We start from the raw sequence: 124,051 nt of genomic DNA on the forward strand, positions 1-124,051 counted from the left end.
CTGAAGACAAACCAGACAGTACTTGGTATTATCTTTAGACTGGACGACCAAGTTCACACAATAAGCAGGATAAACCACCTAAATGAAAAATCACCAGTGTAAAACCCATTTCCAGTTCTACCACAATACAAAATGCCCTCCCACATTCTGTGTCCTCACTGAAAAGTGTCCCATCTGCTAATCAGCACAAGAGACACTCTGTGTCTGAATTTTTCTTTCAGAAGGGAATATTATACAGAAGGGCCTGTCTCTGGCCCTTTCAGCAGTTCCAAAGAGCAAAGGGGCAGGTGTTACCCCCAGTCCTCAAACTTCAGGCCACTGGTGATGAGGGACCTCAACAAACCAGTCCCAGTGAGGCACCAAACTGCCTCGGGAGACAGAAATGTGGGCATTGTGGTTATTTTCATTCTGATTAAAGGCATATACACACAGTGGTTGCTCTGTCTCTGAAGAAAATCTCTCCATAAATACAAATTTTAGCTTTATTTTACATAGGATGGAAGGATTGTAACATAACAACCTGGGCATCGAATTCTTGCAGTGACACTGAATGCCAACATCTGGACTCATAACAAAGGGAGAGCTGCACGTCTTGTCTTTCATTACTATGTATAAATATTATAAGGAAGCCCTTATTAGCAGCAAGTGAATAATTTTCATTTTTTTGCCTAGAAAAGGCCATGGGTTTTAGGGCAGAGGATGCACCTTGTCCTGCACCGACCGAGCCCTGCAACAGGTCAATCCCAGTGTGGATGTGTCCAGTCCTGTCCCAGCGATGGCACCCAGGCCACGGCCACCACCGCTGCGGCATTTTTCTGTCAAGCACCGCAAATACCACAACGATAGAACAGCTCTGGGTATTTTTCTGTCAAGCACCGCAAATACCACAACGATAGAACAGCTCTGCTCCAGCCGCCCGGGCTGGGCGCCCCTCAGGGAGCCCCCCAAGGCGAGGGCCCGAGCCTCCCCTGGGGCCGGCGGGGGTGCGGCGACCCCTCACCTGCACCGTTTCGTGCCGCTGTGGGGTCGGGCGGTGTGGTCTGGCTGCTTCCCGACCGGATCCGGGCTCTGTCCCGGCTGGATTCGGACTGAGGGGGCGGGGCCGCTCCCGCCCCTCACGGCCCGCCGCCCGCCAGGGGTGCGCGCGCGCGCCTCAGCCCCGCCGTTGACTGGCGGGCGGGCTGCTCCGCCGCGGTGCATTGCCGGGGCGGCGCCCTGGGAAACATGCGAGCGACTTCTTACTGCCGGTACTACGTGGGGCACAAGGAGTTTCGGGCAACGATTCCTCGAGTTGTTCGAGTTCCGCCCGACGGTGAGAGCGGCGGGGGGCCGGGTGGCACCGGAAGGGGCGGCCTTGCGCTCCCCGAGGGCTCGGGGCCGGGCCGCCCCGGCGGGGTTTAACGCGCGGCCTCTCCCCGCAGGGAAGCTGCGCTACGCCAACAACAGCAACTACAAGAACGATGTGATGATCCGCAAGGAGGTAAGTGAGGGGGGCGGCGGCGCGGGGCTCGGTTTCCGTGCTGGAATGGTGTGTGCAGGGGTTGTAGTTCCATGTTGGGATGTTGTGTCCAGGCTTACGTGCACAAGAGCGTGATGGAGGAGCTGAAGAGAATCATCGACGACAGTGAAATCACGAAGGAAGATGATGCTCTGTGGCCGCCTCCGGACAGGGTGGGCCGGCAGGTGGGTGCATCTAATCGATGCTTTAATTTCCGTGGGTAGCTCCTTGGAAGCTTAACAGAACTTTTCCCTCAAGGCTGTGTTGATTCCAGCCAAAAGGGAAACAATACTAACTTAAAATCTGAGTAGTGACTCAATGGCAGTTTAGCTGGGGGAGTTAATATGATTCACAGACCTGCTGCACTCAATGTCTCTGTAATAGAAATTTGTAAAAAAAAATAAGTTATCGCAGTACTTAAGTATTTCGGTAACTTGTACCACAAAGCAGTAGAGTTCCCATAACCTTTTATTTTCCAGGAGCTTGAGATCGTAATCGGTGACGAGCACATCTCCTTTACCACGTCAAAAATCGGTTCACTCATTGATGTAAATCAGTCCAAGTACGTACCCTGCTTTTTTAAGTTGCTGTTGTTTTTATTTAACAGTCTATATTAAACTTGCTGATCACTGGGTACCTGTATTTTACATTGTTTCAAGGTACAGATCAGTTCCTGGGGACGCTGCTCTGTTTTGCAGTGTAATGTACCAGCTGCCTTTAGACCGTGGTATTACGCGTATTTTCAAATACCTTGCTGTAGGAACCCTGTCAGATGTGTTCATAGGCCAAACTGACCTGCCATTCACCTGTCTGCATCAATGTCTTTGGGAGAACTGAGATTTCTGTATTTCACCAAAGCTGAAAAGATTGGCTGTCATAGTTGATTGGTTTTTTTTTTTAATCCTAAGTGCTGTTGCTACTTGGCTTTCATGAAAAAAATGCACATTTTGTCAAGACTTAAAATATGCAAACCTGGAATGCAAAATGTTTTATCCATCAATGTAGAATGAAAAAAAATCTGTTCATGTCTAAAGTGACCTCCAAAAAGTCTCCTTACAGGCTTTGGGGTTTTTTTAATAAGTTAGTTCTATAAACTCTTCTAAAAGACCATCAGTCTTAAACTTCTGTTTTCTTTCCTTCTGTTGTGCACTGCAGAGATCCAGAAGGTTTGAGAGTATTCTACTACCTGGTCCAGGACCTTAAGTGTCTCGTCTTCAGTCTCATTGGACTGCACTTCAAGATTAAGCCAATTTAAATCAGACAAATTGAAGTTTGTATTACATTCTGTATGGGGGAATGGGTGTGGGGGGGAGGATGCTGTTCCAGCTTGTCAGGGTTTCTGGCCTGGAGCTTTTATGTATTTCAGATTTTTTTGTTGTTGTTGTTAAAAACTGTCAGTGAGTGTCCTTATTAAAAGGATGAGATTTCTTTATAATTTTTGAGTTGTGAGAGACTGACTTCCTAACACTTCTTTTAGCATGATACACTCGCTTGTATCACACACATCCTATATTTCTCTGTCTACACAGCAGTAGAAAATGGAATTAAGCCTGGCTCTGTGAAACGAAACTTCAGCCAGCTGTCAGGATAAACCTTTGTTACTGTCCTGAGCTGGCTATTCTGTTGGCCAGCCCAAAAGTGCCAACCAGCTGACTCTGCACGTGGTACCTGGTGGTACCAGACACGCATCACCTTCCTCATGTCCTGTGCTCACCTGTTTGCCCCCAGAGCACAGGTGGAGAACAGGCCCCCAGGAGCCACCCAGGATCTTCACTGACGCTCCCCTCCAGCTTTGGAAAAGCTTGAAAAGCAACGTAGAATGTATTTAGTTAAGTTCTAGTCTAGCAGATCTGTTGTGCAGCATTAATTAAAAGATTTTGAGGGGTCTGAGACTCCCTGTGGGGTCTGAGGTTGTTCCCCACAGCAGCGCTGCCAAACTGGCACATCTATATTTCCTAAGTCAGTAGCCACTGCGATTAAAAATACAATTGTGGTTAAATGGCTTTTTAAAGGTGAAAATCCCCATTGCCGGTACCCGCCCCTCCCGCTTTCCCGCCCCTCGCCACAGGCACCGCCCGCCGTTCCCGCCCGGCCGGGGCGGTGACGGCGCCATCTTGGCTGAGGGCAAGCGCGGCTTCGCGTCGGCTTCAGCCCGGCAGGGAGCGCCGGGCGCGGCCGCCATCTTGGCTGAGGGCACGGCCTCGGCGGGGCAGAGGGAGAAGAGAATTCCACAAAAATTCCACGGAGGAGCGGCCGGAGACCCGCGCGGCCATGGGGGTAGGTGGGACCGGGCCGGGCCGGGCCGGGCCGATGCGATCCGGGCTGACGCCGCTCCCGCCGCCCCTTGCCTTGCAGAAGATCGGGCTGCAGCTCCGCGCCACGCTGGAGAACATCACCCGGCTGCGGGCCGAGGGCGAGGACTTCCGATGGTACCTCAAGGTGCGGCGGGGCCGGGGGTGTCACACATCCCGCGTTAGTGACAGCTCTCAGCTCTCTGACTTCTGTTTTCCAGCTGAAATGTGCGAACTGCGGCGAAGTCTCTGAGAAGTGGCAGTACCTGCGGCTGATGGTACGTGTCCCTGTAACCTGCCTCAGAACAAAAATGGGAACACGAACCTGCCTCTTACACACGTATTAGCATCAGGAATGGGACCACTTGCACTTTAGACGAGTTTTTCAATTTCTAGATGCGTTTCATAGCTTTTCAGTAGCTATATGCAATTAGAAAACGCTGTCATATTCCATACTAAAAAAAAATTTGGATACTGTTAATTAAAATATGCCATTGGAATGGTGACTGTTAGTGAGCAAGTATTTACATCTGCTCTAAAAAAAAACCTTTCTGTAAAAATAAAATTTGAAAACAAATTTTGAAGTGGTATCAGAATAAGGTTGTGCCTGTAAATATTTCTCTGATGCTGATGGAATATTTCTGGAGAAATTTAGGTAATTCAAGGTGAGTTAAGCATGCACTTGGAAACTGAAAAAGCAGGATAAAAGATAAGGGATAAGAGAAGGTTCCATTCTTCAGAAGGATGATCCTTTTTGATTGCTTAATACTGTGTGGCAGGAATGTATTTTGAGGAATTAATAGAACATGCCTATGTGGACCAAGACATAACTATCCACTATTCCCTGTTTTAAGTCTAGAACAGAATTATTCTTTGATAATCACAGCTTCTTGAATTACTAACCTCTTGTTTAAAGAAAAGCCTTCTTGTGGCAGTATTTTTAAGAAGTGAAAGACTGTTGTAAAAACTGCTTTACCTTTGCAGAGGTTTCCAGTGGCTCAGCTGAAGTGCAGTCACAAATGTCTCTGCTGTGTGGTTTTTAGGACAGTGCTCCCCTGAAGGGCGGCCGAGGCAGCGCCACGATGGTGCAGAAGTGCAAGCTGTGCTCCAGGGAGAACTCCATCGGTACGTGCTTACATGTTTAACAGGCACCATCCACTTGTCACTTTTTCTCCCAAGTTTATTTTTTAGTCCCCATTTTTGCTTGTAAAGAGCATTCACCGGGGATTTGTTCCCTTGCACACCAGTGCTCGAGTTCACAACAGGTACACACTCGACATCACGCTCATGAAGGAGACAGCAAGGCCTGGTGAGTCCAGGTTTCTGCATGAACAAAACTCATCTGCAATGTCATTTTACAAAGCATGCAAATTTTTTTTGCATTGGTAAGGTAACAAAATGGTGCAGTGTAAACTTCTCAGGAGAAGGGAGAAAAAGTGAAGGCCTTCTACCTTCTGAAGGCCAGCTGCAGGAAATACTTGGTGACTTTGTTTCTTTTACTTTTATAAGGAAATTTCTTTGAAAGGAGAACCTGGTGCTTGGTTTGTGCTGAATAAAACTGAAGACATAATGCAACTCACTTTTACACTTTTTTTTTGTTTTAGATATTTTAAGTCAGACAATCAAGCCTTACAATGTAAGTTTGCTTCCTCTTCTATATAACAAGTGAGAGATAAATTAGCATTAATACTATTTTGAGTTTTTGCTTTATCATCCTCTTTCAAGAACACAAAAGAAGCTGGTATTGTTCCCTGACAGAAATTGTCTCTTGTAGACTCCTGCACAGAGTCTCAAGTGTAGAATAATCTGATACATTTCATAAGCCAACACAGAACTGTATCACTCAAATTAGAGGTGGTTAGGCCTGTATTAGCAGACTACGAAATTCTAGTTAATGACCACCTATTAAATGAGCCCTAGGATTTTGCTGTCACTTGGGGCATCAGAGATGACAGTACTGCCTTTAAAGCAGTCCATTCCTAAACTAATGCTTGTCACTGTCTCTGTTAGATGGAAACTAATGGAATTCTGGCTCAATTACAGGCTGAAGACAGTGAGAAATTCAAGACAATAGTGGAGTTTGAATGCCGAGGTCTGGAACCGGTTGACTTTCAACCACAGGTGAGATCTTACTTGTGATTTGTTTCTCAGTTTTTAAAAACACTTCTTGTAGACTCCAGAGCGATAACATACACATTGTTTGAAATGGTTCTGGAACATCCTAGACCTTCCCAAATTCCCATTCTCCCCATGGGATTCCCATCCACTTTTTTTCTATTTCATTTGACTCCAAACAAACCCAAAAACTAACAGATAACACTAACAACTCCGATATTCTTTGTGCCAGGAAAATCTAACACTAGGCACACCTTGGAGTCCTACTCCACCTGCCTTACAGGTGACTCAGCACTGCTCACCTGGACTCACCTGAGAGGTCTTCATTGCTCAGGTTATGGCAGAAGAGTCTTTCCCAAGGGGAATTGTGAGAGTGCAGCGTTGGACAGAGCACCACTGTGCTTGCTATGTTACAGAGAGCACATGCAGTTCAGGTTATGAACACGATTCAATGTATGTCCTCTAAAAAACAAATTTCCTTTGGGATTTGACATCACCAAAGCCACAGGGAGTGATTATTGGCAGTTTTCCACGTGAAACTTGAGCAAAGGCTGAAGATCACCAGCACATAAAGGCTGTTGCAAAGCACACCTCAAGGTTCAGAGTTAAAGGATTTCTCCATGGCCATACCAGTCTGCAGTGACTCATCTGCCTGTGCACGGTCATGCCTGTTAACTCCCTGCTATATTTAACCTATTATTCCAGGCGGATTAGGTGGAAATAGACTGACAGATATAAACCTGTCTTATCCTTCCCTCAGACTGTGATGCTGGGCTAAGAAACAGCCCAAAGAAGCCAATCCTACAACGAATTTGATATAAATAGAATCCCCACTGCAGAGTGCTGCAGGAGGTCTTTATCTGTTTATTTAAGTGAAGCCCATCTTTCTGAGGAACAGAGTGGTTATTAGTTTATCCCTGTTTGAAAGCTATGCAGCCAGACCTAGGAACTTACACCTCAAGAAAAATCTATGGGAAGACTACAAAATATAGGAGATGTTTAGAGCTCTGCATCCTAACTGTCAATTTTATTTTTATCTGGAGAAAAAAGCTTCATTAAAGCTTTTAATTTATTCTAAATTTGGTCTCTGCACTTGACTGAAGAGATATTTGAGTGAATTTTCTGGAGCCTAAATCAGTAAATGAGGATTTTCTGATGCCTGTATGACTTCTGCAGTTCCAAACCATTCTGTAAGCTGCTTTATATTTGACATGACCCAAGCCAGACTGGCTTCTCCACAGCCTTACATCTGGCTTTTGATTAGCACCATGGCCATAGTATAACAGTATTTTCTCCCTATTCTTGGTAGACATAATACAAACACACCTGAAGTCAATTTAAAGTGGCTTAACGCTTGCATGTCTTATTTAAATTGTAGTTATCTAAAAAAAGAAAGCAGAGAAAGTATCCTTTGATTCTCCGGATATACACCCTCCTTTTAGACCTAGTACAGAAGCATGTAATTCCAGTCACGTGGCTCCTTGTTCTCTGGAGGGCTGGGGAGTGGCCTCAGGTGGCAAAAGCAGGGCTTCTTCTATTTTTCTAGTGTTTGTTCTGTACTGCAGCTCTGCAGTTTTGCCCCATGATGCTGATCTTCCTCTCCACCCCAGCAGTTCCCTTGAGATGGGCTTCCAACAGTTCTAGAAGGGCCACTGTGCCCTGCAGATCACTCTCCTTGTGTTAGATCTCACCCACTCTGTGGTTTATTTAACTCCCAAGTGCTTAACCTTCCTTCAGATCCTGAAATATTTTAAAATCATGTGGCTTACTTTGCACATTCTTACACAGCTAAATGTCTGACTGGCATTAGTGGGATTTCTCTATCAAAAATGCAAGTGTAGATCCCTTGCAGAAAACCAGGAAGAAACATGGATTTTTAGCCAATTGTTAATAAAATTCTGTAGTTAGAAATGGCAGTGTAAGAAACCTTCCTGTATGCTACAGAAGTGGCTGGGATTTTTAAATATACAATGAAATTTTGTGCTGAGTTACTTTCTTTAAATATGTTTCAATGATCATATTTATTATTTTCTTGGTACAACTTACTTTTAAAAACTTTCTGCAAATGTGTTTGCAGGCAGGGTTTGCTGCTGAAGGTGCAGAATCTGGCACACCTTTCAATGACATAAACCTGTTGGAAAAGGTATGTTGTCTTAGTTTCATTAGTAAATCTAATTGTTTAGCTTGCTTTCCCCAAGTCACTAGTGCAAAATACACACCCTGCTCTTTCCTGGAGCCACAGGAAGGTCATAGCTGGAGAGAGGAACTGCATCAACTATGAACAACCAGCATTACTAAGTGTCACTTTAGAAGTAGGTATTTGATAACTTAGCAGCTGGCAAAGGTAGAAATGCTACTTTTATTTAAGTCACTCAAGAATTCCAAAGGGCAGGAACCTGGAATATTAAATGGCTGGGGTCACGAGAGCGGTGAATTGATTTTTCTGGGAAGATCCCTGCACATTTTCCTGTGCACAGAGGTATTAAAAAGTAATACAGACACTGTCCTTCAAAGCTCAGGATAATGACACTGGCATTGCAAATCTTCCTTGGCTGTGAGCAGGAATCTCAAGGTCAAATCTGTTCCCTGGTATCCTACTTGGCAGGGATCTGCATATCTGCTTACCCACCTGACTAAGGTATTGTAAATGATAGATAATCCTTTCACCTGCCATGGCTGCTGTCTTGTCCACTACAGGCTGTGGACTCCATATGAAAAAACCTACAACATTATATAAATAAAAACACTGAGACTGAAGGTCATTTAATTTCAGGTCGGTGCTTTTGCTTCTCTCACCTGTCAGAACTTAACTTGGTGACTGCACAGTGCTTTCCACAGAAGTCTAAGACCCAAATTTTGAGTAACATTTGGTTTCAGTTTGAATTCCAGTCTGTGTGCATTCTGTCCTCTGTGACTAACTCTGTGAAATCTTATTTCCTGCAGGATTGGAATGACTATGATGAAAAAACAAAGGAATCTGTTGGGATCTATGAAGTTACCCACAAATTTGTAAAATGCTGAAGTTCACAGCCCTAATAAATCTTGACATGCTTATTGATGGAGGAGCTGTATCCATCAGATACAAAGTTTCCTTGGAGTTCCTTTTTTTATCTGGCTGCACTTCAGAAATGGAAACCTAAGTTCATAGAATCATTAAGGTTGGAAAAGACATCCAAGATCACCGAGTCTGACCTTTGGCCAACATCACTAAATTGTACTCACTGTCCCCAGCATTCTCTAATAAAATATTTTCCACAGAGCACTTGGAGATGGCCTCAGTACAAACTGAAAATAGTACATACACCTGACTGAACTGTGCCATTTTCTGAACACTTTTTTGAAATATATACGGTTGTGGTGGACTGTAGCTTAACTACTGCACACAGTGACTGCTCAGACAACTTACAGCCCTAAAGGTTATCATGAAGAAATGGCTATGAGGATTAGTAAGGTTTGTGTTAACTGTTCCAGGGAACAGCTACACCTTTAGTAGCTTTCTGCCACTTCAAGTAAAGACACTGAGCTGAGTGTACTGAGAACACTTACCAAGCTTGACTGCTGTTGACATTTACACAGTTACAATCTTCTGAAAATCAAGTTATCTTTCCAAGTGTGTCATTAAATAAACATCACTTTTAGCTGAAGACAGACATTGTGCTCCTTGGTGGATGCACTCACAATCTTGCCAGCTGTTCTCATGTTTAAAAACAAACAAAAAAACCAACCCACCAAAAAAACCCACAAAGGGAAAAAAAACCAAACCCCACTTTTTAAGTGAACTTTATTCAGACTTTTGGTCTGATTATTGTTTCCTGATACATTATTTCCTTCATCTTCCCAAATGATCACCTTTCCTTTCTTTGTTTAAATGAGCAAGAACAATCATGCTAAGCTTTAAAAGGAGTTCTAAAATAAGGCTTTTCAGGTGAAAACTAGAACAGCGAATTACAAGGTGCAAACAGCCCAGACTAGGAAAAGTTCATAAGCCTTCAGGCTTACCCATTAAAAGCATGCCTCTCCCCTTCCAGCACTTGCAGTTCATACTTCCAAGATATGGTATCGCTTACATTCACTGTGATAAAGAAAAAAGACACTGGGAGAGCCTGGAAGCTGAGAAATCCAAAGGAAGAGAAAAGGCAAGGAGGTTTCTGAGCCTCTGAACCTGATCTGTCACATCAGATGTGCTCAGACTGCTCTGTTCTGCTAATAGATTTGGTTGTCCAGGACAGGGGGCTGTGCTGAAAGACAGGAGCTGCATTAGCTTTACACAGATCACAAAAGCAACTTCTACTCAGCTCTAGAGAAAGACTCATCCTTCCAGAAGAAAAAGAGTGGAAGTCAGGAGGGTTTAAAAGGCGGGAGTTCAAGTTACACATACCATGTAAGTGCAGGATGCTTTCAGCAGTATTCTTTCCAACTTTTATAAGAATCATGAGCTATGGATAAAGGGACTACCCATACTGTATGAATTAGATCTGGCAATAAAAGAACTTTGTGGTTAATAGTAGACAGCTTTATTAAAATACAGTCTTTTCCAATCAGTTTAACAATCCATTTGATAATTGCATATCACTTAAGGCCTCCCACTTTTTGTTTCTCTGGAAGTTAAGAGTGGAAAGCCTTCAAGCAGTTGAGGCACCATCAGTTCTGATAAAAATTCAAGTTTAAAGAGAAAAGTAAGTGTGAGCAGTTAGTAAGAAAGCTTACTGCAAGTGCAAATGGAACTACTCTTTCATGTTTAAAATTATTGCATGTATTTTTTTTTAAATCTTAGCAGTTTAAGAGTAGTATCACAGTATTGATTTGAGTGTCTGAACACTCATGGAACACAGTTCCAAGTTCATAAACTTTTTATTTTAGATGATGTGTTTTAAGAACACATGGATCAGTTGGAACAGATGGATGTGTTACTTAATTTTACATTGTGAGTAATGTAAGTTACTCACAATTAAGTGAGTTACTTAATTTTACATTGTGAGGATGCTTCCTGAAGCATCCACTCAAGGTCTGTAATTGATTTCTTTAAAATAAATACAAATTTCATAGTGAATCTTAACAGTATTCAAGTTCAGTGAAGATACATGAAGCCAATTAAGCTGGGCAGTCTCAGCCATGCTGAACACTGATTAGTATGTCAATTAGACATAGTCTGCATTTTGTACTGCAATTGTAAAGTCTTCTAATGTCTTTATGTCTAAGTACCAATCTTCTTGCCAGTTAAAACATTAAAGATATCTTCTAGTGACTTGTATATACACCGAAGGAATTCTTCACCATTCCTACTTGGGTAAGAGGAAACATTACAACCTATCCAGTCGTCATGTACCTGATATCCTAATCCAAAGCCATCGGACACCACGGGGCCAAACCCTCCCAGCTGCACAGCTGGGCTGACCAAGGTGCTTGTGGAAATGATGTTGTGATTGAGCCGAGCATAGGCCTGGTCTTGATAGAAATCAGGCAGAGCAAGCCCTTTGGATAAGGCCAAGTAGCGCAGGCCGAAGAGATGGCGGTCAAACCCCTGCCCTGTTCAAATCAAACAACATGTATTAGAGAGGTGGCTCGTTTTTGTGGGAAGTAAACTCATTTATTGTGACATCACATTGTTTTTCAGCCACAAAAGAGGTCTGTAGAAGTGAGGTTCATTTTTGTATTAGCGGGAATTATTTTTCAGAAGCCAGACATTCTGCCCTTCTCATGCACACATCCCAGGGGAAGAGGGGCTGTTTTACTGCAAGAATCAACCAGGATTATGAGAGTACACTAAAGTGCAATGTTAACAGACAATTTTAATAATACATCACATTCTTTGATTAACTATTTATCCGAACATATCCAAGTTGTTTAAAGCAGAAAAAAAGCTTTCCTAAAACTTATTAATCTAAAGAGGAAGAGGATCTTGCATCAACAGAAAGAGGCCAATTTTAGACTCTATGGGGTAATGTTCAACAGTCTATTTTACTGAAATAGTAAACCAAGTTATGCTTCTGGGAAGGACAATTAAAAAAAAAAAAAAAGAACATTTTGAAAAATGCCAGGAGTAGACTAGCCAAAAATATCAGTTTGATTTGGAAGTTGTTACAGCCTTTATCCCCTGCACACATACAGACTTAAAGCCAAAGTTCTTGGTTGCCCTGGGGAGTACAACATGCACTAAGTATTTATCAAATCTTCCAATACCCCAGCTGCCCTGAGGACAAAAAAAAAGTATAAAAAATTCTTAACACATTAACAGTGATGTGGAAATCACAGAGGCATTCCTCTCCATCAAGAAATGAGTGTTACAGAAGGCATTTTAAACTGCAGCCTTTGGCTACTGTTTTTGTCAAGTTTACATTAGCATCAGACCGCCATCAAAATTAAATTATTTGGTCGTAAATTAAATATTTACAGTCCTTTTCATGCAAAAGCAGAAGTGTATGATCTGTTCCTACTCACCCATAGCAGCTTCTCTTGTCAAGCGGCCGTGGTACTTGGAGCACTCCACTATCAACTTCTGCAGCTCTTCTGTGCTGTGTTTGGACAGTTCCTTGACAAAAGCCTCCGAGCATTTCTTGGTGTGGACAGAGGCAGGACGGATGGTTTCTGTACGGCCGTGTTTGAAAGCTGCAGTGCTGCAAGACTCGTACGTAGCGACGGTCTGGTTGTACTGGCGAAGGAAAGCCATCTGGAAGGCCAGCTGAGCCACAGCATCTGGGCTCACCTTCTTCTGCTTTAGAAGCTCCTTGCCCCCTTTTTGGAACTGAATCATGTTAATAGACAGTGATTCTACAGTGGCATCGAATTTCTGTTTGGCTTTGGTAATCCCTGCTTTTAAGGCATCATTCAGCTTAAAGTCAAGTTTTTGCACTGCTTTAGAGGAGTCTACTGAAGCAGGCTGGGACTGGGGGCTGATGGCTGGTGAGTTGGTGCTGTCTTTAAAAACCTCATTCTGGAACCTGAGCACAGCCACACCATCTCCCCAGGAATGTTCAAAATTGATTCCTGCGGTGCCATCCTTGGTTATGATGAGGTTAAAGGATTTGTCATACCAGCGGTTAGCACCATCCCCATGCAACATAGTGTGGGACAAGTGCACAAAGTCTTTAATGGGAAAATCATCTAAACTTAAACAAAACACAGCAGAGTCTACTTTCTGAAGAGCTTCCTCATTGCCATTATCCAGCAGGCTCTTTCTCAGCGATGCCCACGTGTCTCGGTTTTCACTGGAGAGGTAGCCAAGAGGGAAGGCTGGGGCTGGACTGTTGTCACTAAGGATGTATTTCAAGTGTGCTTGTATCTCTGAGGGTTTCAGCATGTTTCCATCTCTATCGATAATGTCAAACACATAAAAATTTCCATTTCTCAGTACTAGTAAATGCTTTGCCTTTTCGTCTGTATAAAGCTCATCTTTCTCGAGCTTAGGCACCCGTGTGGAATTGAAAAGCCTGAAGTACTGAGACATATCCAGAGGGTAAGCATTGACCATGTAGGCACCAAACCAGGACACCGAAGAAGGCACAAATCGGATAATTTTTTTAAAGAGCTCAGTGTCACTTTTTTCTGGATTGAGGTGAAAAACCTCTGGTTCCAGATAACCAGCCCTGAAGGTCTTCATAAAACGTATGGCAGAAACAGTCATGTTCGTAGCTCGGGTGAGCTGATCGTTGTATTCCGGTTTGGGATCGGGATTAAAAGACATAAATGCATTAAAATTCAAAACAACGGGCTCACGTGCTTTTAGGTACATGTCAAACCAGGGACCTGAAAATTGAGAGTTGAGAAATAGGTCAGAACATAAAAACAGCTCACTGAGTCAGACCAGAGGTTTGTGTAGTCCAACAGTGATCATGAATAAACACACACTGAAGTGCCTACAAACACAACAAACATATGCAGTAATTCACCCAACACCTCACATTTGGAGTGGTACATCCCTTTACCTACTCTTAAATTATTAATTTCTGCAACTCTCTGTCACTGAGGTTGAACCTTCTAGCTGGGCTGTAACAAGGGCAACAGGTAGCTCAAGGACCTAAGTTACAATTTTAATTACAGTTTCTCACAGGTGAGTAACTAGAATTCATCTACAGTTTGCAAACCACATCTGTCATCATCACGCAGCCTTTTAACCCTGGACTTGAAAGTCTAAGGTGGAGGCAAATATACATACTTTCAGAAACCAATTTGAAGTAGAACAGGTCTTTTATGAGGCCTAAAGAAGAATAATAACTAAACAAAAAGTAATACAGACACCCCACAGCTCACGGACAAAAAGCACTGATGAACAACACAAAGCCATCAGTTAAACCCTTAGATGCTGTTCAAAGTGAATGGAAAGTTAAATACAACAAACCAAACAGCAGTTTTTGTACAATAATCTAGTGTTCTCCACAGAATTTATTGTAGCTAACACCCTTAGAGGAGGCCTCAACAGAGAGCAAGGACAGAAGTGCATTCACTGGGCAACATGGCAACTTCTACTTCCATAGGTATTTGAATATTTCCACCTCTGCTGTTATCTATCCAATACTTCCATAAGCAGACACTTCTACGTGGAAGTCAGTGGAAACAGTATAATCAAAAATCTATACACATGCTCTCCCTCTCCTAATGTGCTTTTCCTTTATTCTCATTTTCCTCTTTCTGTTGCTTCTTTTGTTTGTGTCTTCAGATGATTATGGTTTTGTAGTTTTAGGGGTTTTTAAGTCCAGAGCACTGACCACTTCTGCCTCCCAAACTTAGTTATACTCTCTGACTCCTTCCCTCCCTTAGAGTTTAGTTTTCTTACTAAATAACATGGAATTATTTGGAAATGATTGTTTTAGTTTCCTTAAGGGAGCTACTAGATAAGCTGCTCTTTAACCTCAACCTAAACAGACAGCCACAGTGTTCACAGCATGTTATTCCAAGTTTATGGATTACTTGAGCTTCGGCCTATTATATTTGTAGCATAATGAGATGTTATCAAGCATGATGACCAACAGACTTCTCCAAAACCCAGCAGGCCAGCGTACCTGTGATGTAACTAGTATGCTTGTTCTGATTGTCTTGAGCAACCAGTTGCTCATGTAGCTCTCTTCCAATTCCCTTTTCAAAGGCATGAGCGAGTTCTTCAGTTTTCCTGCAGCAATCAAGAGAACAGTCAAAATGCTGTCACAGTCCTATTTTTTATCTGTATCACTTGGCTCTGAAGCAGCACATGACAGTGCAATACGTGTTTGTCCATACCTGAATTGGTCATCATTTAAAAGCGGTTTCTGGGCATTCAGGTATCTGACAACTGTATCTTCCAGTTTGGGAACAGGCAGTCTGAAGGAAGTGGAACACAGACACAATGCACTTTGTGAGCGAGGGTACAAATGAGGCTTGAGTTTCTTACAGAGTAGCCTCCCTTCTTCCCTACCCTTCCTAATACTATTATATATACTACACTATATATATATGGATAATATAATACATATTCTCCAAATGCCTCATAAGTTTCTTGTGGAATAAGAGAACTAGGGGAATAGACAGATACGGGTCAGCACAGCCTACGATACTTGGGAAACAAGGCAGAGAAGGAACCTGACCGCCCTGTTACAAAGGTACTGCGGTGATGGGTGTCAACCCCTCACAGAGAACACAGTGACAGGAACCACTGCCAGGAAAAGCAGCTCCGCAGAAGGTTGCCAGCCCTGCTTCAGCCCTTCCCCTCACTGCGGGGTGCTGGACATCTACTGTCTTACAAATTTCTATCTTTGCCAACTTCCTCTCAGAACAAAAAAAAAACATTTTCCTTACTATAAAACAATCCCGATACACTCCCGGGGTTCCTTTGCGACCCAAAGAGATGTTTCAGAAGCAGGCTTACAACCATAGTTACACTTCATTTCTCCGCAGGGAGAGCGGGAAGCGCACAGCTCGGAGCCGAGGGAGGACGTTCCCTCAGCCCCCGCCTCAGCGCGGACACCCCACACGGCCCCCGCCCCGCGCCCTCGGAGCGCAGCCCGGGGCCTAACCCGCGGGTGGTCCCGGGACCCGCCGTACCTGGCAGGCTCCTCTGGTAGTTGCATGCGTGGGCACGATTGCTGCGGTGCAGCGAACTCGGCAGCGCCCGCGCTGCTGTACCGCGCCGGCCCGGCGGCCCGGGGCCGCCCTCAGCAGCTGCCGCGCCGCCATGATAGCAGCGCGTCAGGCGCCGCCCGCCACGCTCGGCACGCCCGCCCCCGCGGCACCGCCGTCACCCTCAGGCCACCGCCGCCATTCTCGGCACCGCCCTCCATTCTCGGCACCGCCCGCCATCCCCGGCACCGCCCGCCATCCGGCACCGCCCGCCATCCCAGGCCCACGCCCGCCATCCTCGCACCGCCCGCCATCCTCGCACCGCCGCCAATCCTCGGCCACCCGAACGCCGCCAATTCCTCGGCACCGCCCGTCCATCCCCGGCTCCGCCCTCCGCTGCCCCCCGGCAAAGAGGGAGGAAAACGAATCCTTTTCCCTGTTATTATTCCATTAAGAAAGTCGATTCGATGCGCGCCGTCAAGGCAGCAAGGTTATCAGGGCATTGGAAAATGTCTGGAGTGGCGCGGTAACGCCATGGCCGTTAATAAAGTTCGCAGTAATAAAATTTGCATTGATCAGAAACACGATATTAAATAATAAAACTATTAATGCATTAATAAAGTTTCCTGCTATCCTCTTGTTTTGACAGCACTCTTGTTCAACATACAGACTCCGCTTATTTTTCCTCTCTCTTTTTTTTTTTTTTTGTGTGTGTGTATCCATATGTCCTACTCTTTATACAGGATTCAGATCCTGCCTCCAAGAGAGCAGTTTAATCCCTCTTGAGCTTTTTTACTCACATGTGAGCGTGTAACAACAATTCTGTATCACAGTATAAAATGTAAAATTGTAAACACACATTGTATTTTTGTTGTACTGTGTCCAATATTTTCCGTAAAAACATTGAATAATATTAGAATATCCCAGAAGTTCCGGAAACGCTCTCGTAAGAAAGCGTGGCACGGCAAATGGTGATGAGGAGTGTATTTTTATCAGATACTCACCAGCATAAAAATCAGCGTTGGGATTGAATGCGGACACAGCAAAGGAAAGGAAAGCAATCCCTGTGGCTTAGTCTCATAATCCTCTGAAAGTAAATTGGCCCTACCCTAATCAACATAGTGGTTGGAAGAAAAGTGAAATCATTTCACTTCCCAGACAATAAATGCCAAATGCCAGAAGATGTCCTTGCATGTTTCAGTCTGTGGCTGTTTCCTGTTCAATGTGTGTCTCTTACGCTGCTCATTCAGCCTTTTTTTGGCCATGATAACGAAAAACCCCAGCCTGCTTTAGTTAATGAAGTCCAGTTTCACCTAGCTTGCCCTGTTGTGATAGTCCTGTTCCAAATGTTACCTGCCCTACCCTTTAGGAGAACGGCAGTAATGTTCCTGTTCCCTGTGTGAGTGCTGACTTGTAGAGTTCCCTTTCCAGGTTTGGGTGTCCAGACTCCAAATTCAGAGACTGAGGAATGCACCATCTTCCTCCCAGGAGTGTCACTTTGTTTTGAACTAGTCTTGTTTTAGAAATACTACTGCATTCTGTTCTAATTTTCCAGAGCCCCCTAATCTTCTTCCAGGCTCTTAATGATGTAGTTGATAATAGGATTGTTGGTATTAATTTGGAACAATAACGCCAGCTGCTTGCTTGGTGGCTATTGGCAGAGGGGTGACCTTGCAGGTCAGCTAAGCAGAACTGGAAGTGCTTTGATCTGATCTATACAGAGCCAGATCTGTCCACCCGAACAAGAGGAGTGAGGGAATTCTCTCCTCATGGGATGCTGATTCTTCCCCGCAGAGCACGGAGCACAGCATGGCGGTGGCTTTGGATGCAATCCTCGCTCGGATCAAGGATGTTTGTAAAAGGAATGGTTTGCTCATCCTCTCCGTGTTGTCCGTCACCATCGGCTGTCTCCTTGGATTCTTCCTGAGGACGAGACGACTCTCCCAGCAGGTAAGAGTGGGCACGGCAGCAACACTGCGGAGAAAATACCACACTTACGTAACAGAAGACATATGGAACTTGTGCAACTTCAGCACGGGCTTTGGAACACAAAAATTGTGTATATATATTTGTTAAATTAGTTTAATTCCATCTGTTTGTTAATCTAAGTTGGTCTTTGGGTCCTTTCACACGTTCTCAAACAATACATCAGCAAAGGGTTCTGGTCTCTAAGACACCTGGTAAGTGTAGCATAAACACACTAGAATGTTGAAAGTATGGATAATAATAGTGGACATTTAAGCTAGAATAGATGTAGCATCTAATATAGACCTGGAAAAACTGGTACTGCAAAATATTGGATTTTACATTATTTTGGAATATGTATGTCTAAAGAAAACACTGGGAATATTTTTCAGCATCAGATGCACAGAGGTGCAGATGTTTATATCACAGCAATGGCGTTCCATGTTAACAAATTTAAGATTTCCCATCATTAGCAGACCGTGTTACTGAAGTCACTTGGGGCTTTTTCCCTCAGCACACTTCAAACAAGCCCTTGGGGGTGCTCATTTCTGCTGCATTAGTCAGACAGACCAGACGACAATATGCATTGCTGAATGTGTTGTTTGAGCACAAAATATAAATCTCGGTTAAAAAATATGGCATTTAGTAAATGCAACCAAACTAAACCCACTCTGTTTTCTGCTATGGCAAACCACTGTCTGAGCATCGTTTGTGTCCAAGCAGTAGCTTCACACATACTTAGGAAAACACACAAAATACAGAATGAAGAGATTGTTCAGAGCAACCTATTAACAACAGTCCTCAAGTGATGACATATTTTATTTCTGTAACCATGTAGAGTGTTTATTGAATAGCAACATATTATGTAATCTAATTAATTTTAAAATGATCTTTTGAAGCCTGCTATCTTTGCCACCTTACATGCCAAAGCTGCAGATTTTACCCGTGTTTATCTGATCCCCAGCTCTGGCAGCACTTGTGAAGGCAGACAGTCTTTAGCTCAAAACAATAAGCATCTCTTCATGTATTTCTAGGAAATTAGTTACTTCCAGTTTCCTGGTGAGTTACTGATGAGGATGCTGAAAATGCTGATTCTCCCACTGGTTGTCTCAAGGTGAGTGAGGACAACAATAGTTCCAATAAGTTTTCACGTTTCCTAAATGAGACTTGTCATCACCACTGTTTTACTTGTGACTGAATTAAGTGACAGTGCCAGAGGCATCACTCACTGCTGTGCATTTGCATTTATAGTGGAGCCATGAACATGTTTTTTAATCAATAGGATCATTTCTGCAATATCTCGTACAGCTATTATTGGCTTTAAAATTAATGTGCGGGGGTTTTTATTGTTTTCTTTTTCCCTTGTACTGGGAGGACTTTTTCTTTCAAGCTAACTAGAAGTTAAATATATGGAATAAATAACCCACCTTATCAAAAAAACCACCTTAAGTCTAAATTATTGAAACAATACACTGTTCAAATAAGATGAAAAAGCACAGTTATTTATCGTGTCCCACAGTATTTTGAGAGATGTGCTGTAATATGATGAATATTGAAAAAACCCTGTGTCTCCAGTGAACTAATAGTATATACCTGGCTTCAGCTGGAAGTGAAAGTGATTTCTCAGTACATTAAAGGCAGAACCTTTAATGGTGCCACTTTATTGGTAGCAGAATTAATGATCTAGATCCTGTTCTGATGGACAGTGCATGAGAGCTGCCTTTGCAGGGGGAGGGCATGACTTAGGAGAGGTTTTTCTCTCCTCTGAGCTTGACTGTCTTCCAACTGACTACAGTCCCAACCACACACCAGTTACAAATGGCTCAACTTGTGTGCCCAGTGCTTAGGGAAGATATAAGAAGAATAACAAAGCTAACTTTACCAGACCTGAGAAAAAATTATTGCAATATTTGGTGCCTTTCCTTGAAGCCTCAGTTTCTGAAACCTAATACATAAACCAAGACCTCATCTTCCACTTTAAGAAAGAATAAGTTTGTAGTCTTCAGATTGAAGAGAGTTGCTGCAAATTAACACAACTGAGCACTAATTTTAGTTTTAAATTATCTGCCTTTAGATCTGCCTTCTCATGGTCTTTCACAGAACGAAGCTGAGTCATGGTGCTCTGTGCATGGAACTGTTCACGTGGCCATAGACTCACTCCGGTTCTGTCCCAGGCAGCAAGACAACATCAAAACAAAACATGTCAAGAGATTTTTTTTTTGAGAGGTAGAAGGAGAGTTTTCCAGTGAAAACAAGAGTCTCACAGGAGGAAGTGATGGAGTAAGGAGGACAGAAAAGGGTTGGAGCAGATTCACATGCCCTTCCCTAAAATGTGTAGTTCTTTAGATCCTCTTGTATTTTTTAGAGATGTCAGGAAGAGCAACAGCACAGCAGGGGAGAGCTGCTCTGACACAGCCTGTGATGGCTCAGGTTACCTACAGATGTGTCAGGAGTGAACCTCTGAGCCTGACAAGAAACTTTGCAGACCCTCAAATGGATTAACTCCCCTTGCACGACAGTATGAGTCCATCTCTGTGTGTAACAAACTATCACTTGCTATTGCAAACTGAAATGTCAGGGGTTTGCAAGTTAAAACTACTCGATACAATTAAATTTTCCACACATCCATTTCATAAAATCAGTAAACCCATGCTCTGTACTTTTACCAATCTGCATGCACATTTAAACTACATTTCTTTGTGGATCTGGAATATTCTCAGCCTGTCCTGCCAGAGCAAAGGCATTTAAATTATCTTTTAAATTACTCTCTATTATTGTTTACAAAAGCCAGAGGTACAGCACCATGAAAAGAGCTCTAAATATTGCTCTCCTAGTTGAAATTAATGCAAGTTTTTCCTTATATACACAAAGAAAAAAATTACTTGTAAAGAAATAGAAATAGCTTTCTAATCTAAGAAAGGAAGATTAAAAGGACTGAGTGCAAAATACTCCATCAAGTCTAGAGTTTATTTTGAAGGGTTGTAGCAGAAGTAAAATATGGTAACTGTGTGAGTCAGAAGACTGACAATAGACTAGAAAATCTTGCACTTACAGGCCACTAGCACAGATCCAGCCTTTTACAGAAATGCCTGAAAATGTGTACTTTCCCTCTTGACCTGATAGTTAGAGAGTAAAACAGGAACTTTGCAGATTGTATCCATTAGGAATGAGGAAATTATGATATAGTCAGGTATCTCTGAATGGTGTTTATTTTAAAAGTTCCCTGGAAGCAGAAGAAATCAGTTGAACAACTTGAGACTGTTTCTTCAATGGACAGTTTCTTGTTTTACCCAACTCTGTCCCAGCACCTGGAAGTGCTCTATCCCACAGCTCCCATACCTGTTCTGATGTCTCCTGTCACCCCTAGTCTTACTTCTTCTTTTCTCACAGACAGAAAAATCTTGGAAAAGCAATCACCACCCACTAGCCTGCCAGTTTGAGCCCTGCATGAGCTTTTGGTTTTGTTATGGCCTGGACCTTCATTAAGGATGGAGGGTGATATTATTTCAGTTACCTGTTTACATAAAAAGCTTCACAGCATCATAGAACAACTATGAAATAACTATATCTTTATTGCACCCCTCCTCTGCCTGAGCTCTAGCCCTGCTCATACCTATTAGTATCCTCTGTGTCTCATGTATAGTTTGTTTTTCTCAGTGATGATGACAAGTACCCACACAACAGAGGATGCCACTTCTGTTAGCAATGGAAATTTAAAAATCAGACAAACAGTCCGACAGATTGTGTCTGCCCTGGGGATACTCAGTAGTGGCTGTTACAAAATTTTAGACCCTGTAGTTACCAGATGTACAGTGCTTACTATATGTATAAACATAGGATACTACTCTTAAACCTGGGAATGGGAATATTAAGAGAGATGAGAGAGAAGAGGAGCCAGATCTGAATTCATAGTTACACACTTAGGCACTGCCTGAGCTCCTACTGCAGTTGGACAGAGAGGTGTCCTCAACAAGCCTGAAATATCAGCTGCAGGGGATCTGAAGTTCCCTGATTCTCTCTGAGACAGTGTCTTCAATCCTCATTTGACAGCTGCAGTGCAAATAAGATATTTTCTTCCTTACATGCAAAAGGTTTCCACACATATCTCAGGTTTTTATCAAGTGTGGCAGAGGTGTCTCCCTGTGCATCCTGCCCCGAGAATTCGGAGATGTCAAAAAAACCGCGGGGCCGAGTCTGCAGACAGTTCCCGCCGCTCAGGTTTGTTAAACCTTTCCCGGCACCTCCTGCACTTCCCGGCGCGGGCAGAGGCCCGGGCTGAGATACCGCCCGCGGCCACCGGGCGGCTCCGCTGGGACACCGAGGGACCGCATCCCGGGGATCGCCGGGACCACTGATGGGATCCTGCATCCCGGGGATCGCCGGGACCACTGATGGGATCCTGCATCCCGGGGATCGCCGGGACCACTGATGGGATCCTGCATCCCGGGGACTGCCGGGACCACTGATGGGATCCTGCATCCCAGGGACTGCCGGGACCACTGATGGGATTCTGCATCCCAGGGATTGCTAGTACCACGGCCTGGGGTCCTGCATCCCAGGGATTGCTGGTACCCTCCACTCTCTTTCACTATGGTTAATTATAAACTTACACAGACACACACGCACATGTGATGCCTTCACCTGCTTCCAGGACAAGTTGATTGCCATGGATACCTATTCATCACTTTACTTTCTCAACTTCTTAAATGCTTGAAGTAATCCAATCTGATCTTCAGGCGTCTGCATGATGCAAAAAACTTGGAGAGGAACAAGCACTCAACTTTGTCACTAATACCTTCTCACTCTTGCTAAAGATGATACAAAGCCTCTGCCCCCCTCCTGTCTGTGCCAACAGTGCCAGGCACAGCCCTGGCTCGGGTACAGGCCAACCATGTACTGTGACACAACTCATGGGCTGTCACCTCCCTTCAGAGCATCTCCATCCTTGTGCCCATTCCCTGCCCCACCGTCCTCATCTCACTTTACCAGCTTTGTATTGAGCAGTGTCCACATGGCCAGAAACTTGATTTTCAGTAAGCTGAAAAACTGCATTGACGTCAGTACTTTGGGGAAGTAGGTATTGAAACCTGGTCTGCTACAACTTCGTATCTTGTTTTGAGTGATGTTTTGAAGAAGTTGCAAACTTTGACTGAAAAATTTAGCATTGCTGAGGCATTTATAATGCTGCTGTTTGGCATGGATTCCTTGTGGCAGGCAGAGAGGCCACACTGTGGCACTTACCCCAAAAAGAAATTCCCCTCTCCCTTTCTGTTCGGAGGTGCCGGTGAGCCCGCAGGGCAGGCCAGGTCTGGCTCCCAGCACTGCAGAGCTCAGGGCAGGCAGAACCACCACAGGCACCAGACTCAAGTGCAAACCGTGTGTGCTGCAGAGCTGGGAAGAAGGTTGGAGGAGAGGCAGGGCTTGCAGCCCCTGGTTCTTTTGCAAGCTAACACCAGAAGCCCACACATGATTTCTCTCCTGCATTCAACATACACTTTCACAGACCTTACAGGAACTTAACTCTCTCTTTTGGAGCCTTCCATCCCCTCTGCGTAATTTCAGAGAAAAATTAATTATAATGTTATTAGTAAGGGCTCTCACAGACACAGTGTTTGACTGAACAAGTCTTGCTTCTCCAGAAAAGCAGGCTGAAGCCAGACTTACACAGGTTTACACTAGCTGAACCTACTGACTTCTCTTTGTCCTGTATGTCTACTTATATATGTAATAGAAAGTTATATCCTTTATATCCTTTTATTTCAGCACCCTCCTTGTTTATATGATTAAGTTTTTATCTGGTAATAGATACAGGGCTGAGTTTTCTATAGCTATGATTAGCAGTAAGCAGTGAGAGTGCTTGTGGGAAAGAATTGTCAGGGCAGACTTGAACTGTTCAGCTGGTTACCCCAGGGAATATTTGCTTGTTTTCCTAAGATTATGATTATTAAATTTTGTATTTATTTACCACCGACCACTTTCTAGATATTTAAGAAGTAATCAGAAGCAAAGACTTGATCCTTTTCCATGTGCAGACCTTGTTAAAGAACTATTCTTCCCTTTAAAGCTAAACAACTGACTTGACCTGTATTTTTTAAATTCTAAAGCTTGTTCCTCTGAGTATGTTGTGCCTGATACAAGCAAGTGTATACTAATAAAATTTTATATTTATTCAAAGGCTCACTTGGGGGGTAGTAATAAATATTGGTTACTATTGTAGTTTTGTTGATGAATTAAATATGATATGCTAAATATAGAACTGTGTTTCTTTAAGGGGATTCCTGTCCATAATGCCATCAGTTCTGGTAATCCTTCGTCCTTCTGCTCAGATTCCCAAGTTGGTGATTCTTATTCATGCTGTTAAAGCCTGGTATTTAATTAGAAACTACTCCGTTATAGTATCTTTTCCCCATATATATTTTTCCACAGCTCTTTGCTTTGGGGAACAAAGTAGCATTTTTACATCCCACTAATGACAAATATTGCTCATTGTGTTCTGATGGAATTCTGCCACTGTTCAGCCTCACTGGGCCATCCCAAACTTTGCCTCTCAGAACTCATCAGTTCATCTGGAGAGTTGATAATTCTGTGAACTGTGCAAGAGGATGTGAGGATGCTGTGGGTGCAGGCTGGGGATGCTGTGGGTGCAGGCTGCAGGTGCTGTGGGTGCAGGCAGTTGTGAACCCCCTCATCCTGGGAGCCAAGCTGGTGATGCTGGTGCTGATCCGTGCCAGAATTGGTGCTGCCACATAAGCAGGGCTTTGTGTCCAGGCTCTCCTGCCAAGGACTAATGTGGCCACACAGCTCCCAGACCTGCCTTGGAGCTCAGAGCAAAAGCACAGTGAGTTCATGCAGCTGTCTGTGCAGACATACCCTAAATAACTTCACAGCAGCTGCATATTCTTTGGGAGTCCAGGGTTGGGTTAAAATAACACTGTGAGATAGACTTGGTTAGATTGTGGTTTGTGTTGTTTTGTTTGTTGTCAGCTGTAGGTGAAACTGGTAATACACCACAGACTGGAGATTGTCTGTTTTACTACTTAAGCTTATTGTTTGTTAGGGATGAAAAGTTTGACCCAAACCCTCAGAGACCAGTACTGAAATTTGCAATCTGAAACTTCTGTCATGATTATAAAACAGCGCCTGGTATGGTCGGTATAATATCCATTCAGAAGGAAAACAGAGATATCCAAAAGGCTACGAAATCTCTCTTTTTTCCTGATTTATCATTACATCTAAATGAAGATGACATCCAAAATTAATTCACTCAATAATACTGGTTTTACGAGAATGACAATATGTGCAGTACTATTTCTTCTTATATGCCCCTGGTACTAAAAGGTACTTTCTGTGTTGTCTTGACAAATTCACATAATTTACCTGGAGGCTGAATGGGAAAGGATAGATGATATAAACTTCTGGTTAGGTTTGGCTTGTTTTTTTCTGCTATGTGTAAGTTAAACTATTCCCTCTGGTCATTATTTCCTAAATACTAGTCACTCTGTTCTTATCCTTGTGCAGCTGCCAAACTGGGGCCTATTTAAAAGACAAGTAGATGTGGCTCTTGGGGACATGGTTTAGTGAGACTTGGCAGTGCTGGCAGAACAGTTGGGCTTGATGATCTTAGAGGTCTTTTTAAATCTAAACACTTCTAAGATTCTATAATCAAGGGCAACCAAATTTATGCACTGTATTATCTAGTGAGGTGTTGAGGAGCAGCTGCAAAATGCTGCCTCTGAGTCTCTGAAGGGCCTGCTCAGAACAATGTTTTATAATGCACTAAAGCAGATGGATTTCTCATAGAATTAAATTGCTTTGGGAACACAGGGCTTTTTTCTTCACATTATTGGAGATAATGTGACCTTTCCCTCTATTTCACCTGTGATAGAAAAATATTGGAAGTTGGAAACAGGTCTTTCTCTCAACAGAGGAAATATGCTGGGTTAGTACAGGAAAATATGGAAAACCTGTGGAATACCTGAGTGATAACATTAAGTGTGTTTAGTATACCATTTCCAAACTACCTGCAATATCTCTCTTTGTAATACAGACAATAATAAAAATACATTTCACCTCAGTAAACACAAGCTGTTAAGCCCTTTTCTAGGATATATAATCTGCAGTCTTTATTGTGGAGAAAGTCATTCTAGAGATGTGAGAGGGGATAAATATATTTACTTTCAGAGTGAAAAGCAAAACTGTACTTGGATGAAACGGGAAGAGAAGGATTACTGAAAGGGAAGAGGAATTGGTCAGAAAGCAATCTCACTTGACACCATTATACTACTTTAAATTCTCCATATTGCTATTGTATTGCAGAACTGATGTCAGATTACCCCAAAAGTCCTCTTTTCAGACTGCTTCAGCTTCTTATTTAAACCTTATTAAGAATCCCTCCTCCATGCCTCAGACATCTTCAGAAGTTTCTCCACATTATCATCTGGAAAATTATCAATGTTCTTAGCTGTGTTAAGGAATATTGAGTCTAATGGTCAGGTCAGACACTGTTTTCTGGTGTTTTCTTTTGCTTGAGCAACCCAGAGGTCCAAACTGCTCCAGTGAAAAATGACATGTTGCAGTTGTGCACGTTGTAATGACAAAACTGGGCCAGCTCAGCACAAATTATTTAGGGAGTGTCAGTAGGGATGTAGTGATGTGCAACAGAAATCTATGGTCACAGAGTGAATGGGTGTGGAAAGCACTGAAGTGATTACTAATGGGTATGAACTGTTTGTGACTTGACAGAATTTTTCTGTAGTCCTCTGAGAGCTCTAAAATACTTAGTGTCTCACAAAGGAATGGGAATGACATGTGGAGCTTGAGGGCCTGGCTGGATTCCCTCTGTTTCCTTAGGAGAAAACCAGTTGTATAACTCTGACATTTGTTTATAATCCAAATTTGTGTTTCAAATCCCTTTACTCCTTTCTTAATCTAGAAACACTTCAAAGAACTGACAAAAGAGAAAATCAAGTATTATTAAGATTCTTGGCTCTTTCCACCATGTGAAGCTGCACATGCATATTTAATAGATAACTTAGTTTTGTTTGCATCCTGACCTTTGAATTTAGGAAATACCTTCTTTTTTTTTTATCAGAACAGCCAAAGTCAACAAGCCAGCCTGGGTTTTGCTCGAACTATACCACAACCTCCTTTATCAGTCAGTGCTCAAAGGTCACTGTTCATCCCTTCCAGCACTCAGAGATATATCACAGCATCCTCACATGCAGGTGACAGAACAGCCAGTGGACATCAGCCCTCACTGTGTGCTGTACAAAGTCCTGCCTTGTTTACAGTAGTCCATAAAAACAGATTTCCTATTGCAGGATTTTTCCTATATATGTCAGTTTGTCATTAATAGTTACAAGTGTTAGATGAGAAGGAAAATATCTCAACGTTTTGGGTGAAAAATAAAACTCCTGTTATTTTATACAGCAATTTAAAAAATAAAATCTCAAAATGTTGCATTTTATGACGTATTAGAAATGTAGTTTGGTTTCTTTCCTTGCATCCAGCTGTAAAACTAAACACAGTCACTGCAAGAAGTGTATTGCAGACAGCGAGATCTTAATATATTTTTGTTGCTTGAAGATCAAGAGCCAGATTTTCCATCACACCTGACACCTTTGAGCTTCCACTGTGCTCAGTAAAATAGCTTTATACTGAGGCCTTAAAAGTTAATTCACATTTCCAGTGCTGTTTATGACTGATGATCTAAGCACACAGAAACAGCTGCAACAGTCCTGTTTGATTTTGTATTTGGGGATTTTTTTGAGCTTAGACACCATTTCATTCATATCAAGATAACTAAACTTTAAAAAAGCTGTTTGCTATTACTTGATTTGCAAAGGAGATGAGCCTTAGTAGCCCCTTGGATCTTCAGGAGGATTCTAGACCTCTCAACTCCTTTGAAAACAATGCTGTAATACTATGAAACTTTTAATAATACATGACATTGGTGATCACTCCACTGACTACAAGGGACCATGACAGTTCCTTGGCTGTGTTCAGATCAGCAGCAGCCTGTTGGTACATCAGGAGTCTGCTAAAGTATTGGAGTCTGAGTAAAATAGAGAGCCCAGGTGTCATTTTATTGCCTGTCTGGACTGCACACAAATATACTTGGGAAGGGGGTTCATCTCTCTAAATGGGATGCCCCATGTGTATCTCACACACCCAATCCAGCTTAGTTCAGGGTGTGAGCATGAAAACCAGAGCTGTAACATATCCCTGTAAGTCAGGGCAGACCATGTCACAGGGTGAAGCAGAGACAGGGATGGGTCTGGTCTTGCCACCACCACCACCATCACTTCTCTACTGCAGCCACGGCAGGGGGTCTTGCTCTGCAGGTGTTTTTCACGTTAGAAGAAAGCAAAAGGATATTGTGGAAAGAAAAAGTCATTCAGATCCCTCTTTCTCACTGATGAAATAATTTTAGTTACACTAGAGACTAAGAGGAAAATCAAGCATGAAGCTACAGAAAGAGCCAGAGAAAGTTTCTTATCTCTCTATTACTGTAGAGAGTGTTATTTTCTCTGTTGCAAACTGTAACTCCATAAATGGTGGCTCCATGGAAGTGAAGCAGCCCATTTTGAAAGCAGATAGCACAGATAAGGAAAAGTGAGATAGTCCACTGCAATACAGAGATCACCTCAGGCATATTTTTCTTCACTGTAAATGGTTTGTCCTTAAAGAAAATGCCTTTATTTCTCTGCTTCCTTATCTGTAAAATGGAGATACTGCTTTCCTGCGTGAGAGGAGGTTGCATTAGTCAAGCATTTTAAGATGATTAAATGGCTTGTGCTGTGGAAATGCACATTATTATCATATTGAGACTTGCAGGCACTGACCTTGACAGAAAGGTGAGCACCAGCCTGCCTGCCTGATCAACAGCATTAGGGAAGCAGCACTTCACTTTCATGATGCTCAACTGTCATATAATCATCTCTAATGTGGCTGTTGGAGGCACTTCCCAGCCTCACTGGGAGAACTTGCTTAGGAAGGTCTTTTCCACGGATGCAATTACAAAATGAGAATGGGAGGGAGGGGACGGGATGAATGAAAACAAACATCATTCTAGGAACAACTGTTGGTGGTTAATACTTGACCATTACTTCTTGACAGGATTAATGTCTTTCTAATCACACTAATCCCTTCTGATAACTTTATCCATAATCCATCTATTTCAAAGCAACATCCAGATGGCTTCTGGTGGAGAGGAAGACAAAATAAACATGCAGAAGGGGGTCTTAACAGCAGTTTCTTGTATTTTCTCTTTTTGGGGATATAGGTTTTGATCTTGAGACAGGCCAAAAAATGTGCTTTTAGCAGAGAGTAAGAGAAAAAGCTAGAGAATTGCAGAGAAGATAGACAGTTCTAATTTTATTTGTAAATAAAATACCTCATTGGTACTCTGATGTTTAACTGTGACAGCCAGAACAAGCCTAGAGGTGCTCAACAGGGTTTAGCTACTTGTTTGCCTGGGACTAATTAGATTTCCAAGATATTGGAAAGAATTCCATTCCTCTCTACATCAAAAATTACCAATGTTTTAAATAATGTAGTAACTAAATTACATTTTTAATTAGTCCTGGAATTGATCAGGTCTTCCCCTTTCCTTTAGACTTGACAGTTTCTTTTCTGTATAACCTAAGAAATGGTCTCTGAACATGAAATTCCAATTTTGGGGACTTTTTTTTTTTGCTAAACTAATTAAATAAGTGAGATATTCTGTAATTATTCAGAAAAGCTGCAGATTGGTTTTTATTGTCCTAATCCTGTTTTGTCCATTTGGCAATCATTAAAACATGTTATGGAAGCTACACATGAATCATATGTGTGGAAGCTACTTAGCTACATAGTAGGTCAAATGACTTTACTCTATGAATCAAATATCTGTCCTGTTATTTCAAGCCTAACCAGATTCTGAGGCTTGACAAGAATTAAAGGTAGGCTGATTTTCATTCCAGTGTGTTTCACGAGAGTCTAGTTGTAGAATCCATAGGAATATCTTTTTTTCTGTCTTAGAAGAAGCTTGGGAAATTTTGGGAAGCTTTTATGTAGCCAAGAGTGTTTGATGAAAATTAGACTTAAAGGGAAAACCTGAGCAGGATACAGTGATCTTGATTTAAACCATCTGGAAGCTTATTCCTCCTGACTTCCCTATTCCCTAGGAAAAAAGCAAAGTCATTTTTCTTGCCATTCTTTGGCTCCATTGTGTGAATGTTAGAGCTCAGGATCAACAGTGGGAAATTCCTGTGATGTAATTGTGTATCACTTGCCTCATACAATAACTGTGATAATCAATATGCTTCCTAATCTTTATGTCTGTTGCCTTGTTCCTTCGAATATCAAACATATGAAGTCAAATGAAGAAGAGTTAATGAGTGATTATTGTCTCATTCTGGTTAAAAGCATTTCTTTCTGAAATGATTCTGAGCAGTCACCTGAAATGACACGACCAGTGTTACTGCCCAGCCTTTGGAGAACTGGTTCCAGTGGTCCCTTCCTAAAACTGAGCATTGCAGGCCATGGAAAACCCAGGCCTTTGTCTGATCCCAGCCCTTTTTTCATGCTTCTGTCACACCAGTTACCCCACTGCACCTCCATAGTTAATTACTTTTGAGGACTTTCTCATCACAGCATGGACTGAGCATGACTTTATCTGGTGACAGGATAATCTCATTACAGATGATGATCTTGTTAATGAATATCCCCAAGACAGAGCAATCTCATTATTAGCTCCCTCAGGATTTGTCACCTAAGAGCCCAGGTGTGATTAAATTTTAGCTGCACAGCATCTTCCCAAATCTTGTGGCTGAGGTAGCAACCCTAAAGGCACATGAACCACTGGGCATATTTAATTAAGATTTTTGTCCCTAAGTACATCTGGAAACACTTCTCAGGTGAGAAGTCAAGACAGGGTTCACTGCTCTGTTGTTCTGCAGAACAAACACAGTGCAGTGGCAACAGGAACAGTGTGGCTTCACCAAACTGGGAGTGGCTTCACCACACTGGGAGTGGCTTCAGGGCAGTACCAAAAAGGGAAGTGAGTTGTCTGTCCCCTCAGCAGTACCCTCTCCAAGGGATCACTCTGCTTGGTGTCCTGTCCACAAGTCACAGATCTGCTGGTCAACACTCAGGCCTTTGTACCACTGGCATCACTGCCCTGAATAATGGATCTATAAAGAACACTGAAAATTATTACCATGAAAAACAGCCAGCTAGTTGAAAATCAACCTGATTTTAATTTTTATTTCTTTTTTTTTTTTTCTCCTGGGAAGGTTAGGGTAGAGGTAGAACAGTGCTAAAATCCAGTACAATATAGGTATCTAGTCTGGGCAGCAACGAATTGGCTCAATGGCCTGTGAAACCTCAGCCTGCAAGAACAGATCAGTCCTAGAAATCTAATAACAACACAGAGGTTTTTTAACAGGGAACTGACACATTATTTTCAGATAAATGTATTTCACTCAACTTTTTTATCAAAAAAAAGTGTTTTAGAATATTTACTCTTCTGTATGGACTGATCAAGGGAAATTCCAAGGAACTAAGTAGCATTCCTACTCCTGTATTTTTAGTACATGGTCCTGTGTTTGTACACAGTGCTTTACAGACACACAGAAATGCACGATTTTTATCAAATACAATGACAAATGAGAGCAAAACAACAGGGTTACAAGAGTGAGAGTTACTGAGATGCTCACTTTCTCAGTGATCCATTTTCTGAATGACCCAAACTACAGTGCAGCCCTGCTCCTACAGCGTTAACAAAACCCATGCTGGATGAGAGATTGGCAGTGCAGAAAAGCAATACATTTTCTTAATTAATCTAGTGGATAGCAGGAACCTGAACACTAAATCCACCCATTTGATTTCATTAAATCTACTATAAAGGTTAAGCTGCACTTTAGCATTGGCTCCAGACAACCTCCCTCAGCAGAGGGAGGTCAAGGAGATCTCATTCAAGGAGGTGCAGCTTAGTAAATGTTTATGAGAAAAGGCCTGATAAATGGGTCTGTTTTGGATGAGAAAACTGGACAGTGGGGCACACCAAATAGTAAATGCAGGATTTTACTTCACCTGCACTTTTCCTGAGATGCATGCTTTGGAGAGTTCACAGAGAATTGTTCCAAGTTAAATCTCAATTCAAAGCCCCCTGGTAAAGCAAAAATAAATTGTGCTTTGAATTGATTTAGAAAGAAAAAAAAAGTATTCTTTTAGGTAAAGAAAGGACTATGTGACAAAACTGCTCCTTGGTGTTTTTAATTTTGAAGTTGTGGTCCTACCTCACTCACACACAAAGGGGTGAGGAGGTTGGTCAGATTTCCCTCAGAGTCCCTTCAAACCTGAATTATTGTATGATTCTATAAAATTATATGTAGAGTTTCATACCTAGGTTTTCCTGACCAACTGTTGCCACTGCTCCTGTGAACTGAGCCATTACATATGTAGCTCATATAAAACTGTCCCTCGAATTTCAGGGAACAACCAACAGGATTTAATCCCCACGTGTGCAGCCTGAGCTTGCAACTTCCTTCAAGTAACCCGGAATTCACATATGGCAACTGGGGAACACTCCTTTAGATGCAGAGGGTAGAGTTTAGTGTTCCTGGCAAGCTTCTAAAAGCACTGATGTGTAGGCAATCCTAAGAGAAGCAGGTAGACTGGAATAATTAGGAAATTAGGCTTTCAGCTGCATTAATGTGATGCACAAGATACAATTTGTGTTGTGTTCCCTTTCCACAGCTTGATGTCTGGGCTGGCAGCCCTGGATGCCAAGACTTCCAGTCGATTAGGGATCATAACCGTCACTTACTACCTGTGGACAACGTTTGTGGCTGTGATTGTGGGAATAATTATGGTGTCCATTATCCATCCTGGTGGAGCAGCACAGAAGGAGAGCACTGAGGAGGGCGGGAAGCCCATCATGAGCTCTGCAGATGCTCTGCTGGACTTAATCCGGTAACGACACTCGTTCTTTCCGCTTTCTGAACAGCACATTTTGTACATAACTGCAGGAGGATGGCCTGAGAATAAGATCTGAATTTAAGGATGAACATTTTGCTTAAATTTAGAAAACAGTAAATTTCAGAAGATGATTTTCAGGTTGTCAGATGTTTATACTGGCTGTTTCTAGTAAAATTTAAATAAATGGCCACCAACTAACAACACTGGAGCAGGTCTTTTATACTCCACAGAATTCCATGTAGCCTGTGGACCTCCACATCAAATCTATTATTAACATCAGAAGAGTGGTCAATTTAAATTAGGCCAGAAGGTTATAATAGACAAAACCTTAAATATAAGGGCTGAAATCCATATTTTTCAGAAAATAATTCTTAAAAGTGCTTTTACAACTGCTCGTAGCAACTCCCAGATAAAGGACATGATTAGAAAGACCCTGCTGTGTATTACTTGTTTTGCTTTGTGGCTTTTTCTTATTTGTTTTACTTTGGCAAAAGGGATGGTGGTTCTTTTAGAGTGGCATGAGGGCACTGCTGGATTTTGGCAGAATATCCCTCTTTGTCCCAACATTCCAGGTGCTAGTGTGATTAATTTCCTGACTGAACACAGTATGTGCCTCAGATTTATTTTGCTCGTGCAGAAAGACCAAGTTTGCCTTTGTTTGGTAGTTCCTCAAGTCAGTGATCTCATACTACAGTGGGCAAGGGCTTCCAGGCCAAGGGTGTGTCTGAACCACAAAGAATTCTCTTTGGAGCTCAACTTACTGAAATTAAAAATATTGCACAGTTTGCCTTTCAAAAGCCCAAATTCCTGACCCTGACGGCATGTCAGCACACAAATACTTTAATTAGATTTACTAGGACCTCAAATTAGAAGGAACTGTGAGAAAATGCTTATAACAATGGGGGTTTTTTTCTCCTCCAAGTTGCATTTAGCCAGGCCACCTGTATTTTATCAATGTCTAACTGTGAATGGGCCAAATGATTTTGACCATGAAGCAGCAGCTGAGAGCACCCTCTTTTGTAGCTTTCCAAAAAAACACCATTTTCATCTGCAATGGGAAGATGCCCCTTCATGGCATGTGTGTCTCCCTAGTGACTTTGCCATGATGGAAATGTGCAGTGGAAGTCACACATGTCTGTCTGTGACATCATGTTAAGTCACATTATTCTGTTTCTGCTCCATACAGGACTGTAATTCCTGCACCAAGAGGAAGGCCCTGAGCAAGTTACTGGAACTTTGAATCCCTTAGTATGACAGAGTAGCATAAGTAAAAGAGAATCTAAGAAAAATGTAACCTTAATGATTGTCTTCATAGTGGCAATGTTTGGAGACCATTTCTGGTGTGCTGAGCTAAGTCCTTGGTCCTGGACAAGTAAAGGCACAGTGGGACATATGTTGCAATGTCACATCCAAACTGACCTTACAGCTCTGTCTGGGAAGGGTCTCCCTCACCACAGGTTCCCATTCCCTTTCTCACACCAGCCCAGTTGCCTTTGGAGAGTCAGAGTAAGCTTGTCATGGAGATGAGTCAGACAGAAAGTAATTTGGGTTTTTAAAATCTAAATTAAATTCTATAGTATTGTATTTGTGTAAAACAACCAAATCTGTGACTGGAACCCAGGATCTGAGTTATAATCTCATCTATCACATCTGTCTGGCTCCTCCCTGTACATCAGGGGTGTGGTGGTGAGATCTGGGAACACTTTATTCCACTGAGCCTCACTGCAGGTAACACACCATGTCCTGATCTAAACATTTCCAATCATCATCTATAATTTCACTTCCTACAACATTTACTCGAGCAAATGATAACAGCTTGCATACACATTTCAGGTATTCAAGTGTCCAACCAGGCATGTGCTTTTTAGCCTGCAAAACCTTAAATTCTTCCCTGCTTTGGGCAGGTGTCAACAGCGACAGGTCAACAAGCCACTGTCATCAGCAAAGGTTTTTAAAAAGGCAGAATAAAGCTCACTCTCCTTTTGCCGTGCTCAGCAGCTGTCACAGCTGCAATCCTTCCACCCCCAGTGCACAAACGGATGGTTTTTATTCCTCCACGACAGAAATAACCACATTTACTAAATAAAAAAATAATAACAACACAAATGTGGGGAATGGGCTTTCAGCCTAGGCAAACACTAGGGGTGAAATTCTGGCTCTGCTGAAGTCAGTTGCAAAACTCCTAAATATCTCTGTGGAAGTCTGGATTAAATGTAGTGATGTATCTGCTGGTTTGAGCTGGAAAAGCTGATCCTTTAGCTCAATGGTAAATCACTTCCATTCACAGCTGGAGACCATCTCATTCGGCCCAGATTGGCTTATCTTCTCAATTCAGTAATTTCCTCTCGATTTATCAATTGCACATGTGCCCAGAAGTTTACACAGGAAACAGCTGCTATTCTGCAAATGAAGAACACTGAGTGTACAAGTGGAGAGATGATATATGTGACAGAATTGTGAGGTTTACTTCAAAAGTAGGAATCTTGGCACAGGGATACATTTATTCATCCTCATTGATTTCAGATTTTAAACCACTTTGAAACGATGAAATACTTTATTATTTCCTGTGATGTTATATATGACATTGTCAGGTCTGGAACTTTTGGCAGGAATGATGTTGCTAGAAATTGAATTGCTTGAATTTTTGAGTGAGGATTTTGCTTTTAGACATGGTTTTAATCAGAAATTAAAGAATCTACTAACTCAGCAATAAATACGACAACAACAACAACAACAACAACAAACTAGGGCAGACCCTCATGGTTATCCTCAGCACCTGCAACACTAATCAAGAACCACATTATTACTATTATGCATTACTTTGCAGATGGTGCTTCCCCTGTATATTTGTCCATTATGTTAAAAAAGCCACAAACCATCAATAAACCCTGTAGTGTATATAACTTGAGGAGGAGATCACAGTGACACTGTGCTGCATAACTCTGAAATGGCTCTAAACCTCACACCAACCAGGAAATACAGAATCTCATCAACATTCTGAATTTCATGCCTCAAAAATTGTATCCACAGGTCAACCATTTTTTTTTCCACTCTGAACAGCAGCACTTGAAAAACTTCCTGTCTAAAGGGAACCCCCGGAGACTGGGGACAAGAGACCTATGGATGTGACCCTGCCCCTACCGATTTCCCTCTTGATTCATCCTGGACACAGAGGCCACTGACTGCAGCACAAGTGTTCTCAACATTCAATTAGTATTGATACCTAAAATCTTTACCACTGCTTTGGCCTTAAATGTCTGAATTCTTGCTCTAATTCAATCCACCTTTAAGCCAAATATAGGTTCTGCTGGCTGTGGAAGATGGTTCACCTTTGTACCTGTGCTCTGAGGATGCTTCTCTTTAGCTGCCACTTTATTCCTACACTGAGCCAGATGTCAAAAACTTCCCTAATTTTATTCAAGGCTCCAGGTGCGAGCACTGCAAGGCCTATGAAAGTGCATTTTCATCCATATTTAAAGCTATAAATCCTCAGGCTAAGGATCATCTTGTTCTCTTTAGGCACCTGGTGCTTTATGAATTTTTATGGATTTATTCTCCTGATGTGCAATACTCCTGTGAGGTAGGCAAGGGCCATTTTCCTTTCCTAGCTAGAGAAAAAAAAAAAACATATGGAAAAGAAATTACCTCACTGAGGATTGTTCAGAGAAATCTGTGGGGCCAGAGGAAATATTCCCAGCTCATTCAGGATCTAGTTAGGGGTCTTGTTCTAGGACTGTGGCTTTTGGGGCACCTCAATAGCAATAGCAATGAATCAACACACATCTTTACCTTCTTTCTCATGGGTGAATTATTGACACTAACGCTGTACTATGTCCCCCAAAATAGAAGAGTGAAATTTTAGTAGCCACTTGTGAGTTAAGAAATTAAGAAAGGCAAGATACCTTTTTTTTTTTAAGTAATTCAAACTTTGAGTGTTTTATTGAATAGGACAAAAAGGGATATACTTACAGGAATAGCATTCAATTTAAAATATAAGGTTTGTCTGGTTCTGTAGCATATATTCACCTGACTAGGAGAATAGAAAATGCCTATCATTTGGGGACAAACATTTGTAAAACTAGATCTATGAGTCAGGGCCACACTGTTTACATTAGCAGTTAATACTTCCATAACATCTGTTACCTTTGATTTAGAAGGGGAAGTCCTGCTGCAGCTGAAATCAGGCCACCTGCATTTGTCACCAAGGGAAGCAAAATTGGGCTTATGAGATAAAACAAGCAAGCAAACACCATAAACACTCACGTGAGGAAAGAGATCCCAGGAAAACTGGGGTTCCCAGCCCTGCTGTTTTATATAGGGCTGACTGCAAATCTGGGCACCGACAGGTGCAAGGTTAACACACATCTTCAGTTTTTCTCCAGTCTAACAGCATGACCTCACAAACTTATTCAGTTCAAAAGCTCCAAATAGAACAATTCAGTGAATTCAGTCAGGATCAAATCCCACCTTAACCCTCGACAAATATATTTGTACATTTCTGAAATTCACTGGAAGGAGAAGTCAGAGCCTTTTATCACTGAATATTCAGGATTGCATCCAATTTAATAGCAGGTACCCAGAAACTCAATCTGGCTTAACCAAGAGAGGTTTTATTTTTATACCATTTAGAGTAAGAATAGGATATAAACACTGTAGAGGATTTATGCTTTCATGGGAATCCTGAGCACTCTTTAAAATCACTTCCTTTCCCATTCTCAAGCTAATGGCTATATTCTATTTTATTGAAATTGTGTTTCTTGAAAATGGGGCAGGAGAAAACCAATATCTGCTGTAGTTTGGAAAAAGTCCAGGCTGTGCAGTACAAGAAATCAGATTTTAAAATGTTTACAACTGAAGACTGCATTGTATGTACACACAATAAGATATTTAAAAGTGCATTAAATGACCCATACTTTTTGAAATAGCTATGCTGTACATCAATGTGTCTTTTGCCAAAAGCCACTGTGTGCTATGACAGAAACATTTATCTGTCCCTTATGGCAAACTACCATTTTTTACTCATTTCAGATTGCCAGTTTTCTCGTGTCTCCCCAAACCAGGCTGGTGCCAGCACTGCTCTGCACTGTGACCAGGTGTTCACTTCTGGTTAATTTTTTAAGAGTTCAATTTGCACAAGAGCCTGAACCTCAAGTATTTACAAAATTACTCTGAAGCCTCTAAATGTGTGGTTCCTATTTGGCACAAAAGAAAACCAACATGGAAAAAAGATCATTCCATGATAAAAACAATACTGGGAGATGGACTACAAAGCAGATTCTGCTCTCTGATCAGGAGGTCTTTGTCCCAGAGGGGATTGCACAGGGCCAGGAGTTAAAACTCCCTTAGGAAAGCTTCAGCCTTGAAGGGGAATAAATCATCCATCCTCCTGACAATTGGTCTGGACATCTTCCAGTGTAAACATACACTTTTTATGAGATAACTTTGCCTTGCTGAAACCACGGTGGAAACGCGTGGGCCTGTCATGTTACCTTTGATGTGACTCAGCCTTTTCAACATTCCTGAAGATGTGAGGTATTTGTGCTTCCCATCCAAAGAATGATTTTCTTAGAAAGCCATAGCCCTGCTGGGGCTGTGTCAGGACCTTTTCTTCCAGAGGAAGCAGGGTAAGGAGGTTCACCCTCTCTTACTGGACTACAATGCCATGCAGCCCTCAGGACAGATAAAAATTTCATGTGGTTGGCAAATTATTCCACAATTTGAGTTCTGCTCTGATCTTCAAAAAACACGAGCAAGACAAAATGGCTTAGACCTGATTAGTGATTTTTTTGCATTCTATTAATACTTTTTATCACCACAATGAGGATTTAAATGCCTCATTGATTCTGCAAAAGCCTTCTTTGGTTCTTTTAGCAGGAGGTAGCGTGATTGATACTGTGAAATGAGATGAGGCACTGGAGGTGACTTCTGATGTGCAAGATGCTTTCTCCCATGGCCCTGTGACAGGTCATTTGTTCAGTCCTGCTGGATTAAATGTTGCCCTCTCTTTCAGGAGTGCAAACCCTGCTATAGCCCCCTGACAGCAGCAGGAAGGTATTTCAGATGTATATCTGTATAACTAAGGATAGAATTTGGGGCTCCTGTGTAACAGTAGTCAGGGTTCTACACAGCTGATCATGAAATCATGTAGAGGACATCAAAAGTAAATGAATTTTTGAGATGAGGATACTGCCACTGAGGAGGACCTCAGCCTATAGTAAATAGGAACCACAGTGCTGTTCATTTGTGGAAAAACCTCAAAACTTTACAGTTGTCATGTCACTCTTCAGACACCATTTTTACTCTCTCTGTACCCTTGCTGTACAGAGTGATGGGGTAAGGTCTCAAAAGCTTAGATATTAGGATACTGTCAAATTCTCAACCGTAAAACAATGTTCCTGCAAGCTCAGCTACGCTCGTTCAAATTTGAGAGCAGTGTCCAAAGCTGCTTTATGCCCAGTGCAAATATAGGCCAATAAATATTATGAGGACACGTATGTAGCAAAGAGCCAGTCTGGTGGCTTTAATTCCACAGCCTGGGAGACTGCAGCCAGACTGTCTGGTGTGCCAGGGATTAGGTGCTGATAACATCAGAGTCTGAGAGCAAAACCAGATTGCTCTGCAGAGCACAGAGTATGCCAGAGGGAAGGGGTGTTCTGAGGCAAGGAAACAACATCTGCCATACCTGGGGCTGCTCTTAGAGCCACTGGCCTAATTTCTCACTGAAAAGATCTGCTAAAGCTGAATGCTCTGAGTTAACAGATGTTGTAGTCAGGACTCAATGAATGTTTCAGATACTCAGTAGTATTACTGCAACCAGAATTCGGTCTGTTATTTCTAACAGAAGTTATCCAGGAGATGTCAAACAGACACCACTGTAGTACCAGCAGCTGCAGGCTAATGTTCTGTGGACAATTCAGCCAACAGTGTCCCAGGAACACAGGTTAACAGTGCTGGTGTTTCTATCTCTACTGTAGTTCTCAGAGCCAGCCACCTTGTGAAGAGAGCAAGAGGGCTCCCACGTCCTGGGGGCAGTGCCAAGGCATAGCCTGAGCTGAGAAGTGACTTCCTAGCACCATTCAGCTTCCTAAAGCAGCTGAAATTTAGAGGAATAAAAATGGTCAATTGTCTTAATTCATAGGTTAGTTGTGGCAGACAATGGGAAAGGAAAGAGGACCTCCTGTTTTTGGCAGTGTGAGGTACTAGGTAGTCCTGTGTCTAATGGGAAGCTGCACCCTCAGACCTGCTGCTCAGACCAGGTGCTGTCTGTACTTGATACAAGTCTTCAGGATTTTCTCAAAATCCATGGCTCCAAATTGCAGAAGGCACATTGCCATAGCAGTTCCATATTCCATACACATACACGTTTCTGACTGGATACATCTCCATCTGAATCCTCTTATCCCATACAGAACTAGGGAAGGCCTCCAAGATTTGCTGGTGGAAGGAGGAGGCTGTGCCCACTGGCAGGCTGTGCTCAAAGACAGTGATTAGTAGGTCACCGAGCGCGTGTGCTGCTGTCACAGCAGATGCAGGGCAGGCACCCACCCTGTGCCAGCTGGGGCTCAGCAGCCCAGGTCTGGAGAAGGTTCACTGACCTGACACTGAAGTTTCATGCACATTCCCCCTTCAGCCTGTGTTGAATGCTTCTGCTCTGTCTGGCAGAGCTCCTGAAGCAGAAGATGCTCTGGGAAATGTTATTCCTCACGGCAGGCACTATTTAGCTGTTAATTTTTTATATAACCAGAAAGCTTATGTCTCAGTTTCTGTTTTACAACCATATCCTTGTCTCAGACCTAAATTTATCTATGTTTTAAATCATCTTCACTCACTGTTATGCACTAGATTTAATTGTGCCACTGAGATTAGAGACAATGTTGCCTGTACTAGAGAAATGAATCCCAGATCACTCTAAGTATCCTGCACTATTATTTTGTGTTCTGTGTAAGCAATCTGAAAGTAATGCTGGAACTTTAGAAGTGTTTTATCTGCTTGGCTTTCCTAATTGAATAAACACAACAGCATTTATAGGTGGTGACAGCAGTGATTAGCTCAGCTTGAATTATGGCTTTATAAGTGCTGGCAATGCCTTTAATTCGGTGCAGGTCAGTGATAAACACAGGGCCTGTTCTGAGTAGAGACACGGTCTCACTTCATGATCCTGGTACCAGATCCATGTGGGTAGATCTTTACCTTATCCAGAGTAGCAGCAAAACTGCCAATCTTGGCCCAAATGGGCCAAATCATCCCCCAGCTCTAGGTGACAGTTTGATACTTTCTTCTCATTATTGTAGTCCATTAAAGTTCTCATCTACCAATTGCTCTCTTAAATGTTTTTAATTAACAAAACTTAATTTTGGCTAATACTAGATTTTCTCAATCCAAGTAAACCAGCTTAAAATAAAAAATAAGCCGAGGCCCTGGCAAAAACATTCAGGTCAGCCTTTCACTGGATAAACTGTGTAATTTTGGTAAGGCTGGAATCAAAGACTGGATCACAGTGCATAATATATTAAAAAATATTGGGAGAATTCCAGTATCTAGTATTAAGTGGGTAGTTGTAATTCCTGCAGGATAAAGAATGATAAAGAAACAAAATGCTTTAATCCTCTACAAATTTGTCTAACATTTAATCTAGCTACTAACCATATGATATTTCCTTTCTCGAGCAGTCTTAATTGTTCTTAATTCTACTAATTAGGACTGTGAGGGAGAAAGTGGAAATCATCAGCAATTAAATTCATGTTTCTGTGTGAAGCCAGGGCTCCTACGTGAGGTGCATGTTCAGAGTTGTGCAGGACTCCTCAGGGTGGATCTGTTCTTTCAGAATATTTCACATTCACAAGCAGCTCAGGGCACAACCACCACACTGTGCACTCCTGTAGCACCTTTCCAGCCATCATCTCAAATCACAAAACAAAGATGATCTAATATTAATGAAGCCTTTAACAGTCTGGAAGCAGAATTCCCTTATGCAGCATACTAAAGCAGTAAGCATCTTTTCTCTCCAGTGCTTCCCCTGCCTACAAACATCCCCTTCATCCTCCCCGGTCCAGCTCCATCCAGCTGTTCCTCACTCAGCCCCCTGTGTCAGCCAAGCCCTCAGGGCTCAGGCAGAAGGTTCTGCCCTGATAGGAAAGTGAAGCACAGCTGATTGTTGTCTGTGTCCTGCTTTGGCTGCAGATTCAACATCTGAACCAGAGAATCACCAGCTTTGTGGAGGGTTTGCAGAGCCAACCTCACGCTTAGTGCTGTTGTTTCCAGGGTGGAAGCTGTGAATATTATCCCCCAGGAATGCCAGCTCTGCCTGCCAGGGGCTGCTAATCTGACCTGCCTCACCTGCCTCAGGTGAGGAAAGGTCAAGACAGTTAAAGAAGATATAGTAAAATGCTGCTCATCAACCTCCTCTCTTGCCTGTCAGTAACTCGTCTGTGTAACACCAGTTCACGCAAAGCACCGGCCTTACCAAAATGACACATGATGCCTTTTTGTGGCTCATCTGCTCTCACACAGCAGGCCAACCTCTTTTCAGTCTTCTGTTTCAATCATTAGACAGTGCTACTACTCTTCAATTAAAATTCTTCTCCCTCTAATTTAACCTAAAAAGGATAATTAATTATCTCTTTGTAGCAACTGCTTTCAGTGCCTGATGCTACTGATGCAGCATCTACCTCATACTTTTAAGTGTGACCATAATGTCATATGATGATCACTTAAAATAGCAAAAAAATTTGTTTTTTCTAAGCCAGGGTTGCACAGCAACTCCATGAACACAAAGTATGTGCTGCTGCTGGAAAGAGGAAAGCAGCTCTGGAAATGTCTCCATCCAGCCTGCATTTAGCTGGATATGTACATAGCAACTCTCTTTGGAATAAGAATAGGCTTTTCACATATATTTAAGTGTTACCCTGTTTTGAGGCTTAAGCAGGACTTTGAATTAAAAGTAATTTTGTTGGAGAATTCAGGAGTTTCTCCTGTCATATATATATGAAAGCAGATAATTAGGTCAGTCCTGAAAATGATCCTATTAAAATCATCACACAAATCTTGATTCCCAAATGCTGTATGGAAATATATGACTTTTTACATTTTTTGCCCAATTATATTTTGATTCCTCTTTGAAGCCTGTAGAGGGTGTGCTCTCCATTCCAAATTAGGATCAAATGTCTTTCTGCAAAGTAGTAATCTGGATCACACTGAAGTTATGAACTAGCTCCAGATATTATTGGGTGAAATGTTACAGACTAAGATACAGTCAGAAAAGGTGACAAAAAGAGTCCCTTTTGGAATTAAAAGTCCATCAGTGTCACTGCAGATCTCACAGCATTTGCTCATTGTCTTCCTCTGTAGCTCAGCAGAAACGAGCTGTTGGCCTCATTCAGGCTCTTGTTCTGAAGCCTCAGAACCATATTAAAGTAAAATGTAGCAGAGACTGTGCAGCTCTAATCTCAACTCTTTCAATAAGGAATGAGATCCTCTTTTTGAAAAGCAAACTGTTCTTGACCAAACCACTGCAAAGTTTACAGCACTTACAATTCCAGTGATGAAAATGTATCAGGGGTACTACAGTTTATGAATTAACTCACAGGAGTGCTCAGAAGTCCTAGATTATAGAACCCAGGGGTCTCAGGAATACATCCCTGAACACTGACTGTGTCTTGAACAGCTCATTATCTAACTAGGGAAGACAAACTATGGAATAAAGAAATATTCCATGCCCCAGTTAGTAGATGGGGGATGGAATGATAGCGATTATGTTGCCCCAGTTACAAAATGGAGATTATGGCAGAGTCAGAAACTGAAGCTGGAGCTCCTGGGTCTCTGTGCAGGTATTCAGAAGCAAGTCCCAAAACTTCAGTTCTGAGGAACTGCCTCTGTTGAGGCACAGCTGGATGGCACCCTGAGGGGAAGAGAGGGGCAGGGCTCTCCACCCTGGCTCTCTGGGAGGGTAAAGAACTGATCTATTGTGGGACACCCAAGACACAGGAAACAGAAGTTGGTTTCAGTTCAATAGAAATTATTCTTCTATTTGTTCATTTTTAGGAACATGTTTCCAGCCAATCTTGTTGAGGCCACATTCAAGCAGGTAAGTAGTTACATTCCTTTTCCTGATGAACGATGAGCCATCATCATATGGAACTTGTATTTTTGTGAACACGATCCAGCTACAGACATGGCACATTGCTTCAGATACTGTCAGCACTTTCAGCAGTTAACGGGTCCCTTTCCATAGCCTCAGCAGCCATGGTGTCCCAAGGCAAAACAAAGAAGCATCAAACTGTCCCTAGTGTGACCAGAGAGGCGACATGCACAGCTGTGTCAGCTCCACCTCTGCCTGAGGAGAGCTGGAGCCTCTTTAAGAGCTCCCAGTAACACCACACAAAGGAAGAACGGGATACCATGTTCAATTAAAGCAACAAAATAATGTGTTTGTGAATAATCTAATTACTCACTGGAATTTGGCCAGAAAACCTCATCTGAAAGTTCTGAGTGAGCAAGAGGCATGGCTGTAGTTATTTCACTGGGGGGAATATTTCATTGGAACCTTACCTCTGGGGAGACAGAGAGGAGGGCACTCTAGGGAGTCATTCCCAATTCTGTCTTATGGGAATGTAGCTCTGTCAGGAGACAATGTGTTTGCTGCACAAGGATCTGATTAGAGGAAACTATGATTTTGTTATGCTTTTCCAAAAAATTCAACTAGTTTTACAGATTTTAGCAGCACAGGGACAGGAGCTGTCATTCTTTTCAAGCTCGTCCCTTCAACATGCAGCCTTATTGAAACAGAGCACTTAGGAGATCTCACTAAACTATTAATTCCTGCTGGGATATTAGAGTAAAAACGCCTTTGCTTTGTTTCAGTATCGCACCAGGAGTATTCCCATCATTAAATCCAACAAAGCCTCATCTGAAAGCACCACTCGTCGCATTATAATATATGGAGTCCAGGATGAGAATGGATCCAACATCCAGAACTTTGCCTTGGACATCACTCCCCCTCCTGAAGTGATTTACAAATCAGAGCCAGGCACGAGTGACGGCATGAATGTGCTGGGGATTGTGATATTCTCTGCCACCATGGGTAGGTTTCAGATACGTTTGGTTTGTAATAATCCAAGTATCCATTTAAGAGAAAAGCATTGGGGTTGGGTTGCTTGGTTTATTGATTCAGCTTTTTAACTGTTTCTAGCTAAACTTTGTGAGGGAAAAGGGCAAGACTGTTACAGAGCTGTTTCCCCAGCCTTTCCAAGATAAATTTTCAAAATCCACGCAGTTCTGTTTTCTGTGCATACACTTGCATTCTTTTTGGTTTATTTTTTTCTCCATTATTTTGAGCTTTTATTTATGAACCATTTTTTGCTGACTGTAAGAAGCACTAATATAGGAGGCAGGACTACACCGGGTCAGAGCCACGGCCCCTTTGCCAGCATTCTGTTCCACTCTCCGGACAGCTGAAAAATCCCAGAGTTTCAAGGAATTCTACAATAAACAAGTCCACAGCAGACTTTCTTTCCAAAGCCTGAGAAGTTCATACACTTCTAATGCCCAGAGTGTTGTTTTACAAGAATAAAGAACTTCCCACACTGCTGTTGGTTAGGGGGGCATCAGGCTGAGACACCCCTGGCTCCCCTCTCCTGGCTGGATATTTTATGAGTTTTAAATCTGTGGATCTTCTTTTTTTTTAATTAAAACTTCATTTTATTTTTGCTCTCCTGCAATGTTGAGGGTTATATACCATCTAGTAGCTTGTCACAGTGGACTGTAAGAGCTTCTGTGTGGCTTATTTATTCAGTTCAACTTTCTGGAGGAACTCATTGGTGCCATATGTGTTATATTATGTTTGTGGATTTGGAAGAAGAAATTTAAACAAACATGTCCTAGTTAATCATAAAGTTCTGATGATTTTTATAAGAAAATGCTGATCAGATTTTCCTTACATAAATTTATTCTTGGAAGTTAATCTGGTCAGCAGAGGTAGTTCCATAAAACCTCTTTGCCTGGATTTATTATATTATGGCTCAGACCAGCACAAGGGGTCAAGATTCAAGCCTCAGATTAGCAGATTTGTCTCTGTTTTTACAGTTTCCCCAGTGGGTGGTATTCCATACACAACCCTGCTGGAAACTGGCTGTCTCCCAGTTTGCAGTATTTTTTAGTGAATTCCCAAAGTGCAATGGCACCACAAACACTATTCCAGTCCGAATGTGTTGGATATGAATGAATTAATTACATGTACTTATTAGGATCAAGGGCAATTTTGTACTTCTGAGCACAGAAGATCATTCATTGTCTTCCCAGAACTGAATGTGTGACTTTTACCATGTCCCCCAGTCTTGCTGGCCTGGGGCACCAGAGATGGAAGCTGAGATCTGGTTTCTTCCTGGCTGATGTTCAAAAACTATAGTACCACTTCTGTCACCTACATCATGGTCCTGCTGGGTCACTTGGGACTGTGACAGCCACCAACAAACCTGAGACACCAAACCCTCAAACCCTGGGACTATTCCAGTCTGTCATCTTGAACAAAGGATGCAGCCAAGCATTTATCACTGTCCTCAGCTTTCTGGACCCCTCCCCAAAATGGAAGCAATAAGACAGAAGACATGTGGCTTCAATCTCTATGAAAGAAGAGCATCCTTCCAAAGCTTTTAGTTATTGCAAAAAAATTATACAGGCCTTGGTGCTTTGCAGCAGTTTTGCCCATTTTGGCTGAGTCTTATTTGCACAAAGGTTTTTTTATACCAGAGAAAAACAGCACTAGGCTGGGTATGAGTTCTTATTACAGCTTCCTTAAGGTCCTTGAACAGCATAAAGAGACAAGAATTTAGACTTGAGCTAACTGTCTTTTCCTGAAGCAGGAGGTGAATTGCTTAGTAATCTCAGTCCAGGAGTAAATCTTGTGTGTGAATGACTGGACTTCTTTGCTGGGCATGCATTTAAATGGGCAATATTTGACAGGCAGAGTGTAAAGCCCTGCTGCTGACTCAGCTGTGATTAGCTACACTACCTCTCCTCACACAGTGTCAGGGATTGCTGTCAGAGATGATGACAGTAGCCAAGCACTGAGACATCTGATCTTTTTTTTCTTGGTGGAGCACATATTATTGATCCATGACAAGGAAAATGTTTGCACTGAAAAGTACCCTGGGACATCAGTGATGCAGACAGGAGGCCTCAGTCCTTCCCACTTCTCTGTCCCCCCATACCCACATGCCTAGGTAGGATAGTGTTTTAAAGAGTAAATCAGTCATTCCTGTAAAATTAAAAAGAAGACATTTCTTTTTTTTTTTTTGGCATTATAGAGATTTAGAAGATAAGACTCTTGTAAAACTGCCACCAACTAGAAGAGCTGAATTATATTTAATGTCCTATTACAATAGGAGTAACATGCTTAATGAAAGAGTGTCGTTTTCTGACCTAAACTTTACAGCTTAGATGAATATTAACAGGCTTACAAACATCTTGAATGCACTGTTATTGTGAAATCCCTGGATAAGCCAGCTGACAGCCTCCCTCCCTGCCCCAGCAGGGAATTGCCCTGGATGTGAGACGTGGCTCCCAAGTGCAGCTGTGGGCTCCACGGGCCAGAGCCCAAGCTCCTGTTCAAAGCAGGGACATGGCACATCCAGAGCAAGTGGCAGCAACACCCCCCTCCCAGCCCCCTGTGTCCCCACACAGCTCCTTCAAAGGCTGCCTCACTGGGTGCAGCTTGGTTTTGAAGTGCTTCCTTGAGCAATTAACTCCATCACTTATAATCCTTTCAGGGAGGGATGGCAGATAATTAACTGTAGGAAAATGTCATCTATTTATATGCATTAATGGAAACTACCCCTGTCTGGAGAATACATGGTTAGATGACACATCCCAGAGCTCTGTTCATTTCCTTTCTGGGCCCTGGGCACACATAAAGGAGTTTTACTCGCTTTCTTCTTTACTGGTTAGTCTTTATAGCAACTTGGCTTTTCTTCCCATAAATTTGCATTTCCTTACCTCCCCTAAATTTGCAAAGCCTGACTGATTATGACGGTTGGTTGTAATTATGTAGACAGACAACTACTAAAAATAAGATGGACACTTCATCATTAACTCCATTACCAGAGCAAACCTCAAAGCCTGGCTTTGCCTCCCAGGTGTCCCATGGGTGCTGTCAGGTTGTACACAGCACACAGGGGTGAGGCAGAGACAGATCCTTCCCTAGAAAATGTTTTTCAGAGGAAAAGCACTGGGGCTTTGTGTGAAGGCACCTGAGAAACTGAACCTTGATGCCTTTGACTGCAGGTATAATGTTGGGGAGAATGGGGAACAGTGGAGTTCCTTTGGTCAGCTTTTGCCAGTGCTTGAACGAATCTGTCATGAAGATTGTGGCAGTTGCTGTTTGGTAAGTAACTGTTTTTGTAAGAAAATCAGAATTTTTTTTAAAGAGTAAGAAAATGTCAACAGAAGAGAATGTACAGAAATTTCACAAACTTATTTCCAGGGAAATAAATGAGGGTGAATGATCCTTAGTTTTGCAGGGCCTTAGCATCTGAAGATGCACACACATCCTGTGCCTGGCTTGTACTGTCACTTTGACAGGGGCACCCTCTATGTTACTCCCAAACAATGAAATATGGCATGACTGGGTGGGGGTGTGCTGTATGCCCTAAGGGCACTGCCAATCCTTGGGCATGCCAAGAGGGATTATAGTACACCCAGCCCACACAAGGGAGAAGCAGGAGGGGATGCTCCAGCTGGTACTTCCATCCCTTACAGCACTGCTGCAGACCCAGCCAGACCTGCCAACCCACCTGTCCCAAAGATCAGAGGAACAGCAGGTGACTGACAACAACACAAACTATCAGCTCAGCACCTTCCCCACCCTTCAGAAGGTCCCCCAGTGTGGCCTAACCTGACATGGGGGGGAACCACTGCCAGCACTCAGCCTTTGTTTCCAGCTACCTTTTAATCTCAAGCTCTTTTGGCACCCATGGCTTTGTATGTAGCTGTGCACAGAAACATAAGTTTTCACAGAACATCTGTCCAGAGAGGGTTCAGAAACTATTCTTCTGCCTATTTATCTGCCCCAAATCAAACTCCCAGGCAGTCCAAGAGCATGTCTAATGTATATTGGTGTTTCTCCTCTGTCTTCCAAAGGCAGCATAAACATTTACTTAACAGCTTCCAATAACCATGAACGGAGCTTAGGATTCATCCCCCTCCTTCCCAGTAGCTTACATGCCTTAAGCTAAGAAGTTAGAGCTGCCTTCTGAACCAAAACATTTCCAAGTGGTTCCTGACCAGCACCACAACCTCAGCTGTGCTTTGGTCACACTCCTCACGTGTGAAAGAGGGGCTTGGTCTGACAAAACAACAGAACCCAGACAGGCTGCTGTGAGCTCTGCTCCAGGAGGGATTTCCCAGCTCATACTGTTTGATAGGAAGGAGCTGCCTCCTAATAATGACCTTCTTTTTGCTCAGGTATTTTCCCTTTGGAATTGTGTTCCTAATTGCTGGCAAAATCCTAGAAATGGATGACCCCTCAGCCATTGGGAAGAAGCTGGGTTTCTATGCCATCACAGTGGTGTGTGGCCTGGTGGTGCACGGGCTCTTTATTCTGCCAATGATGTACTTCTTCATCACCAAGAAGAATCCCATTGTCTTCATCAGAGGGATTCTTCAAGCCTTGCTCATTGCTCTGGCCACATCCTCCAGGTATTACAGAGTTTCTAGACAGATGAAATGAAATATTTGCTATTGGGAACAGCATCCCTGTAGTGGAGCAGATACACCTGTATGTGAGCAATGGTCCGATTCACTGCTATAATTTTTAAAGGCATGTCTCTCAACATTTGGAAGTTCTGTGGGAGCCATTTGACAATAATGTTTCTCGCAGTTTTCCCTTGGTTTAAAAAATATTGGACAAAAATGTGTTTTCTTAGAGGACTTAAAAGGAAATAAGATTTTTTCCATTAAAAAAAAAATATTGTGCTTCTATAAAGTTAATATATATGAGGGACACACAGTTTGTCCAGACTGCATTTTTGGTATTAGCTGGGAATCTCCTCTTTCAGTCATGTGGAAACATTTTACCCTTTCTACTCATCTTAGTCTTTGTTTCTTGGTACATTAAGAAAAGACTGTGGTTGCAAGCTATTGTCCAGCACTGGAAAAGTATTCAGCTGTTCTGCTCAAGGAATAATATTTTTTGCATCCCTTTTAGGGAGGATGTACAATGAGTTTTAACTGTAGCTGAACAAAGGTACAATGAAAATGGGAAACAGCTTTTGAAAAATGACTCCCAACAGGGATTAACTGGTACATGAGATGTGGTTGAAAGGGTTGGAATTGCCTTGCACAGAGTGGAGACAGGAATAACAAAATAGCATTGCTGTGTAGCTGATAGGACAACACGGTTTCAGGGCATCTGTGCCAGGAGGAATATATAAGATTAAAAGAAAGGAGAGGGAGGAGTTACTATTTCACTACAGAAGGTACTGGCTTTCCAATGTGTTACATTTTACAAGGTGTTTGCATATATAACAGCTTGCTCCAAAATGACCTATAAAGAGCAACATACTGTGAAATACAAAATCAAGAAAAATTGCATGCTGAGTGATGTTTAAACTCCAATTAGGCCTAAATAATTAAAGGAAGCTTTTTTATTAGAACATAAAAAGTTTGCAGCTTGGGATATTGTCACATCCCCAGATTCAAGTAGGATGCTAATTCTGCACTCCAAGATGTTAGTGTTGGAAAAGGCTCATCAGGCTCACATTTGACACACTTGACTATCTGCCCTGCTCCTCTAGGAATTCTGTTTCTGAAGAACTCTATTGCTGACAACTCAGCTTTTTTAAGCTGTGTTATTCCATTCACTCTCTCTCTCTCTTTTTTTTTTTTTTTTTTGGTCTAGAAAGAGATAACTTTTCCTAAAAATCTAACCTGAATATTTCTCTTTTTAGGAAAAAAAGAAAAGAGGAAATTTTTTTGTTCTTGTTTTATCTTTAGCATCCATAGAATAATTTGTCCTTTCCTTCTCCTTTTCTGTTAAAAAGCAACAAAAATATCCAACTTTTTCATGAGTATGGGTACCTTTAACAAGGAGGGTTTAATAAGACTTATAAAATGTGAGCAAGCTCTTTTCACAGACCTGCACATCACAGGGACTGTCACTGCACAGTTTAACTTGCAGGCAACTTCCAACCATGTAGGATGCCTGTGGTTCATCTTGGAACTCAGCTCCTCCTTGGGAGAGCTGGACTCCTAGGAAGGAGCCCCAAAAGCCATCATGGGAAGGAGAGGCAGACAGGCTGATCAGGCACAGCTATAAAGCCAAAATCTCAGCCTACAGAAGTGATGAGAGAGAGGTGTCTGTCTCTGTTGAGCTCCCTCAAGATAAACCAATACTTACTTGAAGGTTTTTTCAGCCCCATTTCCTTATCCCAAGCTGACATGAGAGTGTCCACTGGCAGCAGGGAACATATGGGGAGTCCAGATTTCTCATAAACTTCTGCTGGCTTTGACTCTCCCTGAGCTCCAACAGGTCCAGGGACATCAAGGGCTTGGACACAGCAGTGCAAGGAATAATGACATATTTATAGGCCCAGAGAGGGAGTAATTTGGGAACAGAGCTCTGGCACCAGCTGGCAGCTCAGCCTGTCATGAACCACCAGCAGGACTTGTTACCAGATTTAGTATCTTTATTGACAGAAGTTAATGTACTACTAAAGTTAAGGTGAATCCTGAGGAAAGGCTCTGAACATACGGATTTGAGGCTTGGACATGTTTGATGGATTTAGCTCTGTCTGTCCCTTCTTAAGAGTGTGTATATTTTGCAAATCCAACACAGGCCCAACATGGTTTCTAATGTTTTCCTGCTCAAATAGCAGTGCCTTGTCTAGAGAGAGCTGAACTTTTCACCTTGGTTGCTCTGAAAGGAATGGATACTGCACATAACTGAGCTGCTGCCAAAAGAACATGCACAAATAATTGGGGCTGGACAGGAGAGCTGCTTCTCCTGACAGTCAGCACATGTGTGTTTGGTTAAATCAGACTTGCCACAGGGGCATTATATAACACTCATCATGTGGGTATTGGATTTTCAAATCATCTTGGAGGAGAACAAAGAGCTGGTTTTAAGAATACTGATGTGTTTCTTGGAGATAATTCTGTGTCAGTTGATGCCTACATCTAAAGATAGAAAACCCCAGATCAGTGGGCTGATACTCATTTCACCTGTGGAAAGCTTATTTTCAAAGCTAAAAATCAAACTACAAGCAGCAAAACCAATCCCATTTACAAAACCCAAGAATGTAACCCAGGGGAAGCTGAAAGCCTGTAAGCAGCCACCTCATGGCAATGATTTTACTGAATCTGAACAACATTTCAACTCACGTCCCTTAGTGAAAGGTTCTGGACCCCATTCTCAGTCTCCTTATATTTCTCCCAATTTTCCTGGTTCATCTTCACTGCCTCAGTGAGGGGAGTGCAGCACCTGCTGCCACTGCCCACCCTGCCCTACCCCGGGGGGTTCAGGCTGCACAGTTGGGGATCTCTCACTGGCTGCTTTTGTCCCCTCACGTCCTTCCTGATCTTGTCACCTCTTACCACTCTCAAAAAGCAATATCTGGCCTACAGGCAAAATTCATCTTGATTTTAGCTTTCCTCGTTCCAACGGTAAGAGGGAATTTTGTTTTTCTAGGTCATCTCTCCATACCATTAATGAATTAAAGCAGCATCTTTTCAGTGGTACATCCCATCAAAAGAAGCAATTTAGAAACAAGTTATAAACCACAACTTTTTCAAGGGTTTTGCTGCTTATGAAACACTGAGATCTTGGCTATTGCAGAGTGTAAATTGAAGGCAGATTTAGAAACGGGAGATGAGATCAGTTTGTTGATTTTTTTGGAGCAAATACCAAAATGCATTTGAATGATAAGATAAACAGAGCAGCTGAACAGCTGCTCTTCCACAGTGACTAGCTGTCTTTGTGGCTCACACTAGTAAGAGCTGGGCCTGATCCAGCATTAGCTTATGCTCAGTCTCTGCAGCTGCAGCATTTTATCCCAAAATTGAGATAAGACTCTGAAAATGTATTTTTAATTGTTGGAGTTAGTGCTGGGAAAAGATACCTCTCAGCTGAAAGCTTTAGGACAGTTTTTAAAAGACTTAAGAGATTAAGATCAGCACTTCAGAGTATTTTTTCCTCCTAATAAATGTTAAATGTCAGGCTTTCATGTTACTGCTCCACTGTTTAACACTAAATAAATATCAATAAATAAAATAGCTTTCAAGAAAACAAACTTCACCTAATTTAACTGGAGAGGCAAATTAAAGTATTAATTTGGTAATGTTTTTTATAATATTGAAATTATATATTTATATAACTCAAAAATTGCAGTAGGAACTCTTTTTTTTTTTCACTGCCACCTGTAAGTCACCAACAGCCAAAGTCTTGAATAAGACATATGTTTTTCTGGTATGTGGCAGATGATACATTATAAATAAAAATGAACCATCATTGAACAAGACAACCTCTCCTGGGATGCTCTGAATCATTTTTCTCACCTGTATTCAGGGAAAGTTCATTGAGATGAAACAGGTGCTGAAAGGGTAACCAGGGATGTAAAGCAGCAATCTGGTAAGAGAAGACTTGGAAATCTGATTGGGTCAATCCAGGCTGAGAGAGGACAAAGTTGATTTCTAACATTATGTGTTGTAACACATTTGATTATGCAAGGAGAAATACATAAAGCACATAAAAGCAAAGTTAGTGTAAATTGAGAAGAGTACAACTAGATTGTAAATTAAATTTCTCATCTGAGCAGTGAGTTCTGGAAAGCCTTTCAGTAGGAGTAGTCAGGACAGACAGTTTACTGGCTCTAAGGATGCAGTGTCATAAATTTGAGTGAAATTCTGTAGTAGTTGCCTGTGCTAGGAAGGTACAAGAGTCCTTGACCCGGGAATTTGTTTCCTTTCAATATCTTGCACAATGTTTCTCATCATCACTGCACTTATATTCTGTCCATTTTCTTCTTTATTATAATACTTAACAAACAACAAACCCATTGCCTTGTCATGTGCCCTAGAAATTTGACTTCATCCAGCACAAAATTCAAAGGGAAGACACACCTGACTCTGAGATAGAGCACAAGTTTACAAGTTGAATTCTTGTACAAACAGTGTCACACATTTGGTTTACAGCAATGGAAACAGATACAGATTTTGCTGCCTGTGCCATTGGTATTATGGGATTGTTTTGCACAATCTTTGTCACACCTCAACCAAACTGGAACATGCCAATCAGCTAAAATTTGCACATCTCACAGCTCAGCTCTCAGAACAGGCAGACACTGAGGTTTAATATTCTGGTATGTCGGAGTGTGGGCAAGGTGGAGAGGCCCTGTAAGATTACCTTTTCCTCTTCTTTGTCCCAAAAAGAAATCAGACAGGGTTTTCTTATAAAAAAGCCAAATGGCAGAGGAAAGACTGTCTTTAAAAACAAGAAACCCTCCACAACTGAAGTAGCTGCAGGGAAGGAAGACAATGAATAGTAAATTAAGTAATTATTTCTTGGCCATGCCTATGGTTAGAACACCTAGAAGTGCTCCTGGTCTGCTCCCAGTTGCAGCTCCACCAGGGTGTTCAGTTCTACATTATCTGTGAGCTCCACCTTCATCCTCTTATTTTATGGTAAACAAGACACAGAGAATTTCAGTCATTCACAAAAGACTGTGTGTAAAATCATAGGCATGCCCAGAGAGAAATGACATCTCATGTGCAGTTAGGGGGGTTATGGGGTTAAGCTTTGCTGGGTTTGTTTTTCAAACTAGATATTGATTAAATATTAGGACTGCCTGAATGGAAAAGTTTAATATACCCCAGTTATTCGAGGCAATCAGATTTCCATTGCTTCCTCACCCTTTCAGTTTATTTCCATACTTAGACTTTTGTCCAGATTTTCAGGCAATGGCTGCCAGTTTGTAGTAAATCATTCACCAGTCAGGCTTCATAAAAGTTATAGAAAACAGAGGTATCATAATGAAAATATCTTTTTTCTTTTGTGTTTCTATTGCAGGAAGTTTCTTTTCCTTTCCAAGCACTGTTACTTTCCTCAAACAATAGCTTGCACAAATACCAAATGACAACTCCTACTCACGGAAACATTTTTCTTACACATTCCTGCAAACTTGGAGTTACAATTTCAGAGTTTTTGGAATCCTTTGTAGGTCATTTGTAATGACTGAGAAACACTTTGTAGATCAAATGTGTTATCTTCAATTCAGAACAGCTAATGGCCATTGTAAGATGAGGTATCAGAGCCCCATTGCTGATGTGAAGGTCCCAACCCACGGTGACATATCCATCTGAAGTGCCCAAAACAATGGAAAGACCCCTCCATTTCATGGCTCAGGGCACGAAAATCACATGAGAACAGGACATTAAAGACCTTTAGTATCATGACACCAACATTTCCCCTATAACTATCTTTTTAAAGAGGTAACTTTGGAATAGTATTGAAGGAGGTTGCTGTATTACATGTATTTAAACAGTCTCAGATACTGAGCAGTATACTAAAATTGGTATCACAACAAGGAAAATATCTTGCAATTTGTATATTTTCTTTAGTGGTGTTACTTACTTTCCATACAAACTGATGTGCCATAAAAATTGCTCACTCACTTGAATGCAGTTTAATTACTCATTGTATAGTGAAGGTGACAGCACATGGTAAAATGCAGAATGTTACAAAAAGACCTATAAAATATACAACTAAACATGTATCAAAGTGTTACAATTTAAAAATGTGTGCATCCTATTGAAAATGAGAAAATTTATGACCATGTAATATTTTATTAATTGTCTCAGTTTACAAAAACAAAAATCAGATTTCAGGGTATGAAATTCGGGGTTAAAGTTTTGAAGGGATCAAGCTGGTTGTAAAATAAATACCTGTCAAACAGTCTTATACCATTCCATTCTATTCCACACACATACATCTAATTTACACGTGCACACATCATTATAGAACCTGCAATTATGTGGTTGTTATATGATCACACAAGGGACGTGGGCAGACCTGTCCCAGAGAGGAAATGGGATTTTACATTCCCGAGTACAGAAGTTCGGTCTGTAACTTTTATTTTCAGGCATGCTGTTGATCAGATCTTTGCCTAACCCTTTGCAGAAATAAGAAATTGTTTGCATATGAGGCAGGCCTGGAAGGTAACACTTTTAGAATCCATGAGTGCACAACAGTTTTCAGAGATTCTACTATCAAGCTGCACAGTGCGTTCGTCTTTCTTTCATTTGAGTGTACAACATTGCCTCTGTGGGGTTTCTGTCCTTTTTTTTCCGAAAGAGGGAAAGACAGAACAATATTTTTAACTTTGGGGAAGCAAAATGTACACTATTATACATTCATTTATGCCTTTTTTAGATGTAACTGTCTTTATCCTCCCTCAAGCAGAGGAGCAAGTTACCTGGCAAGTGAGCACAAGTGCAGAGCAGTGCCCAGACAGTGTAAAATCCCCCCTGCCTGGAGAAGGTTTGCTACAACTCATTCATTCCCCAGAAATAAAAATAAACCAGCGTGTGTTTCTCTGGTGTTCTGCAGCTCAGCCACCCTGCCTATCACATTCAAGTGCTTGCTGGAGAACAACCACGTGGACAGGAGGATCGCGCGGTTCGTGCTGCCCGTGGGGGCCACCATCAACATGGACGGCACGGCGCTGTACGAGGCCGTGGCCGCCATCTTCATCGCACAGGTCAACAACTACGAGCTGGACTTCGGGCAGATCATCACCATAAGGTAATCCAAAGATGCATTCCTCACAGAATGGTTGTCCTTAACTAATGCAGAGCTCAGGGACTGCATGGAGAGAAATTGCACTGCTCCTGTTCAATACATGCACGTGGACACCAGGAAATCATAGAATCATAGAATCATAGAATCAGCTGGGTTGGAAGGGACCTCTGAGATCATCAAGTCCAACCCTTGATCCACCACCACTGTGGTTAATAGGCCATGGTACTGATGCCACATCCAGTCTCTTTTTAAAAATCTCCAAGGACAGAGAATTCACCACTTCCCTGGGCAGCCCGTTCCAATGTCTGATCACCTTCTCTGTAAAGAAATTCTTTCTAATATCTAACCTAAACCTCCCCTGGCACAACTTGAGACCATGTCCTCTTGTCTTGCTGATAGTTGCCTGGGAAAAGAGACCAACCCCCACCTGGCTACAACCTCTTTTCAGGTAGTTGTAGAGAGTGGTGAGGTCTCCCCTGAGCCTCCTCTTCTCCAGGCTGAACAACCCCAGCTCCCTCAGCCTCTCCTCATAGGATTTGTGCTTGAGTCCCTTCACCAGCCTTATTGCCCTCCTCTGGACCTGCTCCAGGACCTCAAATGTGCTCCTGTTGGAGGATAACTGTCTCATTTTTACACTGATCACTTTAGGACTGGGACATTTTACTGTTATTGCTGTCTCAAACACTATTTTAAACTTCAGGAAAGTTTTCAACTTCAAGCATGATTTGCGTCTTTACATGAGAGGAGAAGGTTAAAAAATGCAAAACTAGAAGTCGTATTTCAGATAGCGGGGAATAGTCTGTTAGGAAGCTCTTGGAGAATCAGGGGGAAGAGGGAAGGAGGACAGATGCTACTATCAGGGCAGGTTTTCATGAATATGTCATATCCCTCAGATATTTTTAAAATGTCTTCTCTGCTGCTTGTTAAAGCAGAAAATTTCATAAACAACCATGCTCTCAGTGGGCAGAGAGTGCTATGGCTGTGTACTCCATCCTTGAAAAGCCTGTAATGGATCCAAAAGACTAGAAGATCCAGCTGAACAATTACTGCCAGAATAACTCCAGTGACTGCCAAAGAATCCCTCAGGGACTGAAACCTGCAGGTTTCCAGCAGGGAACAAATGATTATAAAAACATTCCTCATAGTCAGAGCCTTGTGCAACATATTTGACATGTGCTTATCTACCCACTCACTGACCTCACCGCTGCCCCGTTCACACTGCTGGGCCTTGTCTGTCTTCTGCTGGACCTGAAAACCTTCATGACAAGAAGAGGAGAGTCCTGAAACAAACCCCACATGACAGCTGAGGTTTGCTAATGGGCTCCTGGCAAGGTCTGGGTAGACCAGATGAAAAAGAAACAAATTGTGCCCATATGAGCTCTTGCTTCAGGCTCACATTCTCTTTGAAAACTGTTGGAACGACCCTGTGCTAAAATTTAGTCTTTTCTGATTTGGAATTTGGAGATTTTTTTTAGCATGTAATCCCAAAATACGGCCCAGAGCATGAGCAGACATTACATACACTTTGAAGTAAAGAATGGTAATTTTAAAAATTAAGGAGAAGGAGGATGATGGTAAATGGAAAGAAGGTAAATTCTAGTTTTCTCAAAGCAGAACTCTATTTTATCTCTTATTTTTACCCCCCACATCAAGTGCTGGTACACAAGGACCAGACAGAGGTAAAACAGTGGAATGAAAATACAAATAAAGATTGGAAAAATCTAGGAAACAAAAAGAAATAAAAAGACTCACAAAAGAAGGCGGCAAACAGGAAATCACAGTGGACCCAGTACCTTCAATATCTTAATCCAAATTCTGCCCTAGATCTTGGGACTTTGGGACCTCGAGATTTAAAATTCAAATATTCTGAGTTCTAGGGTATTTTTGCCAGAGGGGAAAAATGTTAGAAAAAAAAAATCAGTCTACTTTGCTCATAGTTTGTAAAATCCAGGCTAACAGTTTCTATCAATGTGATTTTGCAAACAAAGATGTAGCAGAGAAAGAGAGTAAAGATTCTGTTTTCATCAATTGAGCATATTATAGAAAGAAACATCTACATGAAGGTAAAAATGGAATGGAACAATCTTAGACAAACATTCCTGGGTTTGCTCCCAATAAAGTCATGAGACTTTCTGGCCTGAACTGCCCTAAGAGGCAGCAGCAGTTCTGATCAGCCAGTCAGTTCATATCACAAACAAGAGCCTTTTAAGGTTTATTAGAGTTATCTCTTACTCAGCTACTGAGCTTGTGTCCCTTCCTTTCCACCTACATTCTGTTACAATGCTATCAGGATGCTAAGCAAGTTAACTTTCAAAATGTAGTTTTAAGTCTTTCTCGTTCCCCATCACACCCACATGCAAATGTTTGGGGCTTTTCATTGCAGAAAAGGGCTCTAGTTAGAAATCCTGCTGCTGCTGTACTGGTCCACTGTACAGCTGTAAGCAAGAGACTGGATCTCTCTGTGTTTCAGTTTCCATGTGGGTAATTACTGTTACCCTCATTTTCCACAGGAGGGTGATGACACTTAACTGATTGCCAAAAGCTCTGACATTCTGGACTGATGAATGCAGTGGATTTGCAGTGTATACACTTTCTGTCATCCTTTTACAACTGTCAGCCTCTGGGTTTTGTCTTTCTGCTGAATGGCCTAGCTCTTGGAAGTGGCTGGATTGGTGGAAATTAGTACATCCAGTCACTTTTGCTCCTGGAAAAATGAATGAAATCCCTCCCCTAAAAGTAACATTATGAAAAAAACATTAAGCCTGCCAGGTCCACTCTTGCCCTGGTCTCCCATTCAGTTCTGCTTGCCTGGTTGAAAAAATGGTGTGAAGGTCAAGTAAAAATACTTTCCAGAAGCTGGTGATGTACAGTCACATTCATGCTTGCTGAATATTAAGATCCAAGTATGCAAAGCCATGTGCTGTGCAAGGTCTTCACCTTGACCCAGCCTCTTTTCCCTTGGCCTCACCTCTCTGTGAGGGACTGACATCAAAGGCCCAGGCTCAGCCAGGCACGGATTTGCCTGGCACAGGGACTGCCCATGGTGACTCAGAGGTGTCTGCTGGGATTTGCCTGGCACAGGGACTGCCCATGGTGACTCAGGAATGTCTGCTGGGAGCTCTGCTGCCAAGGGGGAAGCAGAGATGAGCAGTGCTGGCAGATTCATGGCCCACAAGGAGCTGACACAACCCACGGTCTGGCTGGGCCCTTTGCTCTGCACCTCTGGCATTAACAGGTAACAGAACTGCCCCACCAGTGCCGAGGCTGCGAAGGTTGAGAGGGAGAATTTAGCCCTGGGCAGACAGTTTGGCCTGTTCTTGCTCTCACCTGGTTTGTGTCCACAAAACACTGTCACTTCCTTGCAGTGGCCTGTGTGAGAAGGAGTATGGTTTAGGAAAGCTCCTGTAGGAACATGATGTGGCATCTTGCAGAGCAACCCATCACTGGTAAAGCTTCTTCCTTTCTTTCTTTGTTGAAGTATCACAGCAACAGCTGCCAGCATAGGTGCTGCAGGCATCCCCCAGGCTGGGCTGGTGACAATGGTCATTGTTCTCACCTCGGTCGGGCTCCCAACAGACGACATCACGTTGATAATTGCTGTGGACTGGGCACTGTAAGTAACATTCAGCTTTTGAGGTTTCCATTGTGGCAACTTGGTTAAAAAGGCAGAGGGTCTCCAGGGGTGTAGTAATACAGATATATATAAAAGGCATAGCAAGTGATTATGTTATTTGAAATGGTGTTAATGTGGCCTCATTATTTTCTCTGCTGATGTGGACATTATATGGAAAAAGACACAGACAAATGAGAGAGAGTCTCGATGAGACTTGGAAATATGACCTGCATGGAAAGGCTGAAGAAGTGGAGTTTATTTGGTCTAAAAGCAGAGCAGGTTGAAGAGGTCACCACAGCAGCTTCTTACATAGATGAGATTGTCCTGAAGAGGACAGTGATCAACTTTCACATTTACAGGGAGGGAGGATGAAGTAGAATGAAGTACCTATCTTAAATCAGATCCAGGAAAACTTAAAGAGTTATTTTTATCTAGAAGGACAGTCAGGCAATGGAACTATGACAGACTCAGCCTGAATGTAATACTTGCCACGTACTGCAAGAGGACTAATAATGTCCTCCTTTTATCACAGATCCTGATACAATTCTGTTCTTTCTGATTTCAAATTATTTTTTATTTAGTCCATATAAAATATACCTCCTTTAATACAGTGGACTTTGATCACATGAAGGTTTGGGTAAAAATGCATTACAAGTCCATTCTGTTATATATCCCATTTTATTAAACTTCTAGCCACCAATTTTTTGTACAAAGAACTGTGAGAAGAATGATTTCCTGTTCAATGTAATAGAATATTACTATTATTATCATTAATAGGAGTCATGAGTCTTGTGTTGTATGAATATTTTAAGACTGTATTACAATAGCCTTTTCCCTCTATATTGCTCAGTTTTTGCCCAGCTCTTGCAACATCGACATTTCATTGTTTTTCCAGGAGGTCTTCCAGCATATATGGGAATTATGCTTCTTTTTGTCTTACACAACTTTTCAAAACAACAGAGAAAAAACTTTTCAGGCTATAGTTCCAGACGGTATTAAAAAGTGAGCAAGGAACAGACCCAATTTTCTGTCTGTTGCAGATGACCTTTCAAACAAAAAGTATTTTTCTGTATTTCGGCACTTGGTGGTTTCAAGAGCCTGCAGATGCAAAGTGTCAACATGGTTGACATGATGAATGTTTTCAGTATTAGTTTTGGAAGTACTGGAGTATGAAGAATGCTTAAAGAAGGCTGGCTAGATGATCTCACAAGACTGAAATACCCATTACAATGCACTGCAGATATTACAACTCCTTTAGGTAGCCATAACATGTATGTGACCTTCATACCTCTAGGTAGTGCTTAGAGACATAAAGAAAAGAATCAAAATGTTTCTCAGCTAAGGCATTAAACACGATGTAAAAGCTTTGCACCTTTAATAAATCATCTAAAGCCAAAGTACCACTGCAAACCTGACTCACATGTTTGCACTGACAGAAATGCCCCAGCAGCAGGTTGGGCTCTTAGCAGAGAAATGCCAGTGTGTGCAGTGTGGTTCTACTCAGAGGTAGTGCAGACTGCTCCACACACACAGGAACAGGGAATACAGCTGGTCATCAGTGCACCAGGCAATTCATTTTCTTAAGAGTTTCAGTGTGGTGCACTGTTTCCTCAGAAAAATTCTGTCTTCAGAAAAGATGCTCATCAGAGCTCAAGAGGGAGTGCAAACTCTCGAGCTCTGCTCACACAGCTGCTTCTCCACCACGGCTGACTCTCTGCACAATCCAACATTCACAACGTGGAGTATCTTTCCAAGAATCACAATTTGATGATTAACCAAGGGGAAAAAAAGTCAATGTTTAACAGGAATATTTATCAGTATGTGCTGTAACAGTATTTTTCCCTGCTTAACATATTCTTATGGGAATTTTCTTCACGGCAAAACCCAAAATCGGAACAGCAGGAATTAGAAAAATGGATTGAGCAAACAAGTGTAGGGCTGGGTCCTGGAGTCAACAACCACATCCTGGTGGAGGCTGTGGAATATTATTGCTGAAGTTACTTGCAGTTGCACGTACAGCTTGGGTAACTGCACACACAAATAAGCTTTCATGCAGGAACTTTCCTGATAATTAAGCAGGCAACTAGATAAACATTTATATTCACCAAGTACCTGCCTGAAACAGCTGAAAAAAAATCAGTACAGAGTTTCAATTCTTTTCTATATTAAGATACAGGATCAGAAATCTAGGTAGTGTTGATATTGGACCGTAACTGACTTCAAGAAGCCAAACATCTGGAGATTTCTGAACCTCCATTTTATAACCTATATTTATAAATTAAGTTACTAATATGACACAGACTTCAAATGTATATATTTTTCTTGGAAAAGACATGATATATTTCAGACTTAAAAGCTGTATCGTCTATTTGAAATCTCATCAGTTTTAACTAATAGATTCCAGGATGACTCAAGTGTAACACTTGTCTATGACAGCCACTTACTTTTGTGGATTTACAATCTGTATTTTAATAAATTTATCTTTTAGACAGTGGGCAGAAGGTAAAGAAAGAAAGGAAGAAATTCCAAACATGAATAAATGAAAAGTAGTTAAACTGTATATACACAAAGTACTGTCAAGCAGACAAATTTAAATTGGAAACGGTAACTGGAAATGAAGAATCTTTAGGAGCCATTGCACAGCCACCATAAGAGCCAAAGCCACCATAGCTTTTTCAGGAATGAACATGATTTAAATATGGTCAGTGCCTGCTTAGTTTGTGGGTATAACCATCAATAACCTTCTTAAGTAGCATTTTGGTTGCTGAGATTGGGACCTTGATCGCTGGTTGTACTGACTGACCTCTACTTTTATTGAATTAAGACATTTGCAGCACCAGTCTCCAAATCAGGCATGTTACTGGACCTTATCATGTACACTCAGACAAAAAAGCAGTCGTGGTCTGCTCTGTTACACCTTTTTAGTTCCAATCAGCTGGCCTGTGTAGGGAGGCATCACTGTTCCAGTTAACTCAGTTACAAAATAAAGTGTGTGGCAGCACAGCACACTGAGCTCAGAAAAGGCTGGAAAACCCAGCTGAGCTGCATCATAGCTGGAGGCTGCCCCGTGCCAAACTCCTCACTACCATCTCTAAACCCTTTAGCTCATAAAAGCAGCAAAACTGGCCTTTAGCTACAATTACTGCAGCGATGAAGGCACAGGAATGTACCCAAAGAGCCAGCGACTTACTATGACTATTCCATTTTCCAGAGACAGGTTCAGAACAATGATCAATGTCCTGGGAGACGCGCTGGCTGCCGGGATCATGGCCCACATCTGCCGGAAGGAGTTTGTCAAGGATGGTGATGAGGTAACTATGCCATAAGCCAGGGCGTGCCAGCAAGTGCCACGCTGTGGCAAAGAACCTGCCAGCGCCCACATTTGGGTCATCTAGTTTATAAAGGGTGTGTCAGAGATGGGACAGAATTGGGCATGTGCTGCTTAGCAGGTGGGGTGGAGGGATGCTTTTCCATGAGGTCATGTGAAAAGCCACTGGAGTTCCAGGCTGGCCAGCCAGCTGTGCCTGGCACACTGGGCTGGGAGCAGGGAAGCAGCTGCACTGCCCTGTCATTGCACAAGGTGCTGGAGCTGCCAGTCTCCCACTCAGGCCCCCAGTCCTGACTGGACAGTAATTGTCCTTCTCCTAAAACTGTGACCAGTAACAGAGTAGGGTGACAAATGTTCTTGACTGCTTGTGTGTAGGGGGAGGCGAAGGTACCTATGAGTGTGTATATCCATCATCAATAAGCTCACATCAAAAGCAACTCCCCTGGGTGTTTCCAGCATTCTGTGTCAGCATCACCTGAAGCCACCACTGCAATCATTTTCTTTCCAGACTAGCACAAGCACATTACTCCATTCTAGACTTCATCCTCAGGCATCTTCATGCCTTCTACACTTAATACAAGTCCCTCACTACATCTTTTTGTTCTTCCTTCTCTGTACCTTATTTCAGACACCACGCATACCTGTGCATTCTGAAGCCCCCACCTCCTTCCACTCCTATGCATTTTCCCCTTCCTCTGGAACTCCTCCTCATGGCCCTCCAAATCCTTGACAAAGGAGACTCCTAATTCCATGAGCCCATGATGTTTGGAGGTGCTAATCTCCAACCATTTCAGCTCATGGCAGACTCTCACTACCTTTCTTCCATAAAGACAGAATAGTTCATGCAGGAAAGTTTCTTTATCGGGACTAATTTTCACAAGGTGTGCTTAATTTCTGTGCATCATTTGTAGTACTCCAGACAAATAACAAAGTTTTATTTCTATCATTATCTCTCCCATTCTACAGTCATTCTACTCAATCCCATTCTCATGCCTTCCAGCAATGTTCATTTAAAATTCCTGCTCTTTCAAGTTGTGTATAGAAAGACAGGCTGTGTCCTCCTGAAGTAATTACTGATGACAGGATTAGGCCTGAATATATGGGCTACACATACAGCTAGCTGCAAAAAACCCTAAACATACAGCCTAATGTTAAGGCACGTCACCCCTTACAAAGCCAGGAGTGTAGCCTGAGCTCCTGCACAACACAGGCCTCTGACATTTCATTGCCATACTTGGAACTCAGGCAGAGCTTAAGAAGAGATGTTTCAATAATATGAAATCCCTCCTAAGGGATTATTTAGTCATCTGTGATGAGATTTTTTCTTTGAATCATGCTCTATAACTGTACTAAAATATACTGCTGGTCTGCCATACATTTTGGCTGCATAATTTGTGCAGTTAGTAATGAATACCCAAAGGCCATATTTTCTCAGCTGCAAGCCCACCTCTCTTCTCTGCCAGTACTTACGTCTTACTTTCCCCATCAGAATCTGGTTTGACTTAAAGAACACTTCAATATTTAACTTATGAATCAGTTAATAAAATCCTTTTTATTTCTTTTGAAACAGTGCAGAGACAGGTGCTAGTTTATTGGGTTAGAAAAAAAGGCAGAAGGCAACAACAAATGACTTACTGATCTAAGTAACTGCACTTAAGAGCAAGCACTGCCCAAAGCTCAGCACTGAGAGTCTGTACCTTTAGAACTCAGCCCTGAAATTCTAGTCTGTATTTGCCCTGCTTCTGTTGCTTTACCAATGGCGTGCAGTTATTACCATAATTTGTAATGACAGAATTTGTGCTTTTACACAGAGACACCTTCACTTTGTGCAGATGTTGCAAAGATGCCTTAGTGTATATGAGAAACAGGTCCTGGAAGTCTATGGAGGCTCTAGATAATTCTGGTGAATGTAAAGCAGCCCACAGGCTTTCCAGTAAAAATTGTATCCTGTTGTATACAGCAATGAGTGGCAGTATTCCAGATCTTAATGCTTTTCACATAGGTGCCACTGATCTGTGAAACTAAGCCTGTTAACATCCATCAGATTGTGGCTTACCAGAGAAATGGCTGTGTGAAGACCATGAATGAATCTCGTGGACCAGAAACAGTGAAAGGGTTTCAGCACCATACACCCGTACAAGTGGAGCAAGAAGAAACTCCAGTGGAGAATCACACTAAGAAATCCAACAGTAAAGACCACTGCACTATTGAAATAAATGAACTAGAAACAAATGTGTAACTGCTGCACTCAGTGGTATCTCACACCCCAGTGACTTGATACCCAATCTCTACCTCACAGCTGGAAGAGGGACTCTTTGCCTTGAACAGGAATACGTGGAATTATCTCCACCCTGCTTGTACTGGAGCTAAGAGACCAGCTGTGAACGTCAGGAAAGGCACACAGCTTGCAAGGGACATGGGCTTCTCTAGGTGGAAGATTTTAATACTGAAAAATTAACTCATGGATGACTGCTGTTTTATTCTGCACTCATTTGACTTCAATAGAGTATTTGACTCCTTCGGCTCCTTTTTTTAAAAAAGCTTTTTCTATCTGACCCTTCTTGATTTTCTAACCAAAGCCTTTTTTTTTGTGAATCTCAGTAATTATGAACACTGTATTTATGTAGAATTTTTGCTATGTGAAAATGTTTCACCAAAATTGCTAAAGATACCAATTTTGTCTAACATTCACTAAATATAGAGTTTGTGCTTAGCTTTAGAACAGCAGTAAGAAAATCACACTGATTTCCTTGTCACAAGGGGTTACATCTATTACTAAATAACAGTCCAAGCAGAGGGGAAGCCAAGTGTGCATTTGTGCAAGAAAGGGCATTAAGGTAATTCTGATGGGCAGCCTCCAGAGCCAGGCATTCAAGTGTGATACACAAAGAATTCCTAGGTCACTGCAGAGCACAGTTTGCCTTCCAAGTGCCAGATTTATGAACCTTTTTTTAACCTAACTCTTCAGTAAAGTCAGTCCCATGCACATGCAGTGGCAGAGGCGAGGTGAGCCCTAATCCATAAGCACTGGTGCTATCGTGTCCTCTCCTGGAACCTGTAGGCTGTTCTACTGTAAATATGTACAAACTCAAAGCTCAACTCATGAACCATGTGCTGCGTCCCAAGGGCAACTGAACTCAAACTGGAACCCCAGGATGCTGAGTGACAATGGGGTTTGGCAAGGAGTTTGCTGTGGAAAATGCCTCATTACTTCTCATAATCCAGTGGTTGATTTACACTGACAGTTACTCCCTTTCCATGATCTACTGGATCTTTCAGTTACAGTAAAATCTGCCGAGTATGTTTCCAATGTTTGTGATATAGGACATTTTTAATAAACCTGCCATTTAAAAACAGGCTGTCTGTGCACTTGCACTATTAGTGTCTTCTTATTTCTCTGCCAAAAGGGAGAGTGGAAGTGAGGACACCTTCTGAAAAGTTGGGATTTGATCCAGAGATGACATACCAGTTCATACCAATACACTTGACATATTATATTTAGTTACTTGTGGCATGGCAGTTTCAGATAACGTGTCTGGTATTCTAATATGCTCCTCTCATCTGAAGAGAAAAAAGAACCTAGTCCAAAAGGACAATTTCTGCATTCACAAGAAGCAGAAGTGCTTCATGCATATGATTAGTGCTTTTCCTGGGATGTGCATATTCACCTCTTCTCTGAGGGCTCCTGTTCAGACTATTTCTTATGTCATGCACTAATTACTTGCCTGAGAGCACCGTAGTATAGGTAGTTTAATTATCAAATAGTAAAGCCAGAAAGAACACACATAGTCAGTCTCCTTTGTCTATAATTCCTCAGAAATTATGTCTTAATTTGAAAACAGGTACAATTGGTAACTATTTTCCTGATTTGACCCTAGAGTGAAAACAACAAACAGACAACATGAAGAATAGGGAAGATTCTTCATGTTCAGATTCAGAGGAAATGATTCAGAGGAATTTGCTCCAGAACAAGTCCTGTAATGGACCTGCACTATGGAGTGTCATTAAAATGAGTGATTTGGGAGAGCAGAGGCTGCTCTGGGCCTCTCTGAACAGGCAGAAGCACTGACTGACAAACACAACATCTGACACTTCTCACCTCAGCAGCACTGGCAGCTCCAGGAGGGCCCCTTCATCCTTCCCCAGCTGTCCATTCCAACCTGCACTGCCTCCCCTCCTCTCCCAGCTGTACAGACCCAATTATTTATGAAGCCAGACAAAGAATCAGATGAGAAGTATTTTTAATTCAAACCAGTTCACATATGTTTTTTAGCACAGTCCAAACAGACAATTGTGTCAACACAAGCGAAGGGGTGATGCAGGGACAAGATCAAGCAGCCAGGGATGAAGCAGGGGAAGGGCACATGGAGAGGGCAGAATCTCTGCCTGCCAACTGTGCCCACAAGGAAAACACAACATAAAGTTTCAACTTCACACAGCCAATTACAGCTACGTGAAGTGACAGTATAATCCTGCCAGTCATCCATCAGTTTACAGTCACTTTGCATAGATAAAATGATGAAGAAAGAGGCTAAGGAGATCCAAGATTTGAAGTAAGTAGTTCCAAGCTAAGTGTTTTTGGAGAGTATGGCCTCTCACCATGCCAACAGGCCGTGGTCTGCCAGGCAAAAAGTGCTGCTGGCCTTACCACCACACTCTGCCCCAGCCACCTACAGCCTTTGGCTGACTGCAAAGTGCAATCCTTCTGCCTGCTTGCCTGAGACAGCTCGCTTGGTCTGCCACTCTTCAGCACAGTCATGTCTCAAGAGGTCTAAGTCACCTCCAGAGCTTAAGAAGCTGTGACTTCTACAAGGAGAACTCTGGGTGAGATAAGGCATCAGAGACCAGAAGACTCGGTCAGTTGTGCTGCACAAGTCCTACACAGCAAAAGAAACCACAATTTTTCTTGCTCTGGCAAGCAGGCAATCTGGAAGTCTCATGTGAGAGCATATTTGTATGGCATCAACAGGCTGTTTAATAGCTTTTTGCATTCAAATGCTATTCAAGGAGTGTCCAGTTCTGCTTTGCAAATTTGAAATGCATTGTGGTTTTTACATTACAGTGTTTGGATCTTTAAAACTCAGGGGTTACACCAATATGTGCCTCCCATTCCGTTGGGAGGAAGGCAGTGGTCCAGTTTCTCCCCTGATCTTTATAATCTGTGGTATGAAATACTGCTAAGTGGAGGCCTAAGACACTTGGGTTCTTTGTTCTGGTGTATGTTGGTCAGTGTATTGTGACCTTGACCGGAGCATCTGACTGCTCCTGCAGCCACTGCACTGAACACAAGGCACCACTGTGAGCTGGGGAGAGGCAAACACTGAAGATAGGAGAATTTTTATGGTAAGTTTTCCTCCATTTAACTATTTTCTGTGCCTCCTGGTGTGTGTTGTCAAGCAGCTTGATGCACAGTGCAATTAGGAGAGCAGTAGGTTCCACAACATATTTGTATGCATGGATCTGTTCACATTTTCCAGCTATAATGGCATTTCCTTTCAACAAAAATAACAAAGCTGTTGATTATCAAGTTAGAGTGCAAGCTTTCTGTTGGTAAATATGTTTCTCCTACTTTCTTCAGAGCACAAAAACAAACGTGACCTTTATAGTCTCAAAACTTTTGTATTAAAAAAATCAATCAATCAACCAACCAATCAATCACTAATTACAACAGTTTGCATGGAATACTTTCAAGCATATGTGGGAAGAACATATTTCTTAACTGGCAACATTCAATCAGTTTGAAGTTGCCTCCTCCTGTTAAAAAGAAAGGGAACTGAGCCAATTAAATTATACACAAGGGAAGAGTCTCGAGGAGGGAGAAAAGATAATTAAGAAGAGTGGTGCATTGTATACAGCTATGGAAGAAATAATTTGGGAAGCAACCCAAATTAACACATACTTATCAGAGGCAGTTGTTTTATGCTTGTTAATTTGCAGCTGCATTGCTCTGATGATACTACTGAGAGGAAAGAAGCCACTCCAGATTGCTGTGGCATGAAACATCATTAAACACATATTTAAACAGGTTTCTGAGGATTTTGCCAATGCCAAGGAAGTTTTGAAGTGTTGAATTGCTCTAATAAATACTTGTGCAAGAATTAGAAGTGGGAGAAAGAGACACAACCAGAGCATTTACATATCCCACTAACTCCCAAGAGTTTTTGGCTGTCAACCCAGACAGGGAAGTTTATGGAACTAATAGTTACTCATTTTCTCAGCTAGTCTTAATTGATTCCACTTAAATGACTTAATTGCAGCTAAGCTTATTTGTGCCACCTGAATCTGCATCCCAACACACAAATAAGATGATCTAAATAATTAGCCAAAACATTACATTGAAGATGCCCTCCTTGCTCTACCAGGAATTCTATATCACTTAGAAAACACAGTAACTGTGCAACGTCCCCACCTGATGAGCTCTTGCTTTTCAATTTACAACAAACATTAATTTTAGTCCCTTTGTAACAACAGAGAACTGATTTGTAATACTTTCAAAGCAGATGGAAAGCTTCATCTTCCAGCCAGATGGACAGTCTTGGAAATGATCTCAGTCCTTTCTGTGCTTTCCATAAAAAAGAGGTAACTACCAGCAGAAGGTGGTTGATGCGTGCAAGCAAAATGTGTCACCTGGGAATTGAAATTGGAAAACTCCAGATGCCTTTGATCTTGCCCAACACTAAGTACTCCCATATCTGTGGCTCTGCTGAAGGCCCAGGTGTGTTTTCACAGCAAGGCAGCTCTTTCATTACAGACACGGGGGCACTGAGGAATTGCTGCTGCTCCCCTCCAGGCACTGAGCTGGCCCCAGTACAGCCCTCCAGCTGGGGACTGAGTACTCAGTGAGGAGAAAAAGCAATGAAGGTTTTACTACAGGGGTGCTACTGCTGTTTATCTTGCAGGGGGAGAGCATATCCTCTTGCAATAATAATGGCTGGAAAATATCTGACTTTGCTGCATTTGGAAAAGACAAATTGAATGCATCCATTCACTAAGGGCCGAGCTGCAAATGAAATTCTCACTTTAGCCTGTGATTTCACCTAAAACTAAGGAGGTGATAGATGCTCAAAATTACATTCCTCACTAAGTGCTTTGGAGCATACTGATTGATACTTCTGAAATTTATAGGAGGGTTTGTCCCACAAAACCCCAAATGGATGAGATCAATAGAACAGGAAGGGTGGTCACTGCTTAAGGTCAGTCCGTTATTCACTCAGACTTCTCATGTGATCTCATGGTCAAGTGACCACAGGAATGCAGGGTTTGCTGCCCATCCATAAACAGAGAAAAAGTCCTTTTCTGATTCAACAGGGTGATGCATGGCAAGGATAAATGAGCTGAAGACTGAGACAGTTATGTAACACATTAAAGAGGACTCAGATGATTACCTTGGATCAGCCACTTCTATCTCTCTGGAAGCACAGGATCAGAGCTCACAGTATTCACAGAATTGCCAGGCTTCTGTTTTAAGTGACAAATCCTCAGATTCCATCATTTATAAAGTAGCAACAGTTGCATCCCCGTTGCCTGGAAGATGATATACAGGAATGGATTTGGCACAGCTGAGATTTCTGGCAGATTTGTATCACAGGATATTTTAGAGATTTTACAGGCTGTCACCATAAAATCACAGCAGTCTGTTACTGAGACAGGGGTATTTTGGGGAACGAGCACAGAATGCTTCAGAAAGACAAGATGAGGAGTACTGCTAGGGGAAAATGGAGAATGTTCAACCTCTTCTCCTGCAATAGAATCAAACCTCCTTTCCTTGCTGGCTCCAAAATGAGAAGGTACCAGCAGCTGGAGATATAGGGGGGAGCAGGGCATCCCTCTCCTCCCAAAGCTCCTGCCTGTGGACAGCCACTAAAGGCAAGTCTGCAGGTATCCACAGGTATCCCTTCCCAGCTTCCTTCCTTCCAAACCAGCACAGAACATTCAGTCCAGGGGGAGAACAAGCAAATGTTGCTTCTGAAGTAATTACGAAACTCTAGGCTTCCCATTCCACTGGGAATTACAGATGTGCTCAGGTAGGTCACAGCTGTGCTTTTCAGGCTCCACCATAAGAGTTTTTGTTCTCCAAGGCACAGAGTTCTGCATCTGTTGCTCTGAAAGCAGTCACCTTTCAGCACAAAGAGGTCTCTGCATTTCATTTGGGAAGCAAATGCCTGCTGCTGGGTTTCTGCACACAGCAACAGCTGAAAGCCAGGATTCGACCCACCACATGAAACTCACTGTAATTAACTGTTGCTTTTGAACTTTCCTAATAAGGATTTAACATCTCCAGCTCCCACCTCCCCCCCCCAAAAAAAAAACAACCCAGGTATTTTAATAAGATGGAAAAAGAAGGGGAAGCAAAACAAGAAGTGTTTTATGTTCACAGATATCTCACATTACATCTGCAACAAATACTGTATGGGCTAAATGGCAAAACCAAAAGAAAAATGAGACTGACCTTGAGATGTTTCATTATGATTTCATTGCTTTTAGTGGTTTTATTGGGTTTTACCACTAGGCTATTAAAAACATGTGGAAAGTATACAGAACTAAGTCAAACTGAGCATTTTTAATCATAATCCTCCATCTTTTTTTCCATTGAAATACTTTAAATATTTCTTTAATATTTAATGAGATTTCTTGAAAACAAACTTAAAGCACAGAGATTTGGGTAGTCTACACTGCTAGTTTAATCAGCAAATATATTATCTTTGCTTTAGAATAAATCATCCAGTCTTCCTGATTTTTTTTTAATAGAAGAAAGCATTTCTCTGACATGAAATCCTTCCTAACCAAATATCTGGGGAAGGAGGAATCAGGATGGACAGGAGGGTGTCAGTCCACCACTGTGGTTGGATCAAGCTCTAGCAGGAAGGGCTTTGAGTTTCATCCCACTGCTGCATTGGAATTAAACAGCCCCAAGTCTGCCACAAAGAAGAGGAGAGATGTAGAGTGCTCCGTAAGCTATCGAAGTTAATTTTAATCCTGTATAATTTTAATCCTGTATAAAAGATTTATCTTAGAATTTTTTTAAAGCTAACTTCTGTGATGACTGTCAACAAATACGCAATTATATCCCAAGTAATAAAAGCATAAGTATCATTAATTTCTTGTATGCAACTAGAAATGGGAATACTGAAAATCAACATGAATTTTTATCAGAAGCAACATTCTCAGCAGTATCATAATCATATGCTAAAAACAGATTCTGGAACTTTCATGAGGAAAACTTGAGATAGCCTGTACAACTGTGCATTAAAACAGTCTTTGCCTGATTCAAAACCATTTAAAGAGGGACTTTACTGATGCACTGTTTAATGTCCTTGGATACTACTGAAGAATTTTTATGGAAATACTTTGTATACTGGATTATTAGAACACATTTATCATCCATTGCCTACACATATATCTCACAGCTGGCTGACTTCACAATAGCAGCATGAATCAGAGCTACAGGGCATACCAATATTTTCCTCACTAAAGGAAATGGAGTTCTTCAGGGAATTTACTCACTGTTCTTGTATTAGCAACATAATAAACCAATTACAATGACCTTCATAAATTAATCCCATCAGAAAAAGAAATATCTTGAAAAAACAAGGCTAAATTCATATTATATAAAACTCTATATATGTTTAAGTTTTGGGGACAACTATTCCCAAACCTGGGAAGCAAAACTCACCAATATTAGAGTATAATGAAATCAATTACAGGATATTGGACTATATCATAGAAGCTTTCCAAGAGATGGCTTCCCATCAAAAAAGACTATTTGTAAAGTATTTTATTATTAAATAAGAATAAATTTGCTTAGTTTTTTTGTAAGCAGAATCTGTAAAAAAGTTAGTGTGCTCAGTCAACATGGTGACAAGCAGCCTAACAAGCTAAACTCTTAGTGATTGTTAGGAAACACAGTCAAGCGAGAACAATCAAAAAGTTTTGATCGGCCCCCTCCTGCCTCCCTGCTCTGTGTGGATCACTGGGAAGCAGAAAAAAATGGCAGTGGGGTCTCTGGAAGGAGGATACTTCCCGTTCTCATCCACTTTGTTAATGCAGGTCCATAGCCTTCCTCCTGGATGTACCTAACACCTGCTACTCAGGTCCTCAGCCTGCTCAGGAAAAGTCCCCTCTATCCATCTTGCACAGCAGCAGAACAGGGGGTTTGTAGCACAGAGGTCTCAGGAGCAACCCTGCCAGCCCAGCTCCTCAGCTGGAATTGGAGGATCCTTTCCCTACCTGCCCTTTTAATGTACAATCCTGCAGGATTTATGAGCCAAGAGCTCTGATGGCCAAGAGCCCCTAGTGAGGGATGCAGCTGCCAGCCCCGGGGAGCAGACCCACAGGGACACTGTCCCACTGCAGGGACACTATCCCACTGGCAGGGACTCTGTCCTGCTGCCAGAGACACTGTCCCACTTCAGGGACACTGTCCCACTGCCAGGGACTCTGTCCTGCTGCCAGGGCTGCAGTCGGTTCCTCAGGAGCTGATGCCACTCCCACAAGGGAGGCCTTTGTAGCCTTTCTCTGCCCCACCACATCCCCATTCATATTTCATCCAAAGTTTTCCTTTGGAGGTTTCTTTAATTTTTTATTTTTTTTTCACAGAATCACAGATTCATGGAATGGTTTGGGTTGGAAGGGGAACTTGAAGATCATCCAGTTCCAACCTACCTGCCATGGGCAGGGACACCTTCCACTAGACCAAGTTGTTCCAAGCCCCATTGTTCCCTTGAACACTTCCAGGGATGGGGCATCCACAACTTCTCTGGGCAACCTGGACCAGTGCCTCACAGTAAAGAATTACTTCCTAATACCTAATCTAAACCTACTCTCTTTCAATATGAACCCACCCCACCTTGTCCTGTCATTATACGCTCTTGTAGTCTTGCCCCATCTTTCCTAATTAAAAAAAAAACAAACAACTTTTTAACTAATTTTCTCCTCGGAAGAATATCTACATACTGCATAAAGCACTTCTTTTTCATTAAATGTAACACTTAGACCCCAAACACCACAGCACGGTGTGTGAGGCCCTCGAGGCAGAGCAGAACCCCCCTTACCACACCACAGAGGCGCTTGAGCCCCCGCCCCTCACCTGCCTCCCGCCCTGCCCACATGGCCGCTGGTGTCCCCATAACTCACCCCTCCTGCCAGCCGAGGCTGGAGACAGCGGGGTCATGGTGTTCCTTCCAGAGGGGCTCACAGGGACGCCACCTTGGCATCGGGAGAGCCGCGGCCTTGTGCCACCTCCCTCCCCAGAGAGGAACGGCCGTGGCCAGGGCCGCTCCTCCCTCACAGCCGGCGGGATGGCGCCCGCTCCTCTAGGGGACTTTTTTGCCCCTTTGGGACAGCAGGAGGAGCCCTCCAGTAGTGTGAACGTGGAAAGCAGAGGAAAATGGGCTGCCAGGATCCAGTCTGACCCCCAGCCCCTCACAGCACCCAGGGGAGGCAAAGGGCATAAGGCTGTATAGGGAGATAATACCTCTGGGGAAGAAACAGCTCTCCTGGGCTTTTCTTCCCAGAAACACCCAAATAACAAGCCATGGGGTTCCCCGAGGGGAGCCGTGTGGGGCAGGAGTGAGGAGAGGGCAGGAGCGGGCAGGGAGCAGGTGCTGGGTGCCCCATTCCTCGTGAGGGAATGGCCATGGGGCAAGGATCCCCAAGGAAGGGGATGAGGGGGAGGATGGCTGGCCATGGGGTGAGGATCCCAAAGAAAGGGATGGGGGGGAGGATGGCTGGCCATGGGGTGAGGATCCCAAAGGAACAGGGATGAGAGGCAGGATGGCTGCAGAATGGCCCATCCACATGGAGACACAGATGGGCTACGTGCCCACCGTCTGAAATAAAAGCTCATTATCCAGGGGCTATTTTTGGCACCCGATTAGTTCTTTCTAGCTCACATGCTGCATTTGTACTCCTGTTGCTGTGAAAAATCGTAGCTTGAAAAAATCCCATTTCCCCGTTTTGTGCAGTATCCTCTGTAATGAGGAAACATGGTTTTTAAAAGCCAAACAGCAAATAAACTCCTCCATACAGACCATGCGGCCTGTGCAAATGCATACTTAGGGATAAAGTTGCCAACTGAATGTTTTAGACTTCAAGTTTTCACTATTTATACATCTATCTCAGCCTTAAAATCTTTCTATTTTTCTCTTCCCAAATCCAAGCAATTCACAGGAAGAAAGTTACATGAGAACAACATTTGTGTTACCTCTTTGTGGCCTAAGAAAATTCCATTTTCCCAATTCTCATTTTCACTAAAGAAAATAATAAAATTAGAGCCTGTTCATGGGTCCTGCTCCACCCAAGTCTGGATCTTTGGATTAAGGCTACCACCCACAGTCAAAAAATTATGTGGGCTTAGTCCCATGGAGTTCTGACTATTTCTCAACATCTCTCATCAAGCTTCTTACTCCTTTAAAAGAAATAAACTACCATTTTGGTTTGACAGTATTATGTCCAATGTCATAGGTGCTGATGATATCAGGTAAGTGAGGAATCAGGCCTGTGGTTCTCCCTCATCAATCTCTTACACAGCAATCAAAATACATTCCTCTCGTGGGGTTTTAGGCTTTTACCGGGAAAGAAGGGTGTCTTTTTTTTTTTTTTCTGCTGGAAAACATTGTCCTATTTAAAGGACAGCATGCATTTTTTTTAAATAAACTTGGATAAGGGTTTCCTAACTCTGCCTGGTCTACATGATACATTCCTTCAGCTGTAGGTGGGTCTCCTTTGGCAAAGGCTTCTGCTTGCTAAAGAAGCTTAACAGTGTATGTATCATTCTGACATTTTGGGCCTGACCTACAGGTGCTAAAATGCACCTTCACCCTGCATTCAGTGCATCAGACTCTCAAGGGATTCAAAGGAAGTCTGAGGCACCTGACTCTTCACAGGAGCACAGTGTAAGGGACAGAAGTTTAAAGATAATAGAACAGTTCTCCATAAAACTGTATAAATCTGCATATTCTCAGCTTGTTCAGGAGTTTAATCAATTGCTCTGTTTCACCAAAGACTAACAAAACTTCCACTGGTGTTGACTTGAGCTACTTCTGTAAACATTTTATGTAGAAATCTATCCCAGCAGTCAAGAAGGTCATTTTATTGCTCAGCTGTATAGCTGCTGTTCAAAAATATGGGGGTTTGCAGTTTTTAGGGCCAAGTTCTTATTTTTTTCAGGAAGAAATCTTTCCTTCTATGATTGATGATTGTGTTGAATTGTCTAAGGTAGGAAACAGCTTGAAATTACTGTCATGTGCTATGGGAACCAAAGGGAGAGTGTGGAACTAGATCTCCAGCAGGAAAACAGCTGGTAAAAAATTAAGCCAACTGTGTTTCCAAGTAAATCCTGGAATGCAGTGTACAAAACAACATGTGTTCAATCAGAAATCCTCAAAAGAAAAGACCATTTCCTCATGCAGATTAACTGCCTCAGATGAAGGACATTATAATCAACTAAAAAACTTGTACCTCCGTGAGTCTTCTTTTCCTTGGTTTCCTTATTTTCCATGACTCCAACAGGAGCTGAAAGTACTTGACATCATAAAATAGGTGAGGCTTTGAGTACAACACCAGGCACTGTCTCAAGACTTGAACTAAACAAATTTCTCTTGACACTTAACAGTTTTCTCCCGAGACAGCCCACGCTCACTTATCTCTTTTACATCACTAGTCTCACTCCTGACTCTCAATGAGAATAAGATACACTATGTAAAAAATTCAACCACATATATTACACTTCACAGTGTCACTCCATACCTTTAGAGACGTTCACACAACTGCCACACGGGCATACAAGAGCAAACAGAGACTTTAGCAAAGCTCTGGAAGGCAGACATACAGATTTTATATATATATATATATATATATTCACAAGAGCAATAGTTTTATCTTAAAACCTTTCTAAAACAGGAATATACTGCAGGCTTTGGCAGTAGAGATAAAATATTTTGGGATCCAGCCTTATTTTGTTTTTCTCATCCAAATATACACATTTTTATAACAGAGGAGTAGTTGCACCCAGAATTATTAGTGTTGCTTGATGACCAAAATGCCTCATACACTGCTCCACACATGAAACTACTGAAAATATTCATCTTGCCTGATCAGCAACAGCTTCTTTGGGGTGGAGGAAAAGAAGCTTATACATGGTTCACTTAAAATGCAGCGACAAAAATGGCATTTGAAGGCATGTGTTGAAAACAGCCCCGTATTACAGATGGAAACAGTGAAGGAAGAGAAACAGAAGAAACAAAAGCCAGCTTTTGTGAGTTCCCAAGCAATCCCTTATGATCCTGGGTCTTGTATAAGATGATTTGGAAGCTTTGGAAAGGCATTCAGGGTCTTTCCCTGAATAAGGCACTGTAACACACTGTCTTCCATGAGCCTGGCTCAGTGCCACGACAGTTTCTGCGTAATTCATTGCACGTTCTGCTAAGTGTTCTCTGTATATCTATATAGATATATACACATAGACATATATGTAAGTTTCCATATGTTTTCCTGCAAAACAGAAAAATAAAATAAATTACATAATGCAATACAGAATTCAGAGTAAGATAAACTTAGTACCTGCTAACATGTCACACGTGTCCTAAACTAAACCAGAGATACACTGATTTTGAAGTTATATGTACTCTAAGTCTGCAGATATAAATTATTTCTTCCCTCACAAAGTTTTCATACAGCCCAGCCTCGAGGTCTGGTGTTTGACTTTCCAAGTAGCTTCTGCCCTTTCCAAGCCCCATCATCTTTTAAGCGTATTAGCACTATTCCTAGCAATTCCTTGTGTCACTCTCCGTGACAAAATGTTGATTAGGGAGAAGGCTAATTCTCTTTTTCCACTCTTAAAGTTTAAATCTCCAGAAGTAAAGAGTAGTCCTCAATCTCATTGTCTTTGAATATAAGATGCTTAAGAGATACATTAGGCAGATAGCTATTCTTATGAAAAAATGCATATTCTTCAAACGTTATTCTCCCTTCATCTTTTCTTCTGCAGTTGAATATAAGAGATTCAACTAGAAAGACTATTCTTTCCATAGGAAATATACCAAGTATAGCATTATTTTCCCACTCCAAGTGGTCAGTGATTTAAGTACTGCTTGAGACAGGTTGTAATCTTAATGCCGTGTTTAACAGACAGTGGGTCTAATCTTACTTTAATTTGCATAATTTTTTAAATCCATTTTCAGCTCCCATGGTCTTCTGCATCAGTAAGCTTTCTAGTTTGTTCTTTGTTTTCCTTTTGAGCTACCTGCTTAAAAGTTATCATGAAATACCTTTTCATTTTTTTGTTATCCGAATTAGTAAACAAGGATGTTCATATTTAACTATTGTGCCTGCTGTGGCTATAAGCAGGAGCCACTATGAACAGTCCACTGCCTCTGCTAAAACACAGATATATACTGACTGTTTCATTTTACAAAATAATGTATTTTCAAACCTTCTTGATTTGCAATTCACAGTCATGTTTTAGTGGAAGTCTTTGAGTCCAGGGCTCAATCACCCTTGTTATGCTTTAATCATATGTGTAAATTGGAATTATTTGCACGAAAGTCTGAGAATTGGATCCTTGAACTACAGTTGTTACCTCTCCCATGGTGTGATTGTGTGAGTTCACATTTTATCTCAGTTCTTCTTCCTCTTCCTCATCTTCCATTTCCTCTTCTGAATCATCCTTATTCTTTGAACTGTTGCTGAATTCAAGGTTCCCTTCAATATCCAGTACCTGTAAGTGCTTTAGGTTTTGGAAGGTACTTTCTTTCAGTGCTCCAACTGCAATCTTATTAAACCTGTAAACAAACAAAAGTGCCCTTCTGTTAAAATAAACCCATTTTTTATATCCAACACAGAAATGAGGAGACTTGGAGGAAGCCATTCTGCAGAGTTCCTCTAACTTTCCACTGATCCAAGTTACTCTGTCTTTATACTGACCCACAACAGTGCTCTAGAAGTGCTGGCTCCTCTGGATGGGGGAAGGAAACAAAATCATTATATATTCCTCCCCCACAAATTCTTTCTTTTGCTATTCTGCTTCCTTCTTCCCAAAGAGGAAAGTCATCTGCTCCATAGCCCACATTTCAAAGTGTAGCTTGATTTTTCATGAGATTCTCTGTCACTCCTTGATACCTTAATTCCTCACCCACAAAACTCAAAATATTGGTACCAAGTATTCCTTAGAAAAAAAGCAACATGCAGTAATTTTTCAGCTGTTATTTGTGTTTCCAGGAATACAAATAAACTAATCTGCAGTTTAAGAACCTCTCACATTTACTGCTTGGTCTGTGACTTGTGAACACGCTTAAAATCATATTCTGTCTAATATTCCATATGTATGTTATTGTTTCCCAGTGATTAATAGTCTCCCATTAAAAAATACAACTTAGCTTGGGTGGAGTTGCCTCCTAAATATGTTAGCAAAACTGTTTTGCAAATTCCTTTCTTCTTTATATAGAAATATAGAATGTGGTATGTGGTTTCTGGTCCGCATCCAAGCATTCACTAAAATCTCATAAATGTGAGCAGCTGAATAGACAGACTGCTCTAATTTACACCAGACTTTGTAATTTTATTTGCCTGGTATGGAATCATTCATCCAAAAAGGTATGCTCCAGAGTTATTCAGAACTACAGGGCAGTTTAGTTGCATACAGACAAAATAAGACCATATTTAGTCTTGAGCAGACTGAGCTTTTTGAACACATCTACTGGATCAGCTTAATCAAATATTCTATAGGGATTCATAAGTTACTTCTAATAAATATTTTCAATAATATGCCATCAGTTTAAAACTGAATATATTACTGGGACAGATTCTTGCTTCACTTCTTGTGGTATAAAGCTCTGCTTAAACCAGTTACATTACTGTGAGTTTACATTACATGTAAAAAAGGTCAGTATCTGTCACCTATAAAAAAAACTCCTCATCCAACTGAGTGAGAAAAAAAACCAGCAAAGCTTCTAATCTTAGTTACGTAACTGTCAGAGTTGTAACTGGCCACTTGTTTCTGACAAAACTATCAAGGGAATGTGCACAACTTCAACATTAGTCACACACCCTCACCGGAGGGGGATTTTGTCAAAATCCAGGGCCAACAGGCACAGGCAAAGCTGCGCTCCTATAAGTGGACTGTAAACTTCTGGCTCACAGTTGAATATTGGAATATGACACAATATTAAACATTAATTTCCCAGAATTACTAACATGCCAATCTATTCTAATAAGCACAGAAAAGACAAGCTCTCTGAACAGAAAGAGCTTATTATGTGTATCCATGTCTTTCCTGAGCAGATGAACATAGTTTCCTCACATATTACTATAAAACAAAGTTGCTCATTTAGAAAGTTAGCATTTTAAACACTTCCTAAAACGTAAGCAATTATAAAGTGGACAAAGAAGAAAACTAATCTTGTGTGCTTAAGTGGAAACTTGACCTTACCTGAGGTAAATCCCCTTTATTTTGGGTGTGGATTCAAAAGCATGCTCTGAAACTGTTGTGATCTTGTTGTTCTGGAGATACAGATATTCCAGAGATTCCGGCAGGCCCAGTGGGATGGATGTCAGCTGGTTGCCAGCCATGTCTAGTGACTGCAAGGAAGAGACAACCAGGGGTCAAATAAATAACTGAATTTAAATATTAGAAACAATCCAGAAGATATTTAAGTTTGAATTGATATTTATTATAGCATAAACTAATTTATTCTGCCTCTAATTTACATCTAGGTAAGTGTGGCCAAGACAATTCTACTCTCTTACACTGCTATTTAGCATCCTGATTTCACATCAGACATCATGCTGGTTTGTTTTGGAGCTCCAACATTTCTTTATCTCTGTCCCCAGGCTTTAAGTAAATTAAAAACAGGCTGGGTTTGAGATATGCCTGAGAATTCCTTGGAAGCTGCTACTGCAAACACTTCCCTGGCTAAGGTTAGGGACTAGGTACAGCTACACATAAAAACATCTGGAAATATTCTAACATGGAGGGAGACATCAGGACTAAAGGTCGTTATCACTCCTCTGTTTAATTTTATGCAAGAGAATGGATCAATAGCAGTGTTTTGTTATCCTGTATTGCAGCATTTCCATAGCACCAAGCTGACACACACTAGTTACACACTATTCAAAGCTACACTTCTGCAAACAACATGATTCCAGTGTTTTTATTCCCCACATAATGCCAGTCTGGCAAACAATTATCATGGAATCATAGAATCCTTTAGGTTGGAAAAAAGCTTTAAGATCATTGAGTCCAACTGTTAGCCCAGCACTGCCAAGTGCATTATGTAAAAGTCTTGCTTTGCAGTTGCAGAAAGTCTCCAGTGATTTCCATGGAAACAGTGAGGACTAAAGCCTTTACTAAGTACCTGCACGATCAGGATCTTATGTGCTGGTTATCAGTCAAATGCACTCCATTGCACCAACTCAGAAACCACTTGCACAGTTAAGCCCTTAATGCTAAAAAATATTCAACTATAACTATAATGGAAACAACTAACCAACAGGAACACTGTTCCAAAGAAAAGCACCAGCCAAAAATTCACCATGAGCCCCACAGAATTTTAAGTGTGTGCTATTATCTGAACCTTGTTTGATGTGAATGGGGTTTGCTGTGGGGTAGGTCCAACTGCAGGGCCAGTGTTTGATTCTCCAACATGTTACTTTGGCTTGACACTGAGGAGTGACAAGGGAGTGACAGTAGAATAAAAGTGCCACGAAGTAGCTGGAATGGGCCCTACAAGAATGAAAGCTTATTCCAGCCAAGTCAAGCTGCCTAACAGGTCTCATGACCCAATTTTGTTTGAAAATAAAATAACCTATATTTTTATTAAGGTACTGCAGAAAAACAATCCAAGCAGCTGTAATTCTCAACAGCATCTTCCTTCCAGACTACTTTTCATGTTAGGTGTATTTGCATGCACACACACACACACACACACATACATAAGTGAGGCATCAAACAAAGGCAAAGTGTATTATTAAACCATGGATCAAATCTGCAGCTGATGCAAACCAACAGCTCTGCAGATACTGTTGCTGCATTGCTGATTCATATTAACTGAAAAACAAGGTATTGTTTAGTTCCAGAAACAACAGAAAGGGAAATGTTCACACAGATTAACGTTTGGATTGTCTGAACACACACTGGGGCCAGTGTGACATATGCTCCATGTCCCTTATTCCTGATCTGCTCTGAGATGTGCACCCTTTGCCTGCACAGTGACCATATGAACCCGCAGTGGCTGCAGAGGTAATACCTTTCACTGCAGGAAAGGGGCTGTTGCCTAAAAGGAAATGCAGACAAATCCTTCAGCCAGTGTAACAATTGTGAAAGGTCATCTTGCACAGCACAAATCTGATTGTTCCAGCCTGCCTTATGGTTTGTGTTTAACTTTCTCCAACAATTAAGCAAATGAGAAGACTGCTGATTGAATCCAGACCTCCTAGCTGCTATCCAGGTGCCTTAGCCAGCTGAGCTGCTAAATCCTACAGCTTGGCCTGTCTGACCATAAGCTGATGTGGGGGCTTTGAGAATTAAGAGTGTTTTTGTTTATGCATTCCTTCCTCCTGCTGTCTCTATTCAGAGCTGATTTTAAATCTTTTGGGAGACAAGCTATTTGAAAGGCCTAATTTCAGTCTTAATGACAACATTCACTAATGTTTATCTGAAAATATAGGACACTGTTAGGGTTCAGAAACAAAGCTATCTTTACATTTCCTAGAATTAGCAGTACATGGTGGGCCAATGCCCTGGCCAGCAGTGGGAGGTACCCACCTCTGGCACAACAGCACATCATTTCTATCTAGAAACAGAGTGTGTAGCTCTTACAATGCAAGCCCAGAACATGAGGACCAAGCACATCTAGAACTGGTGTTATGCAGTTTGGCTTAGGCAGACAGACAAGGACATCAGCATCACTACAACAATTAGAGAAGGTGGTGTTTCTACCTGGAGACTGCTGAGTTCTCTCCAAGCTCTTGAATAAATTGAATTTACTTTCAGTTTATTGTTGCTCAAATACAGTTCCCGCAGTTTTGTCATGCCAGACAAAGTCCCTTTTGGGATGATGCTTATCTCGTTTTCCTTCAGCTTCAGGACCTGCAAGTTCTTTGGAAAGCCAAAGGGGACTGTGTGGAGATTGTTTCCAGAAAGATCCAAGGACTTTAGTTGCCTCAGCTTACGGAAGGCCTCCCGATGGATCTGGGGACTTTTGAGCTTGTTGTAGCTCAGGTTCAGCTCCTCAAGGAAGTAAGTGGTAGCAAAGTCATTCCTGTTGATCTCAGAGATCTGGTTATGAAGGATCATAAGTGTTTTCACACGCCGGGGCAGCCCACTGGGAATCCTTTCCAGCATGTTGTTGTACAGGTGGACAGTGTGCAGCTTTTTTAAGCCCTGGAAGGCTAATGGGTGAATCCCTCGGGCTTTTAATTTGTTATTGTGGAGCAGAAGGTACTCCAGGTTCTTAATTTGGGTTAACACATCTCTGTCAATCACCTTAATTGCATTCTTCTCCAGGTGGAGGAGGACGATGTTTCGAGGTAAACCACTTGGGATTTGTGAGAGGTTATTGCTGGACAAATCCAGGTATTCAAGACTGGACAATTTCCTTGGGAAAGAAGGAAAGAAAACATTCTCTATTTAGATTTGGCAAGGTGAAATGATAACCAACTTCCCCTAGGATTTTACAGTCTTTGCTTTAGAGTCTTTTTACCCAGGACAGCTCCCACTACTGACTGCCCTTTTTGTCTCATGGTGTGACTGATGTGCACAGCAAAACAGGGAGCTCCTGTACTGCCATTAGGGATTCAGACTAGGCACTGCTATTGCTCCCCAGCCACGCCAGCCAGAGGACCTGCCACAGTCCACAGACATCCAAACTGCCACTGGGCTGAGTTCTGCAGTCACTGTTCTCTCATTTGACACCACAGACAGCAACACATGAGCAAGTTCAGTGAAGAAAGACCATGAGGAAGGTACCACAGGAGTGCCATCAGAGCACAGAATTTAGGTCTTGGTTTCACAGAAACAAAGCCTGAGCAGGAGTAATTTCTGTCTCTCTGAAAGGCTATACTGAAACTGAAAAGCAGGTCTGCTTTTTAGATGATGAAATGTTCCTCTTATGAAAAGCAGAAATGCTAACTCAGTGTCCTGGGCTAAGGTAGTGAACTTCTCCTGACCCTCCAGCATTATGGAAGTGAGTTAGGACTAGAGCTGCTTTGTGTAAGCTACTGAATCTGGATTCCATGGTCTCAGTTGAAGCTAAATTAAATCCTCAGTTCAACCACTTATACCAACTGGATGTGGATCAATGGTGTTATATGCCAGGACTGAGGAATCCTGGATTCCCTGTATTTCAAGTCACTGTCTCAGTTCAAAGATTCAATCTGCATGGCACCACATAACCCACTGCAGGGGACTAGGAAGTGTTCAGGAAATGTGAGAACTAATGCATTACAGAAATTACTTACTGCTTACTACACTGCTATTTACAGCTATCCAAGCATTCTCTGAATGAACAAATAGACTCTTTGGGTAAAGAACTTCATTGCTGCAATTTGTAAGGTTTCCCCAGCTTGGGAACTTCTTAACAGAGATTATATGTCCAACATGACCTGGAGGTGGACTCAAAACAGATATAGTGAACTACTAAGGGAGGTTTCTGGGAATGGGAAATGGAAAGGGAAAGCACAGTTTGATACATTTTCATGTCTGGAGATCAGGAAAGTGTACAGAACTAAATTATGGGCAGGACCAATTATGTGGTCTGGATTTTCAGGTAAAACAAGCAGAGAAATAACTGTTAACTTTTCGAGTGCTAAGTCCCAGGCTAAATTTAGGACATCCAAAGGCTATTTCTGTTACACCAGTTTGTAGCAAAGCTTTTGCAGCCATCTGGCTATTGAGCAGCACCACTGCACCCCTGCCTGCTCCAGTCCCCTGCACTGGGGTGCAGCTGGGCCAGGTGAATTCACAGCTCTGTGTCTGTAGCTGCTTTCAAGTCACCTTCACAGAAACTCAGAAGTGGCTTTAGCAAAGATGAAGGTCTGGCCTTAACTTCCAGTGAACTGCCCTAGAAACTGGAAAGTCCAAAGCAACCTCAGTTTTGACTGGTTTGGAAGAACAGAGGCTGGCTGCCAACGTTGTTCTAGGTGATTTTACCCAGAGGGCACTTAGTACCTGGTGTGACTGGCACTGATTTCAGTGTTGTGTCTTTTATATAAAACTATTCTGCAACCACTCACTCAGACCTCTGCTTTTGATGGCAGTATCTAAGATTTAGCAGTGAAATGCACGTCATACAGCTTTTAATAAATTTGATTTTTATGATGTGCTTTGTTCAGTAGGTGTTTGACTGTACCACAGGAGGCACAGACACAGAGGTACAAACTGCACAGCTCAGTCTCACCAGAAAGTTTCGTTGTCCATTCCTTCATTAGACAAGTAGTTGTTCTGTAAGTACAGCTCCCGCAGACCTGTGAGTTCACTGAAGGCTCCTTTGGGAATCTTCTCCAGCTTGTTGCTCTAGAGCACAAAGCACATTACTTGGCATGAATCAACTCAGGACATTCAGGTTCTGTTCAGCTAACACAGGCAATTAACCTTCAAAAGGGCTAGACATAAGATATTTCAGGGGGCGTTATAATCCCACTGAAGAAATAAATACAAATACTAGGCTGCAATAATACAAACTATTTTTATTGATTCCCCACGGAACCTTTGGGCTAAGAAGGCAGAATTTGCCCTGTGCCTCCCAGACAGTTTTATTTTGCATTCATAGCCTTCTACTTATGTGCAATGTATACTGTAATTTAGGCAACCAACTCTGGAGTTTGCTCAGAATTTCTAAGTCTTGTAAGACAGATTTCACCATAAAGAAGAATTAGGCTGGAAGTTGGGAATCAGCCATCCTTCCAGCATTAATGTCATACCCAGAGGTACAGTTCCTGTGTTTAATTACTCCCATGGCCTTAGTGTGGCTTTGGAGTAGCCAGCAGGCAGAAACAAATGAAATATAAAACTAAATGCCACTTAGAAATTCCAGTGATTTAAAGGATCAGACTGGTTGCCTTTACTGCTCTTCAAGCTGGAGAAGCCTATTCTCTAGAAGACTTTAACAGGAATTAGTGGTGAAACCTTCAAGGGAAAAGAGAGTTGGGAGGCAGCAGAGAACTGCCTAAGTGCAGGGGCTGATAACAGACTCCAGCCTAACCATGTCCAAGGAGCTGTCAGCACTCGGAGCAGGCGGATCCAGGGCTCCCCACTGCTGCAGCTCTGCCACTGTTACAGGGCTGGGATCTCCAGCACAGACAGGATGAAGCCTTTTTATCAAAATCAGATGACATGGAATTAAAAATGCTGGAGAGTAGTTAATACCACAACTTCTGCTATTGCACTGTTGCTGGAGAAGTTGTAGCAGTAGAGAATCGCTGATCCAAACTGTGTTGTTGGAATTGCCAGGTCAGTAGCAAACAGGAGTCACTGATGGGAAACAGTGTCTGTGTGAAAGGAGTTAGTGAGCAATGCCAGGACATGGGGGGTAAGCAGCTTCAGGAAAAACAGCACTGGTGGCAAACTTAACAGGGAGGCCAGTCTCTGGATGGCCATGGAGAATGACCCACCTTCTTGCTCTACTATGTATTAATATCATTATATGCAGGGAAGAGACCAGCAATGCAACCACACAGGCATTTGCAATACGTTACCCTGAAAACACAGAAAAGCATTTCTGTCCCCTGTGAGCATCCTGGTGTTTTGCAAAAACACACTGTTACTCATGGACAACAAAGCAAGGACATGGGAGACAGCAACTGTTGAGGATACAGCAGAGGAGACTGAAAATGGGCCTGGAGATGTTTCCAAGTACACTGGAATGGCTTGGCTGTGTGGGCTGAATCCCACACAACACAGCACTTTGTCACAACCCTAAAGGAACACAAAACTTTGTTGTCATTACCTGTAAGTGTAATTTGTACAGTGCTGGAGGGAGATTCTTTGGCACATACTTCAAGAAATTGCTGGACATGATGAGTATCTCCACATTAGCAGAGCCATTGAACATGTTATCAGGTAACCCAGCATCTGAAAGTTTGTTGTTATGAAGATACACAGATCTATTGGAAGGAGATAAAAGATGAAGTTCAACAGATAGTGTGATCTGGAGTTGTTTTTTTTCCACAAGAAAGCTGTTTAAAACTAAATTTCAATCTTTGCTTCTTTCCTTGAGTTAATTGGATTTGTTTTTAAAATGTGCCCTTTAATTTAGCAAGGATAGATGCAACACCAAATGGTTGGTCCCAACACTCTCTGAAATTTAGGTCTATTCAAAATCCAAACCTGCACATGAATACAATTTTCAGTTTCTCTCCTACTCCTAGAACTCAGAAAGGCAAAAGATACTGACAGAAAGACAGCAGATTTAGTCTGGAAGAATTTTGGTTTTTAATAAGCCTTTGGGATTGAGAGAAACAGGGTTTCTTATTTCCCTTTGCTCTTCTTACTTTAAATCTTTAATATTCACAGAAGAGTTTTCCCAATCGGGTTTTCAAAAATTGATTCATTGTTTCTTATACAGCTTTCAATTCTGTACAAAACAACGGACCCCTATGAGGTTATTCCTGCTTTTCACTGGCTCAACTAAATGAATTCATTTGACTTCTTTTTACTGACTTTGATTCCCTCTCCCTTTCCTGTGTTTACCCCAAGATGCAGCAGGCAGCTAAATTTGTAGAGACAGGTTAAAACTGCAAAAGAGCACAAAGTGGGCTTTTTCAACTTGTTCTTGGATTCTCCACCAGTTGCAGAAAACTTGGCAACATCCTGTTGGAAGGAAGGAAAGGCTCAGTATGGAAATACAATTGTGTGATCACACACTCCAGGGAGTTCAGAGCCACACTGGAAATATTGTTTACCCTGCATGGTCAGCTGTACTTTTAGCTCACAAATATTTGCCTTTCTGAAAATCTTGCTTTCCAAATCGTCACTCTGAGACCATGAACTCTGCTGGGGGCAAATAAAACAACTGAAGCAACCATGTTAGGATTTTATATCAGCAATCTTTGAAATCAGTGAGTTCCTATTCTGATTAAAATTAGTGTTGGTATAGGAGTGTGTGAAAATCACTTCAGAAGAGTCAGTAATTTCAATACGAAATCAAAACACAGCAGCTTCTGCACCTCAGATTAAGGAATAAAACATGTATAAATGTAGTTTCTTTCATCATGAGATATTGCCAGAAATCTGTGAGTGACTCAGCCTTTTCAGGTTCCAAGAGCCCAGGAGACAAAAGGGCTCAGTAAGTGCAGAGGAGCTTCAGCTCCCAAAGAGTTCAGTGGAAATGGAGAGTTCTTCAGTTCATCACAAGATTGGACTGCAGGGGCTCAGCTGGGTCAGCTGCTATTAACTGCTTCCAAACTTGGCTGCATAAATTGCTCCCAACAGAGTTTGGAAGGTCTTTGCAGGATTTGGATGCTGCAGTGTCCATACAGATTACTCAGAACCCCTTTGGAAAAGCCCCTGTCTCCCAGGAGGTGGTCTGTGTGCATCTGAGTTTGGGGTGGGCCAATGTGCTGCACTGGATCCAGCTGAGCAAATCCCAACCTGAAACCAGCAGAGACTTTGACACCAGGAATGAGGGAATGAGCCACTTCTGAAGGTGCCAAGGGCTAAGCTTTCCTGGAATTGAGTTATACTCACCTGCACTGAGTACTGCACTCTCCACCCCATTTTATTCTAAAAAATGAATGGGGTCTAATAAAACCAGAGATTTCTAAACATTAATCTCCATTTTGAGAAACTGAAGCTGTTCTTTTCAATTCTTAACTGACACACAAATGAAAAGGGGACAATTTAATTTTATATATGCAAAAGTGTCTGGCAGCCAGTAAAAGCCCTTGGAATGTGTTTGTTTAAGAGATTATTTGATCTTTCATGCTGAGAATAATAAACAGTCAACTTCTCTCCAAAAAACACAAGTGAGCAATAACATGGTTTAGCCAGATAGTTTCTTATCACCCACCAGTTGTATCCAAGCAGTGGCAGAACACTGTTGTTTTACTTCCCTGTCCCTTACCTCAGTTTTGGTTTCTGTCCAAATGTGAGCCCATATATCTTAGTGAGATAATTGGCTGCAAAATCTGCACTGATCAAGGCATTTGGTAGGAATTTCGGAGCCACTGTTAGCTGGAAAAGAAATATACAGGGGAATTCAAATTAAATGCAACAAGTTTTAACCAAGTACTAGACAAGCAGTAAATCATTTGCAAATTTATCTTCACTAAATGGGCAAAAATAAATTAAACTGAATGTGGATTGCATGAACGAAAACAAATTGTCCCCACTCAGTAATCTCTCCAGGAAGGAGACAGACTTTTGCTCTAAGATATGAGAATGTTTGTTTTGGTTGGAAGAGTCCTGTCTCTTTTTGGTGGAAGAAATCAAGAGATTGTTATTCAGAGAGCAAACACTTTGCTTGTTATTGTTCCTAATTCCTCAGTTTGCTGTGCCAAGAAACTCCAGCCCACCTCACAGTGACCTACTGCTTACTCTCTTCTGAAAGCATATCATGGAGGGTGACTGTCATTTCGTGTATCTGTGCCATTGCATCCATTTACAGGGATCTCTGCAATTTAGGATCCAGGTTCCCAAAGAACAGGAATGCTGGGTTATCAAAAGGGACTTCAAAGCAAAAACCTACTGTATAGTGATACTCTGTCCAATAAACAAGTGATGTATCAGAAAATACAGAAAAGTTCTGTCTCCAAAACTTAATAGTTGACAACAGGTATAGGATTGAATATGTTTACTCTTGGTCTCTTGCTGTTTTTATCAGGGATTTTGAAAAATAACACTAGAAACACGTGCACCTGAACAAACTGGTGGAGTGAAGAGCACTGATCAAAATAAGCTCAGTTTTACAGAGCAACAGCCAGGTTCACTTAGTGGCTGTTAAAAGCAAAGTTGTTCACCAGGAAACCAGGAATACAGGTTACAATCCAGGCTGGAGGAAAGTTTTCTGGGAAAAATGAACCCATAGATTTTTGCATGAAGATTAAGCCCTTGGGAGACAAATTATTAATACAGTGGTGTAACAGAGAGTCCTTGAGCACAGAAGCAGAAGGCACTGAGTTGCAGTGGGCAGGTGCAGTCCCTGTGGTTACAGGTGTTCATTGCTGAGACCACCCAGTATTTTATGTACACTCTGGAGGGCTATGGAGAGAACTTTTCTGGTGAGATACTGAATTCATTGCCATCTAAAGCTTTGAGATCAGGATAGGAAACTGGGATGATGAAATCTGCCTTCTAGCTTGAGGTTCATGGGATCTGTAAAGCTTCGTCCTCACAGCTCTGCTGTGTGAAACAGAGCCTGGTCCTTTCAGCCAGCAAAGCACAGCAAGATTTATATGAGGAGAAAACATATTTTTCAAATTTTTATTACCATAAAACTTCAATTGGTTATGAATGATAGTGTAAAACCAAAAACATTTAAAATATGAACACTGTGTGAGAGGATAGACACTTCATTGGAGAACTGCCTAACCCAAGCCTTAAACTATGTATTTATCTAAAGGGTGTCTACACCCATCTAGTGTGTCAAGTGTGCATTGATGAACTACAGCCATGAACTTCCAATTTGCTGGACTCATAAAACAGTCCTTTCTTTAAAAAAAGATGAAAGTATGTTATTTACTGTTCTTCATTTTCAGCTGTCCTGAAATCTCCATCCTTAGCCTGTCTTAATTGTTTAATGGTCACAAACACAGAAAAGACCTTTCCCACAAATCACACTCCTGTCAGTATTCCCAGATGTATGTAAGCAGTGGAATTAGGCATTCTGCATATTACTGCAGTTGCCACAGTACTGCTCTTGGCTTTATGGCAATCTCTTGTCTCCTGATGTGGGAGATGTGGTACCAGGGAACTGGATAAAGGCACTCATCTCTGACTAGGAAGGTCTGACAGTGCCTCAAATAAGTCTCTACTATGACATAATAATATTGAGAATTCAGACACAGGAAACAAGACTTAATCATTTTCATACAGGGTGGCACATTAAAGCTTTTCTCCAGAAACATGGTCAGTTAGGTCATAACTTTTATACAGAACAAAGGGCATGGCTCAGACATGTGGAATGAGAGACATCAGAACCACAAGAAAGAGGAAAGAGAAAGAGAAGTTTCATCCAGAAAGAGTTTTCACTTGCTCAGGACTTTGCTTTGGCATTTCAGCACTTGGTCATGAGACTGATTCCACTGGTTGACTGCTTGAAGGATTAATGCTGGATTGTTATAAGTATTAGCAACAATGAGGTTGACTGAATAGCTTTGTCCAGTTTATTGCCTAACAACCTGACTTTCTCCAGCTGCAATTTCCTTGCAGCTTTACTGCTGGACCTTCCTTTCCATATGGCAGAGAGTGTTTTATCCACTGTTAACTAATGAATTCAGAAGGTTAATACAAAAGCTTTGAAACAGGTTTTCTTGCTTAGATCAAGCTTTGATATAAACAGAAGTACTGGATCCAGGTGAATCCCGTATCACTTTGGGGATACGAGGAAATGCAAAACCTTCTGTCACCAACTTATAGTAAATTTCTTTACTGTGCATACTATATGAGAGATACAAAATATGAGAATGGGGTGAAAAATTAGAAAGGAAACTACAGCATCCCTTCTTTCCTTGAAGTACTTGGCACTCATAACCCACAGAAGGCTTTCAGTCTATTACATTTCTTTTCTCTGACCATCTATGCCAGTTTAATGAAAGTTGATTTAGCTACGTCTGATGGGATCACAATGGAAGATAAACATGCATTAAGATAATCCATAAAACAAGGAGCAAACTACCAGCAAATCCCTGCTCTCCTCCAGACACCGCAGTAACTTGATCCACAGTGTTTCCTGCAGTTTGAAGCCAATCTGGTTTGTCCTGGCTTGGGATTTATATAGAAATGTGTTATTCTTGTGGGTCCACAACTTCTCACTATAACTGCTTCTGACATTCGCTGATGTTGGCAATTTCTTTTGGGACTCTTTTTTTTCTCTGCCATAGAGCCAGAAAAACCAAACACTTTGTTTTGTCGCACAGGGAAAATCGGAGTGCAAGGTTCTGGAATATTACTCACAGCCTGGCTTGTTCCCTTTTATGGGGTTATTAACTGCCAAGATTGTTACATGGAAATGGTGCTTGAAAGAGAGAAAAGAACACAATGTTACTGTACTAAGGAATGGGTTCTATTCTCAATCACTCCATATATTTCTGTATGGAGTGATTCTGGATGTGTTTTGGCCTGACCGAAACCTAAATGGGGCCACATGTATTTAATAAAAACATCAAATGGTCCCAGATTTTAAGAGGATAATAATATATATATACAGGCATAAATATATATGTAGAGAGAGGGAGGGTGAGATGGAAGGGCAGGATTTTCGTAGACAAAGAAGCTCTGTCTGATGTTTTAACGTATATTTTTCTGTGGTAGCCCAGTTTCTTCTGTAACAAATATTTGTGGACAATCACTGGGGATAAAGAAAGCTATAATGGTAACCACCCAGATGTAAGGGTATGTGAGAAGCTATTTCATTTCCTAGCCTTGGCAGGAAAGATGGGCTTCTGTCAAGACATCCAACTTGGGTCAGTAATAGGAAAGCACTCAGGATCCTCTCCATTAGAAAAAGAAATGCAGCTCCTATCACTGCAGCTAAAAGAATAAATTATTGACTAGCACATTTCACTGTGTGTGGGTATCCTCCCCATATCAAACCTAATAAGAATGGGAGTCAGGGAAAACTGGATAGCCTTTGACAGATCTCGATGCCTCAAACACAGGTACTAAGACCTGTGTGTTCACAAATTTTTCAACCAGCCTCATCTGATGGGACAGGCAGGGTTTCACACCATTCCCTCACAGTTTATTTGCATACAGGCAGAAAACAAATCTCCATACAGCTGATACAAAGCCTACTGAAGACAGTGGTAACTTATGCATGCAGGGGCTCTCTGTACCTCCCTATACAAGGGAAACCTTTCACCACTTGCACAAGGAAATAAGTGTTCAAAATATACCTGCATGTGTAGCCTCTAAATTTTTCACATACTGATTGTCTTGACCTTAGATGACCCTGCATTAGAATATCACTTTAGCACATTTTGCTTATTTAGTATGTACATTTTAAAAGAATTGACAAATTGGTCATTTAACTTCCAGAACCAATTTAGAAAAGAACTCTGAAAGGCTTCAGAGCCACTTACCTTATTGTTTGCCAGGTACAGGTAATTCAGGTTCTCCAGATGTTCAAATGCTTCTTCTGGCAACCCTTAAAAAAAGGAATAACTAATCAGTGACACTGGCACCTTACTGCCTCTCTGAGAGAAAAAACCAGGGGGCAGCTTTCTCTCTCAGGTATTGTTCATATGAGATTGAACTATTGAAACAATCTGGGTCACACCTATTGTTGTTATTTTTTTTAATTCAAAATGCCACAAAACAATACTGGCTGTTAAGAGCAATGGAAGACTATTAGGAACGTTGAGCATACAAGGCTTGTGGCCAACCCCCTGGCAGGAGTCAGGGGCAGAGCTGGGCAGACCCCCCTTGCAGCAACCACACTGTCTGAGCAGTTTCTTTTGTAATTTGCTTATGATTCTGCAAATCTTTTTTCTTGCAAGGGCATAATCTGAGGTTGCTCAATGAATGGATCTGATGAAGGACTACATTGCCAAAATCACACCAGTATCTGCATGCCACAACCCTTCCCTTGTCCTGCTCCCCACAGCAGAGATATCCATCGACACAGTAACCAGCTCAGAGCTTATCCTCCCCCAGTAATTATTCATTTTCAGCTGAGTCACTCCACATCCAGCTGATGACACAACCACAATTGCTGTCACAATGGAAACACTGCAAGTAACACTTTCACCTGGCACTGAGATAACCAGGAGTCAAAGGTGAAGCTGTTTCCCATGTCAAAACATGTTGGAAACTCAGGGCTGCACTGCAGCTTGTGAAAGGAACAAGAAGGCCCAAAGGTAATAATGTCAAAGGCTGAACCTATTAGGCACATATTATTCCCACATTCTCAATAAAGGCTGTCCTCTGCCATTGCAATAAGGAAAGCAAGAGCATTTGGATCACAAGTTAATGTGATGCACAACAATTACATCTTTTGTATCCCATATCATGCTTTCTTACTATTTACTCCAGTTCCTGAGTTTCTTTTGCTTTCCTTATTAGCTCCTTATCGAGTTTCCCTCATAAGCATAAGACCAAGCAAGGAAAACCTGCCTACTAAAATCAAAATGGTTTTGGAAGCGTCAAAATGTCCTTATTTGCAATGTATATTTGTATTTATACCAAATTCAGTGAGGACAGAACTGGACTGAACTACACGAACTGACTGCCTAGACTGAACTGAACAAGGTCAGTCAGGAGGAAATCATTGAGCACGTGGAGGTTTCTGGTTCCCCAGTGCATTGCATGGAAGAGCCTGTGGGACCAGAGGGAGTTTCCTGGATGAGGAGATCTCACGCCACAGCACACGGAGCTGCTGCCAGGTCTCCTCCTGGTTCAGCAGGGCTGCATTCTTGTACACTGAGTCTTGTGTTTCAGATGATAAAGTGTCTCCATGATGTGTGTGATGGTCAAAGGAGTGAGGCTTGCAGAGAACCACTCCAACCAAGTCAATCCATCACTCTGTGGCTTTCTTTATCAGGTGTCACTGGTGTTCTGGAGGCACAGGCTCTGTCCACCCCATGGCTCTGCCAGCTCACCTTTTGAAGTCAGCCTGTTGTTTTGCAGATTGAGAGTTTCCAGTCTGTAAAGACGAGCAAGTTCTTCTGGAAAGATTTCTTCTATTTGGTTATTCTAAGAAAATGGAGAGTATTAATCATCAGCAAAGTAATCCAAGAAGGATCCCAGTAAACCCAGACTGTGAACTCCAATAAAATCTGGAAGTGACCCCACCATGCCAAATCACTGTCAAGACTTCTCTCTGTAATGAGCCAAACTCAAATATCAAAAACAAGACATCCAAACCTAGCAGCATTGGAAGACCTGAACTTCTGCTCATCCCCAGGAATACCTGTCTTATGCACTGGCAGCACACAGAGTGAGATTATGCCTGGCAAGGCCCATAATCCATCTGCCAAAGCCAAACCTTGTGGCTGCAGCAGAGCAGCTGCTACAAGGTTGGCATGGTGGATTTCCAAGTTTATCACTTCTGTTATTCCTGGATTGTTTTAAAAGCCACTTGTCACAGAAAGGGAGCATCAAACTGGGCTCACTTTCACTAGTACCACTGTCAGGGGTGACTGACATCAGATTTTCATTAATGTGCTGACTAACATTTTAACCATTAATGAGTGATTCTATTTTAGCATCTAAGGGACCAGTTAAGGTCCTGCTGTGCTGGAAGCCAGGCCAGTGCACAGAAAGTGACAGCTGCTGCTCCAAAAAGCTGCTTTTCTTTTGGCAGCAGAGGCAGGAGCCATGGCTAGCACTTGCCTGGGACAGATCTGCTGAGGAAAGTGCCAGCTTACATTACAGTTTTTCTAACTGGAAAGCTCTGAACAAAATCTGCATTTCATCCATTGCACAGAACTGGCAGATAGGAGCAATAAACCAAAAGCAAGGCATTGGAAATCCTGGAACTGCTGCCACTGCTCAGAGGAGGCACGGCCACAAGGTTGCCATGCTCTGGCCCTGCCACGCCTGCAGGTGTCAGAGCACTGCCATGGAAAGGACACCTGCCCAAATGCTGGTCATAGGGATCAATTAACTAACAGCAGAGCATGGAAACCTGCTGACAGTCCAGGACATCCTGCTTCTTCTACCTTAAGCTGGAATCTCACAACCTTACCTGTCCTTATCCTAACAAGACATGAGATCTCTGGAGTGGAACCATTTGCTGCAGGCATGACATCAGTGTCCCTGCCACAGGCAGTGCCACTGGGGTTGAGGGATGGCACTGGCTGTGTCACCCCTGCTTCTTGCTGAGTTTGTGTGCTGAGGGAGAGATGGGACACGAGGGAACACGGGCTGGCCCTGTGTCTGCACAGGTTCACTGTGTCTTCAGCATCTGGACTAACAGGCAGTGCTGCCCAGAAACTTAGCCCATCCTTCTCAAAGACACCTCAAAATGAAAGGCCTTCACCAGAAACAGTAACTGTTAGTTCGGACAAAAATTCTTCTCAGGAAGCTGTGAGAGACTAAAGAGAAAAATTTCGTATCTTTCGCCCTCCCTGGATCTGCGGGGAGAGAATTAGTGCCGATAACCAGGCGCATCCGTCGAGCTTAAGGCCCGCTGCACCTGCTGCTCCCTGCGGGCAGCCGGGTCGGGGCTGAGGGGAGCAGGGAGGAGCGGGATGAGGGCGGGATGCGGGCACGGCGCGCCCTTACCTGCAGGGACAGGTGGTTGGTGAGCTCGGGCAGCAGCAGCGGGAACTCCTTGAGGTCGATGCCGCCGCAGTCCACGACGCCCTCCTGGGTGCAGCCGCAGTCGCGGGGGGCAGGCGGGCCGGGCCGCGGGGGCCGGGCCGCCTCGGGCTCGGGCTCGGTGTCGGTGTGGGCGGGGCAGCCCAGCGCCAGCAGCGCCGGGAGCCCCAGGCAGCCCAGCAGCGCCCGGCCGCCGCCGGCATGCCCGCGGGCCGGGACAGTGGGTCAGCCCCGGGGACGGGCTGGGACAGCGGGTCAGCTCCGGCACGGCGGGTCAGCCCCGGGGCACGGCCCGGACCAGAGCCCGGCGCCCGCCCCGCTCTCCCGGGGCGCCTTCACGCCCTCTGAGCGCGGTTTGGGCACCGGGATGCGGGCCCCGGGCACAGCATCCCCCACACCGGCCCCAATTCCTCCGGTTAGTTATTGCTTTTTTCATATTGAGAAACGCCAGGTGATCCCCGGAGATTCATAAAATGTTAGTTCAGTGTGGCTGTCGGTCGCACTGCTCCTCGCAGTTTTGCTTAGGGAGAAACTCTTCTCGTTATTTAAACAACACAGAGGCTGGACAAGAGTGACTCTCGGAGGGGCTGCTACACGTGCGTGGAGCAACAACAAAACCTCATGGCTACTGAAAACAAAACGGGCTTCCTATGGATTTTGGACAGTGCTGATCTGAACTAAGAGGCCTGGCTCACGTTCAGCTTTTATCTTTCTGGCAGCAGGTTAAAATAATCCAAACAGAAGTTGGATACGGACTGGAGCAGCCAGCTGGCCCTAACCCAGCCCCCTCGGTCCCATTTGTTGCCCTTCTCAGATTTCATACATAAAGGTTTTCAGTCAGGGCTGGTTATGGCCTGTCTTTTATCCTCTTGGCTATTCTAATCAGAAGCATTCAACAGTGATGAGACTTACTTAGGCTGATCTTTTAAGGTGAAAAGGCACAGTGGATTCATGACACGAAATAAGTAATAAGTACTCTGTTCACCTCTACCAGCCACATGCCTTCTTTGCATCAGAAACAAGAACCTCCCAGAGCCACACTGGCGGCTGTCAGAACTGCACATCTCCATTTACACCCACTGGGCTTTGCTGCTTTGCACCAGGGGCTCTCACAGACTCTGGGTGCTTGGGGAGCATTGGACAGATCCTGCTCTCAGTCACAGTCATGAAAATTGTAAATAATTTCTTTAAACACTGACTTATACTTGAAGAAATGGGAGCAGGTGGGACTACAGGGCAGGGCATCCCAAGACATGGATGGTTTTGCTTTGGTCCTGGTCTTTGCTACAAACATTCTGGGTGATTTTAAGCATTTAGCATCGATCCCTCTTCCCCCTGCTCCACTATTTCACAGCTTCCATATAGCTGAATAGCTGAATATAATGAAATTATTCTCTTTTATAAAACATTCCTTGTATGGCAGCTAAATATTAACAGTGAGATCAAAACTGGCCATATGAGTATGCCAACAGTGGATTAGTAAAATCTTTAGTATTTGGTAACCTAATCTCAGAAAATATTTCAGAAATCTTAGAGAAAATAATCTCAGAAAGTATCTCAGGTCTCTAACAAAGTATTTTCCCCATATATCAGCTTACCCTTATAGATACTTACAAAAGAAACTAAAGAAAAAAATCTTTTATATGCAGGTCCCAACCAGCCCTGCTGTAGCAATACAAACACAGTTACACTGTGGTTGGTACTGGGCTCTACAGATTTGCAACATGCTGACTTTTCCACATATGCAGCTGAAAGGATGTTAAAAAATTAACATGAAATATTCTATCTATTGCACAATAAAATTTCAGAGGCAATCTCACCCCCTTGTCAGCAAAATGTACACTATTGTCTGCTACAATGCCTTTGGAGTGAATGCTGCTCTAGCACAGGGAGACACTTTGGATACAGGAACATCTGTGTACATCTGGAGTGCAGGCAGTAAAACCAGACATGATTGTGATTTTTAGTTCAAAGAAAGTCTGAGGTAACTCACTCCATTTCAACTCATTCCCATGGGCCTGATCCAAAGCCTTACTAAGAAACTTTTCTAAAGGAGTAGCTCAAAACCCACTAGAAACAGTCCTCTTCCCTGGCTGTAGGTGGGCTTTGGATCAGGTCCTGCCACCCAGAGACTGAAGGGACCCTGAAACCAGCTCAGGGGCTTCTGCACTGCATCTTTCTGAGTCCAGACAGAACTGGCACCTGCCCTTTGGTGCCCCACAGCACCAGAGACAGGGTGCTACAAAAGACACAGTCTCCAGAGGTAAACTGCAGTTTTAGGAGTTACTGAATGCTTCTCAGTGACCACAGTTACCTCAATAAACAACGGAATCTCTTTCAAAGTATCTCATCTCTGTTATCTGTTATCATCCACACACATTCTCACAGGACACACACACACAGAGATAGGAAAAACATCCACAAAATGGGAGGATTCTTCAAAATCAACAGGTTAACTGAGTTTGTTACACTGAATATCCTTGCTAAAAGCTGCAGCTGAAAGGCAGACTGCTGCTGCTGCTGCAGGTTCTGACAATCCAGCTTTTGAAACAAATAAAGTGCTGAAAAACTCACCTTTGCTGTCAGAACTCAGCTGAATGGAGAAGAACATTTCTGTTGCCCCCACAGGCTCCCTCACTCATGCCATGTCAGTGACATGCACTGAGCTCACAGCGAGTCTCCCCTTTCCAAGCCAGATCCTTTCCAGATGTGAGCAGCAGAATTAGAGAGCAACAGGCAACCCTCTACCAACGAGAGCCTCCTGCACTTCCCAACGAAATCGGAGAGGAATTTTCCAAAGTCACCATATGGGAAAATGTGAGTAGGAAAGAGGAAGCAGCTATTGACTGAATATAAAGACTTGGGAAATAAACAATCTCCCATTACTTTTTGTCAACACAATTTGCAGGCTCCGTGAGGATGCCAAAAGCCAGCGTGCTGGAATTGGCAGAGGAGAACAGAGACGGTTGTGCTTCTGCATTTCCTTGCGGGAGACTGGAGCTGCACTGGGACTAGATCTTTGATTTTAGCTGCATTCAACCCAAAATCTGAATCCCAGGTGGGAATGTCCTCCCATTCTCTGGGGGTCTGGTTCAAATTAGCTACGAGTGACAGATCAGCAGTTTTTCCTGCATTTCATCTCCCTCCCTTTTAACTCTCCCTGGTTTTCAACCTATCAACTGATCTTCAGGGACCAGGGATCAACGGGCTGAAACTACAGATGTTTAAGAGGCAAAGTCCCCAAATTTGTTGTAACATCCCATCTACCCAATCTCTTTTTTATCTTCTAAGCCCCACATTACAGCACTAACATCAGAACCTTCCATCACACACACCCCCTATTCAGCCCAGAAGCGTCCCATTCCTTATTTTCCCCCCTCTTGGTGAAAGCACAGAAACACCCTGTTGATAACACAGTATGCTCCAAGTGCAGCAATACTTCCAAGAAAGCAACACAGCTTTTTGTCCCTGACAGCAGAGTTCCTATTTTAAACATATAGCCACCTGTTTTGCGCATGCCCCCAGAATCCATACAGTACCTCCACAGAACCTGCAGGGGATCTGTCCTCACCAACAACACAATCTTCTTGCTGAATTCCAAAAAAGGGACACTGATTCTTTCCTCTCCACTCCAGCTGAACTAAAGCAATTAAGTTATTTCCTCCCTCTCTTCATCCAGGCTTATATCAACTGGAACCGATCCCCCTCTGTGCCACGTGGAAGTTTCAAAAGTTAAGAGTGGGAAGTGTGTTTTTACTAAAACAAAAATAAAAACAAACCAAAGCTGACTGCTTTTCCTTAGTGATTCAGAGATGCAGGACACCTTTTCCTGCTACCCTTTCTGTATTACAGTACCCTGAGTCCATACAACAAAATGTAAATAGTTTTTGCAGGGAGGAGAAAAACTCTGCTTATGTTGGGGGCCCACCCCACCTCATCCCAGTCTGCAGAGAGAAAGGAGGAGGAGGAGGAAGGGGATCATCTTGCTCACTACTGATGCCAGAGCAGCCCACAAGGGAGAGGAAGAAAGCAGCATTAGCCTTCCCCAGAAGGGCATTTTTATCTGGATTTTTGTTGTGTAAGTGTAGTAATTAGCTGTCAAGTAGCATATAGAGGTAGTACAGGACATTGTGAAGAGGGGCATTGTGCTTCCTTTGGTGGGGGAACAGAGGCACCCAAGTGTCAGAGCCAGCCCAGGATTATCCATCAGCACAGAGCCAGGACTAGACAGCAGGTATTATCTCACATGCAAAGGTAACACACACTTAACACTGTGCTACAAATTACCTATATGGGCATTTTTTCAAAGCTTTCACTTCTTCCACATCTTATCCTCCTACATCAACGTATCCCAGACTCACAATCTCCCGTCTCCAGGCCCAGTGCTGCATTTCCATCATCCAGCTGGAGTCCAATTTATCTAAAGGCATTCTGACCCACCCCTGAGCCAAAGGCTATGCCCTGCCATGGTACATGGGCTCAGCAGCCACTGTACCTGTCTCTGTTCATTCACTGCAGCCTTCTGGAGCTTCCAGAGCAAAGATTCCCACTGCAAGACCCCCAGCACAGAATCAGCTGCAGGAAACATCTCCAGTCAACTTGAGTCTTTGCATTCTTGCATGTTCCCTGCTGCTGGCTGTGAGTGGTGCCTGCAGCCTGCATGAAGAAACATTTTCAGGTTTAAAATCTGAAGACTCAGTTTAAACTTTGGTACAGTTACTTCTGCAGATCACGGATGGCAGAGAACCAGGTCCTGGGGCACCCAACTGCTGAGGCAGCTGTGACAGGGTGTGCCACAACACAGCCAGTGCTTTTGCAATGGGCCTGGCACACAGGGCTCTGTGCAGGGCCCAACCTCCTGCACTGCCCCAGCAGAGGTCAAGGACAAGCTTTGCCAACCCAAGCTCTTAGATTTCAAAGATACTCCTGCAGACCTCAGCATCAGCCACAGGGCCAAGCTGCAGTAGTAGGCAACATACGTGAGACCTGCTCAGCTCTGACTTTGCAACTACTGCCAGTGTCCTAAAGAGATTACAGGCTAAATTTAGATGTGATATGATTAACTCAGGTAACAGACATACAGTCAAACAACAGCATGGCAGAGAACAAAAGGTACAAGCAGCTCTATGTAGAAGAGTGGTTCTACAGGCACCAGCTCACCTGTGATCAGCATGGAGTGAGGCAGGAGGCATTCAGGAGGTGGAAGTTACAAAATGGTCTCTACTCTCATCCTTATTTATCTGCTTAAAACTCTACAGAAATACTGGGGTTGCTGAGGTGACCACTGCTATGTGCTGATATCGTGCCTCTACTTGAAAGGAGAGAAAAAAAGACCATTTAAAATTCTTTTAAGTAACTTGCCGTCATTTGCTTCAAAAAATGAATAATCAAAACACATGGAATAAAAGGGGTTTTGTCTCCAAAGCAGGAAGGGGAGTACTTTTCAAACCTAAGAATGCACAACAGAGCCTGGCTATGAGCCTATTGGCATCTGTGTCCTGATCTCAATGAACTTTAAGATGTCTGTTCTCCCAGAGGATGTTTAAAAAAAATGAAAAATCCATGACTGCTTTTAATCTACCTGAAATATGGGCTACAGACACAGCATATTTCATACTTGTTTTACACTATCCCTGTTCCTTTTAGCCTGCTGCAGCATTAGTAGGATATTTCTGTTCCTGTATGGCAGTATAGAACTAATATTTCCCAGAAAACCCACCCAGGGCCATATAAAACCATCTGCTTTCAAGTTAGCAGTGAATTCTTCTTACAGATACAGGGCACAGAACAGCTCACACTGTCACTTCAACAAATTACGCTGCTGTTTATTTAAGTAATAAAGGCATTTGTTCCAAACAGTCGGGGCTTTTTCCAGCATTTGTTCTCCACATGTGGTTTGCTTCCTCAAGTGTTGATTTTTCGTAGTTAAGGGACTTTTCCCTGCCTTTTATCCAGCAGGCTAATTGCATTCTTACTCTTTTCTGTCTAACGAGAGCTGACAGGCAGCTCAGAGCTCTGTGCAACAGGAAGCCCTGTATTTCCTGTTCCAAGGAGGTAAGAGTTTAATCTGACCTCAGATGAATTGGGCATATGGGAAATGGACAAAACCAGCCTCGTGATTATCGGAATTTTCTTCTGTCGTGAGAGGGAAGATGTAGTCAAGTCTCTTTATCCCATCCTTTTGCAGCCTGAAATGATCTACTGCCCAAAAACCAGCTCTTTAGCCCAGCTGTCACCAGCCATGCTCAGCTGGTCACAACCTCCTCACTCTGAGCAGCTCATCCCTCTGCTCCTCACCAAAGGGATCCCACAATACCATGAACCAGGACTTGCTTTCCACAGGGAAAGCCAGGATGGTGCCCTTTGCCAGACTGTCCATTCCCCTTCTGACACCTGCAGTTCTGACCACCTGTACTAGACATGGATCACACTCCCCAGGGAGTTATTTCCAGGGGTCTGGACAGTCCCACACACTAACCTACAGCTGCAGTCCCTGCTCCCCCCAGGCTGCCTCAGTTGCCCATGGATGTGCCTCATTTATCCAGAGAGCTCTCTTGCAAATATCCCAAATTCAGAATTTTGCAATGAATTCCTATTTGTTATCCTGATCAACACAGAAACTGAGATTTCTTGAAGTAGCACATTTTCTTTTGAAAAGGACTTTCTTCTAATGACTCAAATGTAAGAAAAGCAGCAATCACTCTCTTGATACCATACCCATTTTCAAAAGTGTACTGCTCTGCATTGAACCTATGTGTGATCAGGCAAAGCAGGAGGGCTGGAACACAAAACTCAAGTAAAAGTTTAAAAATAAAATCTGTGCTCCAAAACCAAAACATCCAGTCAAATTCCTGCAAGCCAGATTTGCTGAGTCAGGCATCACTGTGCTCACTGGCTCCAACCCTGACAAACCATTTGCTTCTCCTGCAGCAATGAAACACATTTTATTTTTTTCTTTACAATGAACATTCCTATCTGCAAGAATTAGCACAAATTTTACAGAAGAAAGCAGAGGTAAGATACACCTGCCAACCTGAGAGCACCTCTGGCTGTCAAATGATGATCACATTTATCATGTCTGAGAAAACCCCAAACCAAGAGCTGCAAAGGGTATTCACCAGAGGATTTTAGATGGAGAAAAGGGGCTTGATGCTGCCTGGTCAGCAGAGCATTAGGGAGCAAGAAAGAAAACTTTTGTAACAAGATTTCTAAAATGGTACAAACTTAGGTAATGCTTTGACTTATGCAAAAAATGAGTAACAGAACTTAATAATGGCAAAGACTGTTCTGCACCACAGAGCTTTGCCTATTTCCTCATGATGAACTGGGTAAATTATTTTATCCACTGTGAAATGTATTTTTTCAAAGTTATCATATTCTAAGCCTGCAGAATGTTAATGGAGGATCTGGTGTTTTCAGAAAAAACCACAACCCCCTCACTTCCAGAAAAATCAGAGAACATATTATATTTAAAAATTACTCAGCAACTTACAACACAAAGAAGGTGCTGAAAGTGAAGAAGTAATGCAAGACAAATGTCTAAATAAGACATTAATTGGTAGACGTGGTAAATATGGAACTTCGTCCTTTACTCCATCATCTTAAATCCTGCAGGAGAAACGCAGGACTGACTGATTCTCTCGGTCGCAGACTGTGCTAACCCTGCACTGCTCCCTCTAGCTACTGCTGCTGGGAACTGAGCATCTCATCTGGGATTCTTTCTGTTACAGTCACATTTGCAAGGGCTCAAGCCTGAAAGCCCCGGGCCTGTCCAAACCCAGAGATTTCTCTGACGGCCAAACTTGTATATTCTCTCGCTTGGCAGCAAACAATGTTATTTTTGCACATTTTTTTTCTCTTAGTATTTCTGTGCAACTTTCCCCCCACCCCTCTAAAAAAACTACCTCAATCTGCAATTGAGCACATCTTACTTAAACCGTTATTGGCATGGACTCTTATGATCTATGTTAGCTTATTTATACTTCAAAATTCATTTGCTTCTTTAATTAAACAGAGGCCAAAAATACGCTTGTGCTCAAAATTCTTAAAAAAGGCATGTTCTGAGCTTGCATAACAGACATCTACTCAGAGCTCTTTGGTAGTATCAGTGATTCAAAAGGAGGAACAAACTGTTTTCAGTACAAAATTACTGCTGCAATCCCATAATTCCCCTTTATTTGAACCCAAAGCCAAATGGCAAGAACTTAAAAAAAAAGCAGTGGGTGCATTGACAAATGTTATTTTATTGAGAGCTAACACTGCTTTAATTGGAGACATCACTGTCTACTCCAATCCTTTGGATAAGTCAACAAACAATACCCAAGAGGAAACCTGATTCATATGAACAGACTGTATTTTAAGAAGTTTACAGTGGAGCAAGGCCATCTCTGTCCTATTTAACAGAAAACTAATGCCTTGCAAAAGAAGATGAACAGTGGGGTGACAAATGTTGATTCATCTACATATTAAAGCCCCGGGCTGAGCACAAGAGCTGCAGGCAGGTCTGAAAACCCAGTGCCTGGACCACAAAAGACAGCAGAAATTCAGTATAAATTAAGCATATGGAGCAATAATTAAGAATATTTCAGTTTCACAGGGCAGAAACAAGCACTGAGTCAGCAGGAAAGAAATGATCTTAAGGGATCTAAGAAAACATAATCTTAAAACTAGGAGTGGTCAGAAAAGCAACTGGGGAAAGAAAAATAAAAGCAGAAAATGCCCTTGTATCTAGAAAACTTTTTAACAGGACAATGGGAATGCAGCATACAGGAAGGATACCAGGAGGGCCAAAAGGTCACAAGGGTGTCTCCATGTGACACAGTTAAGGAGAATGTCCTCTTTGAGCTGTGAAGCCCGACGGTGACAGGGCAAGACTATAAACACCAGGAGCCCTCTGAAGCTGTTCATGGTTTCTTCCAGTTAAAAAAAAATCAAAAACCAACAAACCAACACCATCAAACATGAAAAAAACCCATGAACAAAAACCTAAGAGGTATAAAACTGCAATGTAGAAGATAAAGTTTAATTCCACGTGATATGTAGGTACAGAAACTCATGACCCATGTGAAAAAAGTTGTCCAAGGATTCAAAAAGGGACTGGATAAACTCCTGAAAGGCAATCCAGACCTATCAGTTTTGGCTCAAATTTATGAGCTGGGAAAAAAAAAGTACAAAATCACAATCACTGGCAGTTAGGAAAGTACTCCAAGTAAACAGATGTTTGGGCCATCTTAATATTCCTTCTAAGCTATCAACTGTCAGAAATCTAGTGGACTTCAAAGGTTTTTGGTCTCATTCAGTAGAGCCATTCTTACTGCTCAGCACCATGTCACCATTCACTATAGAGAAGCAGAATGATTGGCTTGAATTGGCTCATTTTTATTATCACAGAATATGCTGAGTTGCAAGGGACCCACAAGGATCATCGAGTCCAACTGTGATTTTAGTTAAACCAGGGAAGTGGAAGTTTCAGAAGTTCCTCAGTCATAGCCCATGAGGATGTGAGATGTATCTGCTGGGCTAAGATGTAGTTTATGGACTATCTACTTACAATGCCTGAGGAGGAAACAATGGACACCTGCAGGTGCCCCTTGTGACAACCTGAACAAAACAGTCAGTTCAGCACATTAACATGAAATCCATTTTTATAAATCTGAGCAAGAGACACACAGAAGAACAGGAAAAGTATATTTAATTTTCTATTAAACTTCCAACCAGAAAACATTTGCCCAAAACAGAACTTAAAGCTTTTATGTTACTGACAAGAATTTTGTCATGATCAACACCAGATTTTGTCAGGAGAAAACAGGTAACATGTTGGTTGTACTCCCTCTCTGCTCTCCTGGCACTCGTAATCTGTTTTCAACATTCTAGTTCCTGCTTACTTCTGGATACTTTATTTCTTTTTTAATTCCAAAGTAGTAATAAGAAAAGTATTTTATAGCAAATTCCTAACAGTTATTCTAAAAAAATGTTGCTAGAGATCCCCTTTACAAGACTATTTTAATGTAAGCAGCAGCAAATTCGTTAGAGTGGAAGTCTGAAAGCATCTGTATGACCTGCCATTACAGCTTTTAAAAAATGCAACTCACTCAACTGATATGCCAAACTATTTATAATTTTCCTCACTTCCTTCCCAACTAACGTGAACAACAGAAAGCAGCCTCATTCAACCCTAAGTTTTATAAAATTTTTCATATTGATTAGAACGAAAACTGTCACAAACCCCCACCATATATCATTTGTAAGAGTTAGTGCCTCAAGCTTAGCCATAGAGAAACTGATGGAATTTATGAAGAGAATTAAGGTCTCTAACCACAGAATTTAGGTGAGAGAGGTCCAATCAAACCCAGCCTGCTCCATATTATTGATAATGTCTAATCTCATTCTACATTTTTGTCAAGAACATCAAATACTGACTATTTACTCCACTGAGCTCAAAGTTTAGCTTTGCCTGGCTGAAGCTGTAGATTCTGAAGTTTCATTGCCATGCCCATGTTCCCAGAAATCTTCAATTTGCCTTGAAAGAATGCCTGGAAAGAAAGAAAGAGTCTGTGAAATGCAATGCAACACATTACCCCAAATGCACCCCCCCAGAGAGTTACGGATGCGCGGTTTGATAATTCCAACAGTTCCAGCAGACACCTCACATCCAGGGATAAATGCATTTGCTGGCACTGGATGGTAGAACAGTAAACTGAGGAAGTTGTATTCTTGTATTTGTGACACCTAAACTTGGTATTGCTTGTTTCTTGGATTATCCCAACCCTGGATCTGCACACAGAGCAGGGCACGACACTCCATGTTTTGGTGCTGAGTGTTCATATAAGACAATTGATTAATTCATTTGCAGATCATAAAGTCACAGTGTACAGCAGATGCCACAACTTATTTCTCAATTCAAATCCTTAACTGGTTTTGTTACTGATCAATTCAATTTTGCAAATTTAGTTTGTGAAGCAGATATACAGAAGATTTTGATTTTTCTCCTCCAAACCTTGTAAAAAGGTGAAGCACATGCACTAAAATATCCAAACTGTAGGTGTAAAACTGCAGTTGCTTCTAAATTTTCTACCTGTACATTACAACATTTCTGTAATGTATTTTACCTTCAAACTTCTCCCAGACACACTTCAGTTTGTGAAAATTCTTATTTACCCTGTGATTAGCAGACCAAAAACTTGAAAGAATGTTACCCAGAGCATTTCAAATTTAGAAGGACAGCACATAAACTTACACATCTGCTTTACTCATACACTACGACTGCTTTTGGCAGACATGAGGAATAAAAAAAGCCAAAACCAAACAAAAAACCCCAACTAATCACAGGCATTCAGTGGATTAATCTCAGTTTCTGGTTTTTCGGCATCAAGATCACTCCTTACACTACCGCCAGCATAAAGTGCTCCAGGGGGTCCACATTCCTCCTTTCTTATGGCACACTGCAAACACTGAATTCCCTCTGTTCTCTGCAAACCAAGAACTATTACATCCCCCTTCTGGATTACCTACAGGATAGTGTGTACCTGTTCAGAAGAGCAGAAACTGTCTTTCTTGATTAATCCTATACTGGCCAATTTGTTTAGACAAGGTCAAGAATTGTCATTTTTCAGATCAGACACAGCAGTTTTGGAGCAGGGGATTTATTTAAATAATTTCAATGTAAACACATTCAGAACAAGTCAGTCCTCTTATCATCCCATGTTTGCTGCACTTACTGTCTGAGGATTCATTTTGCCAGTCATGAGTGCCAACAGATCCGTGTCAGCCATTGTGATTGTACAATCTGCCTTCTTATCTGCAAGGGAAGAGTTGACTGTGAAGATTCAAACTTAGAAATAAAACAGTAATAGAAGCTGCAACCCCATGAAGAATCTGTTAATACTACAGGTTAGCAAAATGGTACCTAAGTACATCCAAGAGCCATCATAAAATAACAGCAAGAGACCAACACTGAAGGAAGATGGACCTTTGTGAAAGCAAATTTATTCCTTGAAAAAAAATAATAATATCAGACAGAATGTTGATTGCAAGCATTGACAGTTGCCTTTCAGTTTTATCAAGTTTAAATTTGCTAGTATTAAGATAAATCAGAATAGATGAGTTTTCCCCTGTGACACTCCGAAGATATTCATTACTGACATTCCAGGCATTTCCTGCCCTCTCCTCCAATGGGAACAACATGTGCATTCTAAAAGCACCCATTTGAATTAATTAAAATGCAGAAGTTTTTAGGATCTTCCTACTAAAAATAAGCTGAAAAATTATTTTAATAAGCTCCAATATAAAGTGGTATAGATATACCAAAGGGCTAAAACCTGCACACATCTTTTCCTACACTCATCTTATTGTTAAACTGAAATATTTGATAAACTGTGCATGCAACAGAAAACAGTGCCTTTCTTTTTATAATAACTTAGAGCAATGAATTTCCAAATCAAATCCCCTGTCCTGTTTTTAACTAAAAGGTTTGTGATGCAGGTTCATGGATAGATGAGACTCTGAGGACACACTCTTGTCTTTGTTTTTTTATTTGCCTTACTGGGGTGTGTGACTTCTGACATGAGCCAAGACACCTTCATGACAAGGGCACAAATCCTGTGTTTCTGATACTTTCATGGGGCTCCTCACCACCCCTCAGTCTGTGTCTCATTTATTTCTGTCTTTTTTAAAATGGAACTTGCAGTTTCTGTCAGTTGGTACAGCACTGAAATCAGTGAAGTTTTGTTGCTTAACTACCTGCAGAGAAGTAACCTGACAAGACAGACCAGCTCACCACCTACCAATGTCTCCAATAAACTGAGAAATAAAACAGGTGCAAATTACATTTCTGGCCCAAATTTTAAGAGGTGAGAACAACAAAATCCCCAAGGTTTGAATTTTACTTTTTTATATTTCATTCTGACTCCTGTGAAGTCTATGACAGATCTGCCTGGAGCCTCTAAGAAAATACACAATTATCTCTAGATAGATTCAGAGTAGAAGACATTTAACTCTCGGTCCAAAACATCCTGGATGAAAAGTGTCAACAATAAGAAAAGTTTAAAATTAATTAAGGTAGCTCTACATAACTTTTGCTCATTAAAGCTTAAAAAGAATATGAGTTTATCTCCATTAGTTTTGTGTGTTTTGTACAGCTGACGTAATACAGGAGCACTGACCTGAATCAACTGCCACAGAGCCTTTACCATTTTTCACATCTACTACCCAAGTTGCTTCTTTCCCACCAGGACCATCTTTTATTTTGAAGGCGAAAATTCCACCAATTTTCTTGACAAACTGCTCTCCTTCCTGTAATGACCAGGTGATGTGAAAGTTAGTAATTTACTTCAACATAATTTTCAGATAGTTTGAATTTAACAGAAAGTAATTTAAAAACCTTTACCGTTTGTACTAATATAAAAGTATCCCCCATTAGTCATCCTTTAAACAACCATCCAAAAAATCTAAACAAACAAAAAACTCAAACTATGACTATCTATACTAAAATCTAGATTAAAATCTATTAAACTAAGAAAAATTACCACAGTCCTAGCAGCCTTGTCCTGATGGAAGTCTGACAAAATGTGATTTCTTCCTCTAATCACACTTACAAAGGGAGCACCCAACAACAGACACAAAGTCTCTCGTGTTAGCAAGCTCTTCATGTACAGTCTAAACTTGCCTTCACTGAAATAGCCTTATGCAGGTAGGAACTATGTGAAAAAAGTAATTTAAAATCATGGCACAGGTAGAAAGGTTTCTGGCCCAGCAGAACCAAATTTGTACCATTTGTTTCAATGAGCAGTGCTGAGGAAGTGAGGGATGTTATTTATTCCCATCAAGTTTCACACACATTGTTACCAATTAAAATCCTGTTGTAGGTAAGAGAATAAGTCAAGTACCTCTTGGAGCTTCTTTTCAATCTCTTTGAAGACCAGTTGTGACTTAAATCCGTCCAGAGCTGCGCTGAGCGGCACAGCCGCGATGCGGCCACTGCTGCAACAAAAACCATTAATTTATGAACCTTTAATCACATCTTCAGCATCCTCAAATCATCATGAACAGGCCTAACACCAGCAAGAAACATTTCAGCAACACAGAGCAACTCTGCTATCAAAGTGAAGCTTGCTCTCTCGTGGGCTTGACAGCTTGAATTACAATCACACCAAGTATCAAGTTTGTGTATGAACAGAATATTAATTTTATAATGGAAGTAAATCATTAATATTATTATTCCTGATTCTCTGGAGCAATCATCCTGCATGGCCTGACAGAGCATGAAACCCAACTCTTCATTTCTGCAGGGGCACACAGAGCCAAGCATGGAGATGTCCAAAGAAATGGCAATTCAAGCAGCAGGAAAAACAAGTTTACAGTTATTACCATCTCTTGGCAGCAGAGTCCAAAATTGTGGTCAGGTCTGGTATTACTGAAGTGACAGAATTGCCTAAGAAATGTTGCTGGAGCTTACTGGTGTGGTGCTGACACTGCCCCATGAGTGTGACAGGGTAGCAATAGTGGGCACTGTCATTTGAAGGAGACACATCCAATTTATTAATAAACCAGGGCTGTACTAACAGGATGCAAAATTTGTAAGGTATTAAAAAAAAAACCCAACAAATAAAAAGCAGAACTATTTCAAAAATCCAAATGGATCAAGTGCTGCTGCCATTCACCTGGATGCACATTCCTGTCAGCTCTTGCTAAAGCCACAGGCCAGATCTGGAATCAGTGGTTAGTTCTACCTACATTGCTGTAGCAAACTGGTGTGAAATATCCCCATAAACATGGAATTTCACCACCTTTCCCTTAATTACACAATGCACATCATAAATCAGTTACGTAAGAGGTGTCTGAAGAGATCAGGCTCTTCCATTCCAAAGTTTGATATACATTAGTGCAACTCCATGTCAGGGATCTCCCACACAGAGCCTTTGGGGAACTAAAGGATTTTAAGCCTCTCCAGTGTAAGATGAAATAAGCACTGCTAAGGTTTCTCTGCTTTGAGTTGTACCTAACAAAGTATTTTAAAAATTTTCAACACCAATGAGAGTGACCTGAGCTGTAGTAAATTAGACTTCATTTCTTCAGGAGAAACATTATATCTACATGCAAAGCTCTTCCTAACATGAAGGTACTACACTTCTAGCAGTACCTCAAGGTTAAGGATATAAAAATAGCAACAGTTTCTCTGTCCCATAAAGTTACAGTATTTTAAAAGACAAAGCTCAAAGCAGTGGAAAATAGTACATTCCTGTCAGTCCTTCTCCCTCTGATTTAAAACTGCCCCAACACCCACTGCCCAGTTCTATGAGCAACTCTGAAGAGAAGCTGTGAGAAAACATTCTTCCTCTATCACACCTATTTTCTCACATGGGACAACCTCTTAGAGATCACAGAAGTGATTGGATTATCACTCCTGACTCTGTACTACAAAAAATACTGCTGCAGCCCTTCCAAGCTTCTCTTGTCACCTCTTCCAGATTATATCATCACCTCCAGGATCTGCTCAGGTTTGGCTAAAATAGACATTAGAAATATGAGTTGGGAGGGAGGGAAATATTTATTACTGTAAGGCCAGTTGATAAATTTTGCTCTTCACAGGTTTTTAGAGCAAATATGAAGTATTGGCATCAACCTTTAAAAGCCTTTAAGTCCCACAAAGAGCAGCTCCATCTTTCTGAGCAAAGTTGAAAGTGAAAATGTAAAGGGAATTGTGTATAAAAAGTCTCTCCTGACACTCTAGTATAATACAAATTTTGTTTTCTCTCCATTCCTGTCCACCTCAGCACAGAACTGTAGCAGAGTGCAGACACCTTTGTAGCACTGTTCTCCTCTCACTCTGAAAAAGGCTACAACTGCAAATTCTGTAGCCAGGACTGGACCACTAACACACCTGAACTGTTCTGAATACTCACAATACCACATGGAACACAGCTAAGAACAATTCTTCGGGAAGCCAAGCTAGTAACAATTTTAGCAGTGGGTATCTCTATTCCCGTGGATGTCTTGCTGTTTTTAGCAGATGCCTACTTTCAATTAATTCATTTTGATGTGGCCCGTTTTGTTCTTGGAAGGGTTGTTTGTTTTGTTTTGCTGACTTTTTTCTCCTCCAAACATTGGACATCTCCTTAGAAACAGTCGCACGACCCATTTTTAGGGACCAGTTTCCTCTTTTCCATGACTCCCAACTCCGAGTGCACGTTGTTTAGCAGACACACTCTTTTCAGTACCTCCCAACTCGCATTATTTCCCAGACTCAGGGCAGTGTGTGAGTTACAGCCTCAGCAACACGGCTGCGGCTACAGAAGAGTTACTGAGCAAGTTTCCAGCGAGAGCAAGTTTAGTTAACAGCGCACTCTCTTCTTCGCGCAGCAGCACCCACAACTCTCACATAACCGAGTTCTGAGGCACAAAGCCACGGGGGCACAGGGTGAGGGGCAGGAATGTCCCCGCAGCAGTTCGCCCTCTCTCACCGTGCGCAGCCCAGAGGAGCAGGGCCGGGCCTGTGAGCGCGCCCCGCGGTGCCCCGTGCCGTGGCGGCCCCGTCCCAGCTGTGTCCCCGCGGGAAGCCCCGTCTCACCTGTGTCCCCGCGGGAAGCCCATGCCGAACAGGGTCACCACCACGGCCCCGCCGAGCCCCAGGTTGTGCTGCAGCGCGACCTTCGCCCCCGGCACCTGCCGCCGCCCCGCCAGGCCGCGCAGCTGCCAGCAGAGCTCCGCGACCTGCGCCAGCCCTGAAACATCGAGCGCAGAGCCGTCAGGGCACTGGGAAAGCTACTTTCCTGCCAACGCGGGGATCTACAGACAGATCTCCTTGGGAGGCACAAAGGGAGGAGAACCCCTTTTCATCGCAGCCCTGACTCTGGGATTACGTTTACCCTATTGTTCCATCAGCTCTTTCTGTAGTTAGAGACCGATTCCACCACATGCAGAATCACAGGATCAATTAGGTTGGAAAAGACCTCTGGGATGATGAGTCCAACCTAAGACCCAACACCACCATGGCAACTAGACCATGGCACTAATGCCACGTCCACTCTTTCCTTGAACACCTCCAGGGACGGAGACTCCATCACCTCCCTGGGCAGCCCATTCCAAAGCCCGATCACCCTTCCTGGGAAGAACGTCTTCCTGATTCCAACCTGAACCTCCCCTGGCACAGCTTGAGGCCACTTCCCCCTGTCCCGTCCCTTGTTCCCTGGGAGCAGAGCCCGACCCCCCTGGCCCCACCCTCCTGTCAGGGAGTTGCAGAGAGCCAGAAGGCCCCCTGAGCCTCCTTTTCTCCAGGCTGAGCCCCCCCAGCTCCCTCAGCCCCTCCTGGTGCTCCAGACCCATTCCCAGCCCCACTGCCCTTCTGCAGACATTTCTCACATATTTCTCCTTCCCTCCATCCCATCCCCTGGACAACTGCACAGCCCATTGGGCAAGGCAGACAAGGAATCTGCATATGTTATGGACTGAATTTAACACATTGCCAACTGAAACATTATGAAGAACATGACTCAAGTCAAGGAATTTTATCATTCCAGCCATAGAATAGGTTTCATTGACACTCTCTCAGCCTCAAGGAGTGAGTGTGCACAGTGGTGCAGCCTGCCCTGGAATGGTTTGGAAATTTAACGACTCTTCCTCCATCCCATGGCAATAGAGAGGCAAAAATACCAGTAACTGCCTCTACATCTGTCACTGGAACTGACAAAAAACTGACTCAAACCCGGCAATGCAACACTCTCATCCTGTTAGACACCCACAGGCTCATTTATCTGCAACCTTTTTTCTCCAAAGTTTCCTAAAAATTCCCCCTGCCCCCGACACCAACTGTGTATTATCTCACTGTTACAGCTGTTTAGATTAAGGTTTGCTGTTTTACAAGGTTTCTTCTTCTCCAGTTTTCTGACAGCTTCTCATTTCCAAACAAGGAAGGTGAATTATCTTCACAAATCCAATCACATTTTATCCAAGAGCCAACTCATTTGGTAACAAGCACAGTATTTTACAGAAACCAAAAAAAACCAAAACCAACAAACAAAAAGGAAAAGCCATGCTGCTGGTAAATGGTGACTAAGTGAGCTTCTGTTGTAAACATCAGATAAATATTTTGACATGCAAGACTTAACAGATATGGCTTCTAGTACAGCTAACAATGGAACAGGCTATTCAGAGGCAGTAAAAGCCTCCAAGATCTCAAATTTAAAGGATGACATAACATAAAAACAGTTACTCAAACCACATCAATCAGAAACTGTACTATTGAGCAATTATTTAGGAAAAAAAACAAGTTTAACTGTTTGCAGATTGCTTTAGTAACACCAAAAAATAAAAAATAAGAACCAAAAATTAAGTCAGTGCTAATGGTCAAATTCACATAGGTTTGAGCAATCCTGTGTGGTGAATCTGCCTTAACACTTGCATTATTTGGAAATGAGAAACTGGAAAGAAGCTCTGGAGCTGATGGTGAGGCTCTCATGTGCCAAGCACCAGTGGGAAGCCCCTGCCTGCTCAAGGGCTGCATCTCCTATTTAAGGGGTGTGACTCAGTGAAGTGTCCTTGCTTACCTGTGGCACCAAGAGGGTGTCCCTTTGAAATCAAGCCACCACTGGGATTAATCACCCATTTTCCTCCGTAAGTATTGTCTCCTCTGTCGATCAGGTCACATGCTCTTCCTATGAAAACAGTATTTATGGAAGAAAAATGGTCTTTGTAAGTGATTTGTCAATTCTGCTGTCACTTACCAGAGATGCTGCACGTCAGGCAAAACCCAGGAAATACTACAGCTCATATTTCACAAAGAGCCAACTGGAATTAGCCCAACTACCTTAGTGAGAATTGCTTATATCACTGGAGAAAGTGGAACAGGGAAGAGAAGTATTTGATACAAAAGTGGGTTTTAATTTGCTGTTGAATTGTTTTGTTGATATACAGTATTTTGATATAACCAAATGGAGCTATAATGGAGCTATTTATTACTTTGCTCATGAAACTGCAGTGATAACTATGTCTTTTGTAAAAGAGTTGTAATTTGTGACCCCCAGTACGTGGGAGGTCAGCACCAAGTTGGACATGAGCCTTTGCCACAAAGGCTGCATTAAGACATTAAGATAGTAAATAAAAGCACTCTTAAGACCAGTGGTCTTAGAATTACACAGCTTTCCAGACTACAGACAGTTCTCCCTTTTAACCAAGCTCTTATTCCTTTATTCTTGTACGAGCTTCTTGGGCCCACATTATTACTTTGAAATCTGAAAAGAATCTGCCATGGTTCCTGTACTTATAACTTACTTCTGCCACTAAGTGAGAACACCAGGTTAGTCTTGCAGAGCTGAACCCACAGTGTGGTTTATGCCCTTTCATTAATCCCTATGCCTAACTGATCTACTGTTGCAAGATGAGTTCCATATCCTATTAAGGTCAGACTGACTAAAGACTGTGAGACCTGCACTGTTAAATTACCATGCACAAGACTTATCAGGCAAATAAGCAATTACCATCACGATTCTTCTGTATCAGTCAAAGAAATGAAGCTAAAGATATTAATGTACCTATTTAAATGATGTCAAAAATGTACCATTTTTGCTGCAGATACCATAAAAATATAGTAAAAATGACAGTCAAAAGCAACCATTCAAAGGCAAATACTTGAAGACCTACAAACACATAAAAAGTCATCTTGGAGTTCCATGAATGTCTCTGTTTTGGTAAGAAAGCTCAGACTCAATATACCATCTAGTGCCACAATATGGTATTTTCTCAAAATCAGCTAAAAACATACTGGAGAAAGATTATGTTAGATGGTAATTTATGCAAAGCAAGAATATGTTTAAAATTTAAATATATCACAAACTGAAGTAGAAGTTCAAAAAGCTCTTCAGCAGAAAATTTTAATGGTTTGACTTACATACACAGAACTAAACTCCACTGCCACTTAACCTGTTGTAAATCCACCCACTTCAATGACATTACACTAATCTGGGCAGATTGTGCATTGTTACCCAGCTGACTTTAGAGGCATGGTCACTACTTGCCAACATCGCTGAGGCAAAGATGTTCCAAAGATCAGTGACTTGCTAAGGCCCTCTATTGGCAATTCTTGTCCAGTTTTTATCCTCTTAAAAGGAAATACCTGGATGGAGATCTTGGGGTAGGTAAGTACATAGCCTTGAAAGAAAGGCATAATACTGAGATCACAAGAGTCCTTAATTTGGGTATTTTTAGTGCTTTACACTTTAATAAAACAATGATGTCCATTGATGCTGTTACCTTCTGGACACAGTCCCAGAGCTTCGTAGGTAAGGAACTCATTAACTGAGAAGCAATCATGAAGTTCAATCACATCAACATCTGTGGGCTTTAGGCCTGCTTGTTCAAAACATTTCTGTGCAGCCTTTTTAGTCATGTCATAGCCAACCTGCCAAAAGAAGGAATTGTATGTTAAAGCAACATTAAAGAAGTACAGCCAGCCATTTCATGTCTACACTTAATTTTAAACATGCTTCTATATATCCTGTCAGTGAAAGTAACCCAGAGGAGGTGGTATTCTGATTTATTTTAATGCATCACATATCAGAGTTTAATATTTGTACAATATGAATTGCATAGAAAGAAATGATACATTCTAAGTCTTATTGCTGGTATGCAAATACTTTCTGGGGAATATCCTCTATTTTCTGGACCTTGCTCACCAGCCACATTGCTCTTTTGTGTGAGTCAGACCAACAGCCTTGCAACAAATCTTCAAACTGTCTTGTTCCCTTTTTCTATCAGCCACTGACTAGGACTGTATTTTAAACCTAAACAGAACATGACTGCAGCAGGAAAAAAAAAAACCAACAAGAAACCATAAACCAAAAACCCCAGAAGAACCATCCCAACGAGTACCAGAGAACAGGGAATTGTAAACCCACCATCTTCATACAACTGTTTTCTTCGAATGTGCTTGGATAATCAGTAGCCATCACCTGGGCTAGAATTTCCACAGCTTTTGGCTGCAACTTATGCCTTTTCACAAACTCCTCATTAGCCAGAATTGCAGCTGCAGCACCATTTGATGTTGGACTGATTGAAAAAAAATAATGATGTCATTATTCTAAATTAGTAACGTAGATCTTCCATAGATTTATCTTTTAATACAAACCAAAAAAACCCAAAGAGGACAAATGAAAAGACATTTTCTTTGGCTGAAACTATAAATTCCAACAGTGTTTACTGGGCACTTGTAGTAATATTTATACCAGACATTTGAAAATCATGACATCAAAATAGAAACGTATCATAAAGGTTTTTCAATTTAGGAAAAATCAAAGCTTCTACTTGGCTATAAACAGATCAAGAGTGTATAGGAAATACTGAAGAGAAAAATCAACACTTAACAGCAATGGCTGCACATGAGTAAAAGATGCAGAATTATGTGAGAACCCCGAAGTATAAAACATATTTCAGCTCATTGTATTGCACTGTGAACAAGTATCCAGTGTTTGGTCGTGACAGAGTTTCCACATTTGTTTTATCTATAAAAAGTTTTCCTTAAAGTCATCTGTAAATTTTAATTTATACGCAAACAGACTTTTATTTAAATAGATGTCCCACCATATTTGTCTGAACATCAAGATTTATTTCACTATACAAAGTCCTCTCCTTACCAACACTGTAAGACAGTCAGGTAATCAAAAATTTTGCGAGATTGCAGAACTTCATCTAATGTGTACTCCTTCTGGAACTGGGAATACCTGAGGACAACACACAGATGCCATCTCAGTTTCAGCACTAGACATACTCAGATCACACTATTAGGCAGTTATAGAGCTGTTTTTACAATGTATAAGGCACTGGACGTAGAATTTATGCTGGGGAAAATTCTCATTCCATAGTAAAGAATATACTCCCTAAAGCATTTCTAAAAATAGTACTTGGTGGTGCATGAATTTTTTTAACAAGGGATGTTCAGTACAGGAGCAGAGCACACAACTCACGGGTTGTTAGTTGAATGGCTGTGATTCTTCCATGCAATTTTTGCAAAGTACTCTGGATTTGTCCCTGGAAGGGGAAAGAAAGCTGTGTTGAAATATTCTGTTTACCCAAACAGTGGTAACGTAACAGTTTAAATATTGTGTCAGAAGCATCTGACCTTTACAAGCATCTTTACAAGAGACTCATTATCATCAAGGCTTTCCTTAGAGCTCAACTTAGGTCTCAAAATTACATAAAGACTACTCAACATGGTTGAGTTTTAGCTAACAGAACAAGCTTCACTTGAATATCTAACAGTTACATAAAAATACAGAAAATAAGTGCATTTTATTTGATGTATTACCATACAACTGAAACTTGAATGCTCATTTTCCTACCAGTGCAAAACAGCTGCAGTGAAATATTAGAGTCTAACATTTTTCCCTATAATAGTCTAAAAATAAGTGCAAGTAAAAGATGCACAACAGTCCATCCTGTTACCTTGGGACCAATTCTCTTACCTGCTGAGAGGGTAAGAAACAGCAGTGTCAGCAGCCTAGTTCAAGGTATTAAATCAAACACCCAACAGCTTTTGCCAAGGAATCCAGTCCCAAGCCCATCCACCCATCCTAAGCACAAGCTAAAAATGCAGGAAGTTATGCAGCCTGATTGTTCACACCTTACACAGACACAGACCATACCATGAGCACAATCACCAGACACTGTATCACAGCCTTAATTCTGTCTCCTGATGGTTTTGTTTGCCTACACATCACCAGCTGTTCTGTAGGGAACTCTTTATCCAAATGTATTCCCTCATGTGTGAGCTGTGGATGCTGCAGTTGCAGCACTTGGGTAAAAGAAAGGATGCTGAATGCTACCATTTCTTAAAAACGAAATACTAATATATTATTTTAAATCAATTCATTAAAAGAAGACAATGAAAAAATGTATTTTAACATACCATATTTCTCCATATGTTCTTTGCCAGCGCTTGCAAACAACTGAGGTGCCACTGGAGCACTTGCTAAGCCGTATTTATTTATCATAATTTCCATGTGTTTGTCCATTGGATTAGTTCTGTCTGAAAACTAAAGAGAACAGAAATAGTTACAAAGAGAAATAGTCACGAAGAAAGTCATAATTTCTTTTTCTCTACAACATCACCACAAAAGTGCCATGGATTTCAAGGAAAATAAAGGTTTTTCTGATCATTTAACAATTTCACTGGACAGTAGGTTACACTTCAGTGACCTGTTTTTAAGCATTCGTAATTTCCCAACTAGGAAAAAGAGTAAATAAGCAGAAAATGCTTAACATTATAACCACTGCACTGATTCAAGGCAAGGATCACTGCTATGTGATTTCTACCACAGTCACTATTTTCAGCAGAGGACATTGGGTATTTTTCCCCTCACTTAAAACCCTATAGTTAATATAGTTTAAAGTTACAAAATTAATTCTATAGTAGTATTTTCAATGAAGCTTAGATGAAACATTGTAGAGCATGTTAAAAGATAACCCTTGCTCATTTTTATCACTTGTTAAATGTAACATTTCTCACCCAAACCTCTTGCACATATTACCAAATTTGGCAGTTCTGTAGTTAAATGACACATGGTCTCTAATACAGTTTGCCATAAGGCAAAATATAAACAAACTCCCACAGACTACTCCAGTAAAAACAAAGAAGAGTCAAGAAGCCCTCAGGTTTTGGGAAAGTGTGTTAACAGGTCAACTGAGTAAGCATCAAGCCAGAAGACTCAAATTATTTCTTTGATTTGCTGTGTCATTTTGAGGAAGACACTTCAATTACTCAAAGCTTCAGTATTCCATCTGGTATTTTCATTGTTCCCTATTAACCCAACCTTTAACATAGTCTTGACAAAATACTAGAAGCAGGACATATGCACAAAATTAATTCTAAAACATTCCATGCAAAATTTGCATGTCAGCTGTCATCAGAATGATAAAACTCATTATAAGTTTCTGTGGATCAAAATAATGGTTTATTTTGTAATCACCTACACCAACATCATGAAGCAACTGGGATAAATGAGAATATGTCTCAGAGAGTGAGGAGGTGTAACTCGCTACAAACACAGAACATATGAAGTGTTTCAGACACTTACACCTGTAGCAAGAGATCCTTTTGCCATCCTCTCAAAGCCAAGTGCCAAAACACAGTCTGCCAAACCTTAAAATAAAATTTGTGGCCATTTAAAGCACAATGTGATTATAATGACACTATGTACTAACAACTATTCAATCACAAGATATGTACACATAAACACCTACCAGCCACCCTTCCTCCTTCCTTTACTTTTGAAAGGGAGTCAAATTAAAGTGGAAATTATATTGATACAAACATATTGATACTCAGGAGTGAGAGATCGCTCCAGGATTTGGGTTTATTTTAACCATTTGCCAGCAATTATCTTAGACAAGCAAGCACTTATGTCTCCACTACAAATACTAGAATAATCATACAGCGTTACTCTAGTTTTCACTACAGAAACATCAGCATTTAAGTGCAAGAAAGTATCAAAGTCCATAAAGGAACTGCAGAAACAGAAGGAAACGCTCATCTATCAGTTCAAAGCAGTCTGTCACAAGGCATTGCTCTTCCCCTCCCTTCCAAAAATGTGTTAGTCAAACACTTGTGTTAACTTCAAGTTAAAAAAAAAAATTAAAAGCTAGAAATAGAGACTATGTGTGACCCAGCTCCAGAGCAAAACAACTCACCTCCTTCTACTAATTGTCTGGCCATGAACAGAGCAGTGGATCCAGTGGCACAGTTGTTGTTGACATTAACAATGGGAATGCCAGTCAGACCCAACCCGTGGTAGATGGCCCTCTGTCCACAGGTGGAGTCACCTTTAGAGAGAAACACAGCATTAAAGTAAGGTACGAACTCAAACTCCACTCACAAAAAGAAATCCTGCCATGTATGTGCAATGCTACCACTTAAACTGTAAACCTGAACTTCTGAACTGTCCCCTTGAGTGTGTCTGCCAGGTATCCACAGCAAAGAACCTCAGAAAAAAGGTGAAACTCATCAGATTTTAAAGACAGAAGTTTGTCCTGCTTCTGTGATAACAGGCTTCTGTGATAAAGGGGCAGAAAGGACTTAGAGGTGCAGCTTGAAAGCTGCTCTAGGTATCACAGCTGACTGACCCTGTTGCCATAATACAGCCATTAAGAGAGAAGCAGGAAGAAAGTAAATGCAAAACTCTCTCTACATAGGTTTCCCCATAATAGAAAGCTTATGGATGGGATTCCCCCATACTTTATCCACACAGATGTGGATAAATTTTATCCACACAGATACCTGCAACTGCCATGGATGTCACATCCCAATCAAACATTACTTACCATAAACATAACCCACACACGCCTGCTTCACTGCTGAGTAAGGAATCCCAGCATCAGCTAAAGCTGCCTGGCCTAAAAAACAGTTACAAGTTGAAAAAAAAAATTAAAATTGAAGGGAAAAAAAAAAAGCAGCTCTCACAACCATAACAAGCAACCCTAGTTGCTGTACTATGTAGTAGTATGTACAATTCCTGCATTCAAACTAGAAAAAGAGAGTCGTACAAATTCATTGTTATATGATGAAATGGTTAATATAGTCTTGTACCTTAATACTCACAAGGACAATTTCACACTGTTTTGAGTTCTGAACAAGTTTGTTTATCAGCAAATTTCATTCAATTGTGTTCCTGCACAAAGGTTGTTCATCCCAATGAAAGTATATTTTGAATACTATAACTAAGTATTAAATTATTTAAGGGCCCAATCCAATTTTAAGCCATCCTCCTGACTTTGGCATTGGAGACAGCGAGGTGGACAGGTCAGTTATGGATTTTGTGAGAGTGGTCTTTTCTTTTTATATATATCTACTTACTGAACAGCATATGTATAATATGTGATTAGACATATGTATAATAAAAATATTAACTGTAAGACTTAAAATAAGCATCAGCAATCAAACAAAATGCTTTATTATTAAATTACCTGCTTCCTTAGCCATTTCGGGATAATCAGCACTGTTCTCATTAGGCTTTGAAAACTGACAAGAGGAAACAAAACAAAAACAAAAAACAAATCACAGTGAGATTTAATACCTTTTTTGCTCAAATTGGTATATTTAAAAGCTTTGTATTTAATTTGGAAGTCAGCTTAAATAATGCAAACAGTCTAATTTAATTGATCCAAAAGTGTGTGCACAAAACCTTTACAATTCCCAAGTGCTACTGCCAAATCCAGATAAAGTAAAAGCACTTTATGGAAGCTGAGGGCCATTTTTGCTCAGTCTTAAAGAAGATCCATGGCTGTGGATATGGACAATAACCCTGTGCAAAGCCTGTAGGTGAGACAGAGAAGAACTGTCATTGTCACTGATTCATCATAATATATGATATCGTAATCTTCACTAAGACCTTGATAAATACTTCCCTTCCCCTTTATTTTGTTCTACTCCTATTTTAACAAGAAAATGCTTGCTTTTTGTACAGAATTTATCATACCTCACCCCTCAGCATTGAAGTAGAGATGGTATTTCTATTTTCTTTGCAGTGATTCATTAGAGTCCACCACAAACACATGTGCTTTGCGTTTTTACATCACTAACAAAAAGTGTCACTGCTAAAAAAAAAGTCTTCATTCTACAAATTATCTGACATTCCCCGTGAGTGTACAAAAGTTAATCTTCTGCCTCCTTGTGCTTTCCTCCCCAACTCCAGTGTTTTGCAACACTGCTGTACTTTCTGTAGTGCCTCCTTCCATTAATTTAGTCTGAGAACCTTCATACTGAAGGTCATAAGAAAAATCAGTCAGCGAGTTGATCATTGTAAAAGTCTGTTCCTTTAGCTTGTGCTCCTCTTTGAAAATCATCAAATCATTTAGGTTGGAAAAGACCTTTAAGATCAAGTCCCACCATTACCCCAGAACTGCCAAATCCACCACTAAATGATGGCCTCAGGTGACTCCACCACTGCCCTGCGCTGCCTCTTCCTGGGCTTGGCAATTTTTATGGGTGAAGAAATTTTACTTAATCCTAATTCTACTCCTAAACCTCTCCTGTGGAAACTTGAAGCCACTTCCTTTTGTCCTGTCACTTGTTAC

At 41.9% G+C, this 124,051-nt stretch overlaps 6 protein-coding genes across 9 annotated transcripts; 3 read left to right on the top strand and 3 right to left on the bottom strand.

Annotated features, from left to right (window-relative positions):
• Nucleotides 1-1,189: 1,189 nt before the first annotated feature.
• On the top strand, nucleotides 1,190-2,933 carry MAGOH (mago homolog, exon junction complex subunit). The gene is made up of 5 exons (XM_018072048.2): nucleotides 1,190-1,312; nucleotides 1,422-1,480; nucleotides 1,573-1,683; nucleotides 1,978-2,060; nucleotides 2,654-2,933. The coding sequence occupies exons 1-5, from the start codon at nucleotides 1,225-1,227 to the stop codon at nucleotides 2,751-2,753; spliced, it is 441 nt and encodes a 146-aa protein (XP_017927537.2). The 5' UTR covers nucleotides 1,190-1,224; the 3' UTR covers nucleotides 2,754-2,933.
• A 687-nt stretch (nucleotides 2,934-3,620) lies between these two features.
• CZIB (CXXC motif containing zinc binding protein) lies at nucleotides 3,621-9,476 on the top strand. 3 transcript variants are annotated; one of them, XM_018072390.2, is made up of 8 exons: nucleotides 3,621-3,775; nucleotides 3,854-3,927; nucleotides 4,011-4,067; nucleotides 4,833-4,914; nucleotides 5,394-5,425; nucleotides 5,833-5,910; nucleotides 7,982-8,047; nucleotides 8,848-9,476. In XM_018072390.2, exons 2-8 carry the CDS (start codon nucleotides 3,925-3,927, stop codon nucleotides 8,923-8,925), a joined length of 396 nt encoding a protein of 131 aa, XP_017927879.1. In that variant the 5' UTR covers nucleotides 3,621-3,775; nucleotides 3,854-3,924; the 3' UTR covers nucleotides 8,926-9,476. The 3 variants fall into 3 exon arrangements, with proteins under 3 accessions (XP_017927879.1, XP_017927876.1, XP_017927878.1); XM_018072387.1 differs by having other exon boundaries at nucleotides 3,640-3,775; nucleotides 3,854-3,937; nucleotides 8,848-9,159; XM_018072389.2 differs by lacking the exon at nucleotides 3,854-3,927 and having other exon boundaries at nucleotides 3,659-3,775; nucleotides 8,848-9,467.
• A 192-nt stretch (nucleotides 9,477-9,668) lies between these two features.
• CPT2 (carnitine palmitoyltransferase 2) lies at nucleotides 9,669-15,941 on the bottom strand. The gene is made up of 5 exons (XM_029959752.1): nucleotides 15,916-15,941; nucleotides 15,115-15,195; nucleotides 14,901-15,007; nucleotides 12,343-13,647; nucleotides 9,669-11,430 (listed from the first exon to the last, which is right to left on the bottom strand). Exons 1-5 carry the CDS (start codon nucleotides 15,939-15,941, stop codon nucleotides 11,099-11,101), a joined length of 1,851 nt encoding a protein of 616 aa, XP_029815612.1. The 3' UTR covers nucleotides 9,669-11,098.
• A 1,798-nt stretch (nucleotides 15,942-17,739) lies between these two features.
• SLC1A7 (solute carrier family 1 member 7) lies at nucleotides 17,740-65,824 on the top strand. The gene is made up of 11 exons (XM_018072165.2): nucleotides 17,740-17,880; nucleotides 18,930-19,009; nucleotides 32,638-32,853; nucleotides 43,900-43,942; nucleotides 44,719-44,938; nucleotides 48,136-48,235; nucleotides 49,315-49,548; nucleotides 56,453-56,647; nucleotides 60,123-60,257; nucleotides 63,469-63,568; nucleotides 65,588-65,824. The coding sequence occupies exons 1-11, from the start codon at nucleotides 17,740-17,742 to the stop codon at nucleotides 65,822-65,824; spliced, it is 1,701 nt and encodes a 566-aa protein (XP_017927654.1).
• A 10,827-nt stretch (nucleotides 65,825-76,651) lies between these two features.
• On the bottom strand, nucleotides 76,652-100,004 carry PODN (podocan). Its single transcript, XM_018072163.3, is given in 12 exon segments — nucleotides 76,652-78,075; nucleotides 79,163-79,364; nucleotides 81,011-81,159; nucleotides 83,519-84,176; nucleotides 85,977-86,092; nucleotides 87,525-87,681; nucleotides 89,640-89,749; nucleotides 93,817-93,881; nucleotides 95,335-95,428; nucleotides 96,962-97,218; nucleotides 99,569-99,634; nucleotides 99,637-100,004. Coding segments are annotated over 11 exon segments (1,860 nt in total). The 5' UTR covers nucleotides 99,656-100,004; the 3' UTR covers nucleotides 76,652-78,075; nucleotides 79,163-79,195.
• A 6,650-nt stretch (nucleotides 100,005-106,654) lies between these two features.
• On the bottom strand, nucleotides 106,655-123,012 carry SCP2 (sterol carrier protein 2). 2 transcript variants are annotated; one of them, XM_029959678.1, is made up of 15 exons: nucleotides 122,942-123,012; nucleotides 122,300-122,371; nucleotides 121,670-121,801; nucleotides 121,057-121,121; nucleotides 119,889-120,015; nucleotides 118,948-119,011; nucleotides 118,618-118,704; nucleotides 117,883-118,033; nucleotides 117,239-117,386; nucleotides 115,537-115,644; nucleotides 113,562-113,715; nucleotides 110,881-110,971; nucleotides 110,158-110,287; nucleotides 108,715-108,794; nucleotides 106,655-107,529 (listed from the first exon to the last, which is right to left on the bottom strand). In XM_029959678.1, the coding sequence occupies exons 1-15, from the start codon at nucleotides 122,955-122,957 to the stop codon at nucleotides 107,434-107,436; spliced, it is 1,521 nt and encodes a 506-aa protein (XP_029815538.1). In that variant the 5' UTR covers nucleotides 122,958-123,012; the 3' UTR covers nucleotides 106,655-107,433. The 2 variants fall into 2 exon arrangements, with proteins under 2 accessions (XP_029815538.1, XP_029815537.1); XM_029959677.1 differs by having other exon boundaries at nucleotides 110,881-110,974.
• Nucleotides 123,013-124,051: the final 1,039 nt, after the last annotated feature.

Source organism: Manacus vitellinus, unplaced genomic scaffold (genome assembly GCF_001715985.3).
Source record: "Manacus vitellinus isolate BGI_N305 unplaced genomic scaffold, ASM171598v3 scaffold_21_pilon, whole genome shotgun sequence".
In the NCBI taxonomy this organism is placed as follows: domain Eukaryota; kingdom Metazoa; phylum Chordata; class Aves; order Passeriformes; family Pipridae; genus Manacus; species Manacus vitellinus.

Excerpts from the sequence above, each read along its gene's own strand:
- MAGOH (XM_018072048.2), top strand. The coding sequence starts at position 1,225 with ATGCGAGCGACTTCTTACTGCCGGTACTACGTGGGGCACAAGGAGTTT. Across the intron at positions 1,313-1,421 it reads TGTTCGAGTTCCGCCCGACG|GGAAGCTGCGCTACGCCAAC; the intron begins GTGAGAGCGGCG and ends CTCTCCCCGCAG. Across the intron at positions 1,684-1,977 it reads CGGACAGGGTGGGCCGGCAG|GAGCTTGAGATCGTAATCGG; the intron begins GTGGGTGCATCT and ends TTTATTTTCCAG.
- CZIB (XM_018072387.1), top strand. Across the intron at positions 4,915-5,393 it reads CTCCAGGGAGAACTCCATCG|ATATTTTAAGTCAGACAATC; the intron begins GTACGTGCTTAC and ends TTTTTGTTTTAG. Across the intron at positions 5,426-5,832 it reads AGACAATCAAGCCTTACAAT|GCTGAAGACAGTGAGAAATT; the intron begins GTAAGTTTGCTT and ends GCTCAATTACAG.
- CPT2 (XM_029959752.1), bottom strand. The coding sequence starts at position 15,941 with ATGCAACTACCAGAGGAGCCTGCCAG. Across the intron at positions 15,008-15,114 it reads TTAAATGATGACCAATTCAG|GAAAACTGAAGAACTCGCTC; the intron begins GTATGGACAAAC and ends TGATTGCTGCAG. Across the intron at positions 11,431-12,342 it reads GACAAGAGAAGCTGCTATGG|GGCAGGGGTTTGACCGCCAT; the intron begins GTGAGTAGGAAC and ends TGATTTGAACAG.
- SLC1A7 (XM_018072165.2), top strand. The coding sequence starts at position 17,740 with ATGGCGGTGGCTTTGGATGCAATCCTCGCTCGGATCAAGGATGTTTGT. Across the intron at positions 17,881-18,929 it reads CGAGACGACTCTCCCAGCAG|GAAATTAGTTACTTCCAGTT; the intron begins GTAAGAGTGGGC and ends ATGTATTTCTAG. Across the intron at positions 60,258-63,468 it reads ATTGCTGTGGACTGGGCACT|AGACAGGTTCAGAACAATGA; the intron begins GTAAGTAACATT and ends TCCATTTTCCAG.
- SCP2 (XM_029959677.1), bottom strand. Across the intron at positions 117,387-117,882 it reads AAAACAGTTGTATGAAGATG|GTTGGCTATGACATGACTAA; the intron begins GTGGGTTTACAA and ends TTCTTTTGGCAG. Across the intron at positions 108,795-110,157 it reads CTCTGTGGCAGTTGATTCAG|ATAAGAAGGCAGATTGTACA; the intron begins GTCAGTGCTCCT and ends CTTCCCTTGCAG.